The sequence below is a fragment of the Copadichromis virginalis genome, linkage group LG3, assembly GCF_057382275.1.
Source record: "Copadichromis virginalis isolate Kocher_CV1m ecotype Utaka linkage group LG3, C_Virginalis_male_GT1.1, whole genome shotgun sequence".
NCBI lineage: Eukaryota > Metazoa > Chordata > Actinopteri > Cichliformes > Cichlidae > Copadichromis > Copadichromis virginalis.
The window spans coordinates 43,213,762-43,332,905 of NC_140620.1; the positions used below are offsets into that span (position 1 = coordinate 43,213,762).

The 119,144-nt window shown below is 40.3% G+C and overlaps 14 protein-coding genes, 2 long non-coding RNA genes and 1 pseudogene across 19 annotated transcripts; 7 read left to right on the forward strand and 10 right to left on the reverse strand.

Moving 5' to 3' along the window:
- Nucleotides 1-476: 476 nt before the first annotated feature.
- per1b (period circadian clock 1b) lies at nucleotides 477-12,142 on the forward strand. Its single transcript, XM_085451195.1, has 19 exons — nucleotides 477-1,092; nucleotides 2,052-2,305; nucleotides 2,421-2,542; nucleotides 3,117-3,318; nucleotides 3,404-3,598; nucleotides 4,257-4,335; nucleotides 4,556-4,662; nucleotides 5,218-5,371; nucleotides 5,588-5,858; nucleotides 6,540-6,648; nucleotides 6,837-6,996; nucleotides 7,077-7,192; nucleotides 7,323-7,469; nucleotides 7,981-8,349; nucleotides 8,553-9,367; nucleotides 9,461-9,647; nucleotides 9,982-10,195; nucleotides 10,411-10,561; nucleotides 10,660-12,142. Exons 1-19 carry the CDS (start codon nucleotides 680-682, stop codon nucleotides 10,933-10,935), a joined length of 4,341 nt encoding a protein of 1,446 aa, XP_085307321.1. The 5' UTR covers nucleotides 477-679; the 3' UTR covers nucleotides 10,936-12,142.
- Nucleotides 12,143-14,152: 2,010 nt separating this feature from the next.
- Nucleotides 14,153-22,993, forward strand: pcolceb (procollagen C-endopeptidase enhancer b). Its single transcript, XM_085451201.1, has 9 exons — nucleotides 14,153-14,252; nucleotides 15,409-15,517; nucleotides 17,056-17,314; nucleotides 17,493-17,617; nucleotides 20,182-20,318; nucleotides 20,480-21,312; nucleotides 21,423-21,503; nucleotides 21,980-22,150; nucleotides 22,632-22,993. Exons 1-9 carry the CDS (start codon nucleotides 14,164-14,166, stop codon nucleotides 22,760-22,762), a joined length of 1,935 nt encoding a protein of 644 aa, XP_085307327.1. The 5' UTR covers nucleotides 14,153-14,163; the 3' UTR covers nucleotides 22,763-22,993.
- Nucleotides 22,994-27,527: 4,534 nt separating this feature from the next.
- On the reverse strand, nucleotides 27,528-31,584 carry LOC146714858 (transmembrane protein 272-like). 2 transcript variants are annotated; one of them, XM_085451218.1, is made up of 5 exons: nucleotides 31,557-31,584; nucleotides 30,066-30,125; nucleotides 29,928-29,978; nucleotides 29,641-29,805; nucleotides 27,528-28,158 (listed from the first exon to the last, which is right to left on the reverse strand). In XM_085451218.1, exons 2-5 carry the CDS (start codon nucleotides 30,118-30,120, stop codon nucleotides 27,953-27,955), a joined length of 477 nt encoding a protein of 158 aa, XP_085307344.1. In that variant the 5' UTR covers nucleotides 30,121-30,125; nucleotides 31,557-31,584; the 3' UTR covers nucleotides 27,528-27,952. The 2 variants fall into 2 exon arrangements, with proteins under 2 accessions (XP_085307344.1, XP_085307343.1); XM_085451217.1 differs by lacking the exon at nucleotides 31,557-31,584 and adding an exon at nucleotides 30,365-30,462.
- A 1,604-nt stretch (nucleotides 31,585-33,188) lies between these two features.
- LOC146714859 (cornifelin homolog B-like) lies at nucleotides 33,189-37,098 on the forward strand. Its single transcript, XM_085451227.1, is given in 4 exon segments — nucleotides 33,189-33,369; nucleotides 34,750-34,848; nucleotides 35,929-36,074; nucleotides 36,834-37,098. Coding segments are annotated over 3 exon segments (399 nt in total). The 5' UTR covers nucleotides 33,189-33,369; nucleotides 34,750-34,751; the 3' UTR covers nucleotides 36,990-37,098.
- A 5,063-nt stretch (nucleotides 37,099-42,161) lies between these two features.
- Nucleotides 42,162-44,247, forward strand: LOC146714860 (cornifelin homolog B-like). Its single transcript, XM_085451229.1, has 4 exons — nucleotides 42,162-42,483; nucleotides 42,803-42,930; nucleotides 43,258-43,403; nucleotides 44,038-44,247. The coding sequence occupies exons 2-4, from the start codon at nucleotides 42,804-42,806 to the stop codon at nucleotides 44,131-44,133; spliced, it is 369 nt and encodes a 122-aa protein (XP_085307355.1). The 5' UTR covers nucleotides 42,162-42,483; nucleotide 42,803; the 3' UTR covers nucleotides 44,134-44,247.
- A 2,159-nt stretch (nucleotides 44,248-46,406) lies between these two features.
- On the forward strand, nucleotides 46,407-53,364 carry LOC146714861 (cornifelin-like). The gene is made up of 4 exons (XM_085451215.1): nucleotides 46,407-46,594; nucleotides 46,914-47,041; nucleotides 47,369-47,514; nucleotides 53,153-53,364. Exons 1-4 carry the CDS (start codon nucleotides 46,422-46,424, stop codon nucleotides 53,246-53,248), a joined length of 543 nt encoding a protein of 180 aa, XP_085307341.1. The 5' UTR covers nucleotides 46,407-46,421; the 3' UTR covers nucleotides 53,249-53,364.
- A 3,948-nt stretch (nucleotides 53,365-57,312) lies between these two features.
- Nucleotides 57,313-61,431, forward strand: LOC146714862 (cornifelin homolog B-like; annotated as a pseudogene). The gene is made up of 4 exons (XR_014918878.1): nucleotides 57,313-59,397; nucleotides 59,714-59,824; nucleotides 60,429-60,574; nucleotides 61,162-61,431. The product of XR_014918878.1 is annotated as a cornifelin homolog B-like (transcript).
- Nucleotides 61,432-61,590: 159 nt separating this feature from the next.
- LOC146714863 (uncharacterized) lies at nucleotides 61,591-66,817 on the reverse strand. Its single transcript, XR_014918882.1, has 2 exons — nucleotides 66,603-66,817; nucleotides 61,591-62,738 (listed from the first exon to the last, which is right to left on the reverse strand). It is a non-coding gene; the product is annotated as an uncharacterized LOC146714863 (long non-coding RNA).
- On the forward strand, nucleotides 65,006-78,498 carry LOC146714864 (uncharacterized). Its single transcript, XM_085451212.1, has 6 exons — nucleotides 65,006-65,744; nucleotides 68,078-68,099; nucleotides 68,398-68,511; nucleotides 70,249-70,394; nucleotides 70,635-70,773; nucleotides 76,850-78,498. The coding sequence occupies exons 3-6, from the start codon at nucleotides 68,400-68,402 to the stop codon at nucleotides 77,113-77,115; spliced, it is 663 nt and encodes a 220-aa protein (XP_085307338.1). The 5' UTR covers nucleotides 65,006-65,744; nucleotides 68,078-68,099; nucleotides 68,398-68,399; the 3' UTR covers nucleotides 77,116-78,498.
- LOC146714865 (uncharacterized) lies at nucleotides 74,518-75,846 on the reverse strand. Its single transcript, XR_014918880.1, has 3 exons — nucleotides 75,774-75,846; nucleotides 75,485-75,572; nucleotides 74,518-74,772 (listed from the first exon to the last, which is right to left on the reverse strand). It is a non-coding gene; the product is annotated as an uncharacterized LOC146714865 (long non-coding RNA).
- Nucleotides 77,912-82,852, reverse strand: LOC146714866 (transmembrane protein 272-like). Its single transcript, XM_085451222.1, has 5 exons — nucleotides 82,789-82,852; nucleotides 82,508-82,580; nucleotides 82,374-82,424; nucleotides 79,677-79,838; nucleotides 77,912-78,976 (listed from the first exon to the last, which is right to left on the reverse strand). Exons 2-5 carry the CDS (start codon nucleotides 82,560-82,562, stop codon nucleotides 78,768-78,770), a joined length of 477 nt encoding a protein of 158 aa, XP_085307348.1. The 5' UTR covers nucleotides 82,563-82,580; nucleotides 82,789-82,852; the 3' UTR covers nucleotides 77,912-78,767.
- Nucleotides 82,853-83,950: 1,098 nt separating this feature from the next.
- LOC146714867 (uncharacterized) lies at nucleotides 83,951-86,969 on the reverse strand. Its single transcript, XM_085451219.1, has 5 exons — nucleotides 86,891-86,969; nucleotides 86,549-86,619; nucleotides 86,414-86,464; nucleotides 86,107-86,271; nucleotides 83,951-84,659 (listed from the first exon to the last, which is right to left on the reverse strand). Exons 2-5 carry the CDS (start codon nucleotides 86,595-86,597, stop codon nucleotides 84,445-84,447), a joined length of 480 nt encoding a protein of 159 aa, XP_085307345.1. The 5' UTR covers nucleotides 86,598-86,619; nucleotides 86,891-86,969; the 3' UTR covers nucleotides 83,951-84,444.
- A 6,258-nt stretch (nucleotides 86,970-93,227) lies between these two features.
- On the reverse strand, nucleotides 93,228-95,743 carry LOC146714868 (transmembrane protein 272-like). Of its 2 annotated transcripts, XM_085451220.1 has the most exons (6): nucleotides 95,707-95,729; nucleotides 95,352-95,535; nucleotides 95,086-95,156; nucleotides 94,949-94,999; nucleotides 94,641-94,805; nucleotides 93,228-93,866 (listed from the first exon to the last, which is right to left on the reverse strand). In XM_085451220.1, the coding sequence occupies exons 3-6, from the start codon at nucleotides 95,132-95,134 to the stop codon at nucleotides 93,652-93,654; spliced, it is 480 nt and encodes a 159-aa protein (XP_085307346.1). In that variant the 5' UTR covers nucleotides 95,135-95,156; nucleotides 95,352-95,535; nucleotides 95,707-95,729; the 3' UTR covers nucleotides 93,228-93,651. The 2 variants fall into 2 exon arrangements, with proteins under 2 accessions (XP_085307346.1, XP_085307347.1); XM_085451221.1 differs by lacking the exon at nucleotides 95,352-95,535 and having other exon boundaries at nucleotides 95,707-95,743.
- Nucleotides 95,744-96,909: 1,166 nt separating this feature from the next.
- On the reverse strand, nucleotides 96,910-101,269 carry LOC146714869 (transmembrane protein 272-like). Its single transcript, XM_085451223.1, has 5 exons — nucleotides 101,058-101,269; nucleotides 100,654-100,729; nucleotides 99,288-99,338; nucleotides 99,013-99,195; nucleotides 96,910-97,430 (listed from the first exon to the last, which is right to left on the reverse strand). The coding sequence occupies exons 2-5, from the start codon at nucleotides 100,712-100,714 to the stop codon at nucleotides 97,252-97,254; spliced, it is 474 nt and encodes a 157-aa protein (XP_085307349.1). The 5' UTR covers nucleotides 100,715-100,729; nucleotides 101,058-101,269; the 3' UTR covers nucleotides 96,910-97,251.
- Nucleotides 101,270-102,767: 1,498 nt separating this feature from the next.
- LOC146714870 (uncharacterized) lies at nucleotides 102,768-106,332 on the reverse strand. Its single transcript, XM_085451231.1, has 6 exons — nucleotides 106,153-106,332; nucleotides 105,911-105,966; nucleotides 105,518-105,594; nucleotides 105,381-105,431; nucleotides 104,980-105,213; nucleotides 102,768-104,811 (listed from the first exon to the last, which is right to left on the reverse strand). Exons 1-6 carry the CDS (start codon nucleotides 106,330-106,332, stop codon nucleotides 104,561-104,563), a joined length of 849 nt encoding a protein of 282 aa, XP_085307357.1. The 3' UTR covers nucleotides 102,768-104,560.
- A 1,994-nt stretch (nucleotides 106,333-108,326) lies between these two features.
- LOC146714871 (uncharacterized) lies at nucleotides 108,327-110,253 on the reverse strand. Its single transcript, XM_085451224.1, has 5 exons — nucleotides 110,213-110,253; nucleotides 109,863-109,939; nucleotides 109,719-109,769; nucleotides 109,448-109,609; nucleotides 108,327-109,214 (listed from the first exon to the last, which is right to left on the reverse strand). Exons 2-5 carry the CDS (start codon nucleotides 109,915-109,917, stop codon nucleotides 109,009-109,011), a joined length of 474 nt encoding a protein of 157 aa, XP_085307350.1. The 5' UTR covers nucleotides 109,918-109,939; nucleotides 110,213-110,253; the 3' UTR covers nucleotides 108,327-109,008.
- Nucleotides 110,254-113,760: 3,507 nt separating this feature from the next.
- On the reverse strand, nucleotides 113,761-116,711 carry LOC146714872 (transmembrane protein 272-like). Its single transcript, XM_085451228.1, has 4 exons — nucleotides 116,666-116,711; nucleotides 116,516-116,566; nucleotides 115,057-115,212; nucleotides 113,761-114,312 (listed from the first exon to the last, which is right to left on the reverse strand). Exons 1-4 carry the CDS (start codon nucleotides 116,709-116,711, stop codon nucleotides 114,110-114,112), a joined length of 456 nt encoding a protein of 151 aa, XP_085307354.1. The 3' UTR covers nucleotides 113,761-114,109.
- Nucleotides 116,712-119,144: the final 2,433 nt, after the last annotated feature.

Here is a 119,144-nt window from a genome sequence, read left to right on the forward strand (position 1 = left end):
ATAAACTGATGATAAGCTTTTTAAAGCCGCAGTCCTGGAGAGATGCTTGAGAGAGACCATGACAACCAAGTGTTTTATAATCCTAATATTGCTGTCCTTTCTCCCCCTCTCCCTCTCTCTGTCCATCTCGCTCTTTTTCTTTCATTTCAGGTGGCCTTTAGCGCCTAGAGCACCACATCTCTAAAGAAGGGAGAAAACCAGACACTGAGTGAAAGGAATGTTTTTTGCTCTCACCGAGAGCTGTTTTTCTCACTCTCCCTCACAATCTCTCATCCCATCTGTTGGAGCATTTATGCCAAGGCTGTTTCATAACCACAAATTCATGTCTTGTCTGCAGCGCTTTGAGTGACACTTTTTTTTCCCGAGATAATTACTGTTCTGTTTGTTTAGAAAGGCAGCTTTGTAGCAGCCTGCACCTTTTTTTTTTTCTTCCTGAAAATTCTCAAAGAGGGGTCTACAGCGCGCGCACCCCCCCCCCCCCCCCCCACACACACACACACACCCAAAAAACCAAACCAAACAATGATATGCTCTCTGTTTGATTTGTTAAACTAACAGCCAACAACTATGATTCACATGTGCATACGTAGTAGTCCCACTTAAAGCAAAGTTCAATTTTTTTTGTTTCGCCTTGGCTGACTCCCTCAATCAAGCTGTACCAGCCTCATCCTACTCTAGTATGAGTTATGACAACTCTAAATCAATGCCTAGCAGCAGCAATCGGGGGCGATTGGCAGGGGCCAACGGGAAAGACCCGGAAGCGGATTCACAGGGGTTAAATGTGCACGAAATCTGCAGCAGTGGTCAGCTTGGTGCCAGTGTCACCCACAAGGACCAGGAGAGCGGAGGGGGAGGAGGTTCATCCCCCAGCGACGGATCTCGGTCTGGAGGTTCGTCCAGAGATCAGAGGTGTCCGACTTCAGACGATATGGATGGAATCTCAAGCGGAAACGACTCCGGGGAGAGGGAGAGCGAGGGCGGGATGGAGAGGGAGAGCAGGTCTCGCGGACATCAGTCCGCACGCAGCTCCCACAGCTCTTCAAATGGCAAGGACTCTGGCATGATACTGGAGACTACAGAGAGCAACAAGAGGTAAGAGAAGTCACCCACAGCTCATTTTTTGTGTGTGTGTGTGTGTTCAGGGTGAAATCAGTATGATCTTAGTCAGATTACAATGAATGAAATGAGTGGCTGCACCAAGGCCAGCCAGGCCTAAAGAGTCTAAGAGTAAAAGCTGGAAATGAGTAGAGAAAGATTAAGATGGTAGATAGCTGGATGCTTTTATTATAAGACAGATGTCAGCATTAGTAATGCTGACGATTACTACTCTGGTTTAACTGAGCGTGTACGGTGGCTGGCGAGGACCAACGTTGTGTGGCATGCAGAAAGGATGTTTCAGCTTTTATTGCACCTGTTTTCAATGTAAGTGCTTTAAAATCAGAAATGTAATTGTATTATTCATGTTTGCCATAAAAGTGCCACAACATTAAAACTGCCTGCCTAATATTGCTCAGGTGCCCCTTTCGAATAATGGCATGGACACAGGACCCCCGAGGGTGTCCTGTGGCGTCGGCTTGTGGCAGAGTGTGGGTTGCAGAGTCGAGCCTCGGAGGATCGAGCTTGTTCCGGGGCATCCCACTGTTGCCTTATTGGACTGCTGTCTGGGGAGTTTGGAGGCTGGGTGCACACTTTGGGCTCTTTGTTACGGTAGTCGAACTGGCTGTGAGCAATTTTTGCGGTGTTGCAGGGCGCATTGTCCTGCCGGGAGAGACGGCTGCCATTGGGAGTTTCGTTGCCATGGGGGGGTGCGCCCTGGAATAGGTGAAGTTGTCGAGAAACCTCTTCTCTGCTTATACCCATTTTCATCTGAAAAGCTTCTTCTAGCTGTCAGAGTGGACACCAGTAGCCGAAACTACCTATTTAAAATAGTTTCTTTGGATTTTTTTTAAATTTATTGACACTTATGTCTGCCTGGTCGGCAGCAGCAGTGTTCACGCACTCACCTCTCACTTTCTGAATAATCATTGTCTGAAACTGTCCTCCTTACCCAGCTCCAACTCCCAGAGCCTGTCACCTCCCAGCGGGTCCCTGGTCTACAGCCTGCCATCGTCCAGCTCGGAGCACGACCCCCTCTCCACCTCCGGTTGCAGCAGCAACCAGTCAGCCAGGGTCCAGACGCAGAAGGAGCTCATGAAGGCCATCAAAGAGCTCAAGCTCCGACTGCCAGCTGAGCGCAAGGCCAAGGGCCACTTCAGCACTCTGAATGCACTCAAATATGCTCTGCAGTGTGTCAAACAAGTCCGAGGTGAGGGTCTTTTTTTTTTTTCTTTTCTAAGAAGGTGGCTGTTCTTATGTGGGAGGCAAAACACAGATGATGAATTTTAGGCCCATCTTAACTGAGAAATGTTCAATGTTTCCAGCTAACAAGGAGTACTATCACCAGTGGAGTGTGGAGGAGTGTCACGGCTGCAGTCTGGACTTGTCCACCTTCACGATTGAGGAGCTGGATAATATCACCTCAGAGTACACCCTCAAAAACACTGTGAGTTTAAATTCGTATCCACTTCTTCCTGCATCTTAAAACTACTCTTAAAGGCTTTTAAAGGAGTGGGGCTAGTACACTATTACTGTTGTTAATGAGCCATGGGCATTATTGTTTTATGACTTTCGGTACCTCAGAGTTTAACACGTAACTCAGAGGAAAGGAGGGTTGCCTCCTGGTTACTGTCAGAGCATTTGATAAATCTACGCTATCCAGAAACTGAAGAAGCATCTGAATGTCCTTCAAGGCACACTACTGATTTTAAACTGAGATTTAGAGGTTCAGTCGACCCTCAATGAAACTACTACACCGGCCGTTTGGGGTACTGGGGCAGATGTTTAGATTTGTGCTGATGTTTGAGGACAACCAGTACATACAGGCATGAAATTTCACAGGATTAGTAGCCCAGAGCTAAATGAATTTGAAGATGGGTGTGGCCTTCAGCTTTGTGCTTGTGTTCAAAAATATCCATTTTCACAGTTTTTTTCCTGAAACAGGAATTGAAATGCGCCCCAATGAAAGATCCCAGATTGTTGGAGAAGGTGGCTCATTAAATTCCTTCTGTTTTCTCCAGGACACATTCTCCATGGCAGTATCATTCTTGTCAGGGAAGGTTGTGTACATATCGCCCCAGGGCTCATCCGTGCTGCGTTGTAAGCCTGAGTGTCTCCAAGGAACCATATTCTCTGACCTTTTGGCTCCGCAAGATGTCAGCACCTTCTACAGCAGCACGGCACCCTGCCGCCTGCCCCAATGGGCCTCCTGCATCGGCTCTGGTGAGCACACGCCGACTGAAAGCGCGAGCAAGTTTAGCTATGTTTCCTTATGTTTCCTGTGCTGACTGACTCCGGTCTCCTCCAGCATCTCCTCCAGTTGACTGCACCCAGGAGAAGTCCATGTTCTGTCGGCTCAGTGCTGACCGGCCGCAGGGCGGCGAGATGCGCTACTACCCATTTCGCCTCACGCCCTACCAGCTCACCATCAGAGACTCGGATGCTGCTGAGCCACAGCCCTGCTGCCTGCTGATCGCAGAGAGGGTCCACTCTGGATATGAAGGTATTTGATACGATCCCCTGTTGTCTGTAATAAACAAGTGTTTGTGTATATATGAGTTAAAATTACACCATCATCAATTTGACACTGAGAGTCACACAAGCTAAAGAGATGTAACATAGCATTTTAATTATATCGACACTTTTTACACTGTTCTTTCCTTACTGTTTGGACTGATTATGTGAGGTGATGTATGAATATGATTCTTGTAACCAGGCAGGCCCCACCTGTTTGAGTAGAGTAGCAGAACGCAGGGCAGCTTTTGGTATCAGAGTCGCTTCAGGTCTGACATGTGACAGGTTACTAGTTTGGTTTCAGAGCGCGTGTTTGTTTTGGTGAGACAGGATGAGTGGGCGGTGCGTTGGTGTTAACTCTGTGGCAGGATGTTTCAGTGGAAAACAAAGCAAGCGAGCCTGGGGTTATCAGAAAAGAGCGAGAGAGTCTAGTTTGTGTAGTTGCACTCTAACAGGTGCAAAGTCTGCTTCCACTATAGCTCTGGAGGAAATATAATGAAAGAGACTGGAATACCATATTCCTTTGAATATGGATAATGTAGACAGTTGATACTGCATGACTGTCAGAACAGTGTCAGACACAAAGTCTGTTTCACCCTCCAAACATGCTCCTCATCTGTTCTGTTTGTGTCCTCTGTGCCCATCAGCTCCTCGCATCCCACCCGACAAGAGGATCTTCACCACCAGTCACACTCCCAGCTGCCTCTTCCAGGAAGTTGATGAAAGGTCAGTTATCTTTGCTCTGACCCCATGCTTACTGCTGTGTCGCCTTCTGGTAATTGGTGTTTTAAGCTTAAGGCGTGCGATCGACTCATCGTTTCACTGTGGATTTGGAGACAGTTGTTAAAAATAAACAGCTATAACATGTTTTGCGATTTCACTTCTCTGAATGTTAAGGTGTGTGTAAAATGATAACTCTCAGTGTGGAAATGTGATGTGTTTGCAGGGCAGTGCCACTGTTGGGTTACCTCCCTCAGGACTTGGTCGGGACACCGATCCTGCTCTGCATCCACCCTGAGGACAGGCCCATTATGGTGGCTATACATGAGAAGAGTAAGCCTATTTAAGCCTTTCTTCAAAATGTAATCACGACCAAATTCACACAGGGCTAATGTAAAAAACACACTTTAGCTCGAATAACAGGCTTGTTAGCAGAAGACTAATTAATTGGGAACCTGTGCAGTAGGAGAGAAACGTGGACGTTAATCTGCTGATGTAACGACAGCTGCTGTTAAAATGTATAAAACCTAAGCAACCAGGTTCTCTGTGCACTGTGTGTGTCAGAGCTGCAGGTGGTGTGCACATAGACACACAAAGGCAGCTACAGGGGACAGGGTGACGCCTACATTAATCCAGCAGAGGCAATAATGATCATTTATTATGTGATCTTTCTCTCTTCTTTTACTTCTGGAAAAAATAAGGGTCCTCATTTTGACGTTCTAGTTTTGTGGCTGTTGCCGCCTGTATCTGGGGATGTTTTTGGTAGGAGCTTATGTCACACAGAAGCGTAAGGGCTGTGTAAACCGTTCATGGCTTTCATATTTATTATTTATTTTGTTCTTTCACAACTCAGGAAACTCACATGTGTGCTTTGTCATCTCTCTTCAGTCTTTCAGTTTGCTGGGCAGCCGGTCGACTACTCGCCCCTGCGGATGTGCGCCCGCAGCGGGGAGTATGTCACCATGGACACCAGCTGGTCTTCCTTTGTTAACCCCTGGAGTAGAAAGGTGGCGTTCATCGTGGGGCGGCACAAAGTCAGAACGTAAGCGTTTTCTGTCTCACTTCACCAAAAGTTTTATGTAATTGTTCAAACTTTGTGCGTCGGTCATCTGTCCTTAAAGCTCATTAGATGCACGTTTAATACTGCCTTTAGTGACTAAACAAGGATCTTCTTAAAAAGTGGCACTTTTAGAAGACCTAAAAAAAACCACAGATAAAGAGTTTGTTTCTATTATAAACAAACTCTCCTTGTCTCCAGGAGCCCGCTGAATGAAGACGTGTTCACCGCGCCGCAGGACTGTGAGAATCGGGTCACCACGCCCGACATCGTCCACCTGAGCGAGCAGATCCACAGACTCCTGGTGCAGCCGGTGCACAGCAGCAGCTCTCAGGGCTACAGCTCTCTTGGGTCCAGCGGCTCACGGGGCTCCCACCGCTCCAACCAACAGCACCTCAGTGCCTCGGCCGCCTCGTCCAGCGACAGCAACAGTCCCGTTGTAGATGAGGCCGCAGGTGCATTCCACAAACCTGTGAGTCTGAGAAAGAAGTGCTTTTGTGTTGTTGTTTTTTTTAGTTATATAACCACAGTACAACCAGCTTTGCAATCAGTTGAGTTTAATCCTCTGATTGCAAAGAGGCACATCATAGACACACGAGAAGAGCCAGAGTATAAAATTCATTCATTCTAGCTCGTTACCTGATCCAGTCTGTCTGGCAGGTTTTTTTGGATAAAGGTTGCCTTGTGATTGAAAGTGGCTGCCGAGAGGTTGGTCACTGCAGCTGCTGAAACTTCAGTTGTCACCAGGCAACCACCAGTGTTTTGTTTCCTAGCTGCAAGGGGGTTGCTGTCCTTTTACTGTAGTGTGGCTAAATGATAAAATATCTGGATTCAGACATTAGATGACTAAAGGGGCTGCATAGAGGGTTAGACTAATAAGGATTCTTTTTAACTATGAATCATGTAAGGCTACTCAAACAAAAAAAGAAATCCATCTGAAAATGCGCACAACATGTCCCGCTTTGTGAAATGCTTTCTCACAAGATTGTTTATCCCCTTGTTTTTGATACAGCCGCATTTTCCTGGGTACTGTTGCATCACATTTAGACTGTAGTGTTACGCACGAACAATATGACAGGTTGGCAGAAGATTCAGTGCAGTGTCATTCTCTCGTTGGTTAGCTGTGATGTTTCTGGTCTTCGTTTTTCTCTAGATGACGTTTCAGCAGATTTGCAAAGACGTCCATATGGTGAAAACAAACGGGCAGCAGGTTTTCATCGAGTCTCGTAACCGCCCACTTCCGAGGAAAAACACCAGCACGGGTAAGAGGCTGGAGTTGTATTTGAACTCAGAATGTCACGGGAGAGTAAATAGTTTGGTTTTTTTAATAGTTTTAGTATTCCAGGAAAGAAAAAGGCATAAAAGAAAGTTTTTTAATAATAACAATAATGTCCAAAAGCCTTCACAGAGGACGATTTTAATTTCTTGATCCTGTTTGTATCTGATCCAGACACGGTGGCCGTCAGAGCGATCAACAGCGATCCAGTCAGAAGTTTGATAGCAGACATGACAAACCCATCCAAAAGTTTGGTCCCTGCACCGCTTGTACCCAAGGAACCATCTACGAGCTACTCCTACCAGCAGATCAACTGTCTGGACAGCGTCATTAGGTTTGTACACAAACCTGAAGTCGTTTCTGTGTCGACATTTGCCCTTTGACCTCCCACTTACCCAGCGATTTCTCACACAGGTACTTGGACAGCTGTAACATTCCCAATACAGTCAAAAGGAAGTGTGGTTCCTACTCCTGCACTGCCTCCTCAGCATCTGATGACGACAAACAGGAGCCCAACGGCAACAACAAAGGTATTTCACTATGATCTGGAATTGATTAAGTTGTTAGGTAGGTAATGATGCAGCTAACTAGGTAGAAGACAACAAACCTGGTTGATGTTGTGTCTGTGCGACTAAATTTCTGACCGTATTGTCTCTCCAGGTGGTTCAGTTAACCTCGTAGGTGAACCACCTCCTCTGCCTCCTCTGACCATGGCCACAAAGGCAGAAAGTGTAGCCTCAGTTACGTCTCAGTGTAGCTTCAGCAGCACCATCGTCCATGTTGGAGACAAGAAGCCTCCCGAGTCAGGTGGGCCTCGTTAACACTCACGCTCTCCTTCCTGGAAGTTGCAGGACGAGTTCCTTGCACACCCTGAATGGAGTTCTTTTTTTTGTTTTTCATGTTTAACAGTGGCGTTCAAGTTGTGCTTTTTATGTGTTTGTTTTGCAATTAAACTCGCTTTTGTTGCAGGCATACTACCTGGAACATTTCTGGTTTGATGTGATGTGTTTCATTCTTCTCCTGTGCACACTGTTTTACATATTGTAATTGTTTTTTTTTTTCAGTGAATGTTAAACTTTAATGACACAACAGCTCTAGCAAACACGAGGCTTCAGCTAACAAACTCGTGTTTATCTGCAGCTGTAGATTGTATAAGATATATACGTGTATGTATGTATACCTGAATCTTTTGGTCCTACCTGCCTAATGACAGCACTGAATTGTGTCAGTTAATTGCAAAAAGAGTGATCTTTATTTCTTCTTTATATCGTTACATCCCGCCTTCTTGTCCTCTTCTCCTCTTCTTCTCTTCTCACAGACATCGTCATGGAGGAAGCTCCTACAACTCCCACACCGGCTGCACAGACTCCTCCCGCAAGCAGCTTAGAGCTTCCCGCTAACATCGCGCCTCCTCCACCTCCTCCTCCTCCTCCGCCACCTCCTCCTCTCCCTCAAGCCAGCCAGCCTGATAGGGACAGCCGGAGAAGCGGAAGTGTAGGAGCCGGAGCAGCGGGAGGTGGAGGTAGCAGGCTGGGTCTTACCAAGGAGGTGCTGTCCGCCCACACTCAGCAGGAGGAGCAGGCCTTCCTCGACCGCTTCAAGGACCTCAGCAAGCTGCGCGTTGTCGATCAGACGGTGTCTTCAACTGTGCGCTGCCACGCCGCAGCTGTCAACCCCCTGTCACGAGGTAGGAGCACACTGTCACAGTCTTAGAAATGGTTTTGTATTGAATAGCTGTTTTGCAAAGTGAAGAAGTATATTTGAACTTCATCTTTGGGAACCTGTATCACCTTCGATACACTAACGTCTGTGAAACTGTTGGTGTGAAAGCTTCAGAATATTTTATGTGAAGCACCAAACTGATTGTAGGGCGTCTTCTATCTTTTGCAGGGGTGCGTTGTTCCCGTGACTACCCAGCTGCAGGAGGTAGCAGTGGTCACAGACGCGGCCGTGGCGGTAAGAGACTCAAGCACCAGGAGTCTTCTGACCAGCACAGCTCTCTGGGCCTGAGCGGGGGTCGTCAGGACCTCAGAAGCAGCACTGCTCCCATGCCCCTCAACATGCCTCTCGGCCCTCCAACAACCTCATCCTCCTGGCCTTCTGTAGGTTCCCAGGCTAGCATGCCACCCGCTGCTTTTCCCCCTGGTATGCTTCCAATCTACCCCATCTACCCACCTCTTACTCAGCCCTTACCCGTCCCAGATCCATCACGTTTCCCCCCCACCCAGATGGTTCCTCCCATGATGGCCTTCGTTCTGCCCAACTACATGTTCCCGCAGATGGGAGTGCCCATGTGTCAGCCAGGCTCCACCCCTGGACCATTTTACAATCCCAACTTCGGTTACCAAGGGGTCCCCACAGCCGCTGTCCCCACAGCCGCTGTCCCCACAGCCGCTGTCCCCATTACAGTTTCCAACCCCATGCCCACACCAGGCACATGTGCCCTGTCTCGCAGCAGCACGCCACAGTCTTACACTCAGACGCCAGCTGATCGCGAAGGCGCGGAGTCACCCCTCTTCCAATCCCGATGCTCCTCCCCTCTCAACTTGCTTCAGCTGGAAGAGTCGCCGAGCAACCGGTTAGAGGTCGCCACGGCACTAGCAGCATCTCAGCAGGCATCGCCTTCGGTGCAGGGTGGGGCAGCCAGGGGGCAAAGTTCCACCAATCAGAGGAGCTCAGATGACACCTCCAAGGAAAATGAGAATGTAAGTGTTCAGGATAGGATGTCTGACCTAAAAATGTAGCAATTGCTCACAAAAGACTTAAAAAAAAATTAACATTAATGTTTTCCCCATTAGGGTGAAGCTAATGAGTCCAACAACGATGCCATGTCCACCTCCAGCGACCTGCTGGACTTGCTGCTCCAAGAAGACTCGCGCTCAGGCACCGGATCAGCTGCCTCTGGTTCAGGGTCTTCGGGAACAAGATCCTCGGGTTCGGGCTCCGGTTCCAACGGCTGCAGCTCCTCTGGCACCAGCGGCACCAGTCAGTAGATTTAAATCATTAGTGCCATTTAAAAAAATAAAAATAAAAAAAACATCTTGTTCTCGGCTGTTGATGGAATTCTTTTTAGTTTAATGGTTTCTATCAGGGACGCAGAGTTCTGGGGCACTCTGACATTTAATTTAGTTGATCGTGATATGACTGTTATTAGTAAAGTGAGATGATACCAGATGAAATAAATCAGATGAACTCTAAAAGTTGCAGTAAAAAAAAAAATGTTTTGATTGAGATTGTCTCTAATTAACACTGTGATGGTCTTTAATTCTCAAGTACAGACTGAAAACTCTTCTAAACTTTTTGTGTTTTTCCCATCTAGTCAGCAGCCAGGGCAGCCACACCAGCAAGTACTTCGGCAGCATCGACTCATCGGAGAATGACCATTCCCGCAAACAGCCAGCAGGGGGCAGCAGCAGCGCGGGAGGAGACGGTGGAGAGGAGCAGTTCATCAAGTGTGTGCTGCAGGACCCCATCTGGCTGCTGATGGCCAACACAGACGACAAGGTCATGATGACCTATCAGCTGCCTGTCAGGTACAGCACTGGGCAAAATGACATACACGACTTTGATTCACTCATTCAGCTCTCAGATGACAAACTGGTTTAGCAAAAGTGAGGATTGTTTTGTTTCTCAAGACATGAAGTATAAGTGGGACCGATCTAGTCATACTGTAGAGAAATACAAGCAGCTGTTAGTCCAGAAAGGCAGCAGCTTAATACTTGTCCACTTTATTTGTCTTCGTCAACAGGGACTTGGAGACGGTTCTGCGAGAGGATCGTGAGTCCTTGAGGAACATGCAGAAACACCAGCCACGCTTCACAGAGGAGCAGAAGAGGGAGCTGAGCCAGGTCCATCCCTGGATCCGCACCGGACGCCTGCCGCGAGCCATCAACATCTCCGTGAGTACAACAGATCCACCCTGTACCATGTCAACGTGCGATGTACGATCTGTTTTGTGGCAGAAAATACAGGAAGTCGCTTCTCTCTGTGTTTTCAGGGCTGTACCGGCTGCAAGTCTCCCCCCGCTGTGCCCCCCGCCGCCCCATTCGACGTGGAGATCCACGACATGGAGCTGTGCAGCGTGCTCAAGGCCGAGGAGGAGAGCGCCGGCGAGGTGATGAAAAGCCTCACAGAGGCGGCTCACCCTGAGGACGAAGAAGAGGAGGAAGGAGTTGAAGATAAAGGAACAGAAAAACAGGACAGCAGCCAAGACATGGCGGCAGAGGAGGAGGGAGCGAGGTCAGACACCGTGGAAGGAAAAAGTGAGACTTAGCCACTGGAGTCTGACGGGACTCACCTCGCAGGTGGCCCAAAATGAAAAGCACTAGCGCCAATCATGAGCTTCATCATGAGACAATATGCGCCGTCCAGGACTTCCTGTGCTCAAAGCATCATTACAGAGGCTGTAATCCAATGAGCTTGCGCTGGGATGCTGAGGTGCGTACTGATGCAGACGACTGCCGTTTATTGTCGGACAGCAGGTCAGGCGGGACACGTTGATTCTTTGAGTCTGATTTCGATGTCAGCAGTCCAGGCACCCACTGGAACTGTTAATTAAATGCCTTGGACACCACCGGACACGCACACTCAGTTTTAGAGAGTGAATTTGTCCTGTTTTCTTTCTTTTTGTCTATTTTTTTTATTTTATTTTAATTGTCCTTGTAGTTCATGTTATATTTATTTAAGTTGTAAAATAATCAAAGGAGACTAAGGTTAAAAAGTGCACCTTTACATAAAGATGGATGTGCTTCACTTGTGTTTTCATCTCTCCTGCCCAGAGTTCTCAATCCTCACTTTTTCTTCTTCTTCTTTTCTTCTTTTGTATGAATTGTGACCCCAAATAATTAAACTACTTTCACCTGATAGAGTGTACAGTGAGAACCAAGTAATTTTGTAAGCATTGTGTATATTTTTATAATTTGATGCACTGCAGATGGAGAACACCCAAAAGAGGGTGTGTACTGTAAAAAAAAACAACAACAAAAAATGTGTTTAAAAAGCTATTTGTTATACGATAGATCGCACTTTTTGGAAATGGAGACAGTGTTTGTGACTCGGCAGTCGAGTTGCTTTACTTGTGGACGAGCGTGGAAATCAGCGGGAGTCTGACCCACACCTTTTAAAAGGCTTCTCATCTGCCAGGCATTAGTTTGAGCACGACAACAGTGAACAAACACTACAGACAGCGTTTCCCAAATTATCAACCCCCCTACGGACCCTGCAGCGCTTCTGTGTTGCTCGTGGTGGTGAGAAGATTTGGAAAAAGGTGGATGTAACTCTTAAAAAGTCCTCCGAAGAGTTCGAAGAGTGTTTTACTATCTTCTCTATTCCACTCTGTCCCTTTTCCCTGTCTCTTCTCTGTGGCACTGTTCTGGTCATGTGATATCCTTTGCTTCATGGCGTCAGTGGTGTCTGCAACAGTTTAATATTTTTGAAGTTCTTTGTATAAAAAAAAAGACAATAAAATGACTTTAAATGGGTTTAAATGCGAAGTCAGATTTTTCTTCTTTTCCACCTCATGATTACATCTCTTTGCAGTCTATTTTTGTTGTCAGTTGGCGTGGATACACAGAAGCGTCCAGAGCGAGCTGGAAGCAGAGAGCGGATCGGGGCAGCTGCTTTCTTACCCGACCGCAGTCTCCTGCTGTTCTGCTGTGGTTTCTACCCAAAGTGGTCACCGCAGCTTAAAAAAGACAAAAGGCACGTCCTCGTTCAGACAGGCTCAAAGTGGTGAAGCTGACTTCAGTGCATATTATGATTATAACAATGGCAGCAATGATTGTAATGTGCGTGGGTCTGCTGGCAGACCGGCTGGTATTAATAACACAGCTGAAGATGCTCCATCTTTTATTATGCAACAATAAAAATGAGTCTTACTGTTGTAATAAAACATTTTACTGTAGAGTTCAGCATAACTCACGTTTTTAATAATTGCTTTTACGAGCCCTGTATGATTTTTATTCTGGTTCCTGCAGTTTTTTAAGCTTTCCTGTGCTTACACTGGATCGTTTTGTGAGGCGAGGTTAATTCTGTGGAAAGAATTTAATCTTTTTAATGAACCGTCACCTAAATTGTGCTTGTGTGCCCATGATCTTTAAAAACAGCAGTCAGGATCCACGCTGGCAGCTGTGAGATCGCAGCAGTACAGAAGTAAATGCTAAATTTGCATGCTAATGTGTGAGCCAAAAGAGGGACTACCATTATATTGAGATTTAAACACCGCAATACAAGTGCTGTTACAAGAAATTTTATTATATGTGGGAAATAGAAACCAATTAATGATAACAAGAAGAAAAATCCACCAGTCCTGATAAGATTAAGCTAGCAAACAAGAGGACAGACAGAAGCTGCACCACAGTTTGGGCCATGATTAGAATTACCACTCCCCCTGACCAAGTGATCACACTCAACTGCATTAAAGTTACCCCAAGGGTGCACACCGGCTGCCATCAGAAAATCCTGTGAAAGACACACCAAGAGAAAGCTACATCCTCCAAGCTCCTTCTTCTTATTCCTCTTTCGGCCGATCACCAACTATCTGCATATCCTCCCTCCTTCGCTACATCCATAAATCCTCTGTGGTCTTTTCCTCCTGCGTGGCACCTCCATCTTCAACATCTGCTTCACCCTGTCTGCAGTTTCCTCTTCACCTTTCCTTTGCACTGTCTATTGCGTTGTATGGTTAACCTTATGTATTCAAACTCGTCTACTTTTACTACATCTATTACTTGCATGTTCACCTTTCCACCTGTTTCCCTCTCATTCACACACATGTAATCTGCCTTGCTTCTCCAGTGCACACCTCCATCTCTCCAGGCTGTCCTCCACCTGCTTTCCACTCTTGCTACAGATCACAGAGTCATCTGCAAACATCACGGTCCTTTGCTAGTCCGCATTTCACGAGCTTGTACAACCAACTTTTCATTTCTTTATCAGTCTCTCACATGGTTATGGAGGAATTTTGGGAATCCTTTACAGCCCATTGAGGTTTATTCACAGTTGTTTTAAAGTCCCACCACAGCATTTCGGTCGAGCTGAATTCTTGACTAAAAGTCCAACATGTAAACCTGATGGTTCCAGATGAAGATGGCGAACAAAAGCACGGCTTGTAGCCGGCAGCGCTGTGAAGTGGTCATTATACATGCTACAACACAGGCCCTCTGTAAGCACACGCCTACAGAAACTTACCTTCTGCATATACTTCATTAGTCTACCTGTTAATGAGCAACACAAGCACACTGTACAGATCCACTCTGGCTGTGAATCAGTGTAAACAACACTTTTTACTGCTAGTCACCTGCATTAACCAACTTCATTCACGCACCCTTGCCTTTCTTCGCCTTCCCTCCGTAACACCCCACCATCCAACCATCACTTCCCCTCCTCTCCCTGCCTCCCCTCCCCTTCCCAAAACCTTACCCCTCTCCACGCCTCTGCGCTGCTTCTCCCTCCTTCTTTCCCTTCTGCACTCTCGTCTTTCCCAATCCGGGAGGACAGCAGGATGGAGGACTGGGTGTGGACCCCCATGTGCCTTCTTGTCATTTTGTCCTTGGGATGGACTGATGCTCAGACTAATGACACTAACGCAAGGTAAGGTGTGCGCAGCAAAGTTATTCTGTATGTATGAGCTGTCAATGTGCCCTTTGTGAACCAATTTTCTTTTCAGTATGTGCACATGTGGCAAGCAATTTTCAAGCCCACATCAGTCTGGATTAACTACTGTGCATGTGTGAGACTGTTTCCTCTCCTGGTCGCAGTATTGTGATTACCGAAAGTTCGGTAGAAATAGAAGGGTGTAGCGTTAGAAAGATGTGGTCGGCATCCCATAAACACACAGACAGGCAGGCGGACACATAATGACAGCGTGCTGTAATTTATTGTGATTAAATCTGGGTAGATGTACCAGCAGCAGTGCTCTCGTGTCATATAGTTTGTTTTTCTTGTTGCAGCTGAGAAGTAAATCTTCCTGAAATTCTTTGTTTGTGCAGAGTTCCACACAAACAAGGTGTAAATTGAACATGAGAGACAAACAAATGCCTGTGGCCTGCTAAGCTCCTGAGGGTCAGAAGGGAGGGGACTCCAAAACTGGAATATTTTGGCCAAGTGTGGCCTTAGAGTACCACAAGAGACACACCATGCATGCCTGGAGAACTTGAGAGACAGAAAAACAGCTCTGTAATGTAAGGGATTGTAAATTTTGCCTCACTGGCTGCTATGGAGTAAAATTTAAACCTAATTTCCAGCTGCAGAGTTTCTGGAGGAAAACCAGATGCCAGATCAGCCAACATCTAAATTAACGAGTCTGGGCCTGGCCCGCACGGCAAAATTAAAAGTTGAAGCTGGCGCTGCTTTGATGTGTGTTTATCCGAGTGCGAAAGAGTGGGTGTGTGTGCCACCAAACCGTGTGTGATTGGGCTGCTGTGCGGCGGTGTTTGCAAAGCGAACGCGTACAGTTTTCTTGCGGTGCAGTCAGAGTGTGGCGATAACACATATACTGTGTATTAACAGTCCTGGCTTGGTTTGGCCAACTTCTATGAAAAAAAAAACATACCATGAGAGTTTACTGGGAACTTTCCCAGCCTTGGAGAACAGAGAAAGACTGTGTTTTTCACATCTAAACGTGTGTGTGTGTGCAGGTTTTTGCCTCAATGCTCTTCAGTATAGCTGCATAAGCAAAAGCAGCATTTCCTGAAGCCCACGGCACATGAAGTGAAGGGCAGGATTTCTTTTTCTCTTTCTCTTTCAGGCCAGTCTTCCACTGTGGAGGCCACCTGGTCATAGACTCCGGCATCGTGGCCAGTGAAGGTTTTCCCAGCTTGTACAAACCCAACAGCAAATGCACCTGGTACATCACTGTGAGTCACTGAAAGTAGCTGTGATGTTTCAGTCTGGGACACGGGGATAGCGAAACAGTGGTAGCACCTATGTAGATGACTAAATGTTTTGAACTGAAGCCAAATCATTGTAGTGCCAAAAGGATGTGATTGCTGTGTGGCACTAGAAAACTAAAGAAAATGTGATTTAGAAAAAAATAGAAAAACATTTAATGAAAGCAAGGTCAGGTTGACTACAGTGCTCTCAGATCAGTATACAATCTGTGCTGCCTCCTGAGCCACAGCCGCCCCAAAAATGATCAAACCACCAACAACAGGCTCATATTAAGTTGCCTTCATCATCCTACTATAAACCAGCTTGGCCCAAACTGGACCGTACCATCTCCTCATAGCTACAGGGGGAGCCAGACTGTTAGAAAGTGCTTCAACAGCACAGAAACAAGAAGCAAAACATTAATTTACAGTTCCTCTGTGAGTCCTGACAACTATTGGTTCATCCACATGTAAATAAACATGTTTCAAGAACTCCATTCCATTTACTGAAATTCAATTCAGCTTTATTTAAATGGCTCCAAGGCTCAAGGAGCTTTCTGTAGTAAAGTAAAGACAGCAGCACGGAGAAAACCCCAACGATCAGACGACCCCCTATGACAGCGGTGTCGATCTCCAGGCCTCGGGGCCGGTGTCCTGCAGGTTTCAGATGTGTCCTTGATCCAACACAGCTGATTTAAATGACTAAATTTCCTCCTCAACATGTCTTGAAGTTGTCCAGATGTCTGGTAATGAACTAATCATTTGATTCAGGTGTGTTGACCCTGGGTGTTATCTAAAACCTGCAGTTCGGCACCCCTGCCCTATGAGCAAGCATTTGGCAACAGTGGGAAGGAAAAACTCCCTTTAAACAGGAAAAAAACCTCCGGCAGGACAAGGCTCAAGGAGGAGCAGTCATCTGCTGTGACTGGTTGGGGGTGAGGGGAGGAAACAGGAAATAGTGAAATGGGACTTTTTGGGGAGAAGAAAAAACAAACACTGCAGTGTTTCCTTTTGTGTTGATAATTCAAGTAACACCTGTGCTATTCCTTTTTTTTTTTTTTGTCATTTTAACTGTGAAATATATTATTTATTTTTATTTAATCGGCAGGTCCCTCGAGGATAACATCTACTTTTCAGATCTGGCCAACAAGCCACATTATTACAATGTTACAAATTCAGATATAACATCAAACCACATGAAACAAAATAAAACAAGTCAGAGTCAAAATAATACAAATACGAGCTCGGGGTTGTGAATAACAGTTGCATAGATGATCATTTTCAATGAAAGGACATTTTCAAATCTGGTTATTTTATTTTGGTAATCTATTTTCTTCTGGATCTATTTCCTTCAAAAACACATCTGTAGTTTTTACTCATTATTAATATGCTTCACTTTCAGCATTTTCTTGCTGTTTTCATAGTAACACAAGCAGTATCAATGTTGAAGAAATAATCTGCCTTACATAACAAAAAACCAGGTTGTTCCTGTGTGTGGGTCATACTGAGTCTGTTGTCCCCTCCAGGTCCCCGAGGATCATGTGGTCATGCTGTCTTTCCGCCTCTTTGACTTAGAGGCTGACCCCATCTGCCGCTATGACTACCTGGACGTCTACAACGGTCACTCCCGCCTAGTGCAGAAGTTAGGTCGATTCTGCGGGACCTTCAGGCCCGGTGCCCTCATCTCCACCTCCAACACCATGATGCTGGAGATGGTGACGGATGAAGCCACTGGTGGAAGAGGATTTCTGGCTTCTTTCAATGCAGGGAAGCCACATATGGAAGGTGAGGACAAGTAATCCTGCAAATATTTTACTGGGGCTCCAGGACACAGTTTTGTTATTCTCCTGCAAACACAGGGCAGCCTCATGCTTTTATTGTATCACCTGGCTTTTGTCTCACCTTAACATATTGTAGCACACTCTTATTTTTTAACTCCATCTTCTTTTTCATATTTCCACAGAGAACCAGTTCTGTGGAGGACGACTGACCAAATCACAGGGCTCCGTAAAGACGCCCAACTGGCCCAACTCCAATTACCCAGCAGGCATCAGCTGCTCGTGGCACATCTCCGTAGAGCCGAGCAATGTAAGCTGATCACACTACACTTCATACAGATTGAGAGCGGTTCACATCAGAATTTCTGTTATTATTATTATTAGATTCCTAATGATCGAGTAGCATTAAAGACCTGCTCGCTTATATTAAAGAAAGCTGAATTTATCATTTTATTTATTTATAGCATATCAGTGCCTTAATATTAGTTTATCTGTCAAATTATTGTGACACGTTTAAGTGAATATTTTTACCATTTTACCGTATTTTTTTCCCCGTTATTTATACGAAGAAATTAAACCGCAGATATCCAAATATTAAGTTATGTGTAATAATGAGAAATGACACAGAAAAAAATATCAAAAACGCTTACTGAAATGTATTTAATGCTTCATACAAAAGCCTTTGATGACACCTTCAAGACGCCTCCTTTATGGAGAAACTATAGTCACATGCATTGCTCAGGCATGATTTTGGCTCATTTTTCCACACAAACAGTCTTCAAATCCTGAAGACACCTTTATGAACTCTGAGCATCAGAGCTTTCCATAGATTTTCAGTTAGATTCAGGTCAGGTGGTTGGCTGGGTCATTCTACCAGCTTTATTTTAATCTGTGAAACCAGCTGAGTTTCCTTGGATGTGTTGGGCTCATCGTCTTGCTGAAATGTCAAACCCTCGTGTCGTCTTCATCATCCTGTTAGATTTTTATCAGGTATGTGAAGGGTGCCCGCGCCATATGCTGAAAAACAGCCCTACATCAGGATGTTGCCACCTCCAAACTTCACTGGAACCTTCAGTAGTTTAGAAATTCTTCTGTAACCAATGCCATCGGTATGTTTTGCATAATAAGGCTGCGACGGTCTTAAGAAAGCTCATTGATTTTACCCTTCATTAGATGTTTCTTGTTGACACCTTGGTAATGAGACACCTTTTTATTGGGACTGAACCACCTGATATTAATTTGCAATAAGTGGAAGGATTGCTTTCTGATTACTGAAGATTTCAGCTGGTGTCCTTACTTTTTGTACCTCCTTTTCTTCATGCGTTCAATACTTTTTCTCTTTGTCATTATTACACATAACTTAATTCATGGACTATGGTTTGATTTCTTTGCATGTGTGGATTTGATAGGTTGTTACCGACATCGGGTCAATTTCATGTCAATAGCACCTTTAGAATAATATTTACTTAGAAAACTGCTGATGTGTTCAATACTTATTTTACCTGCTGTACATATATCTAGAATGAAGCATCAACATGTTGAAAAAAAAAAAGTCAGATATCTACTGTTCCCCACATGGCCCACATATCTCTTTTGGTTATGTCACCCTAATTAACATATTAATTTGAATTCTGACATTTTCTACAGCCATGCCTAAAAGTGGCATTCTTCACATTCATATGCATTTGAAAAGACTGTAAAATATGTTGATTTTTGTGGCTATTCTGAACTTGTAAGTTAAATACCACAAATTAGGCCGTCTACAGTTAGTTATTGACAAGAACACAAATTAGAAAACATTAGTAACATCCAGCGGAAATAAGGACACGTGTAGGACTGGTTCACTAGCTAGGCTAGCTAGCATAAATTTTCCCGGTGGAAAAATTTGACAGCATGATGTTGCACTGAGGAACAAATGCTAAGGAATATACGCTGTACATAGCCTTCCAACTAGCGTAAAAAAAGAGAGTAATTAATCCACCTTATAGGGTTTATTTTCCAAGGGTTAAAATGTTGTACCTGGCAGCTAAAAGCACCTAATTGTTAGCAAACACCAAACATGTATTACCTACTCACGCAGGAAAGTGCCCAGTCAAATAGTTTAGATTGAATGATTTATAAATACTCTAGTTTCTCAGTGGGTGCTTCAGTCAGTTTAATAATAAAATCCAAAGGTGTTTTCTGTATCTTCAACACTTTAAATAGTTAACTCTATAAAAACGAATAATATAGCCAATATTTCCAATCAAAGAACAAATAGATTCTTGTGGATCTAATCTACATAACCAGTGAAGCTGACAATGCACCAGGAATGCAATAACCTCAAAACAAAAAAATTTGCACATGATTGTTAACAAGAACTGGGCTTAAATCTTTGTGAAATATACAATTAGAAAATATGCACGGGCGCTGAGGTATCATTTTAATTTGTATTTCTATAATTTACGTGCACCAAATATTAGTCAAAATCAAATTTCAATTGACTGCATGTGCAGCTGAGTATGTTAAATGCCTTGTGTTGGAAATAAATGGCAGTAAAGGGGCCCATCACAAGGAAATGTACTTTCCTTGTAGGGTACTTAATGCAGTTATCGTGTGTGAGTGTGACAGCGGCCTTGTGCCGAAGTTAAAATGAAAGACCTCTTTGAGTCCCTGCAGGCGTGATCATGTGTGCCAAGAGATTGAACTAAAAGAAGGAGGGAAGGAAGCAAGGGCAAGAGAGGGAGTAAATGCACCTCTGTGTTTCAGAACTCCACCACCACCTCCTGATGGCTGCACTGTACACGGCTCATGAAAATTAGTCAGAAGTAAACATGTGCTAGCGCCATGCCCTGCCAAGACTTTCATAGCTTTCTGTTTCCACCTATTTTCCAGGTGATTGAGGTACAGTTTGAGAAACTGGATCTGGAGCCTGACATGTATTGTCGTTATGACTATGTGGCCTTATTTAATGGGGGAGAAACGGATGACTCGAGGAGGATAGGGAAATTCTGCGGAGACAAGCCACCAGGGTGAGATACTGTTCAGATATAAGCTACTTTGAATTAAGCTAAATACATGTATACATACCTTACAGCAGAGCTTTGCTGACGTGTTTATACTGTCACGTCCCGTTTCTTCCATGTGTCTGTTGCTTTATCCTTTCTTTCTACTTTCCCTGTTCCTTTCATAGCACTATAGTGACAAATGGGAACGAGCTGCTTCTCCAGTTTGTGTCTGACCTCAGCGTGACCTCAGATGGATTCATGGCCCACTACTCCAGCGTGCCTCGTGGGTCCCGCACACCCACTGCAGGAGGAGACTTTATCTACAGACCTCAGATAACCTCCACGACAAAAATACCCACCAAACCAACCCCCAAACCAGTTCCCAAACTCAGACCAAGCCCCAAGCCCAAACCCACTCCCAAACCAGTTCCCAAACTCAGACCAAGCCCCAAGCCCAAACCCACCCCCAAACCAGTTCCCAAACTCAGACCAAGCCCCAAGCCCAAACCCACCCCCAAACCAGTTCCCAAACTCAGACCAAGCCCCAAGCCCAAACCCACCCCCAAACCAGTTCCCAAACTCAGACCAAGCCCCAAGCCCAAACCCACCCCCAAACCACCCAAAAGGCAACCAGGAAGGCCACCGCTAGTAAAGAAACCTCCACTAAACAGACCCACTACTACTAACATCAAACCCACATCTAAACCTAAACCTACACCTAAGCCTAAACCTAAACCTGAAATTAAACCAACACTAAAGCCTAAACCTAAACCTGGAGTTAAAACTACACCAAAGCCCAAACCTACACCTAAACCCAAGGTCATTAAACCAACTCTTAAACCAAGAGTCAAGGTTAAACCCACACCTAAGCCCAGTATAAAACCCAAAGTGAAACCAGTGAAGCCAACCACTAAGGCAGGAGTTAAACCAACAGTCAAACCTAAGATGAAACCCACAGCATCATCTCAACCAGGAGTAACCAAAGCAGTGACCAAGAAACCCAATGTGAGCAAGAAACGTAAGTACAATAAAATGAGTGTTGAATTTTTAACCTGCTTTTTACCCCCATGTATGTATTTGTGTTTACTTGTACTAGAAAGTGTTTGTTGCCGCATGTTTTTCCTACAGCTTTACCACTGAACCCACTGTGTACACAACCCTGTAAGCGGACTGGAACCCTCCAAACCAGCTTCTGCCCTCATGACTTTGGTGAGCTACAAAACAAGCTGCAGTCTGGGCTTTGCATAACTCCTCTCCATCTATTTTCACACCTTTACACCTACAAAATGTCACTTGGTTCTACACATTTTCTCCCCATTGAAACATGCCTTTTTTGTGATTCTAGCCCACTCTACAACTAAGTGCTTTCTAACATTCAGACACATTTATACTCAGACGAATGCATCTGAGAGCAACTTATGGTTAGTGTCTTTCCCAGTCTTTGGCATGAAGACTGGGGCACCCAGAGGTCAAACCACCAATCTTCAAATTAGTAGCGACCACTTTAGGGTGGCTTTTTAGCAATGGATATTTCACTCATAAGCAGATTCCTCAGATAATCACTCAGAAAGTCTTAAATTTTTGACCAAAGTTTAAAGAAGTCTAAACACCTTGCAATGATAACTTTTAAAAAATCTTAAATTGTTTCCCTTAGTGACCACATCTTTCTTTTTTCTTTATTTTAGTGATTACGGGTAAGGTTACGTTTATAGATCCTGGTCCAAGGGGCTCAGCAACCATCGAGGTGTCACTGATCAAGGCGTATAAGACAGGAAGCCTCACCGTCACCAAATCAGGACCCGCCAAAACAGTCACACTGACTTCTACCTGCAAGAAATGCCCAGGACTAATCAAAGGTAAAAAATGAGACAGTTTTCTTGCTCTCCATCTTACAGAAATATTGCCACATAATACAGTTAGAGCAGGTTTTCAAACGTCTGTAAATACTGTGTACAAACTGGAATTTCTTAATGATGGCTTTCTATGTTTCGGGTACTACCAGTGCTAAAATCCAGTTCAATGTCAAACTGTATGCAGATGATATGATTTTGTATTTAACCAATAAAAGTCAGCGATTAAAGGCAATAATGTAGATAATAAAACCATATAGAGGTGTCATATTGCAGCATATATCATTGGTGCCTCTGGGATTATTGTAAATAAATAACCACTACATAAAGAATAGGAGTAAAACAGAGTTCTGGATTGGTATGTTATTTAACAGGAATTGTTCATTTTCAGTGTTGTTCCTTTAAATGTTTCCCTTTAAAAATCACAAGCTGCTCTGATGTAAATGATAACAACTTGCTCTGTATTTCTTCATTGTCTCTTGTCCAGGCCGTAACTACGTGTTGATGGGAAAAGTGGACACAGAGGGCAATGGCCATTTGAGCCCCTCCAGCTTCACCCTCCTCTTTAAGCCCGTTCATTCAAAAGCACTGGATGTCCTTTCTCGCAAATCATGCTGACATCGTGGCCTAAACCACCAATCAAACTGACAGCCTTGACTCTTTAGAAAATGTAACATTGCATAAAGAGTGAAAATATTATAAACAATATCCTGCAGAATTTTTTTCATATTACAATATGGTTGTGAGAAGGAGTTACATTTTAAACATACGATATTAACATATTACTTTTGTATTTTCTATGTAAATTATAAAGTTTCTGTGTTAAAAGATACATAATAAACACAGTTTGGGGGTAATTTTAGTCTCGACTATCCATTACTTTCCCTGGTACACTGAAGTGCTATACAACATAAAGATCTTAGAGACCATAAAACAAATATGACATTTATCACCAGCAGCAACATGACACATGATTGTGAGGGACTGTTGTCCTACATGATGACCTCCTGAAAAGCTTGCAATGGCCTTCATATATCAACCACGCTGTCACAGATGCCACTTTAGTGCGAAGGCAGCAAATCGAACAAAGTGCTGGTCTTCAGTGATTTTGGTCCATATTAACATCACACAGTTGCTGCAGCTTTTTCAGTTGCTCATTCATGATGAAATATTTTGTTCTATCACATCCTGAAGCTGTTTTATAGTAATGAGATCTGGTGATTGTGGAGGCCATTTGAATACAACAAACTCATTGTCATGTTCAAGAAACCGGTTTGAGATGATCCCATGAACTTTGCAAAACATGGTTTGTCATCCTGCTGAAAACAGTCATCAGAAGATGGGACCACTGTGACCATAAAGGGACATGATCAGCAACAACACTCAGGTAGGCTGTGGCTTTTAAATGATGCTCATTAGTACTAAGTGACCCAAATTGTGCCAATATCCCCCACATCATTAAACCACAACCACTAACATTAACTGTTAATATAAGGCAGGGTGTATCAGTGCTTTCATCTTGTTTATGTCAAATTTTGAACATATCTTCCAAATGTTGCAGCAGAAATCGCGACACATTAAACCATTTGACAATTCAATTTTGTAGCCTCAATTTTTGCTTCCACTGCTTCAAGGTTTGACATGTCGTGTGTTCAGAGATGCTCTTCTACATAGCGTGGTTGTTAACAAGCGGTTGTTTGAATTACTTCTGCCTTCCTATCAGCTCAAAGGAAGGCATTCTTCTGGCATAAACGAGTCATTTTCACCTAGAAAACTGCTGCTCACAGGATATTTTCTGTCCATCTGACCATAGAGATGTGTGAAAATCTCAGTAGATGAGCATTTAAAAAAAAAAAGAAAAAAAAAGACTCAGACCAGTTGTCACGTTAATGGGTCTGTTGACCCAGCGTTTTAAGTTTTAGTTTATTTATGTTGATGTTTATGTTTAAGTTTTTTAGGTTAGCTAAGTTCATTTGTTTATCAGATTCCCTTTGTGTTTTTCTACCCCTAAATTTAAGTTTCCCTCACCCTTTATGTGTTTCATGTCTTATGTTGTCAAGTTCGTATTGCCATGTCTGCGTCTCATGTTTCCTGTTTTATTTTGAAGGTCTGTGTCCTGTGTCAGTGTAGTCGGCTTTGCTTCCTTCATCTCGTAATGTCAGCTTAGTGTTAGCAGTTTCCCCATGTGTTTCCACTTCCCCTAATCACCCTTGTGTGTATTTAGTCTGTGTGTTTCTTTTTGCTCATTGTCAGGTCGTCTGTTGTCCTTTCTGCTATGTTTCCAGGGTCCAGGTACCTTTGTGTCCATGTCGGGTTTCATGTTTTGATTTTTTTTAAGTTTATCTTTAGTTTCCACAGTTTAGATTATCGTTTAGCTTCATATTCATCAGTTTTGTTTTGTAATATTTTACCTGCCTTAATAAACGGCTCGCTTTATGTTAACATTCAAGTTTTATTCCACGTCCATTTGTGTCTGCATTTTGGGTCCTCTTCGTCACTCTATACACTCTGCCTGTGCCAGACTGTGACACCAGCCCATTTAGCAGTAAAAAGCATTCAAAGTCCCTTAAATTACTTTTCTTCTCCATTCTGATGCCAGATTTGAAATTCTGTAGATCAGCTTGACCACGACAACATGCTGAAATGCACAGAGTGGCTGAAGTGATCGAACGATTGCATATTTGTATTAATGAAAAGTTGAACATGTCTACCTAATAAACTGGTGATCAAAGTAGGAAAACCTGAGATACAGTGCCATCCATAATGTTTAGGACACCATTTTTGTAGTTTTGCCTCTGTACACCATCAAACAATCAATATTTGACTGAAGTACGGATTTTTAGTTCACAAAAACTTTGTAGGATTTAGTTAAGAATTACAACCATTTCACATCCCCCATCTTCAGAGATTGTCACAGTGGGTTTTTTTAAATTGGGCTTCCACACTAGCTGTCTTACTGTGTAATATATTTTGTTATTAAGATTGGATTATGAGGTATTTCAGGGTATATTTTCTGTCAACATCTTTGAAAAACAATTTCACAACTCATTTTTGTACTTTTTGCTTCTTTATTCTCATATTTGCAAAAAGAGGATGAAGTGCTGGGATTTTCTGAGATAAAGTACGCAGGTCTAAAAAACTGAAAGCATTTTAGGTGATTCAGGAGTGGAAGTGAAAAAGCTACAGTTATGATGGACAGCCTCCTTAAGCTTCCCGTCATGATATATACAGAAAACATTTACATTAAACAAGTTTATTCAGCTTCTGCACCTTCTCTGGTAACTTTCCCTGGGCACATGTGAAACAGCCTGAACTTTATAAAACGAAAAGCCTGTTTTTGTTTTCCTCTCATTTTTAATGACTCTTCTCTGAGGTGTTTTTGTGTTTGTTTTAGCCGCATGAGATTTGAGTTTCTTCAAAATGCATAATTCCTGTTTTCAGTTCTCAGTCTGACGTGGTTGTGCTGATCCATGTTTCAGTGTAAAAATGTACTGGACAAAAAATAAAAAATACAGTAGGCTTTTTTCCACAATATTATTTTCTCATTATGAAACAGAACAAACCCACCATGGATTGGAAACTTCTAAATGAACACTGTTTCAGAGGGATTTCTTTAGAATACAATACTGTGCAAAAACTTAGAGCAACCCCTGATTTCTTTATATTTTGGAAATAGGTGGAGTGATTTTTAACTGTACAATCATATGATGGAAATGGTCAAAGGAGCTTGCAAAGAAAAGCGTCTGGACTTCTTTAAGTTGCTTGAAGACGTTTCACCTCTCATCCGAGAAGCTTCTTCAGTTCTAAGGTCAAATGGTGGAGAGTCCCAGATATAAACCTAGTGGGAGTTTCCCCCCCACAGAGGGACAAAAGGACCCCCTGATGATCCTCTAATCGCCTGAGCCAAGGTGTGAAACTGGGTGTGGGTCCCAATCAGCCAGAGTTTCGGGTGAGTTCATTGTGAAACCTGGCCCCACCTTATCATGCGAATTTCTGAGGTCAGATGGCCCAGGATGTGAGTGGGCATTAAGGCGTCTGGGAAGGGATCTCAAAACTGGATTATAGATGGCAGAGAGTTGGTGTCGTAAACCCCCGCCTCTGTTCAAAGATGGTCGCTCACAGTGGACATAGATGGCTTCTTTCACTCCTCTTTCAAACCATCCAGAGGAGTGAAAGAAGCCATCTATGTCCACTGTGAGCGACCATCTTTGAACAGAGGCGGGGGTTTACGACACCAACTCTGGTGTCGTAAACTGATTGGGACCCTGATTGGGACCCACACCCAGTTTCACACCTTGGCTCAGGCGATTAGAGGATCATCAGGGGGTCCTTTTGTCCCTTTGTGGGGGGTTACTCCCACTAGGTTTATATCTGGGACTCTCCACCATTTGACCTTAGAACTGAAGAAGCTTCTCGGATGAGAGGTGAAACATCTTCAAGTAACTTACACGAGTCCAGACGCTTTTCTTTGCAAACTCCTTTGACTACGATGACCTGGATGACTGAGAACCTTCAGACATATGATGGAAATGCAGTATATAAAAAAAAAAAAAGTGTTTCTACAGTTACTAACAAGCTTGGAAGTCCATATTTGCTGTGACTGCGTTTAATCCTTAATCACAAATATGACAAACTTTCTTGTCATTTCTGTAAGAAATCTTCAGGAATAGATCTCCAGACATCTTGAAGGACATTCAAAGCTCTTCTTTGGATGTTTCTGCCTTCTGTTCTGTTCTCTGTCAAACTGATCTCACACTGCTTCAATAATGTTGAGATGTGTGCAGATGCACTCTCACCTGCCTGCTGCCACTCCTGAGCCGCCGCTGCACTGGTGGCACTGATCCCATAGCTGACGATCCTGGTGCTTGCTGGACTTTCTTGGGTGACCTGAAGCCTTTTTCACAACAATTAAACCTGTTTCCTAAAAGTTCTTGATGATCCGACAAAAGGTTAATTTAGGTGAAATCTCAGTTGCAACAACCTCCTTGCCTGTCAAACCCTTTTTATGCAACGCAATGATGAATAAGAAGAATGATTTCAAGAATCCCCTTTTAACACATCCAGTGTGCTATTCCAACTCAATCAGCATGACATGATCTCTAGCCTTGTGCTCATCAACCTTCTTTCCTGTGCTACCGAGAAGATTATTGAAGCGGTCTACTTTTATGCCAGCGATGAAATGCAGTGGAAGTGGGTTTTTTGGGATTAAGTTCATTTTCATGACAGAGATGAATTTTGCAATTCATCTAATCACTCTTCATAACATTCGAGAGTAAAATGCAAATTGCCATCATAAAAACTGAAGCAGCATTTGGCCACGACTCCACTGCTCAAGACCACTTTTTAAAAAAAAAAAAAAAAAAAAAAAAAAAAAACTCTGGTTGCTTGGAAGCCAAATATGAAGAAACGATGGGTGGCTAAAGACTTTTGCACATGAACATTCAGAAAGTAAACAAGCATTTTGATACACAACCAATTTACCCTCTGACTAAACAGCTCTATCCAATAAATATTCTGTTTTGAGCTATTTTAAATATTCTTGTTCATTATTTTGCCTAACATTATATATATTATTAAAAACATCCAGTCAAATGTTTAGATAACAGAAATCTGCCGTGAAAATAATAATAATAAAAAAAAGATTAAACATTTTCCACTAAACTTTGTATTTTACCTGTAAATTGTGACATTTCTCTGAAAAGAAAAAAGTGTGTTGTGTTATTAAAAGCTCTAAACATATATAAGACACATATCAAAGCCAAATTCCAACATGTTCAAAGCTTCATTTTTTATTTATTAGTTTTCTTTTCATCCACGCAGCAGACTCCGAGTGTTATCATCAGCCTCTCGTTGCTTACGACAGCAATAGGACAAGAGGAGCACACCTAACAGGATGTAGGTCAGGTTGGTGCTCCAAAATGCAAACAGGTAGAGCGTCTTGTTGCAGTATGGATCGGCTTTTGTTGTGTTTTTATTGTAGTTCGGTTCGTAAATGGAGTAGATCATCACATTACCTGGAGAAATATTAAACAAAAGAGACTCAAAGGTGCTTGCTCACTAAGAAAATAGTGCTGTAATGCATTAATTCTCATGCCACGAAAAAAATCAATTTGCTCCACAACATTAACAGCTTCTCAAATGTGCTAACTCATTATTTTTTGCTTTGGTGTTTAAAGCTGCACAAATCCATTTCTGGCCCCATGAGAGGGGCTGAAAACCCCTCTTTATTTCTCTGTTGTGAATGATCTATTTTAACTTTTAAATCAGTGAACCAGTTATTAAATGTCAGTCAACGGATCTGTGCAGAGCTGAAGTTTTCACGTACTTGAAATAAAATAAGGAAATAGCTCCTCTTTAAATTTCTTTTGAATAAGCATGTCTTACACTTCCAGTAAACAAAGGGAAACGATAATATAAGACTCAACAATTAATTTTTATTCTTTGTCAGAGACACGAGTCTGAAACCTCTATGTCACGTATCCATTCATGCAATCAATATGAGTACTACTGTACTATCATGGGGACATTCAGGACTTTCTGTTGATACCACATTTGTGCGGGTTGTGCTAACAGAGCACATGGACTTTGCAGCTTCCACATTTCATGGCCACAGCTGTCATGATTCTATTGCAGAAACTGTCTTTATCAGTTCAGTTTCAACTGTACTGAAATTACCTTCAATTATTATTATTTTTTTTAAAATTTACATAACACGAAACATGAAAACAACACAGCCGCCACAAACATATGGTCCTCTGATTACATCTCACAGAAAACAGACAACCAGGTTTTAGGAAATAAAAATTCAGAGCACACAAACCAGAGGGAGGCGCTCATTTCTGAAGGTATCATTAAAACTGAAACCATTCTTCAGCATATATGTGGTCACAGCATTGCTACCTCAGGCTACCTAAGATATGAATTTACTGGTTTAAGCAGATTCTTGAAGATTAGGCTCTCTAGAAAGCCTAAACTCTTTTAAACAGAATGCAACAAGGCTGCCTCGGTCTATAAGACCACGGAAAGATCATTGATTTAACAGGCTGGTGTGCTGCAATATATCGTTACGTTACACCCTTCTGTGATCAAACAAGACCTGATGCATCACACGTCTAAAGATGATAAGGAACAAATAAATAATAATAAATTTAAAAAAAATGATGGAACATGTTTCTTTCAAACAATACTTACATTACCTTCAAAAATCTAAATCTCAAAATATGTTTTTCTGGCTCTCAGGAGGTTAATCTTATTTTCCCCACATGCACTGATAGATGGTTCCTTAACAATCGTATTATTAGCTCTAGTTTTTATTTTAGATTTGCAACATCAGCTACTCTTTTGCTCTTTTGTTTTGCTACTCATCTAACTTGGTTGGGAAATAAACAAAAAAAAAACAAAATAAAATCTGCTTTGCTTGTGCAGGCTGTCTGTAATATTTCTAAAATCAGCTGACTTTTGCTGTTAAGAAACTGGATTCAGCTCTCAAAGCTCACCTGTGATGAACCAGCAAACATAGAAGATGATGGCCACAGAGCACAGAACGATGTTGCAACAGTTGTAGCACCAGCTCAGTGCCAACAAGATGGGTACGAGTATGAAAAAACACATATAGACGGGGATGAAGGGCTGCCTCGGACAGTCGGTGCTGTACACCAATCCTACAGGGCACAAGAATAAAGATGAGTGTCTTTATTAAACACCTTTGATTATTTGATTTTTCAAACTTTGTTTCCAGCATATAAATTAAATTCAAACATCAGTAGATTCATCTCTCACTTACCAACTACCCCTTGAGCAATGAATATGATATCGAAAATCACCAAGGTACAATCTGAAGGAAGGCAGTGATACTTTTAGTCATAAATGACACCATGCAGCAGCTGCAGATGTGCAAAAATGTTTCAAATTACTCTCTTACTTAATATTACTGCCCAAGGCCGGCAGATGTGTTGTGACCTGTTGCTGTCTGGCATTATGCCTGGAAAGAAATCAAACATACGAAGACACAAAGAGAGCCACATGATATTCCTCCGCCAGTCGTCTCTATTTCTCAGTTACGTAGCAAAAGAAAAGATTTGTTGAAGGACCAGCTCACCAAAGAAAAGTTTCATTTAAAACTTATTTATCACTGCAAGATCTAAACGCGTGTCAGTATAGTCAGGGAATGAAACTTAAATTATGTGAAAGAATTAAAGTGAGATTTTTTTGCAGGCCTACCTGTTTGTGTGTCACCGGACTCCTTTGGAAACATGACAAGGACTGTTGTTAAAACTTGGTGACATTTAATGTGGCTATGTGGGCAAGAGCGTATTGTCAAACTTCCTTTTACAGCGTTTTCACGTTAGTGTATGCCTCTTTGTGTTCCCTTTCCATTATTGTTATATAAATTTCACAGATTTTAGAGTTATTGGGTTTTTTGGTGTATGGGTTTCCATAAGCTTCACGTTGGATAGAAGAGCTCACAGAAACATTTGCTTACATTATCACAAAGCTTCTGATAATTATTCCTTATTTATAGTTTTCCTTTTGCTGTGTGTTTCTCAGCAGAAATGAAATCGTTTGCTTTCCCAAATCGCACTTTCTGTTTTCAGTTCCCAGGCCGATGTTCTGTGTTTTTTTAAAATATTGGTTTAGTATGTGAAATAAAAATATTTTTCCCCGATGCAACAATTAACAGGAAGTGAAAAAGATGCAGTAAGCTATTAAACTGGACGTCTTTTTAAATCATCTATTTTGAAATGTAAAAAACAAACAAAGCCAAAACGCCACAGATATTGAAAAATTAACACACTAGAACAGGGGTGAACAACTCCAGTGTCCCTGCAGGTTTTAGATGTGTCCTTGAACCAACACAGCTGATTTAAATGGCTAAATTAGCTCCTGCAGTTCTCCAGAGGCCTGGTAACGAACTAATCATGTGATTCCGGTGTATTGACCCAAGGTGAGATCTAAAACCTGCAGGACACCGGCCCTCAGGGCCTGGAAATGCCCACCCCTGCACTAGAACATGGAGTGTATGTAAATAGCCTTAATAGTAGTCTAAACTATAAAAAGATGGCAAACGGTAGTTTGTAAAATAATTCAGTTGAATATTTTATTGAACAATTAATTATTAAATCAGAATATGGTCATCTGTGTCAAGGTTTGACTGAACAGACTCAAACGCAGGACTCAGAAGTGCAAGTTTAGTTAGTTTACTTACAGTGAGGGGAACATTGTGCTATTATAAGTCTTTCAGCAGTTCTTAGGCAGCAATTTTGTTTTTCTGATCTTTAGCGTTTCCCAAAAAAAGACTCCTCTCTCCACTATGCAAAACACTCTCTCACAGGGGCTCACAGGGTGGGCCGTCTTAAACAGAGGAAAGGATACATTGGAAATCTTTGTCATGATAACAGGGAATGAGACTTACAGACAAGCGAGGCGAATACTACTGCAGTCAGACCACACTCAAATGAAGACTGAAGGTCAGGTCTCAGCTTAAATAGTAGTCTGCTGATTGCCAGATGATTCACAGGTGCTTGATTGCTTCAGGTGCCTCAGGGAGAGGGTGGACATCCCAGGAGGATCCTGGCCTTGCAAGGTAAGTGAACACATACACAGTAACCCCGCCTTAACAGGAGCCTCCCGGGGACCCTCCGGGTTTATGTGGATGACTATGATAGAAGTCCCAGAGCATGGTCTTATCCAGAACTACCGACTGAGGGATCCAGGAATGCTCTACTGGACATACACCTCTCAGTGCACCAGATACTGAAGAGCCCTCCCACAATGTCTGACATCCATGATGCGTCTCACCGAGTAGGATATGGGATATGGGACAAAAAGGCTTGGGCCACGGTTGGGGAATTGGTGATGCTAAAGGGCTTGACCAAGTACTCGAAGTGGCCCTGATGGGTGTTAAATCTTTCCACTGTCCCCCCCTCTCGTATCAGAACCAGGTGATAGGCGTCACGGAGATCCAGTTTTGTGAACACGGCTGCTACTTGTAGTAGCTCGAAAACAAAATTGTGAAAAGGCAAAGGGACTGGAGGACCATGGCGGTGTCCAAATTCAGGGGTTGTATCCTTTGAAGGCTGCAATTTCAGGCCGATTAAGTCACAGCAAAATGGCTAGGACTTTCCAAATTCTCTATATCAGTCATCCACCAAGGACATAGCTGCTACTGTTTTTGTTGCTAGACAACAGGACCCTTCAATTAAACAGTCGCACGTCCGGTCTTCACGGCCTTCGAAGGACTCGGTCTTACATTGTGTACTTAAATAGAAGTACAAATACTACTGTTAAAAAAATACTCCAGTAGAAGTTGAAGTACTGTAAAGAGTAGCTCTTTGGAGGATGTTTCTATTTTTTGGTGAAAAGCTAACTGAACTTTGTGCTTTATCAACATAATGATAAATAATATCAGTAGATAGGAATAAAAACTTTAGTCTATTTTTTTTATTCTAATCTTCTCAGCTTGAATCTGATAAAGGGGATGAAGGAAAATTAAAAATATATTTGTATTTTCTGTTGCCTCCAGTTTAGAGGACTTTGCCTCTGAACAGAAAAATGTGTACAGTCAGGGGTTTGGTGGATTTAGCAGGTGGGGAAAACTGGTTTTAATCGATCAGTGTGGGGAAAAAAAAAATCATAACTCACATTAATTTGTACTGAGAGCTCGAGTAGATTTGCAGGCTGTGATCAGCTGACCTGCTGCTCTTTGAGGATGTAAACACCTGAATTATACCAGATGTTTCATGAGTTGTCCTGGCTGATTTCCATCCTCTACACTGCCAGTAAACTGTTTATGCCATCTTTTTTCTACATGGTATGAAGGTGGAATTCATTGAATGAATTCAAGGAACTTCAGCTAAAATTCAAAAGAATCTCTGCTGAATCTCAGTTGACGTGACTTCACTCTGAGCATGAAACCGCAGCCACTATGTACCTGACACTTAAAAAACGTCACTCCCTTTATCCTCGCTCCTCCTCAGTAGGGTTAGCTAGATGCTTAAATACTGCAACTTACAGATACCAGCCGTCATTCCTTTGTGGTGGCAAAAACAAAACAAAACAAACAACAAAAACACGCAGTCCCACTTTTAACCCCTGACTTTGGTCTTCCATGTGTTTCTGTTCAGGCTCAAATTAAAGGCTCAAAGGCTTCAATTCCTCTTTCACTCCCTGATTTGTAGTTAGATACTAAGTTGTTCCCGCACAGAGCTCAGAGATCTGCAGAAAAGGTAGGACAGATATTTTATACTAACGAGCAGCTTAAAAGAGTCAGTAATCTTTGAACTCATGACACTTTGGTATAAGTGTTATCAGGAAGACGTGCAGCTGCAATGATGGATACATTATTAATATTATTATTATTATACTTCAACTGCAGTAACAAAATAAGCGGACTTAATGATGCATGTCACTTAGGCTGGATGCTAAATAAAAATATCCATCACCGTAGAAGTGACAGCTTACATCTGTTTTACTTTCTGTGTTTGAAACAGTGTTCTTCTGGTATTTAATATGTTATATAATTTTGATATAGCATTTTACATTTCTGGCTTCCTCAAAATGCTGTATCATTTTCAAAATGCTGCTTTCAGTTTGCGTGAGTTGTGTTTTTAAGCAAGTCACATCAGGCCTCTCCACGCCATCTTGTGGAGAGGCCTGAGGTTACTTCACCTGCTCTGCCTATTTCTGAAGTGATCGGCCATGAATTTGAATTTTGGCATCAAAGTTCAGACCTACGTGCACAATTACAGCAGGTTTTATTACTGCAAAATGCATTTTTAAATAGTCAAAAACTTCAATTTAGTTTTATTTATATACTGCAAAATCACAGTCACAGCTTTCTCAAAATGCTCATGTGGCCATTAAGTTCTGCATAGTGACGTATCTATATACATATATATATATATATACATATATATATATATATATACATATATGTACATATATATATATATATATATATATATATATATATATATATATATATATATATATATATATGTATATGTACATATATGTATATATATATATATATATATATGTATATGTACATATATATATATATATATATATGTGTGTATATATATATATATATGTATATGTACATATATGTATATATATATATATATATATATATATATATATATATATATATATATATATATATATATATATATATATATATATATATATATATATATATATATATATATATATATATATATATGTATATGTACATATATGTATATATATATATATATGTATATGTACATATATGTATATATATATATATATGTATATGTACATATATGTGTGTGTATATATATATATATATATATATATATATATATATATATATATATATATATATATATGTGTGTATATATATGTATGTGTATATATATATATATATATATATATATATATATATATATATATATATATATATATATATATATGTACATTCTTAGTAGTTTCTTGCACAGTGAACTTTTTTGTCTGTATTGCACATAAATAAAATGTGCCTCTGGTCTGAGGTCTTCATAGTGCTTTACATGAAGCTAAAGATCCTGTTATCTGTATCTGTATTTGTGATTTATCTCCTCCAGCCATGGCTGTCCGACAGCAGCCCACCCAGGTGATGACAACTGCCAGTGCTGGGCAGTGGACCACCGGCCTTTGTGAATGTTGTGTTGATATGGAGACCTGTAAGTCAACCGACCTATTTCTGCAAACAGCAGCGATTAGTGCATCAACCGTCTCCTTAGACTTTGCTTCAGGCCTTCTTTGCAATCATTTAGCAGAGAGTCTAAAGTCAGCAAATATTCAAGAATTTCTAAAAGCATTGAGACTATCTCACCAGAATGTCCAGGTAGTAGTATTATAGAGCAACAAAGTTTAAGTTGCTTTAATGGGAACAGGAATTTAAATGTTAAAACTGACCTAATCTGGTCTCTTTGTGGTTTCACTCGGGGAAATCTGAAATAGCTCCCCCTGGAGGATGCCAAAAACATCACAATGGTACACCAGTGCAAAATTTAAAGTGGATCAAACTCAGTGGAGACCTTCATGTCACAGTGTCACACAGGGACATACGTAACTGTGCTCTTCAACATGTTTTTTTTAATGGATTATTATATCTCTGTATGTATGTTTTAAGATCTTCTTTCCTTTTTTACAATCAGGTAAAATGTTTGAAAAAAAAAGAGCATTAAAAGATTTAAACAACATATCAATTTTTTTCCCCAAAGTGACTTTTTAAAATCAAAGACAATAAAACAAAAGATACAAGATTTTTCATTTGATGTGATCACATTCATGAGACATTAGAAAACTTCTTGTAAAATCTACTAGCGTTAACATTCATAATGCCACACACATAAATGCTGTGGTGGAGGTGTTTCTGCAGGTAGACAAGCAAAAGAAGAAATGCTGCCCTGCTTCCTTGGTACTCTCACAGAGGAGCATTAAAGGACAATTTGACTGACTGGAAACTGGAACAAAAGCATGCAGTCAAAATATGAAGAAATAGCCACTGAAACTTTCATAATGTACAATGAGCCATGCAAAACATGATGTAGACATGAGAAGAGGAAGATGGGCAACAAACAGACAAACTGACAGCACGGAGAAGGAGAAGTGCTAAACAATGAACTCTCCATGTCTTTATAAAACAGATTGAAATAGTAAAAATCTATGTTGTTTGCATTGTGATTTAAAACATAGTTATTATATATGAAACGTGGACATTTTATATATAATAACTCTGTACGTGTTTCTCGTCAAAGGTTGCTGTGGCTTTTGGTGTTTCCCCTGCATGCAGTGTGATGCAGCCAGTAAACATGGATGGTGCTGCGCACTGCCACTGCTGGATGTTTGTGGTGTGGTGTCCTGCTTACTCCGTGGGTCCATCAGAGAGCGCCACAACATTGTTGTAAGACTGCTTTCAGATGGAGGACACTGTTACAAACTACATTTAAAAGATAGATGAGGTCACTGGAGGAGGTGCAGTTTTAAGACTTCCTAAAAGTCCTGGAGGTTTCTGCTTGGAGTAATAAGTTATGATATTTTCAGAATATAGTAAAAGTCCTGAGATCGGTCTTTATTATTGAATGTGTGTATTTCAGATGTGGTTCTAAAATGAACTTCATTGCATAAAATGTGGGAAGGAACCTGCACATGTGGCTGCAACTCTCAGATATTTGGTTACCAGCTCCACACAGCATTTTTAAAGGACATGTTACTCTCAGTGCTGACGCCAGCCTGTTGTAACAGTTAGCTGTAGCAGGTTCCTGCCAGCATCAAAAAGCTGATAGTTAGTGAATATAGTGGAGCTTTTAGCAGATAAGGAGAAAGAGACTGCCGTCATTCATTTACGTCTTTATTGTTAGTAAAAACAGATGAATGTTGAATGTTGTGATGTGAAATTTACTGTCTGGAAATCACAGGAAAACCTCCTCTGCATGTTTCTGTTACTATTCATGTTGGTTTGAGTTCAGAATAATCAGTGCCGTACCTACACAGTGGCAACCACGACAGCACAATAATATTTGTTTTTATATAGCGCCAAATCACAACAGCAGTGGCCTGAAAGTGCTTTATATTGTAAGGTGAGGAAGCTGAAATACTGCAGAGACCCCGTAACTCCTGCTGCTTCATCCTCTCTTTCTGCTTCTTCTCCTCCATCCTGCAGGGCTCGTTCTGTGATGACTGCTGTAAAGTGTGCTGGTGTTACCCGTGCGTTTGGTGCCAGATGCATCGTGAGCTGAAGATCAGGCAGTAATAGCAGCCCGCCACCTCGACTGCTGCCAGCACGTCTGTGGATGCAAACATTTCGGCTGTGTGTTGAGGGCCTATGTCACTGCTGAAGAAAAATGCTTTAAATTTGTTGTCATATTAATGTGTCGAATCCTATTTGACTTTTTCAGGCCAATAAAATCCTTTAATTTTATACAACATCATGTGTGAGATTAATTGTCCTAGTGTTCAGATATAAACTAGTCGTATTCACTAATATATGCAGATGAAGTAATTGTTTGTAATAGTGGAACCTGTCGGGCTGAAACTGTGTTTTTCTGTTGTGCTTAATTCATTATAACATTGCATCATATAATGCTGCTGTATTAGAGCATTACTACTTCATTTAGATTTATTTGACCTAAAACATTTGAAAGAAAATCCACTGCTTCTGTAACAGTACTTTATCACCTTATATTATTTTTCCCTTAGAAAATTTGTTAGAAAAATAAAAGTGCGCCATGCAAAATAAATAAAAATATCTAGCAATGAAACCAAGAGTACCCGAAATCATAAACATTTGAGTTCTTTGTCTAGTAAATCTTTGAGATTGGGTTCTTCTTATTCTGATGTGCCTAAAGCTTTGCAGCATATCGTTGCTTCCAGTTGCCTGAGGCCTCTCTTCTTGCTACACTGATGTAAGCAAACGGTGGACCAGTACACTGACACTGTAGATGTAGTCCCATTCGATACCTGATCTTTGTTTACTCTTGCTTCCTGGGTGAAAATGTGTAGCGAAGAATCGCTGCAATAGTACTTATCGGCCACTACATGCCCCCTTAATGCCTCTACATCACAGAACTCATGGCTAAACAACAAATCTGAGATTCATATTTTTTGACCAGATCATGCATGTACACAACAACGAAGCCTTGACTGCCTTAGTAAAGGTAAACACTGAAAGGTAAACACTCTTATTTTTGCCTACCTTATTTAATTACTAAATACTACAAACTGTTCTATTCACTTCATTTACACAAAGTTGTGTCCAAGGCGAAAATATGAAGAGTTCAAGAAGTTATTGGGTATCCAGATTTTTACAGACCCAAAATGGGACCTAAAATTCCCAAACTGTAAAACAATGCTTAACCTTTCACATGAGGCATACTGAGCATCAGCTGAACAATATGAAACTGAGGCTACAATTTGATATTCTGGTGTGACGAGTCTCGATTTCTGCCAAAACATTCAGATGTTAGGGTCAGTGTTTGCTGTAAACATTATGAAAATATGGATCCATGCTCCATTGTATCAACAGTTCAGGCTGGTGATGGTGTGAAGATGCTGGTGATATTTTTTTTGGCACACTTTGGATCCCTTAGTACTAACTAGCATGCTAGTAGTTAGGACTAGCATCATTTAAACACCAGAGCCTAACTGACCATTGTTATGAGATGTCAGAGGCTAACCTCCACTGAGGAAGTGTCGATAGAAATATAACACAGAATTCAACAACAAGTATAACTGTATTTGAATTTGCTGAAGCTAATCTTTGTAGGAGCAAAGATATATTTTATTCGATGTAACAAACATACATATTTTGTTCGATGTAGTGAATAAGCAGAAAAGTACAAAATGTGTTGATTCTGAATACTGAAGTGTCATCTGAGTTCTGAGTTAGGCAACCGGATGAGCCATGGGGCATCTGCAGGGTTAGGGGGGTTACTGCATTTATAAGTAAATATTAGGAGGTATTTCAGGGTTTAAAGCATGTGATTTCTTGGCCAGCATCATCTGCCTGATTCCAAGTACAAATTTCGTAAGTCATGCCATGTACGCAGTTTGCAGATTTCTTGCTTCCTCATTTTCATGTTGCCGATGTGCATGTTACACAGATGTTACAACAGACAGTTTCTCATCATATTGTGTATTAGAAACATTCAGGTTACTATAGACAAGTTTATTGAGCTTTTACCCTCTTTGATAATTATTCCTTACATTTTTGTGGTATTTTGTTGTTATGAATTCTGAACAAGTTAGTACATTTCAAACAGGCATTTGGGATCAAACATTTTTTGGAGATTCAGAACAGTTCCCTTTTTGAGGTTTGGTTTCTCTTTTTTTGTTTTTCTCAGCGTCTTAAGATCCTCTTTTCAAAAACTCAAACTCAAACTCAAACTCAAAAGAAACATAAATAATAAAACAGAATACAATTTTAGATTTTTTGTAGAGCAAGTCCAAGTGGAACTGATATGGAGGATCGGCAGGCAGACTAACAATTCCAAGGAAATGATCTACTGGTGCGCAATTCCCATCCCTAGACAGGACTATTTATACACATCCAGTACCTCACTACAACACCTGCCTTACTTCACATAAAAAACTTCTAAAGTATGTAAGCAGATACAAGTGACCATAATATTTTTTACTGCAGTAATGCATTGCTCCTTTTATTAATGTTTTGGTGACGGTTCACAGAGAGGCAAAAACAAAATGGTCTTCTCTGATAAATGAACCATTCATGATGCCATGGTAGACGCAGCAGACAGAGAGGTCTTCACTGACACATGTGCTTTCATCGCAGTTAACCTTTAATGATATGATTTACGTTAGTTTTGATTTGCTCAAAACTAGACGAAAACTATTTTTTTTGTTTGGGAGTTCTCCCTCTACATTTTTACATCTCTCTTGATCTCTACAGGCCTGACCGGAGGACAGGAGACAGTTGCCATGGTGAAGTGGGAAGAGTGGTCTTCTTCTTACAGAGAGAAGTTTGTGCCATAAAGGGCGAAAGATAAACCAAGTGCAGTTCTATTATAATGCATAATAGAACTGTTTACTGCCTGGGTGTTGTGCTCTTTGTTCGTTTAGGTTTGCTAAATGAAGTAAGAGACACGGTGCTGTTAGTAACTCTAACCTTTAACTGTCTTATTAAAACGTGTACTTTGAGTTTATGTTGTCTTCTCTCATAAAGAACCTGGCAATACTTCAGATACTGTTACCTTCTGCCAAGACATCAGCTGCCTTGTCCTTCCATACCTGAGAATAGAAGCTAACTGTTGTGTTGAGCTTCTTCTTTAATCACTTACATGTAAAATCTACAAATGTGATGACTTGGTCCTCACGTTTCACTAGCTTTACACCAGATGTGTGCGCTGTGTGTACTCATTCCTGGAGCTGTCAGTAAAAATCGAACATGGTGACCTATTCTGAGTTTATACTTACACGGTTACACCGTGTAACAGATTGCAACTACCTGAGATTTCGTTAGTTTTATTGAGTTTTGGTCTCACCTTCTAATTCATTGTGATACCCGTGCAACCCATGCAGGACATACACTAGTTATGTACTTTACTGTCTGGGCCAAAAACATAAAAAACCAGCTTTGACAGCACGACACTGCCTGTGAAATCAACTAAAGACCCAAGCTAGCTCGTTAGCAGCTAAAAATGGCATCTTGTTAATTTAATTAAACTGACAACAACTGTCTTGTTTCTTCAGACTTTAATCATCTTCAATAAATATCCTTACAAATGTGACACTGTTTAAGGGGAACTAACAGCAATATTTATAACAGCAAGATTTATTCCCAGGAAGCATTTTTACGGCAAAGAAATAATCAACCAAACACAAATTTACTCATCTTCATGTAAATATCCAGCAGCTCCATTTAATAAAGCAGACATCCCTCCAGCCATAACAGTAAATAAGTGAAATAAATTGTGGTAAAAATACAGATAAAAATACATTTGAGCTAAGTCATCTTGTTTCCTTTCCCAGAAGAATTTGACTCCTGAAATGTCAAGAGAAAAACCTGAGGTAGTGACCAGTTTATAAAATACTACATCATCTCTTGGACATTTACATTTTTTGGTTGATGGTGTAGTATTCAGTCCATAAGAATGCATTAATATGCAGGGTTGGTTCTTCTCCAATCTACATGTTACTATTATTATGATTATTATTATTAGCAGTCGTATTACACGTTGAAGTATCATCGGTGCACTTACTAAGCCTCAGGTTGCCCTAGGTGTGTCCATCAGAGTATGTGTCATGGTCCTGCGACCATGACTCAGTGACTTTATGTTTATGTACTTTTTGTTATTACTTTCATTATTATTCATGGCTGTTTTGGGATGGTTTGTGTTTGGGATTTTAGACACTGGGTTCTGGGTTTGTGCTCCCTCTGTTGGTCCCTGGTGTTAGTGTTCCCCTGTCTCGTCAGGTTAATCAGGTCCAGCTGTTTCCCCCATCTGTGTGTGATTTCCCAGTGTCTCTTTGTGTATTTATAGCATGTGATTTCCTCTGCTCCTCGTCGCGTCGTCTGTGTTCCTACCTGGTGTAATCCTCTGCGTGTTCTCCCTGCTGTTCTCCCTTCATGTTCAGGTTTGCCCCTCCTCTGTGTAGTTTATCCCAGTTTAGTTTCGTCCTTAGTTCTGTTTGCCATCTCCACTTTGTGTTTGTTATTAACAATAAATCACCCTCACATCTGAATAAGTGCTGCATTTTGGGTCCTCCTTCCACTTTCCACACGGCCGCTGCCCCGGACCGTGACAGTATGAGTGTGAATGTGGGACAAGGTGCAATGGAACAGTAAAAAGCAGTGTTTGGATGTGTTTATGTAGTAAAGAAACACTAAGTACTCAGAGTAGAAAAGCAATATATAGGTACCAGTCCATTTGGCTTTCAAATGTCAGTGTAAGTACTCTTAGACCTGCTGGTGACCAAATGTTTGGCTAAAGTACAGACTTTCTGCACTTAAGTACAAATAATACTGTTAAAAAATACTCCAGTAAAACTTGAACAACTGATTCAACTTCTTTACTCAAGTAAAAGTAAAAAAGTACAAGCTCTGAAATGTACTCAGAGTAAGAAAGTAAAAAGTATCCCTTTGGAGGAAGTTTCCATTTTGTGTGCAGAGCTAAGTGAACCTTGTGCTTTATTGCAACCGCCCCCCAAAAAACACACACAAAAAAAACACAGTCCCACTTTTAACCCAGACTTTGGCACAGTCATCTCTTGTTATGCAACATCCTCGGGTCATTTATAAAAAAGCCTGTCATATGTTTCTGTTTAGGCTCAAATTAGTTCGATGTTTGGAGGCTCACAGTGACAGAACTGCGTTAAAGCAAAAGTAACTTTTTTACAAAATGTAAGGTGTAGAAAGTACAGATATATGTAGTAAAAAGTAATCACTAAAAAAACACTACTCAAGTACAGTACAGATACCTGGAGTACAGTAATAAAGTATTTGTACTTCCCACCTCTGGTGTCAAGTGTGTTTGGATTGACAGCAGAAGTACTGATGGATTCATAGAATAAGTCTTGTTGCTGCTCATCGGTTAAGCAGTGTGTTTTCCTTTCCCAGCACTGAAGCAGGGGCTCAGTGAATTCCTAAACATTCGTCATAGCAGTTACTGTGCATCATTACAGTGATTGGTGTGGACTTCCCATCAGGCTCAGCCCTCCGCGGCTCTTGAGTAATCCGTGTGTGTGCGTACTCTCGGCACCTCCCCTTCCTGTTATTGGTCTGTGCTTAAATGCTGGTGCTTCCAAACCTTTTCTCTTGTTTTGAAAGCTCAGAGAACCAGAGAAGACAAAAGAAGGTAAGAAAAACATTTTACACTGATGAACAGCTTAAGAGAATCAGAAATCTTTGTAAAATCATGAATGTAATACGTGGTAACATTTTTCTGAGGAAGTCAGAGATAATAAATCTGTGCATAAAACCGGTGTCAGCTCTTTTGTCTGGGCCATACATAAATCATTTGTACAGCTGGCCAAAGGTATTTGTTGTCATTTATATGAACCAGGAATCATCCTGTTATAACATGGATCAAAACCAGTCTTTCACCTTTTTCATGTTGAATTTCTCTAACCAGATAACCACTACAGCATTTCAATCTGTGTCTGTGTTTCCTTCAGCATGGTGATTCCTACAGGCACGGCTGTCCACAAGCAGCCCACCCAGGTGGTGACAGTCGTCAGGACCGTTGAAAACTCTGGCCAATGGAGCACCGACCTCTGTGATTGCTGCTCTGATATGGAGAGCTGTAAGTAAACCCAGGAAACCCTACAAACAGCAGTGATTTCTGCATGAACGATCTCCTCAGACTTTGTTTGCAATAAGCTAACCGAGTGTTTGAAGTCAGTAAAAAATCAAGAATAAACGAACTATCTGAGACTACATGATAGCAATGATCATTTAGCAGCATTATGGAGTTTTTCATTATTTTACATTTTTCACCAGAAAACCAAGTTTTCGTAATTGGAGTGGAAATGTCGCAATACGTTGTGAGATGTGATGATTCATGTGCTGAGGTGTCTGCTGAGGTGTCTGTCTGTCTGTAAAATAACTCTGTACCTGTTTCTCCCCAAAGGTTGCTGTGGCCTTTGCTGTTTCCCCTGCATGCAGTGTGATGCAGCCAATAAACATGGATGGTGCTGTGCAATGCCACTCCTGGACGTTTGTGGTGTGGTGTCCTGCTTACTCCGTGGATCCATCAGAGAGCGCCACAACATCGAAGTAAGGCTGGATTAGAGATGGAGGATATTGTTACAAACTACACTTAAAAGATAGATGTGGTCACTAGAGGAAGTGCACTTTTATAACTTCTGCACTGGCTTCATTTTTTGAATTGAAGCGAGTTGAATGTGTGTCTTTGTGATGTGGTTGTAAAATGAACTGACGTAAAATCTAAATGTAAATTTTATGAGATTCATATAAAATGCACACAAATTGTGCTTTGTGCAGATCCTTCTCACTCACCGTCACCTCTTCAATAGCTCCCAGATGTCTCTGTGTCCTCATTATTTGTTTATAAGTAACCACATCATGTAGTGCCACCATAAAAGTGACCTGGATAAAACTTGTGGTATTTTGCAAACCGTAGAGTTTATAATGGAGAAGCTTGAGTTGAGAAAGAGGAAGAGTAAAGTTCTTGAAATCTGAAATCTCTTGCCCTCATCGTGGGAAAAAAAGTTGAGGTCTCTTGTTTTGACAAACTCTCAGATATTTGGTTACCCAGCTCTACACAGGGACACAGCTGCCAGATGAGGGGATGACAACACCCCACTAAACTTTTATGTCTGAGGGGTAACAACAGTAACTCCTGCTGCTTCATCCTCTGTCTATCTGCTTCTTCTTCTCCATCCTGCAGGGCTCGTTCACTGATGACTGCTGTAAAGTGTGCTTTTGTTACCCGTGTGTTTGGGGCCAGATGCATCGTGAGCTGAAGATCAGGGAAAACAAGTAGCCCGCCACCTCGACTGTGATCAGCACGCAAGTTGTCTGTGGATACGATGCAAACATTTTGGCTGTGTGATGAGAGGCTATGACTTTTTCAGGCAAATAAAATCCTTTAATTTTATACATCATGTGTGAGATTAATTGTCCTCTTCTGCAAAACAGAGTTTAACCATTGTTCAGATATAAACTAGTCATATTCACTAATTGTGAACTTAGATAGGATAGTGAGAAAGACATTGTGAGATCACACTGTCCACTCACATAACTTTTCACAGTATTATAATATATGCAAATGAAATAATTGTGTATGGTGGTGGAACCTGGCAGGGTGACGCTGATCCTTAACAACAAGGAAACAGACCACAGACACATAGACGTCTGAATGTCAGTAAGTGCATCTCTCACCAACATGAACATTGATCATAATGAAAAAGACCAGCATGGTACAGCCTGAAGAAAGCCAGACACCATGTGGCGCTTTTACAAATGACAGCTGCAGATGTGTGCAAAGAACTCTACGTGTGGGGAACAATAATGTGACTCAAAGCATCTGTTATGTGTATCTGCTGTCCAAGTAGGTTAAACAACATTAGCCAACATCAGAGTTAATAAGCTCATTTTAGCTCTGTGAGGCACTGGTCTGCTGCCATGTCGTTTCTAGACAAAAAGCTGACGTACTTTATTGTCATAGTTGATAAAGTTTCTTCATCAAGCTTTAACATTTACAGAACAGCTCAAGATCCAGATGAGAGCAAGTCAAATGGACATGTTATGGCCCGTCTAGGCGCGGCCAGACCACAACATAAAGGGTGATCCATCCCCGTCCAACCCCAAGCAGCACGTCACACACTTAATATTTTGTGACAGTGATTTATTTACAACAAGGTGCAGTTAAACAAAGGAAGGGAGCATCATAACTTCAGGGTGAACCCAAGGCTAAAACAACAAACAAAAGTAACCTATCTCAGGAATAAACGCAACTTAGGGGAGACCGGGGATAGTTCTAACGTGGGTCAGTTGTAACACTTCCAATTTCTCCAATCAGGGCTAAGTTTCAAATGATGTGACTCATCCTGTGCATGCCCAATTCAGTTCTGCTATCACATGTGAAAAATCAGCACATTTCGTCAAACACAGACAATTTAACACGAAAAAAAGTAATTTGTATGCCAAAAAGTAAGTTTTTCTACTTTATTTCAATTTGTAATAGCATTATCTGCTTTGCAGTTAAACTCATCAAACTTAAATTATGTTATTTGTATGTCTATGGGGATATATTCTGTGTAGGTCTTTAGTGCTAATGCTTTAGCCGTTGGCTGTAATGTTAGCTACTTCATGGCTATAGGAGTCTGGGTCAGTTGTAACAGCAACAGTCTGGGTTAGTTGTAACAATAATGCAGATGTTACAACTTACCACACTATTACTTTAACTTATATTAAACAAGTTGGGGCAACGACATCAGCAGAGAGAGGTTCACTGGTCGCTTTTGTATATGCGGTTAATGCCATTGGCAACACAATTCCTCCACTGTTTGTGTTCCCACACATACATTATGCAGACCACTGTGTCAGAGATGGACCAGTAGGAAGTACTGGTAGTGGAACTAAATCAGGATGGGTGCAAGAAACAGATTTCCTCATCTTTCTGAAGCACTCTGAAAACCACACCAAGGTAAACCAGGATAAAAAGCAATGGAATTGCGATGTTGGTGAACAACTACATTTTTTCAGCTTCATTGTTATGTTTAAAATTGGTGCAAGAGTTGTAGGTTATAATGCCCACTGAGCCAATGAGGCCAAACTCAAGGAAGACCAACCAAAATTAATGAAATATTCAGTTGCAGAAAATTCCATAATTTGTCTTTTTTGGGGGGTTGGAATATGTTCAAAAGCTAGATTTCTGCATTCTGTCACACACACACACACACACACACACACACACACACACACACACACACACACACACACACACACACACACACACACACACACACACACACAGCTACATTAATGGCTCTAAGTGCATTCATGTGTTGAATAAACAAAGATTACATGTTAATATTTTGTTAGTACCCTTATTTCATTGTGTTACATTTCACCCCAGGATATGTTACAACTAACCCAGACTATGGGGTTAATTGTAACATTTCACTCTTTGTGTTTGAGGCCACACCATGCAATGGGTAATTGTGCTGCAGAGAAAATAGCTGCACTATTTAATAGCCGAGACATGTAAATACTTTGCATTACATTTTGAAACCACTACCTTAAAAGAGCTCCAATTTACAGACAGAAATGTCAAATGGACTTCCCATCAGGCTCAGCCCTCCGCGGCTCTTGAGTAATCCATGTGTGTGTGCGTATCTCGCCACCTCCCCTTCCTGTTATTGGTCTGTGCTTAAATGCTGGTGCTTCCAAACTTTTTCTCTTGTTTTGAAAGCTCAGAGAACCAGTGAAGACAAAAGAAGGTAAGAAAAACATTTTACACTGATGAACAGCTTAAGAGAATCAGAAATCTTTGTAAAATCATGAATGTAATACGTGGTAACATGTTTCTGAGGAAGTCAGAGATAATAAATCTGTGCATAAAAACGGTGTCAGCTCTTTTGTCTGGGCCGTACATAAATCATTTGTACAGCTGGCCAAAGGTATTTGTTGTCATTTATATGAACCAGGAATCATCCTGTTATAACATGGATCAAAACCAGTCTTTTACCTTTTTCATGTTGAATTTCTCTAACCAGATAACCACTACAGCATTTCAATCTGTGTCTGTGTTTCCTTCAGCATGGTGTTTCCTACAGGCACGGCTGTCCACAAGCAGCCCACCCAGGTGGTGACAGTCGTCAGGACCGTTGAAAACTCTGGCCAATGGAGCACCGACCTCTGTGATTGCTGCTCTGATATGGAGAGCTGTAAGTAAACCCAGGAAACCCTACAAACAGCAGTGATTTCTGCATGAGCGATCTCCTCAGACTTTGTTTGCAATAAGCTAACCGAGTGTTTGAAGTCAGTAAAAAATCAAGAATGAATGAACTATCTGAGACTACATGATAGCAATGATCATTTAGTAGCATTATGGAGTTTTTGATTATTTTACATTTTTCACCAGAAAACCAAGTTTTCGTAATTGGAGTGGAAATGTCGCAATACGTTGTGAGATGTGATGATTCATGTGCTGAGGTGTCTGCTGAGGTGTCTGTCTGTCTGTAAAATAACTCTGTACCTGTTTCTCCCCAAAGGTTGCTGTGTCCTTTGCTGTTTTCCCTGCATGCAGTGTGATGCAGCCAATAAAGATGGATGGTGCTGTGCAGTGCCACTCCTGGACGTTTGTGGTATGGTGTCCTGCTTACTCCATCAGTCCATCAGAGAGCGCCACAACATTGAAGTAAGGCTGGATTAGAGATGGAGGACACTGTTACAAACTACACTTAAAAGATAGATGCGGTCACTAGAGGAAGTGCACTTTTATAACTTCTGCACTGGCTTCATTTTTAAGCCCTGGAGGTTTCTGCTAGGAGAATAGAGTTGAATGTGTGTCTTTGTGATGTGGTTGTAAAATGAACTGACGTAAAATCTAAATGTAAATTTTATGAGATTCATATAAAATGCACACAAATTGTGCTTTGTGCAGATCCTTCTCACTCACCGTCACCTCTTCAATAGCTCCCAGATGTCTCTGTGTCCTCATTATTTGTTTATAAGTAACCACATCATGTAGTGCCATCATAAACGTGACCTGGATAAAACTTGTGGTATTTTGCAATCCGTGGAAGTTATAAAGGAGTAGCTTGAGTTGAGAAAGAGGAAGAGTAAAGTTCTTCAAATCTGAAATCTCTTGCCCTCACTGTGTGCCAAGAGATTTACAGGGAGTGCAGAATTATTAGGCAAATGAGTATTTTGTCCACATCATCCTCTTCATGCATGTTGTCTTACTCCAAGCTGTATAGGCTCGAAAGCCTACTACCAATTAAGCATATTAGGTGATGTGCTTCTCTGTAATGAGAAGGGGTGTGGTCTAATGACATCAACACCCTATATCAGGTGTGCATAATTATTAGGCAACGTCCTTTGCTTTGGCAAAATGGGTCAAAAGAAGGACTTGACAGGCTCAGAAAAGTCAAAAATAGTGAGATATCTTGCAGAGGGATGCAGCAGTCTCAAAATTGCAAAGCTTCTGAAGCGTGATCATCGAACAATCAAGCGTTTCATTCAAAATAGTCAACAGGGTCGCAGGAAGCGTGTGGAAAAACCAAGGCGCAAAATAACTGCCCATGAACTGAGAAAAGTCAAGCGTGCAGCTGCCAAGATGCCACTTGCCACCAGTTTGGCCATATTTCAGAGCTGCAACATCACTGGAGTGCCCAAAAGCACAAGGTGTGCAATACTCAGAGACATGGCCAAGGTAAGAAAGGCTGAAAGACGACCACCACTGAACAAGACACACAAGCTGAAACGTCAAGACTGGGCCAAGAAATATCTCAAGACTGGTTTTTCTAAGGTTTTATGGACTGATGAAATGAGAGTGAGTCTTGATGGGCCAGATGGATGGGCCCGTGGCTGGATTGGTAAAGGGCAGAGAGCTCCAGTCCGACTCAGACGCCAGCAAGGTGGAGGTGGAGTACTGGTTTGGGCTGGTATCATCAAAGATGAGCTTGTGAGGCCTTTTCGGGTTGAGGATGGAGTCAAGCTCAACTCCCAGTCCTACTGCCAGTTTCTGGAAGACACCTTCTTCAAGCAGTGGTACAGGAAGAAGTCTGCATCCTTCAAGAAAAACATGATTTTCATGCAGGACAATGCTCCATCACACGCGTCCAAGTACTCCACAGCATGGCTGGCAAGAAAGGGTATAAAAGAAGAAAAACTAATGACATGGCCTCCTTGTTCACCTGATCTGAACCCCATTGAGAACCTGTGGTCCATCGCCTCTGTCAGTGCGCCCCAGGGTGGCTGTGGCTACATTGTAGCTTGCCATCACCAGTGTGTGAATGTGTGTGTGAATGGGTGGATGACAGGTTGTGTAAAGCGCTTTGGGGTCCTTAGGGACTAGAAAAGCGCTATACAAATACAGGCCATTTACCATTACCAGGCCATCATCAAATGTGAGATTTAGAAGGAGGGAAAACAGTACACCTCTCTGAACAGTGTCTGGGAGGCTGTGGTTGCTGCTGCACGCAATGTTGATGGTGAACAGATCAAAACACTGACAGAATCCATGGATGGCAGGCTTTTGAGTGTCCTTGCAAAGACAGGTGGCTATATTGGTCGCTGATTTGTTTTTGTTTTGTTTTTGAATGTCAGAAATGTATATTTGTGAATGTGGAGATGTTATATTGGTTTCACTGGTAAAAATAAATAATTGAAATGGGTATATATTTGTTTTTTGTTAAGTTGCCTAATAATTATGCACAGTAATAGTCACCTGCACACACAGATATCCCCCTAAAATAGCTAAAACTAAAAACAAACTAAAAACTACTTCCAAAAACATTCAGCTTTGATATTAATGAGTTTTTTGGGTTCATTGAGAACATGGTTGTTGTTCAATAATAAAATTATCCCTCAAAAATACAACTTGCCTAATAATTCTGCACTCCCTGTATTCTAAATGACACTTCTTCAGCTGAGAGTCTAAGAGGAGAAAACACACAAACAGACGCTGCAGTTTTAACTTGCAAGGGCATTTCGCAGAGCGCCCACATCAGAGTGGGGGCCCTGTGAAATGCGCCCTCTGTTCTTGCAATTGTCTTTATTTATACACAAGAAAAATGAATACATTTGTTCAGTGACGTGAGCATGTGCGTATGTGATTGTGTGTGTGTGTGTGTGTGCGCGAGGTCAGAACTGCTTGTTTGACTTCTTACTGTCGCTGTGGGAAGATTCAGATACAAATATCAGAACATGTTTCATAAAGAACAATCAGTTCTAAGCAGCGAAAAGGTCATCATGCAGTATTCTATCACATGTAAACTTATATCATTAAAAGCTCATACTGACTACTAAGTACAATTTTCCCTTAACATTCCTTCCTGTTGTCAGTATAACCTTTAAGTGAGATATCAGTATGTAACATCTTGTTGTACATTGTCTGGTATGTAAGTGCAGCAGGCGTTGTTGAAGAGGACGCAAAGTCCCCCTTTCTCTGCTAGTATCATGTCCAAAGCTACTCGATGTTGCATCACTGCGATCTGTAATGCATTGATTTCCTGATTCTGCTGATCGTTGATCTTGCACGAAGCATTCAAGAAGAGTCCAAAGCGGTAGTCCAGAGTCTCGATCCTCAGCATGTTTTTTTCCGGTTCCCACCCAGGGGAACAATGTGTGGAGTACTTTCTGTCCGGTAGTCCACAGTTTGAATTCCTCGGTTACGTTGCTTCCCCATATTGGGTCATGTGGTTGAAGTTTGGGGAACGTAGATCTTCTATTCCGGCGTGCTGTAGAAGTGGTGTTTACTGCGGTCATCCTGAAAGTGTGGTCTGACAGGAATATAGGAGCACATGTTCCTGTCCAGCCTGGGGACAGTATGAAATATGGCCGTTGTCCACATAGCCAGGCCATTCCTTGCACCCAGTACATGCTGTTAGAAGGTCCACTCATATTCACAGGAGCGCCCTCTCCGTGGCCTGCAGTTTGGACACAGTTTGTCGTGTTTCCAACGGGTGTGTTACCTTTCTCTTGTTGATAACACATGGAGTGGTTCCTCCCTGGGAGTTGGTCCAGAAACACTGGGAAGTGGATGGATGTATTCCGGTTTGTCACGTTGAAATCGATCCAGAAGAGTTGATCACATGTTCCATTACTAAGTCCAACAGCGTGCGGGATTGTGTCGTTGGTGATGATTCGGCTGTGTTGGAATCCAATGCCAGCGAAGCTGGCTGCACACTTTGCTTGAGTGTTGTTCATATATTCACCATATAGTGTGGGGTGTGTTGATGTGCTGGGCATATGAGAACAGACATAACAGTCTGTATTTACCGATTCCGCCTTGGTTCTGTCTTAGATATAACGGTACCAGGCATTGTTCATCCAAGGGTGTATGTGGTCTTGCGTCATGTCTCTTAGGTGGGAGTTGTCGTGCGTCCTGTCTGCCTCGTGGTTCAGCTGTTGTTGGCGTCAGCTGGGGTCCTGTAAGGGTGAGCGTCGTAGTCAAGGTAACCAAGAGGGTCCACCTTCCCATGGTTGCACACAGGTCCGTCACACCTCACACTTGGTTGCCCTAGAGTTGATCAGAGGCTGGAGGTTGAAGTGCGAGCTTACCCTACGGGGGCCCAATCAGCACTCCCCCCTCACGACTGAAGCAACCAAGTGTGGGCTAATGTGCTGTCTTGGGGGTGCCGGGGTTTCCTGGGACCTCAACCTTTTTGCAGTGGCTCTGATGTATCCAGGAGGGTCTCTCCGCAATTTTGCAGGCAGTTGGAGTGGTCAAAAGCACTTGGTATGGACCCTCCCACTGCGGCGAGCTCCAGTTTTTCCTTTGGAGTACTCGGACAAGGATCCAATCACCTGGCTTCAATCTGCGAGAAATAGGTGAAAAAGAGTCTTGCGGCAGTTTATTGTTCAAAACGACTTCTCTGTTTGTCAACAATTGAGTCATCCAATCTGCCAGAGTGGTTTCACAGATTGATTTATCTATTGGCTCGCTAATAACTGGCAATGGAAAAGGTCGCCCATGTATAATTTCAAATGGGGACAGTTTGTTATTTCCTTGTGTCATTCTCATCCACATTTTGACTAGGCCTACACATTCTGGCCAAGGTCTGCTAGTTTCTTCCATTGTTTTTCTGAGCCTTTGTTTTATAGTGCCATTTGTTCTCTCCACTAATCCTGCACTCTGTGGATGGTAGGTACAACGGTGTTTTAAACTGAAACCTAGTGCTTCAGATACTTTGCTGATCACGTCATTTACAAAATGGGTTCCATTATCTGATCTCATCAGAGTAGGAATTCCATATGTTGGAATGAAATGGTTGCATGGACACTTTGCAACTGAGATTGCGTCAGCTTTTTTAACTGGGTAGATTTCTGGCCATTTTGAGAAAACATCTATGATTACTAGAGCGTATTTTGAGCCCTCATTCAATTCAATGAAGTCCATGTGAATTGTATGAAATGGGTGAGGTGGTGTAGGAAAATGTCCTCTTTTTGGCCTTAAGTTACCTTGGGTATTGTGTTTTTGGCAGGTCATACATGTCCTCACATATTCTTTTGCTGAAGTTTCAAAATTTATAGTGTAAAGTTGTCGGGATTCCTCAGATTATCCTTCCTGATGAGCCATGGCTCAAAACTATGGCTCACTAGAGCGGCTGTTTTGTGTAACAATTTGGGAAGAATGGGTTTTCCTGTTATCTTCATTATGTCATCAGTGTCTAGTACTGCTCCGTGTATTAGCCATTGTTTTTGTTCTTTTGGTGGTGCTGCTTTTTGTTCATCCTGCAGTACAGACAGTGGAATAGTGTGAATTTCATGAGTTGTTAGTAAGACTGTGGTTGCTATAGCTGCTGCTTTTGCAGTTTTGTCAGCAAAATTGTTTCCCTTTGTAATTTCAGAGTCATCCTTCTGATGTGCTGCACATTTGCAAATTGCTAAATGTCACATCACATGAGGAGTTTCCTTCCATGTAAACAGATGTGTGCCATGATAAAACCTTCCTCCACACACTAGAAATAAGAAACTAATTTCAACCCTTGTTACATCTTATTCGCTTATTTTATAATCCATTCATTTTTCCAAATCTAGTATCAATTAACTAGTTTGCATATCAGCTTATAATGCGCTAAGTTGACAGGTCAACAGAAATGCATGTTCAAAATATTATCACAAAAAAGAATTTCCTTCATACAAAAAAAAGTTGAGGTTGCTTGTTTTGACAAACTCTCAGATATTTGGTTACCCAGCTCTACACAGGGACACAGCTGCCAGATGAGGGGATGACAACACCCCACTAAACTTTTATGTCTGAGGGGTAACAACAGTAACTCCTGCTGCTTCATCCTCTGTCTATCTGCTTCTTCTTCTCCATCCTGCAGGGCTCGTTCACTGATGACTGCTGTAAAGTGTGCTTTTGTTACCCGTGTGTTTGGGGCCAGATGCATCGTGAGCTGAAGATCAGGGAAAACAAGTAGCCCGCCACCTCTACTGTGATCAGCACGCAAGTTGTCTGTGGATACGATGCAAACATTTTGGCTGTGTGATGAGAGGCTATGACTTTTTCAGGCAAATAAAATCGTTTAATTTTTTACATCATGTGTGAGATTAATTGTCCTCTTCTGCAAAACAGAGTTTAACCATTTTTCAGATATAAACTAGTCATATTCACTAATTGTGAACTTTGATAGGATAGTGAGAAAGACATTGGCTTTTCTGAGTTGGCCAGACATCTGAGCTATATTCTCAGCAGCATATTAAACATATCAGGTCCCCATAAGGAGAATCATGTGCTAACGGCTGTCTAAATGACTCGGGTAAAGTTTGTATCATGCGTGCTTGTTGTTTTTGTCTGATTCCACTTGTCTTTGCACTAGAATGATGTCGGCGTAAATGTCCAGTCATATTCATTTTGTTCCCACTAGTGCTGTCAGCGTTAATCTCGTTGAAATGACCTTAACGCCACAACACGGCAAATCTCCGTTGGTAGCTTGCCCTGCGCTCAGTGAATCTGCGTTCGACTACTCCGCCTAGGCTGCACTGTCGAGCGCAGATCCACTCAACACAGACAGCATCGTCAGAAGGAAAGTTGATAAAATAAATTAAAAATTTTGTATTGTTCGATACATATGCGTACCGAACCGAAAGCACTGTATCAAACGGTTCAATATCGATACGAGTATCGTTGCACCCCTAATATATATATATATATAAATGTGTGTATATATATATATATATATATATATAAACACCCAGCACGCCCCTGCGGGCAGTTTATCCTTCAAGCTTGGGTCCTCTACCAGAGGCCTGGGAGCTTGAGGGTCCTGCGCAGTATCTTAGCTGTTCCCAGGACTGCGCTCTTCTGGACAGAGATCTCCGATGTTATTCCCGGGATCTGCTGGAGCCACTCGCCTAGCTTGGGAGTCACCTAGTGCTCCGATTACCACGGAGACCACCGTTACCTTCACCCTCCACATCCTCTCAAGCTCTTCTCTGAGCCCTCGGTATTTCTCCAGCTTCTCGTGTTCCTTCTTCCTGATATTGCTGTCATTCGGAACCGCTACATCGATCACTATATATATATATATATATATATATATATATATATATATATATATATATATATGCAACAATACTCGTACTTGGACGTACACAACAATAAAGCCTTGACTGTCTTTATAAGGGTAAACACTAATTTTTTGCCTTCTTCTTTTTGTCTGGTGAGTTGTTCAGACAAAATCAACCAACAAATGGTCAGAATTATAGATAATTGAGAAAACAGGAATTAAATACCCCCCCCCCCCCAAAAAAAAAATAAAAAACAACAACAAAAAAAACAAACTAAATAAAAATGTTTGAGGTTTAGTCTTCCTACTGTTCTATGCATTTGTAATAGGTAAGTAAGAAAAGTTTAAGAAGTTCTTGGGAATATTGTCTCCAGATTTTTACAGACCCAAAATGGGACCTAAAATTCCCAAACTGTAAAACAATGCTTAACCTTTCACATGAGGCATACTGAGTGTCAGCTAAGCAATGGAAACTGAGGCTACAATTTGATATTCTGGTGTGACGAGTCTCGATTTCTGCAAAAACATTCAGATGTTAGGGTCAGTGTTTGCTGTAAACATGAAAATATAGAACAGTTCAGGCTGGTGATGGCGCGATGATGCTGGTGATATTTTTAGGCACACTTTGGGTCCCTTAGTACTAACTAGCACGCTAGTATTTAGGACTAGCATCATTTAAACACCAGAGCCTAACTGACCATTGTTATGAGCATTGTTATCACCTCCACTGACTAAGTGACTAAGTGATGATAGAAATATAACACAGAATTCAACAACAAGTATAGCTGTATGTGAATTTGCTGAAGCTAATCTTTGTAGGAGCAAAGATATATTTCATTCGATGTAACAAATATACATATTTTGTTTGATGTAGTGAATAAGCAGAAAAGTTTCAAATTAAAATGTGTTGATTCTGAATACTGAAGTGTCATCTGAGTTGCTGAGTTAGGCAACCGGATGTGTGAGCCATAGGGCATCTGCTCAAGAGAAGGACAGAGAGATGATAAAATCATGGAAAACTATATATAGTTGTGGTCGGACGTTTGTATCCACTCATCATTGGTCATTGGTCAAGGCCAAAATCACTCATTGGTGATTTTGGTCTTTTAATTATTTCATGCACTGTTCTTTTTCCAGCATAGAATAATTGCACAGCACACGTCTTTGATGACTTTGAAAACTAAAAGTTGTGTGCATAAATTTTAATTTATTTTTCTACATGTCTTTTGACCTAACAAGATTGAGGCCTGTCAACTTCTTGTTGGTGATGATGATTGACTACAAGTGCAGCATAAAAGCATTTGGACTGACCAATACTTTGAAAAAAAGTAAAGCCCAAGAAAATCAGTGAAGATCTAAGAAGACAAGTTGTAGATTTACACAAGTTGATTGTTCATATAAGAGGGCAAAATAAAGAAAGCGATTCTTCTCGTGTAGATTTTTTCTTCTTTTATGAGCTACAGCTCTCACTGCTGTTACTGACAGTTTCTCAACTAGTGTGTGATCAACATCTACATTTCTGAGTAAATATTAGGAGGTATTTCAGGGTTTAAAGCATGTGATTTCTTGGCCAGCATCATCTGCCTGATTCCAAGTACAAATTTCGTAAGTCATGCCATAAACGGAGTTTGCAGATTTCTTGCTTCCTCATTTTCATGTTGCCGATGTGCATGTTACACAGATGTTACAACAGACAGTTTCTCATCATATTGTGTATTAGAAACATTCAGGTTACTATAGACAAGTTTATTGAGCTTTTACCCTCTTTGATAATTATTTGTTACACTTTTGTGGTATTTTCTTGTTATGAATTCTGAACAAGTTAGTACATTTCAAACAGGCATTTGGGATCAAACATTTTTTAGAGATTCAGAACAGTTCCCTTTTTGAGGATTGGTTTCTCTTTTTTTTGTTTTTCTCAGTGTCTTAAGATCCTCTTTTCCAAAACTCAAACTCAAAAGAAACGTAAAAAATAAAACAGAATACGATTTTTGATTTTTTGTAGAGCAAGTCCAAGTGGAACTGATATGGAGGATCGATAGGCAGGCAGACTAACAATTCCAAGGAAATGATCTACTGGTGCACAATTCCCATCCCTAGACAGGACTATTTATACACATCCAGTACGATTGATCACCTGTTGCAAAAATGGTAGAGTTTATTCTTACATGGTTACACCGTGCAACAGATTGCAACTACCTGCGATTTTATTGGTTTTATTGACGTTTGATCTCACCTTGTAATTCATTGTGATACCCGTGCAACCCATGCAAGACATACACTAGTTATGTACCATATTGTCAGAGCCAAAAACTTAAAGAAGCAGCTTTGACAGCACGGCACTGCCTGTGAAATCAACTAAAGACACAAGCTAGCTCATTAGCAGCTAAAAATTGCATCTTGTTTGTTTAATTAAAGTGCCAACATGTCTTGTTTCTTTAATCATTTAATCATCTTCAATAATTTTCCTTACAAATGTGACACTATTTAAGGGGAACTAACAGCAATATAAGATTTATTCTCCATTAAAGAAAACAGACATTCCTCCAGTCATAACAAGTATCATCGGTGCACCTACTAAACCTCAGGTTGTCCTAGATGTGTCCATTGGAGTGTGAATGTTGGACAAGGTGCTGTGGAATAGTAAAAAACAGTGTATGGATGTGTGTGTGTGGTAAAGAAACGAAACGCTCTGACACACACACACACACACACATACACACACACACACACACACACACACACACACACACACACACACTCATGTACAGTACAGATACCTGAAGTACAGTAATGAAGTATTTGTACTTCGTTACTTCCAGTGTTGGGTGTAACGCATAACACGTTACTGTAATTAAATTACTTTTCCACTGAAAAAGTAGAGTAACTGATTACTGTTCATTTTTAGGTATTTTAATTACAGTTACTTACAAAGTACTTGCGTTAAAATAATCAAACTCGCTGAATATCATTAATTAATTATTCAATAATTTGTCTTCTAAAGGTAAAAGTAAACTCTGCCGCTTTAACATCGCTGTAGTGCAGCTGCACGTCATTTCGTGCCAGTTTGCTGCATAGTCGTATTCTAAAGATGTCGGACTCGGCTGAAGCGAGTGGCTGTTTTATGAAATGGACATATTCCCGTCTCTTCACTTTTGTGAAACAAGCAGACAAGAACATTACAGTAATATGTAAAAACTATCGGCTGCTGTTAATAGCACGAGTAATCTACTGAAGCGCCTGACACGAGAGCATAGACAAACACTTCTGAGTGATCCTTGTTCATCATCCACGGATTTTACTTCAGCAGCACAGAAATCGTCTGAAGGTGAGCTTAAAAAATGATTGCAGGCTACATTGTGGAAGAGCTGCTACCGCTGCGTACTGTAGAGTCTACGTCTTTTAAAAAAAATTATTTATTATTTAAAGAGTTTAATTTCTATTGTTTGTCCACTCAAGGATTATAGGGATTTAAAAAAGTATTTAGTTAAATTACTTATTAAGTAATTAAGTTACTTTTCAGACACAGTAATTAGATAAGTATTTTAAATACAATATTGATTAAGTAATTAGTACTTAATTACTTTTTAAAAGTAACTTACTCAACACTGGTTACTTCCCACCTCTTGTGTCAAGACTGATAGAATAAGTCTTGTTGCTGCTCACTGGTTAAGCAGTGTTTCCATTTCACAGCACTGAAGCAGAGACCCAGTGAACTCTTGACCCTTCATCGTAGCAGTTACTGGAAAGTCATTAGAGGAACTGTGTGGAATTTCCTTCAGGCTCAGCCCTCTGCAGTTCACGAGCAACCGAAAAACATCTGACAATCCACCACTCACTACAATACTTGCCTTACTTGTGCTTTATTAACATAATGATAAAATAATATCAGTAGATGGGAATACAAACTTTAAAAAAAATCTAATTATACTCAGCTTGAAGCTGAAGAAAAGAAGGAAACTAAAAAGTATTTCTATTTACCGTTGTCCACATTGTAGAGGGTGACTTTTCCTCTAAACAGGAGAATGTGTCAGTCAGTCAGATGAGCAGTCCTTACCTTTAAATCTACCCTCTCTTCTTCCTCTCTCTGTTTGTGAGCTGATAGTAACACTGCATTTAAAATGACCTGACACTTAAAAAACGTCACTCCCTTTATGCTCGCTCCTCTTCAGTACCACAAGCTAGATGCTGAAGTACCACAACTTACAGACACCTGCAGTTGTTCCGGTGTTGTGCAAAAACAAAACAAACACAGTCCCACTTTTAACCCCAGACTTTGGCACAGTCATCTCTTTTTACGTGACATCCTCTGGCGGTTAATAAACAGCCTGCCATATGTTTCTGTTTAGGCTGAAATTAGTTTCATGTTTGGAGCCTTACAATGACAGAACTGCATTAAGCAAACGTAACAAGCCTTTTTACAAAATGTAAGGAGTACAAAGTACAGATATTTGTAGTACAAAATAGTCAGAAAAAAAAGCAACCCAAAAACATCTGCCAGTACAATACAAATTAGGAGTGTGTGTGCGTATCTCGGCACCTCCCCTTCCTGTTATTGGCCTGTGCTTAAATGCTGGTGTTTCCTAACGTTTTCTGTTGTTTTGAAAGCTCAGAGAACCAGCAAAAGTAACAAGCCTTTTTACACAATGGAGTAGAAAGTACAGATATTTGTAGTAAAAAGTAATCACTAAAAAAACACTACTTAAGTACAGTACAGATACCTGAAGTACAGTAATGAAGTATTTGTACTTTGTTACTTTCCACCTCTGGTGTCAAGTGTGTTTGGATTGACAGCAGAAGTACTGATGGATTCATAGAATAAGTCTTGTTGCTGATCATCGGTTAAGCAGTGTGTTTTCCTTTCACAGCACTGAAGCAGGGGCTCAGTGAATTCCGCGGCTCATAAGTAATCCCAAAACATCTGGCAATCCAGTAAAACTTAGATGTGTGCGTACTCTCGGCACCTCCCCTTCCTGTTATTGGTCTGTGCTTAAATGCTGGTGTTTCCAAACTTTTTCTCTTGTTTTGAAAGCTCAGAGAACCAGAGAAGACAAAAGAAGGTAAGAAAAACATTTTACACTGATGAACAGCTTAAGAGAATCAGAAATCTTTGTGAAATCATGAATGTAATATGTGGTAACATGTTTCTGAGGAAGTCAGAGATAATAAATCTGTGCATAAAAACGGTGTCAGCTCTTTTGTCTGGGCCGTACATAAATCATTTGTACAGCTGGCCCAAGATATTTGTTGTCATCCTGTTATACTTATAACATGTATCAAAATCAATCTTTTACCTTTTTCATAATCTAGCATTAAATTTCTCTTTTCACAAGATAACCACTACAGCGTTTCAATCTGTGTCTGTGTTTCCTACAGGCATGGCCGTCCACCAGCAGCCCACCCAGGTGGTGACAGTCATCAGGACCATTGAAAACTCTGGCCAATGGAGCACCGACCTCTGTGATTGCTGCTCTGATATGGAGACCTGTAAGTAAACTCAGGAAACCCTACAAACAGCAGTGATTTCTGCATGAACGATCTCCTCAGACTTTGTTTGCAATAAGCTAACCGAGTGTTTGAAGTCAGTAAAAAATCAAGAATGAATGAACTATCTGAGACTACATGATAGCAATGATCATTTAGTAGCATTATGGAGTTTTTCATTATTTTACATTTTTCACCAGAAAACTGACTTTTCGTAATTGGAGTGGAAATGTCTCAAATGTTCAACTTAAACTTAATGACTCCTTTTATGATAGCATAGAAAATCAGACTTAGAGTGTCCCAAATATTTAAATTTAAATATTTATAAATTTTTTTACTATCAATAAATAATAACAACAACAACAACAATAATAATAATAATAATAATAATAATAATAATAATAATAATAATAATAATAATAATAATAAAATAGAAGTCCAGTCTCTCTGTGGTTGGATTCAGGGAAAGTTGAAATAGCAAAAATTCAAAGTTTTTTTGCTCCCCTGGAACATCCAGGTTGGTTGGTTTGTTGTAGTTAATAAAAAAATAGTAAATAATATATATACATAAATATTTATTTATATATGTATATATTTCTCCCCAAAGGTTGCTGTGGCCTTTGCTGTTTCCCCTGCATGCAGTGTGATGCAGCCAATAAACATGGATGGTGCTGTGCAATGCCACTCCTGGACGTTTGTGGTGTGGTGTCCTGCTTACTCCGTCAGTCTATCAGAGAGCGCCACAACATCTATGTAAGGCTGGGTTAGAGATGGAGGATATTGTTACAAACTACATTTAAAAGATAGATGCGGTCACTAGAGGAAGTGCACTTTTATAACTTCTGCACTGGCTTCATTTTTAAGCCCTGGAGGTTTCTGCTTGTAAAATGAACTAACATAACATCTAAATGTAAATTTTATGAGATTCAAAAAATGCACACAAATTGTGCTTTGTGCAGATCCTTCTCACTCACCCTCACCTCTCATGGTCAAACTGAGATAAAGTAACCACATCATGCAGTGCCATCATAAAAGTGACCTGGATAAAACTTGTGGTATTTTGCAATCCGTAGAGTTTATAATGGAGAAGCTTGAGTTGAGAAAGAGGAAGTGTAAAGTTCTTCAAATCTGAACTCTCTTGCCCTCACTGTGGGGGAAAAAGCTGCGGCTTCTTGTTTTGACAAACTCTCAGATATTTGGTTACCCAGCTCTACACAGGGACACAGCTGCCGGATGAGGGGATGACAACACCCCACTAAACTTTTATGTCTGAGGGGTAACAACAGTAACTCCTGCTGCTTCATCCTCTGTCTATCTGCTTCTTCTTCTCCATCCTGCAGGGCTCGTTCACTGATGACTGCTGTAAGGTGTGCTTTTGTTACCCGTGTGTTTGGTGCCAGATGCATCGTGAGCTGAAGCTCAGGCAATACCATTAGCCCGCCACCTCGACTGTGATCAGCACGCAAGTCGTCTGTGGATATGATGCAAACGTTTTGGCTGTGTGATGAGGGCTTATGTCACTGCTGAACCAAAGTGCTTTAAATCTGTTGTCATATAATATGTTGAACGCCTATGTGACTTTTTCAGGCCAATAAAATCCTGTAATTCTATGCAACATCATGTGTGAGATTAATTGTCCTCTTCTGAAGAGTTGAGTTTAACCAGTGTTCAGATAAAGACTTGTCATATTCATTAATTGTTAACTTTGATAGGATACAGAGAAGGACATTGTAAGGTCACACTGTCCATTCATATAACTTTTCACAGTATTATAATATTTGTAAATGAAATACAGTGGCTTGCAAAAGTATTCGGCCCCCTTGAACTTTCCACATTTTGTCACATTACAGCCACAAACATGAATCAATTTTATTGGAATTCCACGTGATAGACCAACACAAAGTGGTGTACACGTGAAAAGTGGAACGAAAATCATACATGATTCCAAACATTTTTTACAAATAAATAACTGAAAAGTGGGGTGTGCGTAATTATTCAGCCCCCTGAGTCAATACTTTGTAGAACCACCTTTTGCTGCAATTACAGCTGCCAGTCTTTTAGGGTATGTCTCTACCAGCTTTCCACATCTAGAGACTGAAATCCTTGCCCAGTCTTCTTTGCAAAACAGCTCCGGCTCAGTCAGATTAGATGGACAGCGTTTGTGAACAGCAGTTGTCAGATCTTGCCACAGATTCTCGATTGGATTTAGATCTGGACTTTGACTCGGCCATTCTAACACATGGATATGTGTTAGCCACCTGGCCCGGAGCCCAGTTAGCCACCCGGCCCGGAGCCCAGTTAGCCACCTGGCCTGTAGTTCAGTCGCCAACTCCACTACCATTTTCACCTCAACTTCAGTCGCCCCCTGTTCAGTTTTCTGTGTCGTCGCTAGCCCAGTCCCCTGTTCAGTTGCCGCTAGCTCAGTCTTCACCTCCACCACAATCTGCCCTGCTACCTTTAGCTCAGTCTTCAGCCCCGTCAGCCACTCAGCCACTATCACAATCAGAATCACTACAACCTTTGTTACAGTCCATAACTCAGTCAGTACCTGAGTTAGTAGCACAGTCATTAGCTTTGTCACCAGTTCAGACTCCAGTGTTGTCACCCATCCAGTCAGTCACTCATCTACACCTTTAGCCAGGGACCTCAACGCCTTCTGGCCATGCATCAGCTCCTGCTGGAAGCTCGAGTGAGCCAATCCAGCATTTCGTGGCTCCCACGCCGCTGTCTGTCTCAGCTGGCAGTTCAGGAGAACTGATTCAGCAGTCTGCCTCTGCGTCCAGTCGTCTTGTGTTTTAGTTGGGGGTTCAGGAGAACCCGGCCAGCATCAAGCCACGTCAGCTGGGGGTTCTGGAGAACCCGGGGCCATCTGCTGCACTGGTTGGGGTGAGGGGAGGAACACAGGAAAAAAGACATGCTGTGGAAGAGAGCCAGAGATTAAAAATAAGTAATGATTCAATTCATAGAGGTCTATTAAGGATATATAAAGTTGGGTTTCATCGGCTTTTGGTCTATATGAGTAACTTATCATGACCAAACATTTGATGATTGTCTTTGCATCATTCAAGTGTGCCACCGGAGCGGAAAGGCTGATTATGTTTCCAAGATGGTTTGTGTTTTTTAAAAGGAAGGAAACCTTCCTCAAAGCGGGCAGAGCAGTGGAGCCGCCGAGGGAAAAGCACACGATACAAAAACTGTAGAATTAAAAATATAATTTATTATGTTTAAATAGTTAAAAATATAAAATGAATTAAAACAACCTTGGCCAAGGGAAGACACAATAAAAATCAATAACACACAACATTAAAAGTCCAGTGGAATCCACCACGGCCTAAAAGTCACAGAAAAACTAAGAAATCCAGCGTAGTAATAAAAGAGGGAAACCCAGCAGAGTCCTCGCCTTCCTCCTCGCATTCCACGTCCTGGTGCACTGAAGAAAGGGAGGGAGCGGCAGTCACTATTCCTTTGGCAGTTTACTTTATAAAAAGGATAAGTCAAAGACTTACCCGGGTGGGCAGAGCTCTCAACTCCGCCCGCCACTTCCTCAAACTGCAATCGGCACCGCGGTCTCACTGCTTCTGTTCTCCCGCAGTGCACGAGCTGGCTCTTGTCGTTATTGCCACCAGAGACTGCCGCTACGCGTCCCTAGTCGCTGGTCATCTGCCTTTTTTTCCTCTGATCGTTTCCCCTTTCCAGTCGCTGGTAATCTCTCTTCCCAGTCGCTGGTCGTCTGCTCCATCTGATCATCTCTACTCTCTGATCGTCTCTCGCTCTCCCCTCTGATCGTCTGTGTCTTTCCTCTGTCTGTCTCGCATTCTCCGTGTTACATTTTTGTTGAACACCGGCTCCAAACCTCTTATGTGTCCTTGAGCACTCTGTAAATTACCTTTTCTTTTCTCTCAGGTGTGTCCAATTAGTAAAAACGGGGGAAAAGGCGGAGTCTCTCCAGGACAATTTGCCGGCAACTAAAAACATGCAAACTAAATAAAACACTGCACAAAATACATGCAATATAAAAAATAAATATATACACTTCACATAAAAATACAGCACAGCAAAACAACGTCCGTCTTCCCTGGATGACACAAGCAAAACTTAAATTTTATTAAGGGTCACACACATCAACCATAACATGCCAGCTGATGTGAACCTGATCAGATGTTGTGGTTTTGAAAACACAGAAGCTCTTTTTGCTGTTACATGATGTTACTTATAAGTAACAGATTACACCAGTAAGTAGCAGACAGGTCTGGCCCGAATCTGGTGTCAAGCCGGCACTGCTGGCTGACTTGTGGCATGGTAAGTGGTATGTCATCCAGATACGGGCCAGGCCCGGCGTAGATGGCACTGTTTATGCGGTGGCATGCCACATCTGGCCCAATTGTGGTTTGGTTTATGTGGCCCAGGCTCATAGAAAACAGGTCTGAGTAACTGGTGTCATGGCAGGGTGTATGTCAACCAGATGTGGGCCAGTTCTGGCAATGATGCCCCTATTTATGTTCCTATTTTGCTACTTTAGTTTGAAGACCCAAATGCCATGTTGCAATCCAATACTGCTATGGTAGCCAATGCTTCAAATGCAGGTTTGTGAGTGTACACTTTATCCAAAACCTAGTGAGGGCTTACTCATGTGTACCACTGGTTGGCTGTAGCTCAGGAGGTAGAGCAGGTCACCGCCTGACTGGAAGATTTGTGGTTCGATCCCTGGCTTCTCTACTCTGCATGTCAAAAGTGTCAATGTAGTTAAGAAGTGTGCAATTTAGAGAAAGTGTGTGACTGATTGAATGTGGCTTGTTGTATAGATCACTTTGAGTAATCTGGGAGAGTAGAAAAGCACTATATAAGAATCAGTCCATTCATTTTCTGAACAGAGTTTTGTCGTGGTACTTTTGCACTATTATGTTCTGGCACATGTTGTTATTACATGGCTTGATTAAGGTACACATTAGGCTGACATCTTGGGCCAGAGCTGAAACTGTTCTGGGCCAGCACAGGGCCAGCAGTGTGTCTGCAACTGGCCTTGTGCTGGCCCATGTGTGGGCCACCTCTGGCAAACCAGATCTGGGCCACCAAAGGGCCGTCATTCTTTGCGGCATGTGGGCCATGTGTAAGCACATTGTGTGGACTAGATCCAGGCCATACCAATTTGGCTATGTGGGATGTAACAGCATTTTTGTGACCTACAACACTATTTCCACATGGATAAGTAAATATTTATCTATGTACATGTGCATTATTATCCAGTTAATCTCCTCTAGCAGCTCATTTAGTCATGGCTTCCAAGCATTCTTTTGTCTGTATGTCAGTAAATGTAGTGAAAGACTGACATATTGGGGCCAAATGTTTATGAATGTAACCAGTTTAGTTTGTTTGAGTGTGTGTGTTTGGAATGATCGCAGAAGTATTAACAGACTGGCACAAGGGGGTTTAAGATTTCACTCCTACCTCTATGTTCGCAAAATAAAAAAGTAGCCCAGCTACATCATGGCAGAATAGTAATATATTAAAAAACAGCATTTTCTATAGACTTTGTCTTCTTGACCATTTGTCTGTGAGGGTCTGGGCAGGCTGGGGCTGGTTCTGTTTTTAGTTTATGCTTGGTATGCTGTGGGCGGAGCTGCAGGGGCTGAGGTTTGTTCCACTCAGCTGTGTTTGAGCTCTGTCATTGGGGCGGCGTATTAAGAAGAAGCCAGAGTGGGAGTTATTATTGCAGCATTTGTGGTAACATTTAAACATTTAAGGCTCTCTGATGTTTGGCCCTGCTGCTGTAACTGCTGTAACAAGGTTACAACTGTAACAAGTTGTAACCTTGTTTGCTGTGATCTTTCACTCATCTGGCCGGATCACGCCACCATATTTGGATTCTCAGAGAAACTTAACCCTGCAAATATTAAGCTTCCTGGATTAAACTACAGTGTGACAAGTAAGCAGTATTCATTTGTTCCCATTTATTAATTTAGTTACAGCCAGATTTAGAGTTATTTATCTCTAACTTCTCTTTTCTCCCTCTTTCTTTTTTTTAAACCTGTTGTGTCAGGCACTTTTAGTAAAAACATGGTCTGAATGCTTTGTTGAGCCAAACACATTTGCTTTGCCAAGAGGAGCGCTGTAGACTCTGTATAGGCTCCTATTGGTACTCATTTCAGTTTATTTTATTATTCACATTATTATCAGACTGGTTATTATGCCAGGGCTGATAGGGGGTGAGGGCCAGGTTGGCAAAAGACAGAAGAAGAGATGATAATAAAGACAAGAAGGAGGAGGGATCGAAAAAGAAACGAAACAGAAAGAGAGAGAGAAAGAGAAAGAGGGGAGGGAATGGATGCCCATAGTCAAAAGGAAAGAGCCCCAGACAACCAGACGCAATGGGCAGTCCACCCTGGCAGAGGACAGTGGCCATGGCACGAGCCGAGGAAAAGTCAGATGGGGTGGCTGTGCGCTAAAGAGGTACAAAACATCCCAACTGCATCCCCTGAGGGCACAGGCCAGAAATCATGCCACAACACCTTGTCAGGTGCTCTGGAGCTACACGTCCAGTATTGGTCGTTGTAACAACGAGTGGGGAGCAGCAGGGAGGGGAACTCACCCTCCATAACAATGTCCCACAGGGAGAACCCCAGATCCAGGCATAGCAACACACACACACAACACACACACATCTGTGTAGTTTCTCCGCCTGTCAGGGTTCCTGGGTCGTTGACCCAGCATTTTCAGTTCATGTTCACTGTTTATTTTCCACATTTTTCATTTCCTGTTTCATTATGTTCAGCTGTGTACTCACCGGTCTCTCATTATCATCCTCATCAGTCCCTGTATTAAAACCCTCAGTTTCTCTCTGTTCTGGGTTGTGTCATTGTCGATGTGATGTTGTCGTTTCCGTGTGTGCTTTCAGTTCAGCCAGTCAGCGTTCGTTCACGTTCTGTTGATCTATTTTGTATAATAAACGCCATTCTCATCTTCAATCAAGCCACGAGTCCTTGTCCTCTCTTCCTCTCATCCACACACAAACCCCTGACACCGTCATCTAGGTCATGGTAATCTAACGAGGTTGGAATGAAAGCGACTGGACTTCTTTAAGTTTCTTAAAGATTTAACATCTTATCCATAAAACTTCTTCAGTTCTATGATCAAATAGTGGTGAGTCCCAGGTATTTAAATCCTAGCAGGAGTGTCCCTTAAGAGGGTCGATCACGTGCCTCATCACATGTGCCAAGGTGTGACAAAAGGCGTTGACTGAGTCTCATCTCTTCCATGTTGTGCCATGCGTTTACGAAGTGGCTCTTTGGTTTCTCCAATGTAGAAGTCTGAGCTCTCCTCGCTGCATTGCAGAGCAAATACCACATTGTTTAGTTGGTGTTTGGGAGTTTTGTCCTTGGGATGAACCAGTTTTTGTCTGTGTTTCTGGGTTTGAAGTTTGCTGGGATGCTGTGCTTGGAGAAGATTCTCTGATAAGCTTGCTACAGAAGGAATCACAATGTTGCTGACATGCCATGTTTGTATGAAAACTAGAGCACTATTAACACTGAGATGTGGCAGGAGCACATGACTGCTGCTCAGTAGTGCTCATCCACACCTTCCCCATCTCCCTCTTTAAGATGAGCACACGAAATCTGCACTCATCACCTCATTTAAGTTGCTATTTTCACTGTAAATAAAATCCTTTCACTGTTGTATGAGTCTGCTCTTTGGGTCCTGCTTTTGGCTCATCCTCATATTGTCTCCATTGTTCAAATCCTTATTTTATGTTTAGGTAATTAATAGTTCATTGGTTGTGGGGGGGCTAGAGCCTATTCCAGCTACTGCAGGGCAGGCTACACCCACCAGTCTAACAAAAGGACTAACTTTATTGATATTTACATAAAACAAAGAAATTAAAAACTAATTTATAAATGAATTTATTAAGGCACACTTTATTGCACACTTAATTATTACATTTACATTTTGATGTCTGCGACTCTCCTGGTCCTCCTGTGTGTGTGTGTGTGTGTGTGTGTGTGTGTGTGTGTGTGTGTGTGTGTGTGTGTGTTCAGGATCTCTGTTACAATGTTACTGTTTTGGTTGTGCTGCATGAAAGACGTTGAGTGTGTATTAGGGAAGGTTAGTTACCGGAGCTTGAGAGTGAGTTATTCAGGCGAACTCTCAACAGCGTGTGTGTGCACGGAGCCCTTAACAGACTTGACCTCCACTTTCACTTCCTCTTTCTGATTTGTGGAAAGATGCTGAGTTTCCCAAATGTCTCATTTTGTTTTTTCTCAGAGAAAGAGAGAAGAAGAAGAAGGTAAGACATTCTTTCTTAAACTGATGAAGTGAATCATTGTGAACTCATGAATATAATATTTGATGTAATTTTTCTCAGGAAGACATAGTTGCAATACATCAATGTAAATATAATGTAATTTGCATGGTGAACTCTTTCCTCTGTACTGTACACAAATCAGTGTTACAGCTGGTCCAAGGTATTTATAGATTTCCTTTGTCATATTTTCATATTCTAGCACTAAATGTCTTCATACACAAGAGCTATAACCACTAAAACATTTCAGTCTGCGTCTTCATTTCTGTCTTGTTTCCTACAGTCATGGCTACCATCCACCAGCAGACCACCGAGGTGGTGACAGTCACCAGGGCTTTTCAAAACTCTAGCCAATGGAGCACCGACCTCTGTGACTGCTGCTCTGATATGGACACCTGTAAGTGAACCCAGCAAACTCTACAAACAGCAGGGATTTCAACATGAGCGATTTCCTCAGCTTTGTTTCAGACTTTGTTTGCAGTAAGGTAGCAGAGAGTCTGATGTCAGTAAAAAATCAAGAAGATAAAATATCTGAGACTGTCTCATAACAATAACCATTTAGTAGCATTATGGAGTCAGAGTGCTCTAAGCGAACTGGGAAACTAGTCTCTGAACACTTTAATGTTTAGTTTAACCTTCTGAAATTTAATGAACGCCATAACATGACTGACCTAACATGTAATGACATTATCAACAGTGTGGAGGCATAAATGCTGTGGTGAAGGTGTTTCTGCAGGTAGAAGCAAATATCTTTTCATTGGTTGAGTAAGAAAGGCTGCGAGGATGAGGAGCCAAACACTGGACCTACAGGCAGGTTATTAAAAGGACTATTTTAATTTTAGCTGACTGGAAACTGGAACAAACTCATGCCATCCACCAAAAAAAGTTAAAAAAAAATGGTAGCTGAAAACTTCAAATGAACCACTCAATGAGGTGACCAAACAGAACACATGCAGATCATGTGATGTGAAGAGGAAGCACGTGCACAGGGAACACACAAATTGAAAGCAAGAATGAGAAGTGTTTAAATACCCAGAGAACTAATTGAAACCTCACATGAAGGCAACATTCTCAGGGTTTGGCATTTCTTCTCTTTCTTCCTGTCTTTTGGTTTCTACCAAAGCTACCAAAAAACATGACAAGGGTGAACTAAAGCAGCAAAGTTGTCATGATCCTGGGTCGGTGACTCAGTGTTTTGTGTTTTGAATTATTTATAGTCTTTGCTTCATTATTGCCATGACAAAAGTATGTGTTTTAGTAAACACTGCTATTTGACACATTAAATATAATTTCATACAATTTCATAATTTATTTAGAGCAGCTCACCTGTAATGAAAGTGGTAGTTTTGTTGTGCATGTATGCCTGACATCATTGGCCTGCTCCCAGATCTGGACCAGGGCATCTCTGAGCTCCTGGATAGTCTGAGGTGCAACCTGGCACTGTCAGATGGACCGAAACATAATGTCCCAAAGGTACTTCACAGGATTAGGTCAGGTATGAACTTCAACATCCTGCATACTTTCGGTACGAGGCCAAGCATTGTCGTGGACCAAATGCACCAGCGTAAGGTCTAACAGTGAGTCCATGGTTTCATCCTAATGACAGTCAGGGTGTCGGGTTTGTGTGTCCCTCCATGGATATCCCTCCCCAGGCCATCACTGACCCACCAGCAAACCACTCATGCTGAAAGATGTTACACCAGCATAACGTTCTCCATGGCTTCACCAGATCCTTTCACATCTGTCACATAAGCTCACAGTGAACCTGCCCTCAGGGCACCCTCATGAAGTCTGTTTCTGATTGTTCAGTCAGAGACTTTTACACTAGCTGGTGGTCATTTATAGCTTTGGCAATGCTCATCCTGTTCCTCCTTGCATAAAGGAACAGATACGTGTCCTTCTGATGGATAAGCAGCCTTCTGTGGGGGTTGTCTCATTGTTGTTTCTCTTGTGCAGCTATTCTTAATTTCGTTAACATCAAAGTACCTGAAACTGATAACCAACCGTCTCTGCTGCTTAACTGACCACATCAATATCCAGGCGATTTAACTGAGTGGATGTGATAATCTGACTGAAAAGTGCTCCTTACATTTTTTGTTGTGCAGTTTAAATCTGTATATTTTTTTATCTGAAGGTTGCTGCGGCTTTTGGTGCTTCCCCTGCATGCAGTGCATGACAGTTAGTAAACATGGATGGTGCTGCTGCGCATCACTCCTGGATATTTGCGGCGTGGTGTCCTGCTTACTCCGCCAGTCCATCAGAGAGCAACACAACATCGAAGTAAGGCTGGGTTAGAGATGGAGGGGCTATGTTACAGACAAGATTTAAAAGATGGAGGTGGCCACTAGAGGAAGTGAAGTTTTGAGTCTTCCACATTGGCTTCACTTTTAAACCTTGGAGATTGCTGCTTGATTTTCTTTCTAGTCACGTTGGTTTGGGTCCAGAATAATGAAAAATCTGTGTGTCTTAATTGACTGGATGCCAGCGCTGTTGCTTATTTTGTTCTTCTCCACCCTGCAGGGTTCTGGCTGTGAGGACTGGTGCACAGTACTTTTCTGTTACCCCTGTGCCTGGTGCCAGATGCATCGTGAGCAGAAGATCAGGGAGAACCAGCCCGCCAGCGCAACTGTGATCACCACACAGGTCATTCGTGGATATGGTACAACCAGTTTGGCTGTTGGCTAAGGGCTTATGTCACCGCTGAAGCCATATTTTTTTTACTTTTGCTGACTTATTAATGTGCTGAATGGTATATGAGGAAAGGTGTCTGGCCATAAAAATACTTTTTTACACAATATTGTGGCTGTTATTGTAATAGTTTTCTTCTACAGAGCTGAGTTTAACCAGTGTTCAAATAAAAACTATTCAAATTCACTATTGTGATATGACAGTGATAAGGACATCGTAAGTAAGACCTTCCATACTTCTCTTTATATACTCATAGTAAATGTACTGTACAGTGGGTGATGGTCATTATCCATTGCTTGTTTTGATGCACTTCCCAATCACACAACACTTTAGAGCAGCGGTCTCCAACCTTTTTTGCGCCACGGACCGGTTTATGCCCGACAATATTTTCACGGACCGGCCTTTAAGGTGTCGCGGATAAATACAACAAAATAAAACTAGTACCGGTACTGAAAAAAGAAGATTTATTCATAACACGCGTGAAAAGACCCAGGAAAACCGAGTTAACGATAAAAACGGTAACAAAATAACGCTGAAAACCGATAAAAACCCTGAAAACTATACATTTCACACCTGAGCCTCAACTCTCGCGGCCCGGTACCAAACGATTCACGGACCGGTACCGGTCCGAGGCCCGGGGGTTGGGGACCGCTGTTTTAGAGTATTGGATGAAACTGCTTTGTGCTTATTCTTTGACAGCTTTTACATCTATCTTTGTGTTCCTGCCATCATCAGTATAAACAAGGTGACTTCCATCCACAAACTCATGATTGTAGTTAGTTTCAGCACTTCACTGTAACGTGCTTCCTTCTACTTTCTTTTTCTCATGATTGGTCCTGAATATAAAGTAATGAGGGCTGGGTCAAGACATCTGCACAGTACTGTATCTGTTTTATTTGAAAGTTGAAATTATTATCCATCCATCTTCATCCGCTTTATCCGAGGCCGGGTCGCAGGGGCAGCAGCCTAAGCAAAGAGGCCCAGACCTCCCTCTCCCCAGCCACCTCCTCCAGCTTATCCGGGGGAATACCAAGGCGTTCCCAGGCCAGCCGAGAGATATAATCTCTCCAGCGTGTCCTGGGTCTGCCCCGGGGCCTCCTCCCAGTGGGACATGCCTGGAACACCTCACCCAGGAGGCGCCCAGGGGGCATCCTTGTCAGATGCCCGAACCACCTCAGCTGGCTCCTTTCGATGTGGAGCAGCAGCTGCTCTACTCTGAGCCCCTCCCGGATGGCCGAACTTCTCACCCTATCTCTAAGGGAGAGGCCAGCCACCCTTCGGAGGAAGCTCATTTCTGCCGCTTGTATCCGCGATCTCTTTCTTTCGGTCACTACCCACAGCTCGTGGCCATAGGTGAGGGTAGGGACGTAGATCGACCGGTAAATTGAAATTATTAAACTGATTAAATGATTCAAAGTGCTTGAAGTGCTTTTACCTCCGGTTTCTTTAAACCAGCTTTCTGAGTGGCTGTCAATCGCAAACAGAACGTGAAGCTTTAAATATTTTCTACATTTGGCAAAATAATTATTAAATAAAATTGAAATGTATTAAGTGAGAGAATTAAACAGTTTGTTAGGGCTATCATTTAGTGTCTGACAGGACTTTAACTGTTAACGGTAAGAAGATTTGGTCACATGTAAATGCCTTCGTGAATCAGTCACAATTCAGTGATTAAATCATTTCTCTATGACAAATCTACCTTTACATCATTTGTTTGTATGTCAGCTATATCACATAAAAAGTACAAAGTCAAATTACTGAGAAAGTGGAACATAAGAAATGTTTTACTTCTTTTAGAAATGTGAAACTATAGGATCTGGCAGAGAATGAACCGTCCACGTTTCTCTCTAGTACTGTCGTATGCAAAACTAGATTAGGAATCTGGAGAACTGGTGCCAGAGGAACAACCTCCTTCTAAACGTCAGTAAGACAAAGGAGCTGATAGTGGACTTCAGCACTAAGCAGGAGAGGAACTACCAGACCCCCGTCATCAACGAGTGCCCAGTGGAGAGAGTGGACAGCTTCAAATACCTCGGAGTTCACATCACGCAGGACCTGTCATGGTCCTGTCACATCAACACCGTGGTGAAAAAGGCCCGACAGCGTCTCTACCACCTCAGACGCTTGAGAGACTTCCAACTGCCCTCCAAGGTGCTCAGGAACTTTTACTCGTGCACCATAGAGAGCATCCTGGCGGGAAACATCTTAACCTGGTTCGGGAACAGCACCATGCAGGACAGACGAGCTCTACAGAGGGTTGTGCGGTCAGCTGAGCGCACCATCCGCTCCGAGCTCCCTGACCTGCACTCAATCTACAGCAGGCGGTGCTGGACCAAGGCCAGGAAGATCGTGAAGGACCTCAGCCATCCCAACAACAGACTGTTCTCTCTGTTGAGGTCAGGAAAGCGATTCCGCTCCCTGAAGACCAACACAGAGAGACTGAGGAGGAGCTTCTTCCCGCAGGCGATACGGTCTCTCAATCACACCACCACACAGTACTGACCCACACATACAGTTCTTACACACACACTGGACTTTCTGGACTTTGGTTTTGCACAACACTGGTCACTATATTCTTCATTTCCGGTTAATACTTGTACAGCTGCTGTTATTGTGTATATATTTATTTATATTTAGATTTCTTCATACATTCTTATATAGTTCTATATTGTGTATTGTGTATTTTGTTGTACAGTTATTTTATTTTCAACTTTAATTTATATATTTTATCTTATTCTTCCCAGTTAAATTTACCCTTCATTCTAATTTGTGTTGTACAGTTATTTCATTTTTAACCTTAATTTATATTTTATTCCTTCCTAGTTAAATTTACCCTTTTTAATTTTTCATATTTATTTCCTATCTTATTCATAGCCTTTTCCTTTTTTGTTCTCTTTAGGTCACGAGCAGTTGTCCAAGCATTTCACTACATATCGTACTGTGTATGACTGTGTACGTGACAAATAAAATTTGAATTTGAATTTGAATTTGAATTTGAATTAGTGTGGCACCAGGGGTGGTAAGAGATTATTTTAGGGTGGTCCATGCCATCCGTGCAGATCCGCCCCTGTCTGCATCACACATGTTGGTTAGCAAGAGGAAATTCCTGTTTTATGAAACGGAATCACGGAAGGCTAATGACCGATCTTAGAGAAGTAAAAGCAGACCAGCATGCGCCTGACTCTGGTCTCCCCTCGGTTTACCATTAAAGACCAGAGGTTTACCGAAAATGTGCATGCGCAAACCTCCAGAAACTAGTTACTGGCCACCAGAGGCGGAGCCAGACATTTGAAACACCCGGGGCTTAGCCCAAAAGGGTAGTATGCATGTGGGATTTTTTTTTTTTTTTTTGGGGGGGGGGGGGGGGGGTTAGAAATGAGTGAAAGATTAATAGGCTCTGTTTTGAGTTTTGTTCAAAAAAGAATGTCTTCTTATAGGGAAAAATATATATCACATGTGCAGGACACCTTAAACTAGTTTTTTAATTAAGCAGCGAGGCAGAACAAAGTCAGGGCTGTATCAAGACATGAGGACTAAACCCCAATTCAACCAGACCCAGAACTGATCCAGAATTAAAACAGGACTACAACAGTTCAAAATCAGGACTACTGAGGACTTAACCAAGACAGAACCAGAATCAGAACTAGATGATAGTAGCACTAAAAATCATCATAGACCTGCACTACACTTGTTTAATTCTACCAAAGTCCACTATTTAGATTGAGAAAAGTTTATATAATTATTTAGCCTTGTTGTGCAAACAAGCCTGCAAAACTTAATAAATATAGAATTTGAAAAATAACAAACCTAAAAAGAAACACTAGGTACGAGATACATGAGTACCTATGATACGGTGGTACTTTTGGCAAACGACCATTTGACTAACATGTGTGTCTCACCTGCTCTTGTTCATCTCTGTTCTGTCCTCATTCTCCATCTCCCTCTCTGTTCCTCTCTCTCCCTCTGTGTGCTGACAATCATCAAATATACAGGTGAAACCAGATATTTACAAACTCTTCAGATCAAAACACAAACACTTTTTTAATTGCAACATCAAATCAGACTAAATGTTTATTTTTTTTTGATTGATAAATATAAAAAACATATTTGTTAACTTTAAGAGTAAAGAGAGAAACTATCTGTATTTCTTAATTGTAAATGGCACCAAATTGTATTCAAAATTGAGCCACACTTATGGAGGTCCACAGTTCTTTTTCTGGTGTTTTGGTTGATATCGCTTGGTTTTCCCATTTCAAAGAAACAGGCTCTGTGTTTTGCCTTATATGCATCCACAGCTGTGCCACCAGTTTACTCACATGGACTCTACTAACCTATCAGAAGCTTCTTCAGCTCAGAATGGAATCGTCTGGAGTTTTCTTATTAATTAACAATAAACTTAGTGTATATGTACTCCTAAATTTAATGAAAGTGATAAAAATAGATCTCTCTCTCTCTTTATTCTGACATTTAACTAATTCAAAATATATTTCAATATTTATCTAAAACAAAAGTTTACTCTAAATTGATGTTTAACAGTAAAAATATTTTATGTTTTCTCCCTAAAGTGTATGTAAATATCTGGTTACAAATGTGAATATCCTGCTGTGTACTGAAACCCCTCTTGTTTTGCATAGAAATATACTGAACAACATACAAAGCATAATATATAAAATAACATTTACCTGAGTTTTTTCTTTGAAAGAACCCTCTAATGTCCATTCTTATATTTCAGTACATAACTGAAACCGATTTAGTCGGGGAGGGTAAGAACTGAAAATATGAAATAAACACACGTAAGCTAAGACTCTCTTAAAAAAATAGCATTTGTTCGGCTTTTCATTTCGCCATTTGTTGATTCACTTGAAGAGCGAGTAACGTAATATTGGTCAAGTGATCAGTTTGATATCAATCTTTCATGATGCACCGTCATATTTACATTATTTGTACAGTAGGAATGATTTGCTTTGGTACCTGGTCAAACTTAAGCTCTCCTTAGTATGGCTGGCTCCGTTTCTCCAACAGCGCACTCACTGCTGGCAGCAGCTGCCCCGCCCCCTCTCTCAGTCGCTTAGTGACTGAGCTCGGATCATACCAATATCAGGGGGGATTCACGCACAGTCGTAAATTCCCACAGTGTGCACTATGTGCTTCGAATATTGTGTGTACTTTTTGTTTTATACAGTTGTCAGCCAGGCATCTAACTATGAAAAAATTACACTCCAAAAGACCCCGGGCTTCTGACAAAACAACCCGGGCTTAAGCCCAGTAAGCCACCCCCACGCTCCGCCCCTGCTGGCCACTCAGCTTGCTGTAAACAGGACACAGACGCCTTTAAACACAAGGTGGCAGTATTGTACAGCATGAACGCAAAAGGTGAGGAGCCTCATGACAGTGCGGTCTTTAAAGGAACTTTGCCTACTATAAGAAACCATTAAAATGCATATAAGCTTCTCACCAAAATGCACATGTAATTGTATTTAATAAGGTCTGTACTGTAAACTATGTATGCTTCAATGAGGTCATTTCACTCAAAGTTCTTAGTGAAGAAACATCACTTTGTCACCCTTATGAGTACTTTTAAATGTGTGACGCCAACTAGTAATCTCCTTCAAGCCAAGACCTTAATAAAATAAATGCGTGCATTAGAATTCACATACAGTCTATTCCACAGTGATTTCTAGGTACCTGATATGTTAATAGCAAAACTCAAGTGTTTGAGTCTCATTATCGTCATCAGAACAAAAAAAGAGATGCAGGTCTGTGACCAGGATGCAGGTCTAGTTGGTGTTTCAAAATGCAAACAGACAGAGCGTCTCGCTGCAGTAGACAGTGGCTTTGGTTGTGCTCTTGTTGCATTTGGGTTTAATATTGTAGTAGATACTTTAAGGCATTCATTTTCCAAATGTAATAAATAAATGTATATATACACAGTCTATATGTTGTTGGTTATTCTGGCAGTGCAGTCTGTAAATAATATTTTTAAAGCAGGTATCTACTGCTGTTGATATGTTTTTCTTTCTTCTTCTTCTTCTTCTTTTTTTTTTAAGCAAGGAACCAGCAACAGCAGAACACAATCGGGATTGAGCAAAAGACAATGTTGCACCATTTGGCGCTGCAGTCTTGGAGCTGTGCACACGCTCAGTGCCATGAATGCAGACATGATTCAGTAACTGAGGATGCACATGGGAGTAAAGGACTCTTCTTGACATACATCAGTTTTGGAAGCTATCAGGAACAAGAACAAAAGAAAATAGTGTCACTGAATCGGCTTAAAGAAACAAGCATGCTAAAAATTCAATTTAAAAAACCCTGAAGACTTTATGCATGTGTCAAAATAGTAAGCAAATGAAAGTGTATTATGTGAAAGTTTTAAATAGATTGTAACAGACTGACCTGTTTGTGTGTCTGACCGGACACATTTGAAGATACAGAAAAGGACTGTCGCAAGAACATGAGCACAGAGATTGTGGCCGTGTGGTCATGATATTGTTTCAACTTCCTGTTACAGTGTTTCACGTTACTACTTGTTCTCTTTTTGCCTTACCTTCCCATTACAGTTATATCATTTGATCATTAGTAAGTACAGCCACTTACTCTTTTAAATAATTCTTTATTTGAAAAATTGCAAATATATTTTCCTTGCTTCAGTTTTTTAAGAAACTGTAAGCTGTTTTCTTCTAGTATTAGTTTAAGGTTTTAAACGTAGTTTAGGTTTCAGGTTCCTAAAGAACTGTTTGCGTCACAGATCAGTGCAAAAACGTGGCCAACCACCAACAATGTCTCTGTCAAGGAAAAACAGTAGGTCATGGTTCTTCTTTTCTCATAAATTTACTATCAGCAGAAGGCGTTGCAGACACAACAGCTTCTGTAAATAGAAAACACACTTTTGACAGGCTTTTGTTTTAAGATAACAACACTTCCTCTCAATTGCCCTAACCCACTCGGACCTCTACCTCAAGAATTTAATGCCACGTGTTTCTCAGCAGCACAAAGTTTGCTTTTATAAAATGCATCTCCTGCTTTTATTGTGAAAATTGTCATTTCATATTATTCAGGAAGCAGGCTGGAAAAGACGGCATCAGCCAATAAAAGGACAGGAAATATTGATATAATGTTTCATTCATTTTTATTTAAAGACAATAAATTAACATGTAGATACATTTTTAGTCTGTGCAAAAGACTTGAGCCACCCCTCATGTTTAAAAAACTTTTCCCGAGGAGCCAGACTTTTAATTGTAATTTTTAAGGTGGTCTTGAGAAATAGTTCTCCAGGTTTTCTGAAGGTCTTTCATTGGCTGCTTTTTCACTCATTTTCAGTGCAGTCCCTGTATCTGTCAGATAGGTATCTGACAGAAAACCATGCTCGACGATGGTGATCATGATAATATGACAACAACAGTGACCTATAAATCATCCAACCAACATCCAAAGAAGAGCTTGGAAATCAAGAAGCCTGGAGAACTATTCCTGAAGACTACTTGAAGAAATACTAAGAAAGTTTGACTGAGAGATTGCAGACTGATGAATGCTGACGAATAAAGATGATCACACCAAATATTGACTTTATACAGATTCTGTTTTTACCTTATATGCTGTATTTCTATGTATGTTTGCATGTCTTAATAAACATATTAATGCAAACAAAAAGGGGTGGCTCAAGATTCCTGCACAGCACGATATGTTAATGATAAAGAACACGGGGAGAAACTGTTTCATGACTTATTTGCAAACACAATGCTGCTCTTTCTGCACCAGGACAGTAAGTGGTTTGTGTCCAGCCACAGACACATCTTCCCGTTTCATAGAGTTGTGCTCAACTCTAAAACTTGCTTTATCCAAGGATATTTTTACATATTAAGAGAGTGTTGTGGAATGCACATGGTATATACCCTGACACACAGGAAAACTGTCTTTAAATGCACCATCTGCCATAATTGTTGTCTTGTTTTAATTATCTCTATTTAATTACAGCACAAGTCTTTGAGTGTCATTGTCACCATCGGGCTGTCGTTGTCTACAACAGCAGAAAGCTAAAAAGAGCAGTGCTAACAGGATGTAGGTCACAACGGTGAAACAAAACGCGAACAGGTAGAGCGTCGTGTTGCAGTAGACATCAGGCTGTGTCATATTCTTGTTGTAGTTGGGTTCATAAATAGAGTAGATGACTATATTACCTGGAAGAATATAAAAAATGATCTCAAATTAGAATGAGAGTGATGGACCTGCATGGCTTCTACATAAATGCAGAACTGGCTTCAAGATTTTTTCAAAATGCTGCTGTGATTAGTTTATTTTAAAAATGTAAAAAAAAAAAAAATCCAAGGAACAATAAGAAAAATTTATTTCTGTTAAATTCAATTCAGTTTTATTAGCAAAAAATTACAACAGCACAACATTGTATATTCTCCTTATATATTCAAAAGGAGCTAGTACTGCGTGACGTATATGATCAGTTTAATTTACAAATAAATCGACTGATTTACTGATAAGACCTGTTCCCTTTGTTATTTCATGACAAATGAAGCAGACATAAAATTGTTATATTGTTTACGTTTTGTTATAGCTGTTCACTGTAATTTTAAATATGAGGGCAGATAAATCTTAGTGCAAGTGAGGGAGGTCATCGTTAGGTAGAATAATCAAAAATGCCAAAATGCCTAAAACTAAAGTGCACGATGACAGAAACTTCTAACCAAGTCAAGAAATTTTACATATGTGACCTTGTTATTTAAAAGGTCATGTTTTTGTCTCCCTGTACTCACAAGGAAAATGTCCAGGTCTTGTAGTGAAATTCTCAATTTTTTCAAACTAATCTTCTTATTATTTACTTTTCCTGCTCTGTTTACTTTGGTGTTAGAAAAATTTGAAGTTTACCCGCAAGTAACCAGCCACACAGGAAGATGATGGTCATGGACCAAAGGAAAGTGTTGCACCAGTTGTGCCATAAGCTCAGTGCCAGGAAGACCGGTATGATCCCATACAGGGACATGTAGAATGGGATAAAAGTCTGTCTGGGACAGTTATAGAGTCCTGAACCTATGGGGCACAAAAATAAATAAAACTAAAACACAGCATCTGAAATATTATTTAATTTTTCCATTATTTTTGTGACACGATGCATGGTCAGTCATCCAGGTAAACAAAATCCCAAAAGGTTGATTCTGTTTATCTGGACGTAGTGTTTTCAGTGGGTGAAACGTTTCCTCACTCATCCAAGTGACTTCTTCATTCTCAGCTGACTGCAGGTTTCCCCAGCCTACAGGGTGGGCCATTTATATGGATACACCATAATAACATGGGAATGGTTGGTGATATTAAAGTCCTGTTTGTGGCACATTAGTATATGTGAGGGGGCAAACTCCTCAAGATGGGTGGTGACCATGGTGGCCATTTAGAAGTCGGCCATCTTGGATACAACTTTTGTTTTTTCAATAGGAAGAGGGCCATGTGACACATCAAACTTATTGGTAATGTCACAAGAAAAACAACGGTGTGCTTGGTTTCAACGTAACTTTATTCTTTCATGAGTTATTTACAAGTTTCTCTTTGTTCACAGCCATTGACATGTCGAGGTTAACACGTGAGGAGCGGATTGAAATTGTGGTGATATCTGGTGAACGCAGTAACCGGGTCATTGCAGCAGATTTCAATGCAAGACACCCTACGAGTCCACCCATCTCCCATGCTACAGTCAGCAAACTGCTTGCTAAGTTTCGTGAAACTGGTTCAGTGTTGGATTTGCCAAAATGTGGACGCAAGAAAACTATCACTAATGAAGAAACATCAGCGGCTGTCCTAGCTTCATTCAGCAAGAGCCCACAGCGTAGCACTCGCCGCGTGTCACTGGAGAGTGGCATTAGTTGAACATCCCTTCGGCGGATATTAGCTACTCACAAATGGCACCCTTACAAACTCCAGCTACTGCAGCATCTCAACGAGGATGACCCAGATCGGCGCACAGAATTTGCAGAACGGGCAAAACAAAAACTGGAACAGGACCCTCAGTTCACGCAGAAGATTTTGTTCAGTGATGAGGCAAACTTTTATGTGAAGTTAACTAACACAACCACCGCTATTGGTCTGACACTAACCCACATTGGATGGGTCCCTCCAAGACTGTTGGAACAACAAAAGTGATGGTTTGGTGTGGTATATGGGGTACAACCATAGTGGGTCCATTCTTCATCAATGGAAACCTCAAGGCCACTGGATATTTGAAATTGCTACATGATGATGTGTTTCTCTCTTTATGCACTGAAGCTGCACGCTCCCTGAGTTTTTCCAGCAAGATGGTGCACCACCACATTATGGGTGCCAGGTCCGAGCATTCCTAGATGAACAGTTTCCTGGAAAGTGGATTGGTCGTCGTGGGCCAGTTGAATGGCCCCCAAGGTCTCCCGATCTGACCCCCTTAGACTTTTATCTTTGGGGTCATCTGAAGGCAATTGTCTATGGTGTGAAGATACGAGATGTGCAGCACCTGAAACTACGGATACTGGATGCCTGTGCTGGCATTTCTCCTGCGGTGTTGCTATCAGTGTGTGAAGAGTGGGAGAAGAGGGTTGCATTGACAATCCAACACAATGGGCAGCACATTGAACACATTTTATAAGTGGTCAGAAACTTGTAAATAACTCATGAAAGAATAAAGTTACGTTGAAACCAAGCACACCATTGTTTTTCTTGTGACATTACCAATAAGTTTGATGTGTCACATGGCCCTCTTCCTATTGAAAAAACAAAAGTTGTATCCAAGATGGCCGACTTCTAAATGGCCACCATGGTCACCACCCATCTTGAGGAGTTTGCCCCCTCACATATACTAATGTGCCACAAACAGGACTTTAATATCACCAACCATTCCCATGTTATTACGGCGTATCCATATAAATGGCCCACCCTGTACAATTGCATAATGACTGAAACTAGCACCACTGAATAAACAATGGGCTGGGAGCTCAGTTCCTTGCTCCATTGGGAACAACCTCTGGTGATGCGGATGGCACAACACAGAAGAGCTACCTCGTCAGGCCAGGACTCTGCAGTCTATTTACACCTACAGGCCAGTGGACACTCTTTCAATGATGAGGATGTACACATCCTGGACAGGGAGGAACGCTGGTTTGAGCGCAGAGTGAAGGAGGCCATTTACGTGAAAAGGGAAAGACCATCTCTGAATTGAGGAGGGGGCTTAAGGGTACATCTTTCGCCATCTTACAATGCTATGATTGCAGCCATCCCCCAACTCTCTGTGAATGGTACTCATGGCCATTGATCAGTGGGCTTTGGTCAATGATCATGATGTTAATGATCAAGGAACTGACCTCCCAGCCCAGTGTTCCTTCAGTGGGCTGGTTTCAGTCATTATGCAAATGTACTGTTTATAAGATTGGGGAAACCTGCAGTCAGCTGAGACTGAAGAAGTCACCTGGATGAGTCACAAAACGTTTCTCCAACTGAAAACGCTACGTCCAGATGAACAGAATCAACCTTTTGGGATTTTTGTGACACATAAAAATACATTCGCATGAATCTGATCTGAACATTGCAATAACAATATCTCTTACTTACCAAGTATTCCTTGAGCAACAAATGTGAAGGAGAAAATGATCAAGGTACATCCTGGAGGCAGATACAGCGCTTTGTCAGTCACAAATCGCAGTGTGCACCATCTACACATGTGCAAAGATTTTCAACTCTCTCACCTATTACTATGTTTCGAAGTCCACACACGGATTGTGGTCTCTGACTCCCTGGCATGATAACTATTAGTCGAACCTACAAAGACACAAAGATAGCCACGAGATAACCTCCAGCTGTTAATATTTGTCTATCTGTCAATGTTTTTCCATCTTTTTAAACCAGGCACTGAATTTTATCGTTTACAATTTAAGGAAATGCCCATGAACTTCCTTTCCTGTGTTAAAATAATTAGCAAATTAAAGTGTATTATGTTAAAGCATTAAATAGATTATTACAGACCGACCTGTTTGTGTGTCTGACCGGACACATTTGAAGATACAGAAAAGGACTGTTGCAAGTACGTGGCCACATAAACAGCAATGTGCGCATGATATTGTTTCAACTTCCTCTTACACTGTCTCACTTTAACGCCTGTTCTCTTTTTGCCTGCCCATCCCATTACAGTTATATCATGTAATCATAAGTAAGTACAGCCATTTCCATGGTAATTAAACATGTGAATCACTTTTACATAAAGAAAATTAACAATAAAAAAAATATCTGTTTTCTGTTTTCGTTTATTTTCTTGTTTGTTTTTGTATATTTAAGGAAATGTGGGGTAAAGCTCAGGGTTTGCAGAAAATTCACTGTATCCTTTTTCCAGTGTTAGTTTTCAGTTTTCCGAAGGTCTCTTTTGTGTTCACAGATCAGAGCACAAACGTAAACACCTCTGTTGAAGAAAACCCCATGAGAGTAGGCCATGGTTCTTCTTTTCTAACTGACAGTTTTACTCCCAGAAGAAGTTTCCATCAGCCTCCCCTCGTATTCGCATAAACATTGTTGTAGACAGAGTATAAGTGCACTTCCTGTGCCGGACGAGATCTTTCTGCTTCTTGTGAAATACACGCCCTGTTCTCAGTTCCAACACCACTCTCTTTTATTTTTAATAATTTAATTTCACTGATGGTTGAGTGTAGAAAAAAAATCATGTCAAAAGGCAAAATAGGATATATATTAATAATGCAAAGAAAATGAATAATGTTGAGAAAATTTGTTATTCGAGATTCAGTCATAACAATTATTTACTGCATGATGTAGAGGCATTAGGGGGACATCTAGTGGCCTCAAATATTACTGCAGGCGATTCCTTGCCCCACAGGGTAGAAGTGTGTTTTCTCATAGAGCATAGAGCAAAGCAAAAGTAAAATAAAATAAAATAAAATAAAATAAAATAAAATAAAATAAAATAAAATAAAATAAAATAAAATAAAATAAAATAAAATAAAATAAAATAAAATAAAAAAGGGGTGTTTAGCATAATAAACAACTAGGAAATGTAATAGTGCTCTGGTGTTAACTTACAAACTAGCGGAGGTACAAGAGAAGTTTGAAGCAGCTTAAATCTACACCACACATCAATGATCAAAGCTGCTGTCTCAAAACAACAAGAACCAATCAACAACAGGTTGTCCTGTTGTCCTAACCCATTTTATTTATTTATTTACTTACAATTAAAAAGAAGAAGAAGAAGAAAGAAACAGCATGGATATTGGAAAATAAATAAAATCACACATTTAATAAAACAAAATATATTCGTTTGTTAAACAGGGAAGATCATGATCATTTATTCTGCTATGATGAGTCATCTGTATGACTTGTTAATAGTAAGATTTCTCTAACAAAAGATCAAAAGCTGCATGTTGCTGTATTAACCAACATTAAATGTATTATGTTCTGTATATAAGCACACATGAAAATATTTGTATAATATTTGGTCTGTTGTTTGCTTGTGATTTTATTACAGCCAGCATCATTATTATTATTAGTATATGTCCATTACAGTGTGATATATTTGATATGATATATATTATTGTGAAACCATTTTAATCTGTTTCATCAGTATTGGTCCACTGGTCTAAGAGGAGGTGGGGAACACACAAACGTACACACATTCATATGATTAGCTCCACAGCAGTGGCCGATCCTCATCATCGTAAACCATCTGGTTGGTGCAGCGAGCAAAAAAATAAGTGAAAGCATAAACACCTGTCAGGACGTAGGTCAGGGTGATGCAACAAAATGCAGACAGGTAGAGTGTCTTGTTGCAGTAGTGATCGGTTTCTGTAGTGTTCTTGTTGTAGTCGGGTTCATAGATGGAGTAGACGATTATGCTACCTGGAAAAATGTAAATAAGATCTCAGAAAATAAGGTCTGATCATGCTTGGCAACAACAAATATTGCTGTAATGCATTTATTCTTGTTAGTTCTAGTTTAATTTTTAAAGAAATACATTTAATTTTTTTAAACCTCACAAAAAAAAAATCCTGCTCATTCTGGTGTCTTTCTTTAATACCAACTTCCAGCTTTAGATTTTTATTCCACTGAAGTTGATTTACATCATTAAAACTTTTAAATAATGCTGATTTGTTTTATATTCTGCTTCTTGCAGCCTCTCAGTTCATCCTTTGTCTGTAACTAGAGGTTTTGATTCAAATTCAAATAACTTTATTAATCCCCAAACGGTAATTTGGTCACAGCTTACAAACGCTCCCTACTCACATGGTCAAACTCACACAACCTATACTCTTTAAAGACCCATCACAAGACCTGTTACCGATAATAAATAATTAGAATAACAGGGTCACATGCATGTCTTTGGCTCCTCTTGTTCTAAAACAATTTCCTCTGATTGGCTACCTCTCATAAACTGACAGTTTGAACTGTAGGTGGCGTGTTTTTGCTGCACAGAGCCAACAGTAGAAAAAATCATAAAGTGAGCATTTAGAGCAGTTTGGAGGATGAAGTGTGTTAAATATCAACACTTCACCGAGTTCTTTTGATTCCTCAGAGGCAGCTGATGGAAGACAAAACACTGCTCAGCAGATCATTTAACACTTTAATTCTCTTTCACAATACTTCTAGAAGAGACAAGCTTCCTGCATGACACGTTGCCGTGGATCTCAAATTGGTGGTGTGCCCCTAACAGTTTTATTACCAGCTCTCTCACTTTAGTCTAAACAATAGTGTTTCAGTAACTTTCCAGTAGAGATGGTCCCCTGTTATCTACTTTTTCCCAGGCAAGCGTGAGCGAGAGTCTGCATAGTCTAATGCCTTTATTTTTCAGGGCTGTGTCCACTTAATACTACACTATATGACTTCATAACACTTATTAATAAAAAGCATAGCATTATTGCAAATTCTTTAATCCCAACAAGTGACAGGCTTACATTTTCAGCAAGCACGGGGCAATAATGGTATCATTTTTCAAAAATAATTTTGCTTTAAGTTTTGTTTTTGGTCTAATTTCAGTCATGAGAAGCTGCACTTGGCCTTTGAGAAATACAACATTTCTCACCACCATGTTGCTAATCACATCAGGTATGTACTGCAGTGCCTGGCTGTGTATTACAACAGCAACCTTCACTGTTAAGAAGCTGAATATAACTTCAAGCTTACTGCCACAATCTGACGATACACACTTTGTGGAGTTATACTTGTGGACCCAAATGTAGAAGCGTGGAACAAAACTTGATTTTATCAGAAAGTGAGCTGTTTAATAAGGCTGCTCAAAGCAAAGTTCCTCAAAATGCTGGGTCAAGTGATCCAGAACCAGGATACTTACTGATGATGAATATGGCAAAATCGAGGATAAAGAGCAGACAGTCGAAGAAAATATTGCACATGTTCAAAAACCGGCTCAATCCCCAGGAGACAGGTATGAATCCACAAAAAACCATAAAGATGGGAATGGAGGGCGCCCTTGGACAGTCATTAAAGTAGACACATCCTACAGAGCACAAGCATGAAAATGAAGACAACTGTCAAGTCGTTGTTGCATAGTTCTTGTTATTTGATTTTTCAAATTTTCCTTCCAACACATAAATGAATGTAGATGAATTCAGTCTGAATAAAGAGCCACTCACACTTACCAACTATCGCTTGAACACTAAACAGGATGAAGAAAATCCCATAGATACACCCTGAAGGAAGGCAGACATGGCTTCAGTTACAAATGACACAGCAGCTGCAGATGTGTGCAAAACTGTTCAAAATCACTTTCTTACTTATTACTCGAGGTATCCAAGTGTGTTGAGGTCTATCGCTCTCTGGCATCGTGACTAGTTAGAAATGAAACCTACAGAGACACAAAGGAAGCTGTGAGACGAGCTCAGGTTGTCTTTAACTGTCAGGCAAATGACAAATGAACAGAGAAACAAGGCAGATCACAAACAGTGTTCACAAGTCAGTGAAAGAGAAATAATATGTGCCAAACCCAGCATGTAATATCAAAAAAAAGAAGAAGAAAGATTTAAACTTTGTTTGTTTCATACTTTACAAATAAAACAGATGTATTATATGACAGCAATAAAAAGAGTGTTAGTTTAAATAGTTTGTTGCAGCCCTACCTGCCTGTGTGTCTTGTTTGAAGGGCAAGAAGAGAATGTTTGCACGAGAACTTGGCAACGTGTTCACACATGAATGTGTTGTTGTTGTCTGAACTTCCTGTTACAGTCTCATTGCGCTGAAAGGACTTGAGGATTCACAAGCCATTTACTCAGACAATCGTTTGTATAACAGTGATATTACCACAAATAAAAACTACAAAGCACTTTTTTAAAAAGTTCCCATTCTTTGACTTCACTCTGATGGCAGCCTCAGCTCCTCTTCATCACTGAATGATAGAAATGTTGAGCTATCCTGTAGAAGAGAGGTTCTACTGGGCACCAAGGTTCCCATAGTGGTTCCCAAGTAACTCAAGGTGTGTGTGTGTGTGTGTGTGTGTGTGTGTGTGTGTGTGTGTGTGTGTGTGTGTATTCACATGTATGCTTGCTTTCTTGCAAATGTACATGTGACAAACTCAGTTATTTACACTAATTGTTGTCTCTCCTATTAGTTTCGAATGATTGGATATTTTTGTCCAGCAAAGCCAAGAGTGTAGAAATGTTGAATAAAACACACAAAATTTTGTGCAGATTAATCAGATTTGTTTTTTGCATTGAAATCCTCTTTGTGGACAAATCGTAGGTCAGTCTGATCAAATTAGCTTAATTTTTCAAAGATAAAACTTTTAAATCGGCTTTCAGCCTCGACGACATGTCCGTGCCAGCGAGGCTGAAAGCTGACATCTTTTTGCAGAATCCGTGTACCTGATCTCATTTACTGTTTTAGCTGTTTGGTGGTTTTTGTGAGATTTAACCTGAGATTCTGACATTTCGGGGAAAATATTTTAAAATCGATCCAGGATTTTAATGAATCTATATTGTGTTATAGATTTTAATCCACAACTGGTCCTTTAATGAAATTGACAACCTCTTCTCGATGAGAAGCCTGGGCTTGGGAGAGCCCGATTGTTCTGAGGAGACATTTGCTATCGGATACTCGATGGTCGGCTGTGGCGTATGTTTGGTGACACTCTCAATGGAGGACATTGAACGACATCTACCAATTTGGAACCATGATAACAGAGTTCTGGCTGATTGGAGCTGGTTCGGACCTGGCTTCAAGCCAATAGCATACATCACCATCAAGTGCAGGATTTTTTGCAATTTGGTGCCAGGACTTGTAGCAGCATGTTAGGACATCCTGTCATCAAACTGTCAGTTACATATTGAAAAAAACATTCCCCAGCTGATTTAGCAACTAGTGTGCGTGTGTGCTGTTTCCATTTGCCACATCTTGTACATTGAATTCTTGTTTAGATGATCTACAGCAATGCAGTGCTACAGCATTCCTGTAAAGCAATAAATCACCACTGTCTTTGTGTTGATGGATTTGGTCGATATTTTTATCTTTTTATAACTTTCAGTAAAAAATTTTTTATAATTTAACCTTTGTTTATGCAGGTTGTCCCTTTGAGACTCAGTGTCTCAATGTTCCCAGTGATGATTTCACAAAAACCTTTGTACATCTTTTGAAGTCTGCAAGTGAAATCCACTGAGAGTTTCAAATCCTTTTGCAATTTACTCAGTGAACAAGGGCAGAAAATGAGAACACCTTCTTCCCAAGATCTGCACGAACTGATGGAGGGGTGAATGTAATGATGTCCTGACACAGTCAGTGACTAAACTGTGTAGTTTGTGTAACATGTACTCTGTTAAATAACAAGGCAGTAAACCAGTAATAGATTTATAGATAAAGTGATACCAATGAACCATCCTGTGTAAGGCCATTGAGGACAAGTCAACCAGAAAATATAGAGTACAGTGGTGTGTTAAAGGTTTACAGCCTGTTGTAAATCTTAATGCTCCATGATAGACAGAATCCAACAGATGAAGAGAGTGAGCAGAGGCATTCATGTAAATTACGTCACTGTAATCCAGGAGGGGTAAAGAGGTGGCAGCAACAAGACTTTTCCTCGTGGTGAAAGAGAGACATGATCCGTTTCTGAAAAAGAGTTTCTAAGTTAGTTTCTTTAATACTGGGTCAATGTGTGGCTTAAAGGAAAGATTTTCTTCAATCACAATACCTAAGTATCTCTATGAGGCCACAGGGAAGCAGTTACAGTACTGTGCAGTTTCCTAAAACCAAATTGGAAAGGAGATAAAATGCTATTTTCATCCAGATAACTTTTAAACTATATGCTCATGTAAAGCTGTAAACCTGAGGAGCACGAGCCAAACAATTTCATTATGGATAAATGTGGATACACTGTTTATCCGTACATGACAATAAAATGTGAAATTTGAAACTTGAAAACTTGAAATTAATCATTAAAAAGTTTGTCATGAACCTTAGCTGAGATACAGAGTTTGGAAACTGGCCTGTAATCATTAACCATTGAAGAACCACCTTTCAGTAGGGGGAGAACAAAGGCACGCTTACACATCTCTGGTGTTCTGTTGTATAGAAAGATTAAAACTATAACACACTGGCTCAGTAATCAGATTCATGTGAGCTTTTAGTGAACATGAGAAAAGATGGACTCTGAATTCCATGAATTACACGAAATGAAATGAAAAGTCTTACATATCAAAAATAACAAAATAACATGAACACCAGCATATAAGACTTTAATATTACCGTTATTATGTCAGTTTGTACACATGAAATGAGCAAGAAAGCAAGCAAGTGGCTGAACTTTTGCACAGAGAGTAACTGAGCAGAAACCAAAACTCTGAATAAACCAGTATTACCAGTCAAACATATTTTTACTATCAAGATGTTTCTGCTGTTGTCCTCCAAGTTCTTCCCTTTCACTTTTCATGGAAAGTTCAGTGAATTATGACTAACCACATATGTATGACCTGTTTGATTGATAGACTCCTTTTTGACACAGTACACTGGGTGATGAATGCTGACATGAGCTAATTGTCCTCCTGCTAATGGAGACCACTTTGCACAAACTACACTGTGAAAAGTATTACCTCTCACTGTCCTTATCTTCTCTATACGTATACATTCCCAAACTGGGTGGAGAAACACAATAAATCATATTATTTACATATTTACAGCCTCTGCTTTGCTTTAACATTAGTGTAGTAATATTTCATGTCACAGATGAAGCTTTCTTCTGGAGAAATGTAGCATCCATAAAATCAATGTCATTATTGAGACAAAAACAATCACTCCATGATTAAACACAATGTGTCTGATAACTCTACAATACAAACTACCATGCTTCTGTCTCCCAGTAAAACACAAGCTTTGTTTTCTTTTTTCAAGAAATTGTTAACAAGGAAAGACTTTACAACCTGTAGTTTAGTCATTAGGTTATCAAAACTGCTGTAAGGTGAGACTTTCTTTCTCACAGCTCCCAAAGTCACATCTGCCCAGTCCTCCTATTCTCTCTTCACTAAAAGTTGTTGCAAAGAATGTATTTTCAGTTATATAGCTAGCTTAAACTTTATATTCCCCAGCACTGCATCCTCCAAGGAACAGATGCTGTGTTGTATTTGGGAAGATTTAACGATAGGAAATGTCGTCACACTGTCTTGACGTTCTGATGACAAAGGCAAAAAAACTCTGCTCTGCATAAGCAGGGTCTCTCGCATCCCCTGGGGCGGATGAGGTTTGCCCTGAGTTCTTGAAGGCTCTGGATGTTGTAGGGCTGTCTTGGTTGACACACCTCTGCAATGTTGTGTGGAGATCAGGGGTGGTACCTCTGGATTGGCAGACAGGATGGTCGTTCCCATGTTCAAGAAAGGGGACTGGAGGATGTGCTTTAACTATATGGGGTGCTTGGTCTATGTAGCTGTCAACAAGTTGGACTCGTTTCCGCTGGGTTTTGGACTCGGCCAGGCCTGCCCTTTGTCATCGATTCTGTTCAAATCCACTTGGGCAAAATAAGAATCTCATCTTAGCTTTTTTGCATATGATGTGGTTCTGTCGGCTTCACCAGGCCGTCACCTGATGTGTGAAAGGCGCTCGCCTTCGTTTTTATTCATAAAGTGTTTTACAAATAAACCCAAAGATTACAGCTAACAGCTGGATTTCCGGTTTGAGTGCAGCTAGCCAAACAGGAAATAGCCACTTACTGTTAAAGAGACTGATAGTGGACAGCATTACCTTGGTTTCTTAAGCCTTGGCAGCACAAAAGTGATCCCCTTAAACAGATTTTTTTAGCTTTAGTGTCCTTATGTTCCTCTGAGTTATCGATTCTGACACTTGTTAGCTAAGATAAATGTTATTCTATTAGCCCCAACCAACCACATGACATCATAGTCTATACTGACAGAAGTATGTTTTAAATCTTTAACTTTAAGCACTTATTTCTTAAATCCAACTTCACAGACAGAGTCACATCTAGGTCAGTATTTGAGAGCAGAGCTCTGTGATGTAAATTAGCCTGTATGTGTTAAGCGTTTCATGCACCCTTTAATAACAGTCCACATTATTATCAACAGCTACATTCACCCTGGGGGGAAAACTTGTGAAGGAGACCATCAGGACCAAGCTGGGTTTCCTGGGTTCAGATGTTATTTTATTTCAATTTCTTTCATTGCAGCTGTCCTGTGCCAGATGTTCTGTTGACACACTGACAGAGAGACATCATTTCAGAAACATCAGGAAGAGTAAAGGTCCTAACAGGGATCAAGCAGGACTCATAGTCTTCTTCAGACCTCCACTGTAGGATGAGAAGACAGGAAAAGATGGACAAACCTAGCACTTCATTAACAGTGTGATACGGATATTCAGAGAGTTCTGAGAGGCTGTGGACTGTTACACAATGATAATAGTCCTGTAGAAAGTTGTGTATTTAAAAATGTATTATCCTTTCTGGTTGCTCTGATATGAATGACTCTGAATTACTTTGTGGTAAATTACACACCATTGGAAAAACACAGTGTGAAAGAATTCCAGATTAAAGTTTTTAGTTCAGCCATCAAGTGACGACCTTTGACCTTCCATTAGGCTTTTTTTTAATGCTGTCAGAGAAAATCTCATCTTCATGCAGCTGACTACATTCAGTGTTAAAAACAGACGCTCTGCAGGTCTGAGATGAACAACTTTCTGAAACACCAAACAAAGGTACTGTTTATGTTCCTGTATAGTGACTCAGTTACATGGATGATTAATTCCTTTGATGTTTTCTCTTTAACTTTATCAATAAAACAGCTGCACATCATGTGGATTTTTTTTTCTTTCCTTTTCTAATGTTTTTATCAGTTAATTTTGGAGTTACCACAATAAGTGAACATATAGGATGATTTGTCTCTTTGAGCGATCGTGGCTCAAAGAGTTGGCAGTTCGTCTTGTCAACCGGAAGGTTGCTGGTTCAAGCCCCGGCTCGGACAGTCTCGGTCGTTGTGTCCTTGGGCAAGACACTTCACCTACTGGTGATGGCCAGAGGGGCCGATGGCGCGATATGGCAGCCTCGCTTCTGTCAGTCTGCCCCAGGGCAGCTGTGGCTACAACTGTAGCTGCCTCCACCAGTGTGTGAATGTGAGAGTGAATGAATAGTGGTATTGTAATGTGCTTTGAGGGCCCCGAAAAGCGCTATATAAATGCGATCCATTATTGTCACTGGGTGGTGCTGAGGTCTGAATCTGAGAGCAGGTCCTTTTAATATAGACCAGGCTAGCTCGTCTATTAAAACCCACCACCACCTATGGCTCAGAAGTAAAAGTTAACTTTACTTTGATTAAATTAAAAGATGGTCTCAGGATGAAAAAATGGATCAGTGGCTGCTTCAATCTTAACTTATATATTGATTGGTTATTATATAAGTTATTTATGTTGGGCTCAGTACTTCTCACCACAGTACAAATGCTTAGAAAAACACCAAGGTTGAGACCAACATCTGCATTTAAGCGTAACATTGCATGTAGGTAATCTCAGTCTGTCACTGAACCTGCTCCATGTGACTGGCCAGAACGTCACGGAGCGGGTGGGATGTATTGTCCAGTATTGTCCTTATCATGAACAACATCTGCCTCTCCCACATCACCTTAAGGGAGTCTGGCTCCATCCCCACAACATTAGTCGCCTTGCAGATCAGTTTATTCAGTCTGTTGGCATCTGCAACCCTCAACGTGCTGTCCCAGCATGCAACAGCATAGAGGATAGCACTGACTACAGCAGACTCCGGAGCATTGTGCTGTTGTCCAAACCCACTGAGCCTTTCCTGTCTGACATGTGTTTCTTTGAAGCACGAAATCTCTGCTCTTCCAAAATACTTCTCCTACTTTTTAGTTCCCACATTTGTTTCTGTTTAGTTCATTGTGAAAAAAAAAATCAATTTATTCAATTTATTGTTGACAAAAAATTGCAGAAGATGTAACGGGGTAATAAAAAGGGCAGCCTTTTATTTATTTATTTATTTATTTTTGTTGACTTAAAATTAAACAAAAAAGAAACGGCATGAATGTTGGCAAATAAACAAAATCACACATTTCATTAACACAAAACTTATATATGTTTGTTAAACAGGGAAAATCATGATCATTTACTCTGCCATGATGGGTCATCAGTGTCTTAACCGAATTCTGTATCTCAATAAGTCATGTTCACTTCTTTCTTAAATGTATGATGTTCTAAATAAAGAACAGATTAAAATATTAATATAATATTTGGTCTGTTGTTTGCTTATGATTTTATTTCAGTCCGTGCCATTAGTATTATTATTAGTAGTAGTAGTAGCATATGTTCATACAGTGTGATATATTTTATTGTGGCACCATTCTAATCTGTTTCATCAGTATTGGTCTACGTACACACTTTCATATGATTAGCTCCACAGCAGTGGCCGATCCTCATCATCGTAAACCATCTGGTTGGTGCAGAGAGCAAAAAAATAAGTGAAAACATAAACACCTGTCAGGACGTAGGTCAGGGTGATGCAACAAAATGCAGACAGGTAGAGCGTCTTGTTGCAGTAGTGATCGGTTTCTGTAGTGTTCTTGTTGTAGTCGGGTTCATAGATGGAGTAGATGATTATGCTACCTGGAAAAATGTAAATAAGATCTCAGAAAATAAGGTCTGATCATGCTTGGCAACAACAAATATTGCCGTAATGCATTTATTCTTGCATTAAAAAACTTTCATTTAGTAAACCTTAATATAAATGACTTTTCAGACAAGATGTTTGAACTCCAGGTTATCATTGATCTCTATTTGTGTTTAAAAGCTGCATGACTTAATTTAATCTCATTCTAGAGTGGCTAATTATTCATAATGATCTAGTTTAATTTTCAAACAGCCAACTTTCTTCTGATTGGCTACCTCTCATAAACTGACAGTTTGTGCTGTACAGAGCCAACAGTAGAAAAAATCATAAAGTGAGCATTGAGAGCAGTTTGGAGGCTGAAGTGGCAGGTTTGCATTTTCAGCAACCACAGGGCAATAATGGTATCATTTTTCCAAAAATAATTTAGCTTTAAGTTTTGTTTTTGGTCTAATTTCAGTCATGAGAAGCTGCACTTGGCCTTTGAAAAATACAGCATTTGTCACCACCATGTTGCTAATCACATCAGGTATGTACTGCAGTGCCTGGCTGTGTATTACAACAGCAACCTTCACTGTTAAGAAGCTGAATATAACTTCAAGCTTACTGCCACAATCTGACGATACACACTTTGTGGAGTTATACTTGTGGACCCAAAAGTAGAAGCGTGGAACAAAACGTGATTTTATCAGAAAGTGAGCTGTTTAATAAGGCTGCTCAAAACAAAGTTCCTCAAAATGCTGGGTCAAGTGATCCAGAACCAGGATACTTACCGATGATGAACCAGGCAAAAAAGAGGTAGAGGAACAGACAGTCGAAGAAAATATTGCACCTGTTCAAAAACCGGCTCAATCCCCACAAGACAGGTATGAATCCACAAAAAACCAGAATGACGGGAATGGAGGGCGCCCTTGGACAGTCATTAAAGTAGACACATCCTACAGAGCACAAGCATGAAAATGAAGACAACTGTCAAGTCGTTGTTGCATAGTTCTTGTTATCTGATTTTTCAAATTTTCCTTCCAACACATAAAATGAATGTAGATAAATTCAGTCTGTATATAGAGCCACTCACACTTACCAACAATCCCCTCAACAATAAACATGATGAGAAAAATCCCATAGATACACCCTGAAGGAAGGCAGACATGGTTTCAGTTACAAATGACACACAGCAGCTGCAGATGTGTGCAAAACTGTTCAAAATCACTTTCTTACTTATTACTCGAGGTATGCAAGTGTGTTGAGGTCTATCGCTCTCTGGCATCGTGACTAGTTAGAAATGAAACCTACAGAGACACAAAGGAAGCTGTGAGACGAGCTCAGGTTGTCTTTAACTGTCAGGCAAATGACAAATGAACAGAGAAACAAGGCAGATCACAAACAGTGTTCACAAGTCAGTGAAAGAGAAATCAGAAGATCGGTGGTTTGATCCCACGCTGCCTCCTGGCTGCATGCCAAATATCCTTGGGCAAGATACTTACCCCATGTTTACCTACTGGTGGTGGTCAGAGGGCCCGGTGGCGCCAGTGTCCGGCAGCCACGCGTCTGTCAGTGCGCCCAGGGCAGCTGTGGCTACAACGTAGCTTGCCATTGCCAGTGTGTGAATGGGTGAATGACTGAATGTAGTGTAAAGCGCTTTGGGGTCCTTAGGGACTGAGTAAAGCGCTATACAAATGCAGGCCATTTACCAATACGTGCCAAAGCCAACATGTAATAGACAAAAAAGAAAGGTTTAAACTTTATGTGTGTTTCATGTAGTTAAAAACCCCCCAAACAGATGTATTATATGACAGCAATAAAAGGCGTGTTAGTTTAAATAGTTTGTTGCAGCCCTACCTGCCTGTGTGTCTTGTTTGAAGGACAAGAAAAGAATGTTTGCACGAGACCTTGGTAACGTGTTCACACATGAATGTGTTGTTGTCTGAACTTCCTGTTACAGAGTCTCATTGCGCTGGGAGAACTTGCCATGAGGATTCACAAGCCATTTACTCAGATAATCGTTTGTATAACAGTGATATTACCACGAATAAAAGCACTTTTTAAAAAAATGTTTCGGACATTTTAGCCTTTATGTTCAACAAAACAATAGAAAGCAGAGACCGTGACATGGTGGAAATCCCCCCACAGCTCTGTTTTTGATCAAAACTAAGATCCAAAATACGGATCGCAGTATGCAGAATGTTTCTGATTTAACCATGTCTTTGGTGTCTTTCTAGGTTACCTCCTTCCAGTTGCTGTGCTAAAACTGTTTCCCCTCCAGGTTGGTCAAACTTATCACTACGGTTTTGAGAGATTCTTGGGTACGGCACATTCTGCTGGTCCTGTGTTAATCCTGATGACATTTTAAGCTAAAAGCCAAACTTGATTCTCAGGTGGGAAAAGTTCCCTTTTTTTAAACTTAAATCTGACAGCAGCCTCAGCTCCTCTTCATCACTGAATTCTTCCTCATCAGTCATTTCTTGGTCAGATTATATTCTGTCAGTTTCCTGGCCTCTCTCCTCCTCACCAGTGTAGTGATCAAATACAGAGTCTCACTTAAGGTGTATTGACCTGCTATGATGGTGCCACACAGTGACCTGTGAGCTATTCCTGTAGAAGAGAGGCTCTCCTGGGCACTAAGGTTCGCGCAGTGTTTCCCAAGTAACCCAAGGTGTCTGTATGTGTGTATGTGTGTGTGTTTATGCACATGTATAGGTGCTTGCTTGCAAGTGTACATGTGACAAATGTGCATGTACCTGTACTCAGTTATTTACGCTAATTGCCTCTCCCATTAATTTTTAATGACCGGCTTTTTTTGACCGGGAAAACCAAGAGTGTAGAAATGTTGAATAAAACACACAAAGTTGGATGCAGATGGATCTAATTTATATTTTGTGTTGAAATCCTCTTTGTGGACAAAGTCATGGAATCTTAGGTCAGTCTAATCAAATTAGGTACGTAAAACTTTTAAATCAGTCAAATTTGACACAACATGACAGTTAAAGGAATTAAAAACTAACATAGGTGGAGAGATTTAATTAAAAAGTGATGACGGCAAACAAAGACTGAAATATTTTTATTTTTCTCTTATGAAGGGAACCAGTTACAACGTGGTAGTTTATTGTTCCCATGATATAGTTCGTTGAAAGTTCACACTTCCTATCTTTGCATCTAGCACAGTGACATTAATATCTTTGATATCTGTTGATATTTTCTGCACTCAATTCATGGCACAGGGGGAGACTAATGTAAAGACAGAGCTCTACACATGCAAACAAGTCAAACCAATAAGAGGTTACTGAGCTTGTGCCCCCGACTGTTAAAATTCAGCCCATCCTAGCAGTATGTAAATGTGGGTCGCTGATCTCAAGTCTGCACCATAAAATATTTTGTGTATGTATTTTAATCTTCACCACACAGAGTCCACGGACAACAGGTACAGAAAAGCAAAAAGCCGAACAGGACGTAGGTCATGTTGGTGGTCCAGAAGGCAAACAGGTAGAGCGTCTTGTTGCAGTACACATCCCTGCTTACTGTCTTATTGTAGTTGGGCTCATAGACGGAGTAGATCCACACATTTCCTGAAAGACAAGAGCAAAAATAAAATGTTTAATATAGCAGTGAAGAGTTTCATGAACAGTGTGCATTCATCTGATTCGTACTGAACCCACTTTTTTACTCAAGTATAAGTAAAAAAGTCCAGGCTCTGAAAGTAGGAAAGTAAGTAGTAGCTCTTTGAATCACAATTCTACTAATCATTTATATGCACAGGTAACAGGGCCTCCTGTTATATTAATATATTAATAGAATAATATTAGTAGATGAGAGTATAGTTGTTATTCAAATCTAAACTATAAGCAGTAAAAGAGGGGTGGAGGAGCACTAAGATCTGTTGTCGTGGCTCAAGGTGACACAAATATTCACAACTGACAATAATTTCTGATCAGCTTCAGTAGATTTTCTTAGCGTGCAGCCTGTGATCAGCTGACCTGCTGCTCTTTGTAGATTTACACAACTGAATTTAACAAGATGTCAGCAGATGTTTTATATTATTGTGAAGCACTTTGTGGTTTTCTATCCTGTGAAGAGTGCTCTATAAATCAATAAAGTTAAAGTAAAGATGCTTCACCCTACTGTACGTTGTCTTTATACTAGACAACATAAGGTTGGTAAAAAGGTTGATTTCAACCAATAAATCTAAGTGTCGTCATCTTAAATGTAAATGAATCTCTGCTACACTTAATGTAACCTAACACAGCCACTGTGCACTGGTCCAACACAGTGATCTACTGTGAATGAACCACATTAACGGAAGCTAACCTGTTTATCCTGCACAAAACTGCTCAGTATCTTCATGCAACCTTTGAGTAACACAAAGCTAGTATAGCTTAGTTTACATTGCAGGACGTTTCACAATATAAAGATACGTCATTTATCAAAACACATTATAATAAAAGTAAAAGGTTGTCAGAAAAATAAATACTCAAGTAAAGTATTAGTTCCCACCTCTGGAAATTATGTCCCAATAAAATTATGGTACACCTAATATATTTGTCTTTTTCAAAAGTGATGGAAAATGTTTTCTGCAGTTGCTTTATTTGAATAGTTATATATGTAGAAAATTAGGTCACTGAGATGTCCTAGAGTGAAACCAAACTTTAAAGCTACAGGTTATAACCAAAAACAAACAGGAGAACTGAAACATGGGTCGCTGTGAGTTCATCACCGATATCAGGAACTTTGATACATGAAAACAATGGTTTTTATACGTTTTTGAACAATCACACATTTTTTTATTTGCCTCTGTTCACCAGCAGAGTGAATTTAAAATGAAACTATCAAGATGTGACTGAAGTGCAGACTTTCAGTCTCAGACAACAAGCTCTTACTTCCTAATTAATCAAAATCCAATGTCAGTTTACTGTAACAACACACATACATAGTGTGGTCTGATGGAGATAACCAAGGAAACCAACAGAAGTAACATATGAGTAACAATAGCAGGAAGTAACTGTGTGAACACGTCTGAAGGTTTTACCTACGTGCTGACTCTGACATTTGCTTTCTGGAAAGCAAAAAAAGAAAAGCTGCTTTCTGCTCGTAGAAATTGGGTTTGCTTAGTTTGCCCACAGATTGGTCAGCCATCTGACTCTTTCAGCTTACCAGCAATGAACCAGCAGAAGAAGAAGAGTGAGACGAGGCAGGTCCAGGCGCTGCTGTGGTTGCCGAAGCCTGCGCAACACGGAAGGATGGAGAGCAGACCCAGCAGCATGGAGACCACTCCCATCACCAGCAGGTAGATGGGAATGTAGCGCTGCCTGGGGCAGTCAAACTGGTACAACGCTCCTTTATGACACATGAAACATTACTGAACTCCGCACTTCATAAAATCATACAAATGTGTACATCTTGGTAACAGTGAGTGCACCTGTGCTTACCAATGACGAACTGAGCAATGGGCATGACGCACAAAATCACCTGGAAACATCCTGAAGCAAAAACAGAAAACATGTTAAAGTCATCAGGAGCGTCTGCTGATGTGAGGTCAGTGTAGGGCTGCCACAAACGATTATTTTGATAGTCGACTAGTCACCGATTATTTATGCGATTAGTCGACTAATCAGATCATCATCCATTGAACGTAAAACTACAGCTTATTGCACCAGCAGCATCTGCTCTCATATAACTATCATTAGCTTAGAGCTTTTAAGGTGCCAACTAAAAATAAAGACAAGATGATAGTTTATTAAATTTTAATGAAATTTGCAGATTGTTTCGGTGAAGTTTAATAAACTCCTTGCTATCTAAAATATAACAGGACACCGGAGTATATTCTGGAGCATCTCACACTTCTGATAATCAGCTGTCTGCTTGACGTTTATTCAGCTGTGTAAAAACTATAACTTTAATCTCAGACAAACCGATTTACTCAGGAACAAATAAAATACTAAAAAAAAAAAAAAAAAGCCAAACAATAACATTTTTAAATTATCTAAGTGACTCATATATATTTAACCTGAGTAGCGAAAGACGGCGGTGGGTTTGAAAACAATTTGCCGGGAGTCCGGTGTTCTCACGGCGCTAGTGACCTAGCCCCCGGCTAGCTATCGAGCTAGTCGCAGGGGTGGGCAACTCCAGGCCTCGAGGGCCGGTGTTTTAGATGTGTCCTTGAACCAACACAGCTGATTTAAATGGCTAAATTAGCTCCTGCAGTTCTCCAGAGGCCTGGAAACGAACTAATCATGTGATTCAGGTGTGTTGAGCCAAGGTGAGATCTAAAACCTGCAGGACACCGGCCCTCGAGGCCTGGAATTACCCACCCCTGAGCTAGTGGGTAACAGACGTCTCCGAAAACGTCGGAGCGCTTTTGAAAATATGTGGTGTCCTGATAAACTGAGCAGATATTTGAGGTTTACACAGCTACATTCTCGAAAATATGTTAAACGTTTATTTTGTGACCCAGAAAGAATAATAAGAGTAATATTAAAACTAACTAGCTACCGCCATTGTTGGAAACTGAGCTGGGCTGCGCTATGAATTCTGGGACACGGCTGCTTCTTCTTCTTCTTCTTTGGGGTTTAACGGCAGCTGGCATACTTGTACATGCAGTGCTGCCATCTTCTGTTTCAGTCCGTTATTACACTCTTAAATCCTACTACTTATTCCTGCGTCTTTTGGGATCTTACAAAGCTTCAAACGACGCGTCGACTATTAAATCAGTCGTCGACGATTTTGATAGTCGACGTAATCGTGACTAGTCGACTAATCGTGGCAGCCCTAGGTCAGTGTGGCACCAGTTCTTACCTACAACCACAGATGGAGGTTTAGGTCTGCGGATGTGCCGAATCGTGTCAGTGTCAGGCATCGTCACCAATGATAACTTTAAAAGGAAAAGACACAGAAGCTCCAGCTCTGTTCACAACAATCACAACACTGCACACAGAAAGCTGTCAGGCGGGTGATATTTGAAAACAAGTGTTACAATTTTTTCATGATATATGAAATACCAACAAAGACATTGTAGTATAATTTTAGGTAAATTTCATGTTATTTTTTTTAACAACTACACTAGTGTAAACATGAACAGTCGCAGTAAATCTGACCAGATAACCAAGCAAACTTTAAACTGAGCCATTTTCACTGGGAAGACGTTTTCAGATGAGTTAGTCGTAAATAATGGTAAAAATGTCATAAAGGTGATGCTGTACCTTCTTGAGTCCCTCTTCCTCCAACCTTGTCTATGAAAATTAGAAGAACATCTGGGGATTAAGAAGAGTTCACGTCATTTAAATACTGGTCTTGACTTCCGAATTGAGTGACTTTTTTTTTCCTGATTTCTCTTCTCGTTTTTAATCCTGTGCTCATTTGTATTTTCTCAGCAAAGATATAATTGACTTCCTATTTCATTTTGACTTCTGCTTATGCATGAACATTTTTACTTGCTCCTGATGCAGGTTCTCTATATTATATTTAATAATTTTCAGTAGGAGTGAAAAAGGGATCGAATTAATCAAATCAAAACAATCTGACTGAACCCAGATGTGAAGGCGTAAATGCAACATTCAGACTGTTGGAGGTCAAAACAAGTTTACCTGAGGAAATTTAAAGTCAAAGCGTCAAAGCGCTAAGTCTGCTGTTCACTAGTGGGGAGACGAGAGAGTGACAGGCGGATTGTGGTAGCTGCAGTAGTGATACGGTCGCTGTACAGGTCCTTTATGTTAAAGAGAGCTGAGTAAAGGAGCAAAGCTGTCAATTTACTGGTCGACCTACAACCTCACCTGTGGTCATAAGTTTTGGGCAGTTACTAAAAGAATTAAAGCGGTGGAAATGATCTTTGTCTGAAGGATGGATATCCTCTTACTTAGAGACAGAGGAATAATTTCAGTCATTTTGGAGGGGCTCAAAGTAGAGCCACTGCTGCTCCACATTGAAAGGAGCCATCAGTTCAGGATTTGTAGAAATCCAGAGTCAAGAAACAATCAGGCAACATCACTGCAGACCCAGAACCAGCACTCTGGTCACAACCTGTTCCAACTCGTCCTTCCTGGCAGGCGCTGCAGAGCACTGTACAACAAAACCAGCAGACATCTGTTTCTTTCCACAGGCTGTCACTCTAATAAAAGGCTTAGGACACTCGCATATTGAAACATGCACCACAGCATCAGAGCATGCTGCATATGCTGTTTTGTTCTGTTATATACATTTAAACAAAACAAATTTCGCACCTGAGGCAGCCGCTGGTCTGATGTCAGGTGAACTGAACTTCAGGTAAGAAGTTAAGACCTGCAGTCTATCTGAGTCAGATATAAACCAAGTTTAGGTGCAGTTTATTTTCGTTGTGCTGACTTTTTACAGTCAGTTACAATAACTTGTACTGCGTACTAACTAGCATGACGGTGTTTACACACTGCTGAGTGGGTGCTATGATGTTACTGATAGTGAATTTTATTTTATTCCTAAGCTTAGTTATTAGAGTTGCCAAACATCCCATAAAAAACGGTATTCAGAGAAAATATTACGCGTTTTGTATTCTTCCGAAAAGGAACAGTTTGTCCCGGACTTTAGCTACAGTGAAAAAGACACAAAGCTGGAGTTATTCCGCGTCTTTACGCTGCAGCTGCCTCTTCTTCTCTCATTCTCTCCCCCTCCCTCCCCTGTTGCTACTTCAATCATGAAACTGATCAGTGATCAGCTGATCAGCTTTTCTGGCGCAAGTCCTGTCTCTTGTTTGTTTATCGTTTACTTTTTGCCAGAAGGAAGAAACCAGCGGAGGTCGCGTTAAACAACAGCGGCACGTTTAAGCTTCATCAGATGTTTGTTTAAAGTATTAACAAATTCCTTTTACAAGGAGTGTTTAATAAGTACCAAAGCATTTGCATTATATACAGTTTATTTTTATGAGTATCAAGTTTTATTGTGAAGAGTTCATGAATGTAAGAGGAAGTGAGTGTGGTTGTGATCGATAGCTGGACTGAGAGAAGTACAAGTGTATGAACTGGACTATGTGTTCAACAGTCTGTGTCGATGCCACATTTTGCAAACTAACTGTGAGAAGCTGGGCACATTTCTGCAACAAATCCACCGTGTAGGTGTTCGCTTTTGTTTTAGGAGAAGTCTGCTGGTCGCTCTGCTTTCCTTCACATGTAACTGTTTCTGTACAGAAAACATGTCCTCCACCCTCTGGAAACATGGGACTCTTTCTGCAATGATCCAGTAAAATAACTGGTCAAAGGTTTTATTTACAATAGAAAATGTTTTCCATTTCATTAAAGGTAAAGCAATTCAGTTATAACATCAACATAATTACAGTATAATATACAGTAGAATTACTTTCCAAATTTAATATTTGAACTCACAGCCAGCTTAATATTTATTCTTACTCAGTTTGAAGCTCCATTTTAGGGACTTGGAAGCAAAAACACTGGGAAATTTCTGTTTGTGAAAATTCTGCTTCTGCATTTCTCTATAATGAATCTCTAAGCTATAAGTTTCTTGAATAGCTTTAACAAAACACTGACCACATACATAGTGAACATTTGTGCACTCTGCTTAAATATCAGGGCTGTATCAGAGAACCAAACATGTTAAATGAAGGAAGTAAAAAGAACAGAAATCATTAAAACCACCAGAGTGCCACAACAAATGGTATACTGAAAAATAATGAGCTACATTTCTTATTGTGGCAAGTCGAAGGTTGGCTCTTGTTGGGGACTGCAGCAATCTGCTTGCATCCAAAGGAAACACAAGGTTTTTGGTCCAGCACGGTTTCATCTAGCAACTGCCCCCAACCTCTCGCAACCAACTGCCTGGAGGTTTCCAGGGGTCATCAACAAGTCTCTAGACCTTTTGCTTCTCAAGTCTCAGTCAAAAGATTTAGAGACTTCTTGTTAATTCTGCTGTGTTCAATTTTGCGTTTGCATCTAAAAATAAAAAATAAAAAATTCATTGGAGTCTTTCTCAATTTATGTTATTTCAGTGTTTTGTAGTTTTCTTACTGTCCTTTTGAACTTGCTGGTTGATGGTGGAACAGTGTTTATGAAAGAAGAAAATCAAATTAGACCTGACTCCATCATTATAAGATCACATGGGCCTTTGCTATGCAGTGTTTGTTGTTGTTATTACAAATGGTAGGACAGTCCCTATTACATTTTACATGATGTAGTCTAATATAAATTGTATATATAGTGTAAGAGCACAATTAAATAGTTAAATTCTTATGATGCACATTCAGGGTCACAGGAGGACTGGAGCCTATCCCAGCTGTCATAGAGTGAGAGGCAGGACGCACAACAATATATTTCATAATAAAAATGTAAAAAAAAAAAGGATTCTTCCCACCTCTAAAATACCTGGAAATGATCAACTACTTAAATTTTTTATTTAATTTAATTTCTAGTATAATTACTTTTTCCTCCAAAGCCTTGAATTATTCTTCCCCTGATCTGCTGTTTCTAATGTTTTTGTAGGTAAATATATTTAGGTTCAAACAAAATACACAGGAATTTGGTCAAATACAATACAATAGTAATTACCTGGTATCAACAGTGGTTATACATAAGTAACATTACATGGATGTATTTAAAAACAGCACAGAAACTGGTAATAATGTAGAAAAAAAACATTTTTCTACGAGGCAAAACCAATTAAGAAGCATATAGTAATAGTTTTGTTGCAATATGATAACCTGTTAGAATTTTTAAAAGTACATACATTAGACTTCATATACAGTGAACCATAGGATCCTAATCTGGTAATGCTGGACGAGTATTTGAGCCTCATCTCCGTCTTCAGGCTGTTGTCGTTTACAACACCAAAAAGTGATGAACAGCAGCCCCAACAGGCCGTAGGTCAGGTTGGTGCTCCAAAATGCAAACAGGTAGAAAGTCTTGTTGCAGTAGATAATGCCTGTGGTTACGCTCTTATTGAAGTTGGGTTTTATATCCGAGTACATGAACACATTAACTGTAAAAATATTTAAAATACTGCTGTAGTGCATTGTTAAAAACAACAACAGTAACTCATTCATTGAAGATCAATATAAACTAAAAACCTGTTTTTTTTTTTTTTATTACTATTCAGAGTATAACTTGCCTGTACTTTTTCTCTTTTACTTAAGTAATTAAAGCTTACCACCAAGGTAAAAGAAACAGATGACGAGGAGGGGCACAGAGCAACAGCCTATGTTGCACCACTTGCACCGCCCTCGGTGCAGCAGGTACAGCAACTGCTTTCTTGGTGTAATTGGAAACTGCTGCATTCTTTTCGCTGTGCACATGCTCAGTGCCAGAAATGCAGATATGAATCCATAATTATAGATGCATATGGGGATGTAGAACTCTCCTTTGCATTCATCAGTTGCTAAAGCTGTGGTGTACAGGGATAAAACAGAAACAAATGTCACTGAATCTGCTTCATAAAGTTTTAATACACAATTTAGGTTATTTATTTTTCATTTTACTTATTTCTGGTTACACAAAATAAACTCCAATGAATTTAATCTGATTATTACAATAACAGTGTCTGTCACTTACCAACTATCACTTGAGCAATGAACATGATACAGGAAATCACCAGGATACACCCTGAAGAAAAGCAGATACAGTGAGTCCCACATGACACTACGCACCGTCTGCACATGTGTAGAAGAATTTCCACATCAGCCTCTCACCTAATATTGTTGTTCGAGGTTCGGAGGTGCATTTTGGTCTTTCACTCTCTGGCATTATTTCTAGTTTTATATCTGTCCTAAAAAGACACAAAAGACATTCATCTGTTAAATTGGCAAATAAAAACAGGTAGACTGAAGAAAGACAATGAATTTTACTTTTTTTTTTAAAAATCCTTTTTACGTTGTAAGTCTGCCAGAAGGACGTGTAACTATTTTTTAATCAAACCTAAAATGACACAAAGAAAGCGCACAAGATATTCTCCACTTTATATTTCTGTTATACTGTTAGGTGATAAATGGAAACATACCATGATATAACACGTGAATAAAATTACAATGTATGATTTAAGATGAAGGAAAAGCCTGATAATGTAAAAGCATAGTGTTACCTACTTTTTACTAATTGTCTTTTGCAGCGTACAGAAGAATTTCAAATCACAAATGGTAGTCTGTGAAAGAGCAAATTGTTAATTCTAAAATCTAAATGGTTATTGGATACCCAAAAAAGTTCGACAAACAGATATTTCCATAAGAAATCCACTTTAGAAAGCTTGTAAACATCATTCCTGTGTCAAAATAGTTAGCAAATTAAAGTGTGAAAGCTGAAAGCATTATACAGACTGTTGCAGACCAACCTGTTTGTGTGTCTGGCAGGACTTCCTTGAAAGGGACTCTTGCAGGAACATGGCCACATATAACATGGGCATGTGAGCATGTTGCTTCAACTTCCTTTTACAGCATCTTTCACTTTCTTTTTTAGTTTTAGTATTCTTTTTCATCCAGCCATTTACTGAGATAATTATGTTTTTAATCATTTGTTTGTATGTGAGCAACGTTACATAAAATTCTTTTTACATTTATTTCTAAGGAGCTCTTTTGCATTCACAGACCAGAGAAAAACATCACTGACAGCGTGTCTGTCACAGCAAAACCTCAGGAGAGGAACACTTCCTCTCATTTGTCCTAACCCACTAAGACCTCCCTACATAAACATTTTTATGTCGTATTTCTCCACAGGACAAGGTTTGCCTGTTTTTCTAAAATATATTCCGGGTTTTAGTTCCCACCATGAATCTTTTTTTAATTCATTGTTGAGTGTGAAAAAATACTATGACAGTATCATTCTTTTAACAGCTGACCAGGATTAGAGAAGATAGTGTCAGATAAGGACAGTCATTTTTAAAAATAATATTTTGTTCATGTTAATTTTAGGACAGCATGCATTTTGTAACATTAACATAGACATAATACATTAAATTACGTCAAATTCAGCACTGTGTAAAGGTCTTTAGCCACGCCTTGTTTCTTTATGATGTATTTCTAAGCAGTCAGACTTTGGATATTGGCTGCTTTTTCATTTATTTTCATTCCTTTTACATTTAGAGATGGTTTTTTTGTTGTTTATTAAGCAACTTAACGCTGATCTGTGAGTCATTCAAGCATGAAAAAGGCTGTGTTGTGTCTATGCATAACAAAAAACCCAAAGCCAGCCACACAAACACATAAATTATTTACATTTTGTCTGTTGAATCTATTGAAAATACCAAAGATAAAACAATTTGACAGACATAAAATGGAATCCTTGCACCAATGAAGGGTTACATCTGTAACCAATGATTAATAATCATTACAGACTGTAGATTCTCTGACTGTTGAGATTGATCAAAATATATTTTTCGTAAAGGTATTTTTGAACCAATGAGGGGGATACAATCATCTTGACAGAAAAAAAGAACAAAGGGCAGCTTTGAATGCCCTTGAAGAAGCCTGGAGAACTATTCCTGAAGACTACTTAAAGAAAGCCCGTGTTGAGGAATAAAGGTTATCATACCAAATATTGGCCTTCAAGCTTGTTAGAACTATAAAAACTTTCTTGCCTTGGATACTGTCTGTTTCCTTGTATGTTTGTACATTTTAATAAATCCGTGGACCTATTTCTGATCTTCCTGGAAAAACGTAAACGTACACTTTACATTGACATTTCTATGTACATGTATTACTTATGATTGATGATCATTTCACTCAAGACTCCAGGCTTTCTCTGATTTTGTTACTGGATCAACAGATATATTCTCTAAGCATTTCTATGATGTTTCCTCAGTATTCAGCCTCACACATTTGGTATTTCTGCGCTCACAAGCTCATAAAACCGACCTATTAGAGAATCAATGGGATGAAAAAAAAGGATATTATTCATATAAGGATGTCATTACGTAACAGAGTACTGCTGCAAAAGTATTTAAAAAGAGTAAACCTCCAACATTAATTACTTAAAATATAAATTGTCATTCTTCTCTGATAAAAGATCAAACATGTACATTGCTCATTAGAACATTTGATTATATCTACATAAGACAAACAGGCAAACTGCCTTTAAATGCATTATTTGCCCTCATTTAACCTTGGTAGTACCTAAAAAACGTACCCCTTATGAGGTCCTAGAGCCAAAAATCGACCACGCCATAAAAAGTGCTATAAAAAGATTATACATTAATATTTTATTCCACTTTAAATTAGCCAATCTTTTAGACCTACTTCTCCTTGAAATATTCATGTCAAGTTTTAATTACATTTCGCGGATTTTAACCCTTTATATCCCGGTTTCGTCACATGAGCGCACTGCTTTTTTTGCCCCAAAAAACATAAAACTTGAATATTTTCCAAAAAAAACATTTGAGGTAATATTCAATTGTTATTATAATTAGGCCTTTAGATGGACTAAAGATTGGCACCAACAGTCATTTCGATCGCCTTTTTTTTTTTTTTTCAGGACCAGAAAATGGTCTCCAGGCGACAAATGCTCCTCCTCTAGGCCGAAATAAGTGCATTCTTGCCGGGGTAAGTCGCGACGATTACCGGGGCACGATCACCGGGGACTCATTTTTGCAGCACACACATCCGATACCACGTGACAACAAATACGTCATTTCCTGTTGACTAAAAAAAAAAAAGCACCCTCATACAGTCCTAGGGGCCGAAAATGGTCCGATCAGCGGGCGAAGCCGCTGCTGCACGCCGGAAATGAGGCTTCGTTTCCCGCAGGTCTGTCCAAGAAGCCCGCTGTTTTCCAGCAGGGGTCAAATGTGAAGCAAGGGCGCCACCCGGTGGCCAAATAAAAAAATTACAATTCTAAGGTCCTGACTACAGAACAAAAATGAAACTTAAGCCATCGCCACTACGTTAATGGTAATAATTGTGCAGTGAAAAATAGCGTTTATAATGGGTTTCAATGGGGCGATTTATGGCTTTTGGTACTCATGTGGATGTCGGTTTTTAGCTTAGCCACCTTAAGCTAATCGAATAAACGGAGACGGCAATTCTAAAGAAAAAAAAGAAAAAAAAAGGGTTGGGAGGTTTGGCTATATTCTATTCAACACAGTGAAAATGGCCTAATATTAAAAAACGCTGTGGATGATAAATGGCCGTAGGTACTACCATTAACTGACAGTGTATGATTATCTTTTTAATTAAGTTTGCTTTGTCTCTATTTATTACCGCACAAGTGTTTGAGTCTCATTATCACCATCACCTCGTTGTCTACAACAGCAATAGGATAAAAAGAGCAGTGCTAACAGTATGTATGTCATGTTGGTGAACCAAAATGCGAACAGGTAGAGTGTCTTGTTGCAGTAGAGATCAGGCTGCGCTGTAGTCTTGTCGTACTTGGGTTCATAAATGGAGTAGATGACAATACTACCTGTAAAAAAACAAAACAAAAAACAAAGACAGAAAGGCAAAAAAAGAGCTTTAAAATAGTTTTTTGGGGGGGCATCTGTGCTAACAGTCACATCTGTGTGCCTGAGATGACCCTTTTAAGGATATCCAAAATCTCTAAAATCAATAAGACATGTTAGATTTTGGAGGATTTGGAGTAAGAAACCATCTTGTTCTCACTCCAGCCAACTCTGTGATATTTTTTTAAAAGCTTACCAGCAATAAACCAGCAACAGAAGAAGATGGTGGTTACAGACCAACAGACACTGTTGCACCAGTTACACCATAAGCTCAGTGCCAAGAAGACCGGTATGATCCCATACAGGGACATGTAGAGGGAGATAAAAGGCTGTCTGGGACATTGAAACACACCTGAACCTATGGGGTGCAAAGATAAAGATTTGATTTTTCAAACATTGTCTGGCTCATAAAAATAAATTCACATAAATTCAATGTCAGAATGGAAATAAGAGGATGTCTTGCTTACCAACCATCCCTTGACAAATAAATATAAAGTAAAGGAAAAACAAAGTAAGCCCTGAAGGAGGCAAATACAGCATGTTTTCAGTCACAAATAACAGTATCCACCAACTTTATATGTCTGCAAAAACTTTACACATCACTCTCTCACCTATTGTTATGTATCGCAGTCCACAGATGAATTGTGGTCTCTGACTCCCCTGCATTGTAACTAGTTTTGACTCTAACCTATAAAGACACAAAGTGAGCAAGAAGATAGTCTCCTTATGTTTATATTCCTGTTATTAAGTTAGGTTGTGGGGAAAAAATGTACAAGTGCAAATGTCAAATTATAGGCATTAGACTGTAAAGGAAAAATTGTGAATGTTTGTACAGTCTTGCAAAAACCGTTCAACAAACAGATGTTTCTACAAGAAACTATAAACCTCCTGTGCATTTCAACCTAGTTACCAAATTAAATTGCATTATGTGAAAGCATTAAGCAGATAGTTGCAGACCTACCTGTTTGTGTGTCTGTCTGGACTTCTTTAAGCATAGAGAACATGGCCACATGTAACATGGGCATGTGAGCACGTTTCAACTTCCTTTTACAGCGTCTTTCACTTTAGCGCTTGCTCCCAATCTTCCCTTTTTAATAATGTTATTTGATTGAAAAGTACAGTGATTTACTGGAATAATTATGGGGTTTTTTTTGTACTTATGGGTATGTTAGCAACTTTACATAAAAACTAAAAGGTTAAATAATAACAAGAATGTTTTATGTTTTATTTTTCATCTGTTAGTTTTTTGTGTAAGAAATATGAAGCTTGGTACAGTATTTTCAGACAATATCTCTGAGTTTTCTTGTAGCATTACTCGAAGAGTTCAGGGTTTGGATTTCCAAACAGCTCTTTGGTATTCACAGAGCAGAAGAAAAAAAAAAGATAACCACCCACTGACAACCTCAGACAGTTTCTCAGTAACACATTCTCCATTTTCACTTCCCACTATGACTTGTTTCATCTGTTTTCTCCCTTTGTTAATTTGTTTTTAATGAATTGTTCAGTGTGAAACACACCATGACAAATTATTCCTGCAGAGGTTGATCAGGATTAGTGGATATGGTGTAATCATCCCATGGAGGCCAAAAGCCAAGGTCCTCCTGTTGCCCATTGATCAGTCCCACATAAGTGGGGAGGGTTGCATCAGGAAGGGAAGTGGTTGTAAAATCTTGGCCAAATCAAACATAATGAAAAATGAGATTTCCATGCTGGATCTGTTAGAGCCTAAGTTTGTTGGTCAAAGACCAAGAAATAGGAGGGGGAACGGTGTGGTCAGAGGCAAAGAAGGAGAAGGTGATGAGTTAAGAACCTTCTGTGACGCTGTCCAGCTCTCCTAGACTAACTGCCGGTCTCCTTGAATCTCCTCTATGTTCCTGACACTGTAGTAGGAGATAGCAAACCTTTTGGCAATTGCTTGTACTAATGTGCCAACCTGGAGGAGTTTGACTACCTGTGCAACCTTTGTAGGGTCCACATAGGTATTGCCTCATGCTACCAGTAGTGATACTGACCCTAGCCAAATGAAAAACTAGTAAAAACATTCAGAAAAGATAAGAATGGAAAAATGTCAGTGGCCTCCACCTGTAACACCCTTCCTGTTTTGGAAGTCGCTAGTTCACATGTGGTTAATTTCATTAACTCAAAGCATCTGAAACTGTCTGACAATCGCCTCTGTTACTTAAATGATCAGATTAGTAGTTTTATTGACTTCATGCTATGCTCTTCCTTTATTTTTTAGAAGTATATTTTGATTAAGAGTGCTTAGTTTGAAGTCGACCAGCAGCAGCGTTGGTCAAGTTACTTGAAAAAAGTAATCAGTAACTAATTACTGATTACTTCCCAAAAAAAGTAATCCTGTTACTTTACTGATTTACTGATCTATTAGCAATAGATCTCTCAGCCCAATTCTACTTTTTCTGCATAATCCATCATACAAAATGTAATCAAATGGAAAAGTCTCTTTTTAAAACTTGTTTTATCAGTTTTAATCTTTTAACTTTATGCATCAAGCAAAAATTTAATTATATGCAACATTCTCTGACTGGAATAAATTAGTTTAACATTTAAACCTATTTTCTGCACATTCCAGCACATAAAATAAAATATTTTTTGTGTTTACACTCAGTCTTTCAAATAGATGCCAGTAAAACACAGCAGAAAATAAATAAAATCAAAGACTAGCAGTCCTGTTGCTCTATTTTCACCTGTAAAGCAGGAGTGGGGTAGGTGGAGGTTTACCCTGGTGCAGGTGTGCCGCGGTCAGTTGAAGAATCCGCGAGTTTCTCTGTGAATTTCCCATTACGTCATAGCGCACTCGGTGCTTGCTTGGAAGTTTAGGGGTTTTTTTCGAAGAAAGAATCACAGTTTTAGTAACGCAGTAATGCAGTGTGCTTACGGGAAAGTAACGGTAATCTAATTACCTTTTTTGCAATAGTAATCCCTTACTTTACTCATTACTTGAAAAAAGTAATCGGATTACAGTAACGCATTACTTGTAACGCATTACTTGTAACGTGTAACTGTCCATCTCTGGTTAGCAGTGTTACGAAATAACAAGTAGAGGACGTCTAAACTCACTCACTTTCTCATCGAGCCCTGCTTCCTTTTTGAGAAGCCAGTGGTTTGAGGATGAGGATCCTTCCCCAACACCACATCTTCTCCTCTTCGCTGGTCCCCAGTTCCTCTGTCTCAGCCACTGGCCTCCAGATTTCCTCCATCTGCGTCGCTAAGGCCCCAGCAAGCTTGCTTCACCACCAGACCTGCACACTCAGTTCAGTCTTGCCTCATAGACAGGCAAACTCTTGTTTTCTGTGGTTGTCTTGTCTTTGATACTTATTCTGTAAACTTCTGTGGGGTCTCTTGGTATCAGCTCTGAATCGGTAGATACTTAGCAAACAGTCTGTGGGGGTTTTCAGTTATCCCAGATCATGGTAGTTTGAGAAGCTTGGACAGAAAGTTTCTTTAAGTTTCACCAAACTTAAAGAAGTCCAGTCACTTTCTTTAAAAGCTCCTTGGACATTTCAAACAAATAGGATAAAATGATAGGATAGGATAAAATTACTTTTTTGAAGTTAAGAGCAGTTCCCCTTACTTGGTCTAAACCACTGAGTCTTCCCTGTCTGAGGTTTTTTCACTGGTTTTGGAGCAGCACGAGATCTGTCTGCTTTTCCAAAATACTTTCCCTGTTTTCACTTTCCATATTGACACATTTTCTGGTTCATTATAAAAAAATATTATGCCAATTTATGAAATTGACAAAGAATAAAGAAGATACAACAGGGTACTAAACTATAAAATAAAAAATAGGACGATTAAATGAAAGAACAGCTTTTTTTGTTTTTTGTTTTAATTTATTTTTCAGATAAAAAAAAAATGAATAGTTTGGATATTCCTAAATTAAGAAGCTCACACATGGATTTCATTAAGCTATGATTTATATCACACAACATTTTTGTTTACGTTCAGAAAACCTCAAACCTCTCAACAACAAAATGCTGGCACTGTTTTTGCAATAATCCTCTGCACGCAATAAAAAAATTGTCTAAGAAGTCCAACTTAAAAAACACTTTCACGTTTAATGGACATTTTGACTGAATGCTTCTTGCTTTGTCTGCATGACTTCATCAAATCAATATTCTCATATGTTCTCTTCTAGTTTCTGACAGTCCAACCTGACACTCTTATTCCTTTGGGAAACTCCAGGAGCTCTAAGTTTGTAACAACTTAACCAATAGTGGTAAAACACAGCAAACACCAAGCCTGACAAACAATAAAAATATTATTTGAGTAGATTAATGAAATCATTTGAGAAGATTAAATGTAAAACATTAATTGCTAAACCTCATTGTGATATTTCTCTAAAAGATCAATAGATTAAACACATGTTGCTGTAATATGTTTGCTAAAAGTACATAAGACATAAGGGTGAGTGAATACTTTTGCCAACATACTGTACATGAGACACACACGAAAACCACTCACTACAGTTTTTCTCAATCACTTCGGCACAAAGGAAAGTCATTCTCACACCACTTTATGTACTGTTCAGTTTTATAACGCAGAGTCACTAAAACAAATAAAACATTTTTCAAATATGTCAAAACATGAAGAGTCAGTGAATCACTTCAACTCTGTGATGAATGAATAAAAACCGTGTTGAAACAATTATATTAGGCATTAGGATATCAATGAAATGTATTACAAATTTGAGAAGTGCATTAAAAGTAGTGAGAATAACATTTCTGGTTTGATTTTGCACCAAAGTGATCAGTAAAAATCATAACACCACCAAACATGCTGATTGTGATCTGCTGTGCGTGCCTATGTTTTCATGTCAGCCATCTTTATTCTTTTCTTTTTATCTCCGCAGCAGAGCCTCATTATCATCAGCCTGTTTTTCCTTACAGCAGCAACAAATGTAAACGAGTGCAGCAAACAGCACGTAGGTCAGGATGGTGCTCCAAAATGCAAACAGGTAGAGCGTTTTGTTGCAGTACGAATCAGTTTTTGTTGTGTTCTTGTTGTAGTTTGGTTCATAAATGGAGAAGATCGCCACATTACCTGTAGAAATAAAGTAAAAGAAAAGTAGTAATGTAGTAATGTCTGGTTAGACTAAAAAACAGTGAAATAATGCTTTCATTTTTAAACTGAAAAAGTTTTATTGTCATAACTTCGGTCACAAAAATCATTTTAGCCAGTAAATCAGAACATAAACTAATTTCCAAATGAGATGTTTTAGCTCAGGACCAAGTCTTTATAGATTCTGTATCTGTTTAAAGTTACATGAAAAAATGTTTAAGCATTGAGAAAAGCTAATTTTCTGTGATAATTCTGGACAATTTTTATTTTCAAACCAATATGTGTGATTCTCAGATCCAAGTTGTTTCTCCCTCCACAAAATTCCTTTGCATTTAGATACTTTGCTTTGAAAGAACCTATAAAACTCATTTGCAGCTCCATATTTTTAGTAACTCTCTATATAATCCTGGCCTTAGCAAATAAAGGTTTGAATAGTAGGTGGGTGGAGCCTGAGATGATCATATTAAGGATATCCCCTCTCAGTGACATCATACAGAGCCTAGAGTTGAAAAAGCTATCTGGATTTGATAGCAGTCAGAAGCATGAGCTTCCAGCTCACAGATATCACTTTCACATACACTGACCTCAATTTTTTAAACTTTGTCCACATTTAATATCATGCACAGGTTGTAATATATTTGTGAACTGTAATACTTATAATCATAATTTTTCTTATGTATTTCTTTCTTATGTTGTCCAAAACCGAGTATTGCTATTAATGCTTACCAGCAATGAACCAGGCAAAGAAGAAAATGCTGGTTAACAAGAAACAGATCTTGTTGCACACCCCTATTGTTCCAAGTATCCCAACAACAGCCATGGGTCCATATAGATAAGTGGGGATGAAGGGTTCCCTTGGACAGTCATGCTCGTACAACCCACCTGTGGGGCACAAGGACAAAGTATGACCAGAACTGAGTACACTGCCTGATAGACTGATTATTTGTTACACTGCTCTGTTTTTTCTCAATATTTTTTTGGTCTACTTTACACTGAGCACATCTATCGGTATACCCAATGAGATCCCAACAAACAAAATGTGAAGCAGTCTGTGTGTTTGTGTGACAGCTCGGGACATGCTAGATGCTTATATTTTATATAACTAATTAGCTTTACATTCATGCTGTAATGGACAAAGACAAGTTCTCCATTATCATCACTACATAAATGCAATAATAATAAATGGACGTTTGTTCATATGGTTTTACGTTCATGTATGTTTGCTATTTCTTCAATTCAATTCAATTCAATTTTATTTATATAGCGCCAAATCACAACAAAAGTCGCCTCAAGGCGCTTCATAGATACAGAGAAAAACCCAACAATCATATGACCCCCTATGAGCAAGCACTTTGGCGACAGTGGGAAGGAAAAACTCCCTTTTAACAGGAAGAAACCTCCAGCAGAACCAGGCTCAGGGAGGGGCGGCCATCTGCTGCGACCGGTTGGGGTGAGAGAAGGAAGACAGGATAAAGACATGCTGTGGAAGAGAGACAGAGGTTAATAACAGATATGATTCAATGCAGAGAGGTCTGTTAATACATAGTGAGTGAGAAAGATGACTGGAAAGGAAAAACTCAATGCATCATGGGAATCCCCCGGCAGCCTACGTCTATTGCAGCATAACTAAGGGAGGATTCAGGGTCACCTGGTCCAACCCTAACTATATGCTTTAGCAAAAAGGAAAGTTTTAAGCCTAATCTTGAAAGTAGAGATAGTGTCTGTCTCCCGAATCCAAACTGGAAGCTGGTTCCACAGAAGAGGGGCCTGAAAACTGAAGGCTCTCCCTCCCATTCTACTTTTAAATACTCTAGGAACAACAAGTAGGCCTGCAGAGCGAGAGCGAAGTGCTCTAATAGGGTGATATGGTACTACAAGGTCATTAAGATAAGATGGGGCCTGATTATTTAAGACCTTGTATGTGAGGAGCAGGATTTTGAATTCAATTCTGGATTTAACAGGAAGCCAATGAAGGGAAGCCAAAACAGGAGAAATATGCTCTCTCTTTCTAGTCCCTGTCAGGACTCTTGCTGCAGCATTTTGGATTAGCTGAAGGCTATTTCTTGTGTCTTATTTTCCCTATTTTATGATTTCTATTGAAATAATGTGGGACACACTGTCTACAAACAGTCAATGCAACAGTGAAAGATGAATTTATTCTGAATGAGCTGCTTCTTTCACTTACCAACTGTCAACTGAGCCACGCCTAAGATGAAAAACATCCCCAAGATGCATGCTGAAGGAAGACAAACAAAGCAGATGTTCACTCTCAAATGATCCCGTTCACCAGCTGCAGACACTTTATATGTAAAAATTCTGCACAGCGGTGTCTTACCTGCTGCTTTTTTTTTGACGTCCACAGACACAGTTTTGAGGTTCATCAGTCTCTGGCATTATGAGTAGATATAAAATTCACAGGCACAGACACAAAGTGAGCAGATGCTTTGGTTGAATTTATTTGTCTGGTAAATGAAAAGACAAATCACAAAAAAATGTTCATTACTCTATGAACGAGAAATGCTAACCACCCATGTAGTCTTGCATGATGACTGAAGCATCTGAACAAAGATGTTTAAAAGCAAATTTAACAATCCAGGTCACAAAAAAATACACAAAACACTTAAACCTGTGGTAAAAATAATGAAACTAAATGTGACTGTGTGAGAGATCACATTTAGATAGTATATTCTGCCCTATGAGACAAATTCTCACCTGTTTTTGTTTTCACAATGACTTCCTTTCTTGAAGGGAGAGAAAAAGGCTTTTGCTGAAGAACATGCATATAGTGAGTGATATATATATATATACATGGTGGGCATGTGGTCAAACAGCGCTTGTTTCAACTTCCTTTTTGAGTGTTTATTTCCGTTTAATGCTCAGTTGCTTTATGTTCCTTTTTTCATTACGGTGATATGTATTCAGACTTTTCTGGATTGCAACAGTTGAGTGAGTACAAAATCTGCCCATCTAAATTTAATCACACACATTAAAACAGTGGAAGATTTGGGAACGATTTTCTTGATTTGTTTTCTGTGTTTTAGTTATTTGTTTGGCTTATTTTTAATGAATACTGATGAAAATGACACACCGCTAAAAGCATAAAAGCATGTGTCACGATTGCCTTATTGCAATTCTCACAGCAGAAAAGTCATAATAAGCACTCTTAATGGTGTTCCCAAACCAGTATTGCATTTCCACACCTACATGAGTCTTTCTCATTGTTTTTATACACACTTTTACTGTAACTATGCTTCACTACTAAAGATATTTATTACTGTGTTGATGCACTTCTCAGCTTATTATCCCAGCAGGGTATCTGATCACTGGCGCAGGGAGGCTGTGATAGCCTGGATCTTGTTCTTCCAGTTCAGCTGACTCCTCAGGACTTGCCTGACCCGCTGCAGGTACTTGGTGGTTGCAGTGTTCCTAGCATGGTTCATGGTTCCCATTAGACCGTGGGACTCCCAGGGACTTGTAGCTGTCATTGATGTCTGCAATTTCTCCTTCTGGTAGTTCGATTCCCTCATTTCTGACTCTCTTCGTTACCATCCGACCAGTCTGAATGACATTCCGGTGTCACAGCTGTAGATCCTTGTCATGTGGATCAGTGAACGGATGTTTCGTTCAATCCTGTCATACAGCTTGATGTCATGCATGCAGAGGGGGCGACTGATGATTGCTCCGTAGTTGGTATTCGTAACCAGTCTTGTTCTATTCTCATAATGTCATCTGGCAATGGTTTATTCTCCTGAGAGAGAGATTGCTCCTTTTTTATGATGAAGTCTTTCATATTCTCATTGCTTCTCCACATACTTCACTACTAAAGATATTTGCTTACTGTGTTAATAGATTTCTCAGTTAAATGCTTTGAAATGCAGCGGAAAGCTGATTCGATTATTTGAATTACTGCAATGAGCAGTAGAACAGGCGTACCTAATAAAGTGGATGCTGAATGTATGTAGCGTGACTTTACCTAACAGTACAGTGGTTGGCGCTGTGTTCTCAGATTGTTTATTTTTTCTTCGTTTTTTTGGTGCATATAGTTTAATTTGACTTTTTTGCTTTTTCTTCATTTTATTAATTTTGTAAAGTTTAAAAAAAATCCTTCACATTTAATTTTTGTTTCTGAAAAATTATTTACTTCCCCTGTAAGAAAAACTGACAAAACCAAAGAGCAAACCAACCAACAGCATCTGCTTTCAGTTTCACGAGTCAGTTCTTATTTCCTTGCTAATGTTTCCAGACTGATAGTAAAAAGGTGAAGTGTGCGGGTGTGAAAAGCTGGCACAGCATGTTACATGCCACAACAGATAGTTTCTATAAGCTCCCATCAAACTATATACAGAAACATTATTTTACACACGTTTATTCAGCTTTTACACAGTCTTAGATAGTTATTCTTTAAATTTTTGTGGTGTTTCTTGGTATCATCTCTGAACAAACGGGTACATTTCAAACAGGCCAAACTTTAAGGATAAAATGACTGTTCTGAATTTTGAATATTTTTGAGGTTAAGGGCACTTCTCACTCATTTTTGCCATTCTGAATTCCACAGTCTTTTTAAATTGTTTAAAAATGTATTGAGCCATTTCCTTCGGTTTTTCAGGGGGGAAAAATCACACCGATGACCTGTATGATCTATATCAAATATGAAAACTGAAGAAGATACAATAAGGCTAATAAAACAACAGCATGTTATTGTCATGGTCCGGAGTCTGCGACTCCGTGTTTATGTTTTGTCTATTAGTATTCTATGGTTTTGGTTACCTTGGGTGTTTGTATTCTTCTGTTTCATGGTTCATGTTCCTATGTTC

Excerpts from the sequence above, each read along its gene's own strand:
- per1b (XM_085451195.1), top strand. The coding sequence starts at position 680 with ATGAGTTATGACAACTCTAAATCAATGCCTAGCAGCAGCAATCGGGGG. Across the intron at positions 2,306-2,420 it reads GTGTGTCAAACAAGTCCGAG|CTAACAAGGAGTACTATCAC; the intron begins GTGAGGGTCTTT and ends CAATGTTTCCAG. Across the intron at positions 8,350-8,552 it reads TGTCAACCCCCTGTCACGAG|GGGTGCGTTGTTCCCGTGAC; the intron begins GTAGGAGCACAC and ends TATCTTTTGCAG.
- pcolceb (XM_085451201.1), top strand. The coding sequence starts at position 14,164 with ATGGAGGACTGGGTGTGGACCCCCATGTGCCTTCTTGTCATTTTGTCC. Across the intron at positions 17,315-17,492 it reads AGGGAAGCCACATATGGAAG|AGAACCAGTTCTGTGGAGGA; the intron begins GTGAGGACAAGT and ends ATATTTCCACAG. Across the intron at positions 22,151-22,631 it reads ATGCCCAGGACTAATCAAAG|GCCGTAACTACGTGTTGATG; the intron begins GTAAAAAATGAG and ends TCTCTTGTCCAG.
- LOC146714858 (XM_085451217.1), bottom strand. The coding sequence starts at position 30,398 with ATGTTTCCAAAGGAGTCCGGTGACACACAAACAG. Across the intron at positions 30,126-30,364 it reads GTCCGGTGACACACAAACAG|GCATAATGCCAGACAGCAAC; the intron begins GTAGGCCTGCAA and ends ATTTCTTTCCAG. Across the intron at positions 29,806-29,927 it reads CATTGCTCAAGGGGTAGTTG|GATTGGTGTACAGCACCGAC; the intron begins GTAAGTGAGAGA and ends TGTGCCCTGTAG.
- LOC146714860 (XM_085451229.1), top strand. The coding sequence starts at position 42,804 with ATGGTGATTCCTACAGGCACGGCTGTCCACAAGCAGCCCACCCAGGTG. Across the intron at positions 42,931-43,257 it reads CTGCTCTGATATGGAGAGCT|GTTGCTGTGGCCTTTGCTGT; the intron begins GTAAGTAAACCC and ends TTCTCCCCAAAG. Across the intron at positions 43,404-44,037 it reads GAGAGCGCCACAACATCGAA|GGCTCGTTCACTGATGACTG; the intron begins GTAAGGCTGGAT and ends TCCATCCTGCAG.
- LOC146714861 (XM_085451215.1), top strand. The coding sequence starts at position 46,422 with ATGTCAAATGGACTTCCCATCAGGCTCAGCCCTCCGCGGCTCTTGAGT. Across the intron at positions 46,595-46,913 it reads ACCAGTGAAGACAAAAGAAG|CATGGTGTTTCCTACAGGCA; the intron begins GTAAGAAAAACA and ends TGTTTCCTTCAG. Across the intron at positions 47,042-47,368 it reads CTGCTCTGATATGGAGAGCT|GTTGCTGTGTCCTTTGCTGT; the intron begins GTAAGTAAACCC and ends TTCTCCCCAAAG.
- LOC146714864 (XM_085451212.1), top strand. The coding sequence starts at position 68,400 with ATGGCTACCATCCACCAGCAGACCACCGAGGTGGTGACAGTCACCAGG. Across the intron at positions 68,512-70,248 it reads CTGCTCTGATATGGACACCT|GTTGCTGCGGCTTTTGGTGC; the intron begins GTAAGTGAACCC and ends TTTTATCTGAAG. Across the intron at positions 70,774-76,849 it reads ACAGGTCATTCGTGGATATG|CAAGGAACCAGCAACAGCAG; the intron begins GTACAACCAGTT and ends TTTTTTTTTAAG.
- LOC146714866 (XM_085451222.1), bottom strand. The coding sequence starts at position 82,562 with ATGCCAGGGAGTCAGAGACCACAATCCGTGTGTGGACTTCGAAACATA. Across the intron at positions 82,425-82,507 it reads ACTTCGAAACATAGTAATAG|GATGTACCTTGATCATTTTC; the intron begins GTGAGAGAGTTG and ends ATCTGCCTCCAG. Across the intron at positions 78,977-79,676 it reads GTGTGGCTGGTTACTTGCGG|GTAATATAGTCATCTACTCT; the intron begins GTAAACTTCAAA and ends ATATTCTTCCAG.
- LOC146714867 (XM_085451219.1), bottom strand. The coding sequence starts at position 86,597 with ATGCCAGAGAGCGATAGACCTCAACACACTTGGATACCTCGAGTAATA. Across the intron at positions 86,465-86,548 it reads TTGGATACCTCGAGTAATAA|GGTGTATCTATGGGATTTTC; the intron begins GTAAGAAAGTGA and ends GCCTTCCTTCAG. Across the intron at positions 86,272-86,413 it reads TAGTGTTCAAGCGATAGTTG|GATGTGTCTACTTTAATGAC; the intron begins GTAAGTGTGAGT and ends TGTGCTCTGTAG.
- LOC146714868 (XM_085451221.1), bottom strand. The coding sequence starts at position 95,134 with ATGCCAGAGAGCGATAGACCTCAACACACTTGCATACCTCGAGTAATA. Across the intron at positions 95,000-95,085 it reads TTGCATACCTCGAGTAATAA|GGTGTATCTATGGGATTTTT; the intron begins GTAAGAAAGTGA and ends GCCTTCCTTCAG. Across the intron at positions 93,867-94,640 it reads TTTTGCCTGGTTCATCATCG|GTAGCATAATCATCTACTCC; the intron begins GTAAGTATCCTG and ends ACATTTTTCCAG.
- LOC146714869 (XM_085451223.1), bottom strand. The coding sequence starts at position 100,714 with ATGCCTGACACTGACACGATTCGGCACATCCGCAGACCTAAACCTCCA. Across the intron at positions 99,339-100,653 it reads ACCTCCATCTGTGGTTGTAG|GATGTTTCCAGGTGATTTTG; the intron begins GTAAGAACTGGT and ends TTTTTGCTTCAG. Across the intron at positions 97,431-99,012 it reads CTTCTGCTGGTTCATTGCTG|GAAATGTGTGGATCTACTCC; the intron begins GTAAGCTGAAAG and ends CTTGTCTTTCAG.
- LOC146714870 (XM_085451231.1), bottom strand. The coding sequence starts at position 106,332 with ATGATTAAAAACATAATTATCTCAGTAAATGGCTGGATGAAAAAGAAT. Across the intron at positions 105,432-105,517 it reads ACCTCGAACAACAATATTAG|GGTGTATCCTGGTGATTTCC; the intron begins GTGAGAGGCTGA and ends GCTTTTCTTCAG. Across the intron at positions 105,214-105,380 it reads CATTGCTCAAGTGATAGTTG|CTTTAGCAACTGATGAATGC; the intron begins GTAAGTGACAGA and ends TGTACACCACAG.
- LOC146714871 (XM_085451224.1), bottom strand. The coding sequence starts at position 109,917 with ATGCAGGGGAGTCAGAGACCACAATTCATCTGTGGACTGCGATACATA. Across the intron at positions 109,610-109,718 it reads TATTTGTCAAGGGATGGTTG|GTTCAGGTGTGTTTCAATGT; the intron begins GTAAGCAAGACA and ends TGCACCCCATAG. Across the intron at positions 109,215-109,447 it reads CTGTTGCTGGTTTATTGCTG|GTAGTATTGTCATCTACTCC; the intron begins GTAAGCTTTTAA and ends GTTTTTTTACAG.
- LOC146714872 (XM_085451228.1), bottom strand. The coding sequence starts at position 116,711 with ATGAACCTCAAAACTGTGTCTGTGGACGTCAAAAAAAAAGCAGCAG. Across the intron at positions 116,567-116,665 it reads CGTCAAAAAAAAAGCAGCAG|CATGCATCTTGGGGATGTTT; the intron begins GTAAGACACCGC and ends GTCTTCCTTCAG. Across the intron at positions 114,313-115,056 it reads CTTTGCCTGGTTCATTGCTG|GTAATGTGGCGATCTTCTCC; the intron begins GTAAGCATTAAT and ends TTATTTCTACAG.